Raw genomic sequence first — 144,179 nt, 5'->3', positions numbered from 1 at the left:
ATCCACGCTTCCTGCCCAATCCGCATCTGTATATGCATGAAGTGTGAGATTTGTACTTCTAGGATACCATAAGCCATAGTTTTGAGTTCCTTGAAGATACTTGAAAATTCTCTTAACTGCCTGAAGATGAGTTTCCTTTGGATTTACTTGAAACCTTCCAACTATTCCCACTGCATGCATAAAGTCTGGTCGGGTACCTGTTAGATAGAGAAGACTAGCAATCATGGATCTATAGGTTGGTTGATGCAATGTTGCTGATTCATCATTTGTGCTGAGGCTGCATCCTGTTACCATAGGGGTACATATTGGTTTCGAATCCTCCATCCCATATTTCTTCAATATATGCTTGAGATACTTGGTTTGTGATAGAAAAATACCATCTTTGTTTTGTTGGACTTGTAAACCAAGAAAATATGTGAGCTCACCAAGCATGGACATTTCAAATTCTTTTTGCGTCACCAAGGCAAAATTTTGACTCATGTCTTCTTCATTGCTACCAAAGATGATATCATCAACATACACAACAAGTATTAGCAACGTATCATTGTAAATTTTTATATATAGATTGCTATCTGTTGATCCTTTTATAAAACCTTGTTGATGGAGGTACTTATCCAACCGATAATACCAAGCCCTTAGAGCCTGTTTAAGGCCATAGAGAGCCGTTTTGAGTCTGCATACAAGTTTTGGATCATTTCCAAGAATAAACCCATCTGGTTGTTCAATATATACTTCTTCATCCAAGTCTCCATTCGGAAAGGCAGACTTCACGTCCATTTGAAATACTTTGAACTTTTGAAAGCTAGAAAGATCAAGGAACATTCTTATGGCCTCAAGTCTAGCAACTGGTGCAAAAGTTTCTTCAAAGTCTATACCTTCTTGTTGAGTATACCCTTTACAAACAAGTCTGGCCTTGTTTCTAATCACATCTCCATTTTCATTCAGCTTATTTTTGATTATCCATTTTGTTCCTATGACATTCTTATCTTTTGGTCTAGGAACCAACTCCCAAGTGTTATTCTTTTCAATCTGCTCAAGTTCTTCCTCCATGGCCTTTACCCAACATTCATCCTTGCATGCCTCTCTTACATTTTGTGGTTCAGTGGAGGAGAGTAATGCTAGATAACTTGAAGCTTCTAAAATGGTTCTTCTTGTTTGTACACCTGCCTCCTTTTTCCCTAGAATTTGGGTTTCTGGGTGATTCTTCTGAACGTACCTAGATGGATCTATTCTTCTGGTGCCTCATGGGTTTCTTCTTCATCATGAATCTGATTTGATGTTGAAGGATAGTCTTCATCATCTTTGAATCTTTAGATTTTACTTGCCTAGGAGTGTTCCCTTCTTCATCAACCACCACATCAATACTTTCAACAATTTTTCCAAGTCTTTTATTGTAACACTTATATGCTTTGTTGTGAGGAGAGTAACCAAGGAGAATGCCTTCATCTGCTCTAGGCTCAAACTTGCCAAGGTTTTCATCAGTCTTTTTGATGCAGCATTTGCTTCCAAAAATTTTAAAGTATTTAACTGTGGGAGTCTTACCATATCAAAGTTCATGAGGAGTCTGAGTGTTGTTTACCTAGACGTTTGTCTTGTTGAGAATAGTAACTGTAGCAAATGCAGCTTCACCCCAAAAGGTTGCAGGAGTTCTAGACTCATCAAGCATAGCACGAGCCATTTGTTAAAACATTTTGTTCATCCTTTCCACTACTCCATTTTGCTGAGGGGTTCTTGCAGTAGAGAATTCCCTTCTTATTCCATGTTCTTCACAAAAATCAAAAAATTCATCTGAGGTAAATTCCCCTCCTCGATCAAACCTGAGGCATTTTATTCTGCGATCTGATTCGTTTTTAGCCAAGGCTTTGAATGCTTTGAATTTTTCGAAGGCTTCATCTTTATGCTTCATAAGTCCTAACCAACACATCCTGGAAAAGTCTTCAATGAACAATATAACGTATTCTTCTCCTCTAGGAGACCTTTTCCTAGATGGACCACATACATCAATATGGACAAGTTCAAGTGGCCTACTAGCTGATCCTTCCTTCTCAGGGAAATTAGTTCTGGTTTGCTTACCAAACTAACATGATTTTCATATTGTATTTTCTAGAATTCTAATGTTAGGGAGATCACGAACTGCCTGATATTTGCATGCTTTCCTTATCTGAGAGAAGCTTAGATTCCCTAATCTTTTGTGCCATAGCTAGTGTTCATCATTCTTGCTTAGGTAGCATTGTTGTTGTCCTCCCTTGAGTATGTATAAATTATTTGGAGTTCTTATGCCTTTGATTATTGTTTCTCCTATATCAAGCTCATGAATGATGCATCCATTTGATCGAAATATTACTTCATTTCCTTGATCACACATTTGACTGACACTCAATAGGTTATGCTTTAAGCCATCAACATACATAACATTTCTAGCCTTGACCTTTTCTTTCAAAAACACAGAACCTTTACCTTTTATGAGTGTAGGGGTGTCATTTCCAAATGAGACCTTCTTTTCCTTTTCTAAGGCACTATATGGCTGAAGTTTTTCTTTATCACCTGTCATCTGTTTCGAGCATCCACTGTCGATGTACCATTGATTTTCCTGTATTTCTACATATAAGGCTATCCCACATCTTTCTGGTTGTGATTTTTTCTTTCTCCATGTTTTAGAATTCAATGAAATTTTCTCCTTCTGAGTTGTTTGCCGAAACCTACTCCTGCATTCAGAATCTTCAGGGCCGAAGTTGTTACAGATAGAACATTCTACCTCATTCTCAAGAGCAGAAAAGTTATTGTAGGTCCTTTTCATGATCTCAGTCATACTCCTTTGTTTTTGACCTTCACTAGTCATGATGGTCTTGTAGGCAACACATTGAGCAGCTTTGTGACCAAAGTTATGACAAGAGAAACATTGGCCATTGAAGAAATTTCTGCGATTATCAAACCTAATAACCAAATGATTGTAGTTTACATTGAAATTCATTCTTGAGGAAAATTGAGAATGATTTACCTGTGGTTGGTTGAAGCTTCTGTTCATCCTTGAAGTAGATTGCCCTCGATTTACTTGGTAATCTTTGTTCATTCTTGAAGCAAATTGCCCCTGATTTACTTGGTGATTTGCATTATGCTTTTGCTGTCAATTTTCAACCTGTTCACTTTTTCTTGCTGCATCAAGATAACTTTTGGAGGTTGATGGTGGGGATGCAGGCTTTAGAGACAGTCTCCCTAATCTGTTGGCAAGCTCTTCAATATTTCTATCAATCTCCCTTTCTTCTTCTGCTCTGGGCGCATCAGTCATTAAATTGATGGTTCATTTAAAAAATTCCAATATCGTATTTTATTAATTAACCGTGGCTGAAGGCTTAAGAGCGATATCTCCTTTGGTGGATTTACATATACAATACATATGCTCACGCAACATATGGTTATGTTATATATAACCGTGGAAAGTTCTTACCTCCTCGTATATCAGTGATAGCTATAAGCTGCCCTTTGCCATAAACAATGGCTTATATGCCACGGACTGTCGCTATGTAAATCTCAGCATTTTATAGTGGTTCGATTCAATATGTATATCGCCATACCCTTCCGCCCTTTATGTTGGGGTTATGACCGATGCATATACAAATCGCAATCGCTCAAACAAAGGTCTTTGAACGGACCCGATACACTTATGATCCGTGGTTAAGACTTCGCCAGTTCCGCTTTTCGCAGTTGATACAAATGACAATCTCGCTGTCTCTGCGATGACGGACTCCGCGAAATATATAGATTCCAACTTATATCGTTTCAGTTCCAATTTGGAACTCGCCCTTTTTATCAAGCTATACTCCCTTCGCCACAGGTTTTATGAACAGAGTACACAACCACGGTTACAAGCCTCCTACGCCGGTATAGATTGTAACCACGATGTTAAGGCTTACGGTCATAGACTTTTAATCCACTACAGTCATCAAATATACATCGCTAGAGCTCTTAGTATAGACAGAGGTATATGCGCAATCGAATCCAAGCCTGGATGGATATAAGCGAAAAGAAATTCGATTCCTATAATTGATATAGAGTATGGGCAGCGTGAGGAAAACCGGTCATCGGTTCAACCATATTAATGCGTCTTAAAATTAAACTATGCAAACATTCTACAGAGTCATTAAATCAGAGACGTCGAGAGAACAAAAATTTCCCAAGGTAAAACTAAGGCACTCGCCCCTCTCCTCTGTCTGATGAGAGCTTTGTTGCCATTTTATTTATAACTAAGGATAGGCCCTCTCGTCCTTATCCAATACAAGAAAAGCATGCTTTACAGGTGATTTAAAGCTTGAAAGCTCTGTTACAATTAGCATGATTTATTGCTAGATTTATTCTAATTTTAACTAAGAAAGCATAGAAATTGCAGGCTAAAGGACCCCACTCCCTTGCCTGTAATTTTTTTTGGATTTTTGGAATAATTTGGAAGATTCTTCCCGTCTGAGTCACATGCTCCCGCACCAGAGGTGGATGGCTTGTGTGCTTGCTTCTGTGCTTGAGACACTTCTTCAGTATATGCAAGACCTGTCTTGATCAGAGTAGAACACTACACTTTGATAATCTCATCTAAAGTTTCAGATCCCTTAGCAAATCTAAGATTAAGAGCTTTTGATTTCTCAATATCTTTTCTAAGTCCCACAATTTCACATTCTAACTTTTCATTGTGTTTTTCTCTTTCAGCAAGTTGGAATGTCAGGGTATCTATAAACATATTCTTTTCTTCTAAACAAATTTTGAGTTTAAAAATTTCTTCATAGAGACTTTCTTCATCCATAATCATCATCTTCGAAAGCCATCACAAGTCTATAATCATTACGTTGTTCATCTTCATCACTATTTGAATATCCATCACTGTCTTCATGTGTATAATAGCTCTTCTTACTTACATCCTATTTCCTATTCCATCTAACTGGTTCCTTACCTTTGTCAAGTTTATATTTATGAGGACACTTGGCAGCATAATGACCAACTCTTCCACAAGCAAAGCATTTGAAAGGCAGCTTACCTCTGAATCTTCCAGTTCCCCGTTGAAGGTTCTTGACAAAATTTGATTCTTCCTCTTCTTCTGACATATGTCCTGACTCATTGTAATCTCCTTTTCCTGAGGCTTTGAATGCAACTTCTCTCCTATCTGATGGTCCCCCTTTTCTCATTTCGTAAGCAGTTAGAATTTCGTGCAGCTGTGACATGGTAATACTCTGTAGATTCTGTTTTTCTTCTATGGAAGAAACTTTTGAATCAAACTTAGGAGACAAATATCTTAGAACCTTTTCAACCAAAACAACTTCTTTTATTTCTTCACCCAAGTTTTTCATACAATTAACAATCTCATCTATACGTAGGAAATAGTTAGCCACGCTTTCATCATTGTGCATTCTAATATTTTCATATTGAATTCTAAGAGTTTGTAGTTTTTCTCGTTTTACCTGTTCATCTCCTTCATAGCTCAGAACGATCTTGTCCCATATTTCTTTTGCGGTTTTGAGCTGCATAACCTTGATGAATTCTTATTGAGATAGGCTCCCTAATAGAGTATTGGCAGCGTTTGCATTTGTTTCATACTGCTTCTTGCCAGCCGTATCTATAGGGGTTTTCCACAATATCCCAAACCTTTGTACCAAGAGATTGAAGATAGGCAGTTATTCTTACCTTCCAATAGACGAAGTTGCTCCCATAAAAAATTGGTGGCTTGATTGACGCTTCCTTTTTGTAGTTGCTCATGATCATAGATCCTCCTTCAAGCGATCAAGCTTCTTCTGAAGGACCTGCTCTGATACCAATTGATGGAAATAATACTGAGAGGGGGGGGTGAATCAGTATTATCAGGTCAATTATTTTTCATTTCACAATTAGATTTGTATATGCTACTTTAGTTAGTAAATACCGCGTATGTATGCAACTTCAGTTAAGGAAACAAGTGTATATAAGTAGACTTGTAATTTAACTTATTCTTCAGATGTTGATCATTAATCTGTGCATCAAACCATATGAACAGTAACCAAGAACAGTAAAACAGAACAGGCAATCACACATAAGAACACAAGATATAAGTTGGAAACCCAATGTGGGTGAAAACCACCTACGGCAATTCGTCTCTATCTTCTTTCGATTAGAAACTTCTTTTTACAATGTTTCTATACTGGAGTAGTCTTATACCAGTACGCACACTGCTACCTGCTGAAGGCTACAACCTTCTCTTGTTCTCCACCTTTTCCTGGAAGGGAGCTACAACCCCCTTAACTCTTGTACTAGCTGAGGTACTAGTACGTAGGTGCTGACCTACAGAAGGCTACAACCTTCTCTTTTCTTTCAAGGACCACGTTTCATAAATTTTCAGATTGGATCCATGAATATCAATCAAAAATCAAGTATATCTGCATTAACCAAACTCCTTTGTACAAACAAATACTGAATCAACCAATAACTTCTCAAAATGTTGTAACCAGAAAACAGTACTAGTAACCAAACACCAATTCTAAACCCAGAATCCTGCAGCAATAAACAGAAGCAGCTAAAACATATTTCATGAGATATACGCTACTTCAATATGTGGAACTTGCGTGCATACGCTTTTGTATCAAGACCATCATGCGTATACGCTGTTTTAAGTTAGTGAACCAGTGTGTATATGCGCCTCTGCAGTGTTGAACCTGTGTATAGATATATAAAAGATAATTTATCCTTTTTTACTTATTCAGACATTAGTTATACCCAGATTATCATATTTATAGATCACATCATGCACCAAATATAACAGATCAAAAGGTTACACAAAGATACTTCTCTTCAAACCACCTTAAGATCTTGACCCATCAATAGGACTTATCCTTCTCCTTGCGCTCAGGTTCCTCCTTAATTTAGATCTAGTTAAGCACCATAGCCCAATGACAGTATTCTAGTTCTTGCTCTTCATAAGATATTCAATACTTCAGTTGATTCCTTGCCAAATGATCTCCTTCCCTTTTTATAGACTTAGGCCTTACTCAAACCATGGTCCAAAACCATAGAGATCCAATACTAGGGACTCAATACCTAGGTTCAACACAGTTGCAATACCAAGGACCAAAACCATAGGTTCAAATATGTCGGACTAAATACCATGGACCAACCATAAGTTTTCTCACATGTACGTGCTTTTCTTTGCATGAAGGTGTGTGCATACATATACGCGCCTTTTGATTGGTACACCCGCGTGTATACGCGATTTTGTTAAGAGGAACTTGCGTATACCTCATTTTCTTTCATTCTAAGAGCCTAAACTGTGATCTGCCCTTTGAGTGAGTTTCCATCAAGGACAACACCTGTGCCATAGTGCCAAACCTGTGTCATAATGCCAACAGCCTTATCCATTGGGCATGGAGTCAAAAACTCAAACTGAAATGCATGACTGAAAACTTATGACTTGACGACACAAACTGACTTGAAACTGACTCAATACTAAAACAAAACTGACAAACTAAAAAATATACTCAAAATGGATCTTATTCAATAAAACCTACTCTAGCTGTTCCATTCATCACCTGATTAAGTGAAATGAAACAACTAATGCAACCAAGTACGTATTCTGGCTGTTGTTTGAATTATCTGCAAGTGCTTGCTTATGAACAACAAGAGAGAACTACTAAACGGAAACTCCCATCAAAACTTGTAAACAGATCCATTGAATAATATGGATTCTCTATATGACTCCAAAAACACTGCATAAGGATCTTGAAATTCATGCACATTGGGACTTAGCTCATCCAATGGATTACTTTTCTTCTCCTTGTACCATGAATGAAAAATTTCATCTAAGCTTTAAGACGAGACTCCTGCTGAAACTGACAAAGAAACCGGCTAGTGTATCAAGTTTGTATCAAGACTTGTTTCAAGTTCACAGTTAGCTAATGGAGAAGGACTTTGACTGTAGACATCATTCAACACATCAGCTATTGGATCGTTAAATACTTGAAAAGATTGCTGCAACCCATTTTCTATTGGTTCCGATGAGATTGCATGCTTTACTACAGGCTGCCCATTTGAAGATATACTATGCAAATTACCCTTCAAAAACTGAAATGATTCAAAACAGAAAGGTCCGGAATCATCTTACGTCATTTGATCATATGTTCTAGCTTCCAAGTCTTCATTTGCAACTTGACAATCAATGGTATTCAAGGGTTGCAACTTTGGATATGAAAAGTCTTGAACAAGATTTTCATTGCTCTCAAGATGGTCCAGATCAAGACTTGTTGATAGTTGATTTCTGATTGCATGAATGTTGTCTTTGATGAACTGAAAGGAAGCAAACCAAAAAGGCAAAGATCCTTCACTTACTTCAAAATTTTCTGCGCTTTCCTCCTCACTTCCATAGCTGATATGTATCGGTTGATTACTGTACTTGAGCTGAAAGTGAACTTCCTCCTCCCACAAACTAGCTACTGATTTATCTACAAGATTAGCTTTTGTTTGGAGAACATAATCATCATCATACTGATCAAACTAAGGCAAAAACATCAGTATAAAAAAAATCATCAAGCATAAATGTCATATCAACAGATCTCTCTTCTCCAAGATGGTCTATAAAATAATCATTATTAGATCTATGACAACTGGGATAAGAAAGAAAATGTTGGGATCAACAACTTGTTCCTTTTCAATCAGCGAGCCATGGGCTTGAACATCATACTCATTCCTTGTAGTGATATTCTACATCATATCTTCCACTACACTTACCAAAATGTCGAGCTTTACCTCTAAAGATGTCGATACCTCTCGATCTTTTTTTTTCATCTCTTCTTCCTTCAACTTTGCCCTTCTGATCAGCAAATGAGCCTCTACATCTACTGCACTGTTTTTCATCTCTTCAAGCGTTGCAAGGTTCCTTTCCTTCAGTTTAAAATCCATTTCTAGATTAAAGGCACCCAGGTAGTGCAAGAGAGCGGATCCAAGAGGAGGCCTTATATTAATCGGCATCAAAAATAGTCTTGGTTAAACCTGGCTGAAAACTATTGCACTGTCTCCCTTGGTTGTCTTTTCAACTGGTTATACTCTTCTATAATCAATAAAGGGTTTTGTCTAATCACCCACCTATCGAGGAAAACTTTGACAAACTACTGAAAACCTGAGATGCTCGTATCAGGCAGGGTTTTGAACTAACTATTGACTTTGCCTTGCAAAGAAAGAGCAAAAAGCCTTGCAAAGATAGAGCAAAAAGCCTTATACATGTCTCTCAGCAGTAATGTTGTCGTGTTCACCATCAAATCTTGGTAGATATAGATCATGATTTTTATGGAAAGCATGGGATATAGGAGGTAAAATTAGAGGTTTGTATCGATCTAGAATTTTACAAGGTATAGGGGTCTGTACAGAAGGTATAGAATCAATCTTGGTCTCTTTAAGCTCATCATTTTGAAGACGGTCATCACAAGATTCAAAAGACGTGTCTTGATCAAGATCAAATGCATGCAAACATTTTGCATTCACAATCTTCAAAGGGAAGGAATCAAATGCAGGCCGAGGATATTTTCTCAAATACAATATACTTTGCAAAGCCTTCTTGACATTCTCGGGAAAAGAGAAGAAATAATTTATAACAAAAAAAATAATGTCTGGGATGAAATTCCAACTTGAATACCTGATCTTTCCATATTTTCCTTTCATGTTTCTACTGGTCAGGTTCATCCTTTAGTGGAGTCTTTGGATCTGATCTTGAAACTGATTTAGAGTCACCAGGTGAATGATTTCAGCCTTGCTGTGTCTAATCATTGTTCACCATCAATAATCAGATTTGAACTTGATTACATTTTGCTGAGGAACATAACACTACGATCGCCAGTATGGTCACCACTATTTATAGCCTAAATCTACCTCAGTCTGAAGGAAGGCAGGTCTAGGGTAACATCAAACCACGCTTAACCTAGTAGCTAGCCCTACCAGGTCGGGAGAGGGTTCTCTCCTTGTCAATCTCAAAGAAAATATGGCAAGTAATGCTAGAGATGACTGATATAATACTAATTTTAGGCTAGGTATATGCTCAGAGGAATTTGATTGATTTTAATGGTTGGTTGCTGGATCAAATGAGAAAGGCAACTTTGGGTCCAGGAAATCAACTCAGATTTGTAGAGGTTTCTGTGGGGCGAGGTAGGCAATTGTTTTAGCACTTTGAAATGAATGTGATGGTGAGTCTAAAGACTAGTGAGGAGTTGGAGAGGGTATTCAAGTTTCAAGAGTCCTCTTCAAACAGTAGAAAACATTTAAAACTAAATAAACCCCAGGGCAGAGCACTGAAACACCAATGGATTCCACCCTTTAATCTTGATTCATTTAGTTGTACAGAAAAAGATAGATGATGGCACATATACACATAAGATAAACTAAATAACAAAGGAGAAGACAATTCTAATTCACATTACCACAAGAATCACACAAAATGTTGTAAGACCCTGGTTCATTTCCTTGCCAAACTGCAGAAGTGATTTACAAAGTAGCTCAATGCATCCACAAGAGTCCAACCTTGTCAAATGACTAAGAAAGTACAAGATATAAGCATCAAACCACCTATGCTAGCCATCAAGGGTCGAATCCATGAGTCAAGGAGCTGTTTCAACAAGATCTAAACTAGGAACTGAAAAATAGGCAGTGGAACAACTTGCCTCTAAAACTATGGAAACTGATTCATTCATCCTCAAACCAACTCTAATTGATGTATCTACCTCCTCAAGTCACTTTTCATCATATTTTACATCATATTACATCAAGTTACATCATATTACATCATTAATTTACCAAGAGAGAAGAAAAAGTCAGACTGACAGCAAACTGGGCAAAATTCTGAACAAATAGGCAAAACTGGCAAATTTTCCTCCTATGTGCAGCGCCACTGATCCTATGCGTAACGCATTTTCCAAGCCAGTTTTGGAAGGCTTCCCGAAGTCCAAATTAGGTGTAGAATATCTCATTGTAAATCTTGGTGATTCTACTTTCTAGGACATCTTGAATTTTTTGATTTTGAGTCCATTTGCCCCTCCAAAAATGAAATCTCCCAAGATTGCTCAAAATGTGCAAAATGAGGCTGCCTAAATGCAAAGTTCTGTTGCAGTCAACGTTTTAAGGTCTTCCTCAACTCCAAATTGACCTCATGATAGCTCATTGGAATGATATTTGTGTCTAGTTATCATTGCACTCATAAAGCAAGTTATTTGGCAAACCAAGCTAGGATAAAGATTTATTTTCCCAAGGCCACTCCAGACGTACATCAATTCTCCTGAGGCAACTGTATTTTTAACATTTCTCTAAAACCATGACACCTGTGTAAAAAGTGAAATAGGTGTTTCTTCCTTGGCCTATTATTGAAGAAAACCTCTCTCACTTTTTCCAAATTCATTTTTTCTTGCTCAGAAACATCATTTGAGTAAAACCTATCCCGATGTGTGGAACATGGGATTCGTTGAAATGAAGTGAAATAAAGGGATAAGGGGCTTCTAAATTCTTGAGAAAATTCTGAAAAGTAGGGAGGGATGTTAGGAAACAAGGGAATGTGGAACTTCAAATATTGAGTTAGGGGAAGGGGTCCAAAAGGGAAAAACACAGGCCTAGCCTAGAAAATTGTCAAATTGTAGCAAGAAACTAGGGTTTGTGGAAAAATGAAGAATTTGAGGGATATCAGTGATGGGAAGTGTTTAATAAGGTACATTAAGGATAGGGAAAGGTGTATGAACATCAGGATACAAGTTTTGTTGATGATTTGACCATCCAAGAGAAATTATCTTCAAAACCCTAGGAGAGGGAAATGAGACTTACCTAAGTACAACTGAAGCTCGAACAAGGTGTAAAATGATTCATTGGATCCTGAAATGATGATGAAAACTCTTTGAATGATGGTACACTCAGCTGAATGGTGACATGCACTGACACTTGAAAACCTTGGAAGGAGTGAAAACAAATTCTAGACCTAATACCTAGTGACCAAATTTTACTTGAAGACTCACTGAAATGACAAAATTTGACCTTGACACCTTAAGATCACTTTGTAAGAGCATGTTTGATCACTGGAGGAAGGTTTCAAAGACTGAAACTAACAGCCTTAAATAATTTGAAGGAATTATATGACTCACACTCTGAACTTGAAGTTGTTTATGATGATCAAGTTGTTCAATCTTGAGTTGAAAAATGATGACCCTCTTGCCTTAGCATCAGAAGTAAGATCCATTATGCATGACACAAAAGCCACTAGTGTTGAAATAGATATTCCTCTCATAGCTTATGTCAAGGAACTATATCCCACCTATTCACATTATCTTGAGTCATTGCAAGAAAGTGGCAACCTTAAGGATATTATCTTTGACTCCCTTGAGAAGAAGTTTGCTGAGAGAGAGAAGGTTTTTGGGAAGAAGACAACTCCTCAGTCTATTGAAGAGGTTTTCTACCTTGCACATAAGGAGATGAATCATGCACAAGATTCTTCTAGAGGAAGAGGTGGCTGAAGAGGAAGAGGAAGAGGAAGGAATAATTTTAGAGGCAAGAAGCATAGACATTTCCAAGGAAAAATGTTTGATCTTCATTGCATACGATGCAATAGAGATGGACATGATGCATCCACATGTAAGCTTCCTTGGGACATAATTGAGCAGGAAAGAATTGAAGGAAAAGGTAAAACACCTAAATAAGGGGAAGGAAAAGAACATGAGTCCAATCATTATGTTTTTGCACATTGACACATTGGAGTAATTGAAGACTTATTAAATGCTTCACTTACTTCATGGAAAGATGTTTGGTTACTTGATTCAGGAGCAACTTGTCACATATCTCTCAGGAGAAATTTCTTTGAAGAATTCACTGACAATGTTGATGGAGCAGTCTACTTTGTAAACAAGTCAAAACTCAAGCCAGTAGGGCTTGGCACCATGAAGCTCAAACTGCCTAGACTTCCAGACTTTCTTCTACATGATATTCTATACCTACTGTTTATTTGGGGTAGCATTGGATGTGATCTAGCCATGAAAATTAGTGGAGAGGCTAAAGAACAAGAGATCTCCAAGACCCATAAATGGTTTGGGCAGATTCTATTGAGTTAAGGAGATATTAAAATAATTAATATTTTTAATGGATTTTTATTTTGAGGAAAAACCTGTGAACAGATTTGAAACCAACGTTTCGGACTAGCTTAGTGAGTCCATCATCAGGGCAATGAGATTTGTTTTTGAGAAGAGAGAGCGTGAAAATTACGGAGCTTATTAATAGTTCTTTGAAAAATATTGCTGTTGTCTTCATTAATAGTCGGCTTATGAATGGAATTTTCATTAATACTTATTTAATTTATTTAATTAGATAGTTGTTTATTATATTTATTAATATTTATTTATTTAGTTATAATTTTATTATATTATTCTTTATATATATATATATATATATATATATATATATATATATATATATATTTATTATTTAAATTTCAAATACAATAACTCTATTATCTATTTATTATAATTTTATTATTATTTTTTTTTTTCACTTCTGGTTCACTAATACCCGGGTCAATGGGTAGCCGCTACATCCAGGGTTGTTCAACACTGAGTGGACGCACCCGAAGGCATCAACACCCCTCGGCCTATTCACTGACCTAACCCCAAGAGCTTTCGGGATTTGACCCTGTGACCTCCCATTGGCGAGGCACTTGATTTGACCGATTGAGCTAACTCTTGGGGCTAATTTTTTTTTTTTTTTTTTTTTTTTTCATTATTTATTTATTTATTGATTGATTTATTTTTATTTATTTATTATAAATAGAAAATAATTTAATAAATACCTCTTTATTTAGATAGGTATTTATTTTATTTATTATATATTATTATTGTTATTTATTTTATTTTTATTATATTATTATATATATATGTTAATTATACTATTTATTTAGATAGGTATTTATTATATATTTATTATATTATTGTTTATTATATATATATATTATTATTTATTTATTTATATTTTATTATTTATATTATATAATATACTATTTATTATTATTATATTTATATATTAATTTATATAATTTTATTATATTATTGTTTATATATTTATTTATTATAGGTATTTATTATATATTTAATTATAATTTATATAATATTATATATATATATATATATATATATATATATATATATATATATATATATATATATATATTTTATTTATATAATAAAATAAATCTATTATTTATATATTATTATTTATAATGAGTACCTATATGTTTAGATAGGTATTTATTCAATTTATTATATATTCTTATTATTTATATATTTGGTTATAATTTTATTATATTATTGTTTATTTATATATATAGTTTGTTATTTAAATTACAAATAAAATAAATCTATTATTATTATTTATTAATTATATTTATTTATTTATTATAGGTGAATAAAAATAAATTAATAAATACCTAATTATTGAGATAGGTTTTAATTATATTTATTATATATTATTATTGTTTACTTATTTGGTTATGATTTTATGATATTATTGTTTATTTATATATATGTTTTGTTATTTAAATCTCAAATAAATAAATTTATTATTATATTATTATTATTATTATTATTATTATTATTATTATTATTATTATTTATTCATTATATAGATATGTATTTATTATATATATTATATAATATTATTGCTTATTTATTTGGTTATAATTTTATTATATAATTGTTTCTTATATATGTAAGAATAGGAACATCGAGGATGAAAACCACTTCCTCTTAGAGTGCCCCGCGTATAACCACATTAGATCTCAGTTTCACAATCTTTGTTACAATACTGACCTTCCTATCCTTTTACAATGTCAAAATTATAGTGAGCTCGGGAGGCTTCTCTCCAAGCTTTTTGAGCATAGGAATAAAATCTTAAATCAAAATAGATAATTTGTTTCTTTAGGTCCAATAGACCATTATTTGGTCTCAGCGGACGTTAACCATCATCATCATCATAAATCATCATAATTATTAAATTATTAAATATAAATATATAATATATATATATATATATATATATATATATATATATATATATATATATATATATATATGTTTTAAATACAATTGCTTTATTGATAACATAAGTCGAATAGCTTAGAATATTTCCTTAAACCCATGATTCATTTTACTTAATGAAATGTCGTTGTCAACATCGCATTAAAGAAACCTTATACCAAGACATTGTAATGCTTCATGACATATGAGGGAGCCCTATAATGTGGTTACTCTTATCTTAAGGTTGTGGTTTATTCTCTCCAAGCATAACATTATGGTTGCCTTCACACCCCCTAACACCATCAAAAACATGCTAGATTCTGCCAAGGACCTTATTGACCCAAAAAATCACAAAGGGGTATACTATATTCCTTGCTCTTGTGGCAAAGTATATATAGGTGAAACAGGGAAATCTTTTGGCATTAGGCTAAAAGAGCATATTAATGACATCTCAAGAAATAGGTCAGAAAAATCTGGGCTAGCTGAGCATGCTTTTTCCTCCTCACATTATATTTGCATGGAACAAGCAAAATTAATTCATAAAGAAGACCATTATTTAAAAAGAAGAGTAAAAGAAGCAATTGAAATTGAAAAAATCCTCCAATAATATGAATAGAGACGACGGTCTAAAGTTAAGTGATACCTGGAAACCCCTATTAAGTAAAATAAAAAAGCAATAATCATAATAATTAATAATTAATAATAATAATAATAATAATAATAATAATAATAATATATAATATATAATAATAATATAAATAAATAAAAATAAATTAATGATGATGATGATGATGATGGTTAACGTCCGCTGAGACCAAATAATGATCTATCGGACCTAAAAAGACAAATTATTTATTTTGATTTAAGATTTTATTCCTATGCTCAAAAAGCTTGGAGAGAAGCCTCCCGAGTTCACTATAATTTTGGCATTGTAAAAGGCTAGGAAGGTCAGTATTGTAACAAAGGTTGTGAAATTGAGATCTAATTCGGTGATCTATTTAAGCTGTATACATAAACACATTCGGTCTTGCACTTTTCCAGTGATTTATTTAAACGCATTCGGTGATCTATTTAAACTATATATATAATCCTCGCATTCAACCGGATTCGGCATATATAATCCTCACATTCGATCTTGGTTGTGAGGCTCACATATATTCGGTGATCTATTTAAACGCATTCGGTCCCACTTCAGTTTTGAAGCTCCAGTATCACATAAACTCATTCGGAGATCTATTTAAACGCATTCGGTCTTGCATGTATTCGGTGATCTATTTAAACGCATATATTCGGTGATCTATTTAAGCTGTATACATAATCCTCGCATTCGATCTTGGTTGTGAGGCTCGCATTTATTCGGTGATCTATATAAACACATTCGGTCTTGCACTTTTTCAGTGATTTATTTAAACGCATTCGGTGATCTATTTAAACTATATATATAATCCTTGCATTCAACCGGATTCGGTATATATATCTTGGTTGTGAGGCTCACATATATTTGGTGATCTATTTAAACGCATTCGGTCCCACTTCAGTTTTGAAGCTCCAGTATCACATAAACTCGCATATATATCTTCTATTCTGGGCATTCTGAAATATATTAAACTCGCATATATTGAACTTGCATATATATCTTCTGATTTGGGCATTCTGAAATATATTGAACTCGCATATATATCTTCGGTTCTCGCATTCATATATCCATATATATCTTCGGTTCTCGCATTCATATATCTTCGGTTCTCGCATATATATCCAACACTCGCATTCTGAACTCGAGTAACTCGCATTCTGAACTCGCATATATATCCAGCACTCGCATATATATCTTCGGTTCTGAGCATTCTGAAATATATTGAACTCGCATATATATCTTCTGTTCTGGGCATTCTGAAATATATTGAACTCGCATATATATCTTCTGTTCTGGGCATTCTGAAATATATTAAACTCGCATATATTGAACTCGCATATATATCTTCTGTTCTGGGCATTCTGAAATATATTGAACTTGCATATATTGAACTCGCATATATATCTTCGGTTCTCGCATTCCATATATCCATATATATCTTCGGTTCTCGCATATATATCCAGCACCCGCATTCTGAACTCGAGTAACTCGCATTCTGAACTCGCATATATATCCAGCACTCGCATGTATATTTGAATGCAAGGCTCTGTTTCCGAGGCATTATACTAGCATATTAGAACTCTGTGAGCATATCTGAACCCTGTGAGCATATATTCTGAGGCATTCTCTCATATTTGAACGAAAGTGATTTGAGGCTCCGATTCTGAGGCTCGCAGTCAAACATTATATATATCTCCGATATACCTTCCGCACTCCTCGCTCTGGTTCTGAACTCACATATCTTTGGTCTGCGGGCTACGGTGGACACGGACGATCTGCAGTCAGGTTTGCTAGTACCAGGTGCACACATTCCTTACCTCTTTCTTTTCTAATACATATTTGCTCATATAATTTCAAGTATGAATATTTCACCACAGTTACCAAAGATTACCAAGGGCAGACCTAGCACAGTTACTCTACAAGGCCTCTATGAGTATATAGAGTCTTTAGAGAAATGTAGAGAAGAAAGAGAAGCCAAGTTACAAAAAGAGTTAGAAGCCATGCTGGAAAATAAATTTGCATCTCTTGAAAACACTATCCAAAAACAAATAGAAAATAAAATAGAACTACTGGAGAATAAAATGGAGGCAATGGAGACTAGATTGCATGTTATAGAAAAACAAAACCAAGATACTAACCAACCATCCCAGCAAGGAGACGCTGATACCTTAGAGGGTCTTAAAATGAAAGACATGATTAAAGAATTAGAAGAAAAAGTTAATAGCCGCCTCACCCTAAATAGTGCAGTAGATAAGTTAGATATAAAACCAATTAAAGACGAAATGAAAAAATTAATAGAATTAGACCACGAACGTAACAAAAGGACCTTAAACCTTATAATCTTCGGTTTAAAAGAGGAAGAAGATGAGGATACTTTAGCCTTAGTCCAGACAGAATTACATAATAGATTACAAATTGAAACAGTGTGTCTCACAGAAGCAACAAGGTTGGGGAAATTAACCGAGAATAAAGGAAGATTAATCCGCATAAAGGTGAGCTCTACTGATTATAAGCACAACATACTTAGTAAAACCTCAAGTCTAAAAGGAACGGGAATATTCATAAATGAAGACCTCATTCCAGAAGATCAAGCAGAATTAAGAAAGGAGGTTCAAAAGGTAAAAGAAGCTAGAAAGGAAGGAAAATGGGCAATAATCAGAAATAGAAAAGCCTTTATTCGAGACAAAAACCAAAAAGATAGTAATCAATAGCAATTAAACATGCTCCGGATCCTTTCTTGGAACTGTCGGGGCTTCCCATGGAACAAAGGCCCCAAGCTAAGTTGGATCTCAAATGATGTTGATATTATTTTGCTTGTTGAAACTTGGGAGCACGAAGAATCTAAGGTCCCTAACATAGATGGCTTTACGCTATGGTCTACGTGGAACAAGCGATCCTCCCGTAGAGGCATTGGGGGAATAGCTTGTTACATTAAGAAGAACATCTCCCCTTATGTTAGGATTTATAAAAACGACCCTTACAACCAATTTAGTTGGATAGAGATCAGAGACATTAATAATAAAAAGTCCTACATAGCAATATGTTATTTCCCCCCCCCATTAATTCTAACTTCTATAAGAAGAAGAATCTAGATAAAACTAACCCTTACAATAGTTTAGAGAAGCCTAAGGAATGATGGTAATATCCTTTTAATAGGTGACTTCAATGCTCGAACTTCAAACAACCAAGCTATTATTTTAAGCAATCGTTCCAACCCTAATCCTCTTTGGTTAGACGAAGACCCTACCCTGGCTAGTAGGTACAAAAGGAGCTATGAAGACCTCGGGGAAAATTTGTTTGGGTCAGAGCTAGTCAAGCTCTGTAGTGCTCAGGATCTCATAATTTGCAACGGTCTAAAAAAGTGGCCCAATTCCAGCAAGATGACCTGCATCCATGGTCTTGGTAGCAGCGTGGTAGACTACGTTATTTCCGATCTTCCATTATACAACGAAATGATAAACTTTGACATCTTAAACGACCACGAGCCTGACTCCGATCATAGGCCTTTACTTATAACCCTCAATTTTGTCATGCATAGAGTTCCCATAGAAAATAATACTTACAACCAAAAGAACTTAATATTTGATAAAAATAAAAAGGACCTCTTCCTAAATGAATTAAAAACTAATTTGCCTCCTTTATCTAATATAGACAACATAGAAAACCTATATCATAATTTTACTACAACCCTCTCATATTCTATTAAAAAGTTCTCAATTGAAGTCTCAAATAATAAAAGAAATAGCAAAACCAATCCTTGGTATGACAAAGATTGTAAAAATGCGAGGAGAGCAATTAAGGAAGCTGTTGATGATTCTCTTAAAATGGACAAGATAAGAATATACAAAGCCCTAATTAAAAGAAAAAAGAGGTAGTACATTCGTCAAAGACAGGAGAATCTCTTACACCTCTCTAAGGTTGCTCCTAAGAAATTTTGGAGGCAGATTCTGACTAGGAAGACTAAGGATAATAATAAAATTTCTCTTCACGATTGGAATTCTTATCTTAAAAAGCTTTATGAATCTCCTAATGTCATGGATAATTTGGAAACCCTGCTCACAACAAAAGAAGTCTTCTCTTTAGAAGACATTAAGTTTGGGGTTAATCGCCTCGCGAATGGGAAAGCTAAGGACATTGAAGGTTACCAGGCAGAAATCTTAAAAATTGGAGGCCCTGTCCTCATCCCCCACATCCACAAGCTTTTCAACCAAGCTGTTAAGCAAGGGTTCCCTAAACCTTGGACTGAGAACCTCATTATCCCTATTTTTAAAAGTGGAGATACAAATAACCCCTCTAATTATCGGACAATTATGATCAGCCCTCTCTTAGCTAAGTTGTATGGTAGTATTCTGGAAAAAAAGTTAAGCATATGGCTTGAAAGTGAAGGTAAGTGGGCTAAAGGCCAAGCAGGTTTCAGAAGGCATCACTCAACAACAGACCACCTTGTTACGCTTAGGATCATTGCGGAGGAATGTCATAATGATAAATCCAATTTATTTTGCTGCTTTGTAGACTTTAGAAAGGCTTTCGATACGGTTCCTAGATACAACCTTTGGAATAGGTTAGAAGAGCTAAAGGTTCCTCTTGAGTTGAGAGCTGCTGCTATAAGGCTATACGAGAATGTAATTGCCAAGCTAAAGAAAATTGAGGGGTGGTCAAAAGATATAAGTGTAACATCGGAGTTAAACAAGGTTGCCCCCTCTCCCCTACCCTATTTGGCATTTACATCGATAAGCTCGAAGGTTATTTAGAAGAAGCAGGATGTGGTGGCACAATCTTAGCTGGGATAGTCGTTATCCTTCTTCTCTATGCTGATGATATTGTTCTTTTGGCAAGGTGCCCTTCTGATCTTGATAAGCAACTCAAGCTTCTTAAGGATTTCTACTCTACCATGGGTATGACTGTTAACACTGACAAAACAAAAGTTATGATTATCAAATCCAAGAAGGACACTTGCGCTAATTTTATGTATGACAATAATAACTTGGAGGAAGTGTATTCTTACAAGTACCTAGGAATTGATATCCATCACAAGCTCAACTGGAACCATAGCATTGAGAAAAGGATCAATGGGGGATGGAAAGCTTATTTTGGTCTTGAAAATAATTGTAAAACAACAAACCTCGTAATGTGGGATAAAAAGAAGTTCCTCTTTGAAACTTTAGTCATCCCTGTTATCTTATATGGCTGTGAAGTTTGGGGCTGCAGCATCTCCAGAGAATCATGGAGAAAGATTGAGCAAATCCAGAAGCGTTTTATAATTTATAACCTGAAAATTAAAAATAATACACCCTATCCTATTCTCCTTATAGAAGCAGGTCTTTCTCCTATTGAGATCCTAGCTATGCTCAGGTTTCTGGTGTACAAGCACAAGCTCAATAACATAGACAATCATAGACTTCCTAAGCTAGCTTTAAATTCCAGCCAAAACCACCTAAGGCTTAACCAAGGATGGCATAAGGACACAAGGGCCTGGATAAACTATTGGGAGATCAATGAGAATGATACTTTGCAAAACATAAATAACATTAAAGATATTGTTACTTCTAAGTTCAAAGAAAAATTGTGGTGTGAGAAAGATTTAGCGTCTAAAAGAAAATTAAGTTATTATAAGAAGGTCATCAACCCCACCCTTGAAGATCAAAAGTATCTCTCTATTTTAACTAGCTCAAAGAAGAAAACTAATATAGCAAAGATTAGAATGAATTCTCATGAGCTCCATAGTGAAACTGGCCGTTGGGCAGTTCCTAAAACGCCATGGATAGAAAGGATCTGCCATATTTGTGAGAATAGGAGCATCGAGGATGAAAACCACTTCCTCTTAGAGTGCCCTGCATACAACCACATTAGATCTCAATTTCACAACCTTTGTTACAATACTGACCTTCCTAGCCTTTTACAATGCCAAAATTATAGTGAACTCGGGAGGTTTCTCTCCAAGCTTTTTGAGCATAGGAATAAAATCTTAAATCAAAATAAATAATTTGTCTTTTTAGGTCCGATAGATCATTATTTGGTCTCAGCGGACGTTAACCATCATCATCATCATCATCATCATTAATTTATTTTTATTTATATATAATTATTATTTATTATATATTTATTATTATTATTATTATTATTATTATTATTATTATTAATTATTATGATTATTGCTTTTTTATTTTATTTAATAGGGGTTTCCAGGTATCACTTAACTTTAGACCGTCGTCTCTATTCATATTATTGGAGGATTTTTCAATTTCAATTGCTTCTTTTACTCTTCTTTTTAAATAATGGTCTTCTTTATGAATTAATTTTGCTTGTTCCATGCAAATATAATGTGAGGAGGAACAAGCATGCTCAGCTAGCCCAGATTTTTCTGACCTATTTCTTGAGATGTCATTAATATACTCTTTTAGCCTAATGCCAAAAGATCTCCCTGTTTCACCTATATATACTTTGCCACAAGAGCAAGGAATATAGTATACCCCTTTGTGATTTTTTGGGTCAATAAGGTCCTTGGCAGAATCTAGCATGTTTTTAATGGTGTTAGGGGGTGTGAAGGCAACCATAATGTTATGCTTGGAGAGAATTCTAGCGATTTTGTCAGTGGTTCCTTTAATATAGGGTAATTAGATTCTAGGGTTTTCCAGGTTCTTCCTTTTTTGGTTATTGGTTGTGGATTCTTTGAATATCTTTTGGATAATGTTTTTCTGATAGCCATTGTTGATGAAGACTTTGCAGAGATGGTTAAGTTCTTCTTCTAAATGATCAAGGTCAGAGATTCTTGAAGCTCTAGTAGCTAGGGTTTTGATGACTCCTATTTTTTGCTTCGGATGGTGGTGGGAATTAGAGTGAAGATATTTTTCGGTGCGAGTTTGTTTTCTGAAGACCTGGTGGCTTAGTTTGCCATTTTTCTTGGTAAGGAGGACATCTAGGAAGGGGAGCTGGTTGTCTTTTTCAATCTCAATAGTGAATTTTATGTGTTCTGAGAGACTGTTTAAGTGGGATAAGAATTCATTAAGTTTATCTAGACCATGTCTCCATTTAGCGAAAATATCATCTACATATCTTTTCCACTCATCAGGTGTAAAGGGGAAAGATTTGAGGGTCATTTGTTCAAAATGTTCCATGTATAAATTGGCAATCAGAGGAGATAAAGAAGAACCCATGGCAACTCCATGAGTTTGCTCATAGATTTTACCTTTGGAGCTGAAGTATGACGATTTTAGGCAAATGTCTACTAGATCTACAGTTTCATGGTCCGTAATATTATTTAAAACTTCTATGGCTTTATCTACAGGAATCATAGTGTAGAGAGACACTACGTCAAAGATAACAAGGAGATCATTGTCACTGATTTCTAGGTTTTTAATCCATTCTATGAAAGAGGCAGAATCTTTGATATAAGAGGGAGTGTTACCTGATAAAGGTCTAAGCTTGTTTGCAAGGTATTTTGCTAACCAGTAAGTAGGTGATCCTATGGTGTTCACAATGGGTCTGAGAGGAATTCCAGATTTATGGATTTTGGGAACTCCATAAATTCTAGGGATGATGGCACTATTAGGTATTAATCTGTTCTTAATAGTAGAGTCAAGAGAGGAGTTTTTGATTTTGTTACTAACTAAGCGGAGAATTTTGTTGCTGGGGTCCTTGTTAAGAATTCTATAGCAACCACTCTTGTTAAGGTGTTCTTCTATTGTCATAATTTGACCTATTCATAATAACAGTGGAATTTCCTTTGTCTGCTTTTAAAATTATGATGTCCTTATTCTTCCTGATGTTTTTTACAGCTATGGATTCTTCTTTGGAGATGTTGCTGGGAGGAGGTCTGGCATTTCTGAGAATTCTAGCCACGTCTTGTCTTATTTCTTCAGCAACATTTAGATTAGTGTTTCTGATGATGACTTCAACATTACTAATGATATCATATACAGGTATTTTTGCTGGAGATAAAGCAAAATTCAAGCCTTTTTCTAGCAGCATTTTCAAATTGTCATCTAATGCCAGATTTGAGAGGTTGATCACAGTTTCTTTTTGTGTATTATTTATACTTTGCGCTGTCTGGCTAAAATGTTCCATGTATAAACTGGCAATCAGAGGAGATAAAGGAGAACCCATGGCAACTCCATGAGTTTTCTCATAGATTTTACCTTTGAAGCTGAAGTACGACGATTTTAGGAAAATGTCTACTAGATCTCCAGTTTCATGGTCTGTAATATTCTTTAAAACTTCTATGGCTTTATCTACAGGAATCATAGTGTAGAGAGACACTATGTCAAAGCTAACAAGGAGATCATTGTCACTGATTTCTAGGTTTTTAATCCATTCTATGAAAGAGGCAGAATCTTTGATATAAGAGGGAGTGTTACCTGATAAAGGTCTAAGCTTGTTTGCAGGGTATTTTGCTAACCAGTAAGTAGGTGATCCTATGGTGTTCACAATGGGTCTGAGAGGAATTCCATATTTATGGATTTTGGGAACTCCATAAATCTTAAACCTGGGAAAATAAAATATTAATGGGTATTAATATAAACCTGGGTTAGAAGGTTCTAAATGACATGGATCAAGCCAAATCTAATCTTAGCCATTGATTAGAGATTTAATCTTGGTTGTTGAAGGACCAACAGGAAAAGTATAAGAGGAGGCTTGAGGGTCAGTTGGAGAACACACCAGAGTGATCAGTCATTCGATTTTCTAGAGCGGGGTTTACTAAGAAACATTGAATCAGTGATCAATTTGCAGTGACGGGGAGTGAGTACTGGAAAGAGAGGCAGAGATAGTGTCAAGAGACCAGAACAAAAGCAGATGCAAAAGCCAGAGTAGACCACGCAGAGGCTAGCTGAGACACCGTAGAGACCAGAGGGTCTGCGTCATCCATGTAGATGGAAACTAGAGTGACACAAAAGGATGTCGAGGCTATGCAGTGCCTTAGAGGGCCAACGTAGAGGGTTTTGAGGCAGACTCGGAGGCTAGGAGGGCTGACACAGTGCTTCAATTGTGCCAGAGAGGGTTTCATGGGGCATATTTTATGAATATCTTCTTCTGAATATATAGGTATTAATGCCGGTTATTTTTTTGTATTGGGTGAGCCAGTTTGGCACCCAGTTTTACTCAAGGATAGACTACATAATAATATAACCCTCAGAATTTTTGCACCAGTTTTCCCGCGTTGGGTTTTTCTAGGGACGAGTTATCCAAAAATAACGGTGTCACTTGTGTGTTTGTTATTTCTTTCATTTGTTGATCTATAGATGGTTGAGGCTGTATTGTGTTTATTTCGATGTTTATATGTTTAAATAATTTGTTTGTAATTAACAAGGAGGAGAAATAAACCAGAAGAATATAGATAAAATTTCTAATGGATAGACTTAAAAATTTCAACACCTCCCACAGTTGAGGTGAAACTTGTTGTCTTTGGTCCACATCCACCAACAAGGACACTCCATTCACATATTTGATGGCAAGGTTGAGGTGAGAAAAGCATTAGATCACTCACTTTCATGACTAGGATGAAAGAAGAAATACTTCTAAAGATGCAAGGAACCTCTTCTCATGCACATAAATTTTCAAACAATTCTCACTATGATGAAGACACATTTCCATCTAGTATTTTATGGCATACTATATTTGGACACTTGAACTGTGACAACCTTCATTTGTTGAAGAAAAATGGTGTCACTGGTTTTCCAACTATTCCTAGGAAACTTAAGCAATGTGATGCTTGTATCTAAGGAAAGCACAACAAACAATATTTTCATGATTCTCATTCCAGAGCACATAGAAAACTTGACCTCATTCATTATGATTCATGTGGCCTAATGCTTATTCCCTTTTCAAATGGTAATAAATATATGACGATATTTATTGATGACTACACCAGGATGTGTTGGGTTTATTTATTGAAGAATAAATCTAAAGCTTTTGAAACATTTAAGAACTTTTATGCATGGATTAAAAATGATGCACAATCTCATATTGGATATATTTGTACTGATAATGGAAAATAATACACATCAAATGAATTTTAAAACTATCTTCGCCAACATGGGATCAAACATCAAGCAACCGTGCCTTATAATCCCCAATAGAATGGAGTAGCTGAAAGAATGAACAAGATAATCTTAAATATGGTACGCTCCATGATGTTTTTCAAGAAAGTTAAACTGATGTTTTGGGCTCATGCAGTTCTATATGTTGTGTATATAAAGAATATGAGTCCATATAATTCTATAAAAAAACAAGACTCCCTATGAAATGTGGTATCACCACATTCCTTTGGTGAGGCATCTAAGGATTTTTGGTTCCAGATGTTATGCCTTAATACCAAAGGAACAAAGAAATGAACTTGGTGCAAGGAGTTGCAAATGTATCTTCCGGTATACTCAAATACCTCCAAAGAATACTGTCTCTATGATGAAGTGAATAAGAAGTTTATAATGTATAGAAATGTGATCTTTCTTGAATCTTCCAAGACTCGCAATGTTGTTGAGTGACAACTTGATCACTTGGATAGATTCAGACATGCAAAGTATTTTCAAGAGTTTCATAAGGAGATTCCACATCTTGAAGGGGATATTGCTATACTGGATCAATCTATGGAATCTTCTTCTAAAGTACTCTCTCCCCCGCATGAATATCCAACCACTGATGAAACTTTGAGTCATGTGATTGATAGAATTGACAGACTAAATCTTGATTCAACTCAATCTCAGTCAATTGAGCAGCCTGAGCCATGTTAGAAAGGTCCTCCAAAATGGTTGACAAAGACACTTGAAAGTGTTCATCCTGGTGAGGTTGGAAAGACAAGAACTAGACAGAATAGAGTTTGTGTAGACGATTCTAATTCACCTGTTGATATGGATGTTTCTTATGATTTTGAACTGTATTTGTCTATAGATTTCGAACCAAATTCCTTCAAATAAGTCACTTCTCATGATGAATGGAAAGAAGCGATGCAAAAAGAATATGATGCTTTGACAAAGAGTGGCACCTGGAAGTTGGTTGATCCTCCATTGGGAACCAACCAATATGTTGCTAGTGGGTTTTCAAGAACAAGTATAATGCAGAGGGCTCACTTGACAAGCACAAAGCTAGGATTGTGGCAAAGGGTTTTGCATAGAAGGAAGGGGTTGGCTATGAGGAGAATTTCCCCCCAAAACAAAATGGGCTACCATCCGAACACTCTTTGCCTTGGTAGCTCATAACGGTTGGAAAGTCCATCAAATGGATGTAAAAATTACTTTCTTGAATGGAGATATGAAAGATAATGTTTTTATGTCCCAACCAGAAGGATTTTTTGTGAAGGATCAGGAACATAAAGTATGCAAGAGAGTAAAATCCTTGTATGGCATCAATCAAGAACCACGAGCCTGGTATGAGAAGTTAACTGAGAATATTTTGAAACTCAATTTCAAACATTATGATCTTGGTGATGCAACTATGTTTGTCAAGAAAGTTGGAAAAACAATTGTATATCTTGTGGTGTATGTGGATGATCTCCTGATATCAGCGAACAATGAGAGCTACATTGTATCCATAAAGAAGGAACTAAGGAAGGGTTTTGAAATGAAAAATTTGGGCTATGTTCACTACTATCTTGGTATTGAAGTAACCCAACATCTAAAGTTTATATTTCTCTCTCAAAAGAATTACATTGGAGATCTGTTGAATAGGTTTAGCATGGTTGAGTGAAATCCTTTGACTACTCCAATGGAACAGAACTTAAAGCTCACATCCACTGAAGGAAAAGGATTTGAGGATGTAATAAAGTATAGACAACTCGTAGTAGGTCTCATCTACCTGACTACTACCAAAACAAACATTTCATTTTTTGTTGGAATCCTCTCCAATTTTATCCAAAAGCCTTGCGAGGGTCACTTGTCTGCTGCAAAAAGAGTTCTAAAGTACTTGAAGGGAATTCAAGACTTTGGATTCAAGTAAACACAAGTGGATGACTTCAGCTTGATTGGATACTTTGATTCAGATTTCGATGGAGATAAAGAAACTATATTATCTACTTCAGGTTATGTTATGAGTCTTGGATCAGGAGTTGTCTCCTGGAAGTCAAGAAAACAATCAGTTCTAGCAGATTCCATAATTGAGGTAGAATATGTCGCAACAATTGAAGTAACAAAGGAAATTGTGTGGCTCAGGAAAATTCTAGAATATTTGTAGGAGAAACAAGTGCATTAAAATCTTCTTCTTCTTGACAACACTTTTGCAATAAAGTGGAAAAGAAACTAAATTTCCATGATCAAACCAAGAAAATCAATACAAAATACCATTTGATTCAACATCATGTTGAGGCTAAAACAATCCACCTTCGACGTTGTTCCACAACTGAGAAAATTGTAGACATCTTCACCAAAGCGCTTGAAAGGGAAGGTTTGAAAGATTCAGAATGATGCTTGGACTCACAAACATTGCTTCAGATTAAGGTGGGGAATGTTGACACCTAATCTTTGGGATTAGGTAAATCCATGTAAATATTGTAAATAAAAAAATAAAGATAATTGGAAGATGAATAGACATTTGGAGATGAAACCAATAGTCTCCCTCTCCATGTATATATCCATGTTTTATCTTAATGCAAAAAATCAAATTCATTCGAAGTTACTCCTGGTCTGACAATTATGCAGGTGATGGTGGCTAAAATAAGGTTGATCGAAGATATTATGCAAAACATAGGTTGGGGTAGGAAAATATATTATACAAAACATGAAGTGGGGAGATATTATGAAAAACATAACACGTTCTGCATAATATCTCCCTATTATGAGGGTTGGGGGCGCGAATATATTATGCAAAAAATATTTCACCATTATGAGTGTGAGAGTGAGAGGAGATATTATTCCAAACATAGTATCTATCCCAATGCGCCCACCTACCGCCCCTCAATTTGTTTTGCTTAATATATCCCGCATTATGAGGGTGGGGGTGGGGGGACATATTGTAAACATATTAGGTTTTAGGTGGGGAGAGATACTATGCAAAAAAATATTCCCCCATTATGAGGGTAGTGGTAGGAGTTGGGGGAGATGTTATACAAAACATATAGTTGGGGATGGGGGATATATAATAAAAAACATAATAATTACCTCTGAACTCACTTTAAAAATGTTGTGCATAATATATCCCCCCCACTCCCACCCTCATTGGGGGAAGATATTGTGCAAAACATAATATGTTTTGCATAAAACACCCCCATAACCCCCGTTTTGCATAATATCTTTGCCCACCCCCGCCCTCAACTTTATATCAACACAATTTTTAATCAAGATTCAGATACTTAATAAATATCAATTATAATTACAAATGCTTATTAAGAAAAAATGACATCAAAGTAAAAACATTGTGTACAAATTATTAGGTGTAAATGATGATTATATTTTTGATTGAAAGGTCTCGTTTTAGCTGTGTTGAACCTCAGTTCCTAATGGGGCAACAATTCCACTCATAGGATTTCTGTTAAGGGGGTCCAAGGGGAGCGGCGATGATTTTATGAGACCCCCGACCGGGAGGGGGGTCAGGGAACGTTTCCCCCATAAGAAAATTTTTGATAAAAATTACCTTGTAAAATATTGTAATTTTGTTGTCAATCTGGGCCATTCATTAGGTGAAATATCTGAGAGTAGAAGTTATGTTAATTTATGGTTTTTCTTTTTTTTCCTAGAAGGAAACCCTTAGTTTATGTGTGTAACACCATCCTCCCACATTTACCCAAACTAACCATCCCATCGGGGTAAACATGTGACAAAGAGTTACTATGATATGATTCAACTTCCCAAGTAAAGTGGAATCGACCTACCAAAACCAAACTGACCTTCCTTAGGAGCTATAGGAACCCCAAAGGCTAACCAACAACTCTAGATGCCCAACCTCTGAGTTAACTTTCCTTTTGACTCAATTGGACCCCCAATCACTCCCATGACAAGCCCTCCATGCAACTGAAACCCTCCAGTCGCTCTCACAACAAGAACTTCATGCAACTATAGTCTTTTTAAGGAATTTTTGTGCCAGTGACTCCAACTTATGAGCCACTTTTTCAAGGCAAGGACTTAGGCCTCTACCCAAAACTTGATGAAATTATCAGAAGTGGTAAATAACAAGAATACAATTCCTCTAATGCAAAACTTGAACAAGGACCTGACGATGAACCACACTAGTTGGTTCGAAACGCGTCGAAAAATGATATTCCATGTGATTTTCGCCGAAGAATATTTCTCTAACTTGATATGGATCACAGAAGCCTGAACTCTATCATTCTAACCATGACAGACATTTTTGAAAACACATCATGAACACGTAATGTACAGGTCATAAAAACAAATTTGAACATAGGGACCTGATAATTATCTAAGAATCGTCAAGAAGGTCTAATGCCCTCTCAAATTAGTTGGATTATCATCTATTAGTTCATTCATTGATTAACATTTCATGTACTAAAAAAAACATGATGAGATCCATAACTCAATACTGCCATAGAACCACACTTATAACCAACAAATTACCAGATAATTAACAAAAATAGAACAACCATCAAATCCATATAATAACAAGTACATTTCCACACAAAACATAAGAGAAATGAGTTCTTATTAACATATGAAAATACAACCAAATAAGGGACTTCCACATACCATTCAACCATAGATTGGGCTGAACCAAATCTCTCTTTCATCCAATCACCCCCGTGCCATATTCCAAGCATGAATATAGGATCTCATGGAATAAAACAAGAAACCAAACTAGGGCTTCCAGAGGCCAAACCACCGCAACCCTCAACCAATGATTCCACCTCACGATCATACATCACTAACCATCACCAAACCAATCTCTATCTATTATAGACATTTTTGGGCACTGCAACCCCAATCATAAATGTCCATAAACCAAGGGCTCTTAAGTCCCTAAAATTGTTGTTCCAACCTCTAAAAGAACAAGGTCAACTGATTACATCTTCTCCCAGAAGTTCTCCATGAAAAACTACTCAGAACTGGTCAAAACTGGACCATCTCACCTGCTCCATGGTCAAAGTGCACTGCATCCCACCTAAGTACACACAGTAGGTGCGATGCATCTTGAAAAGCCCTTCTATGGGGTGCGATGGACGAGAGTGGACAAATGGCAGGGTCAATCTGCAAGGTGGAGGATCATGGAATCTTCTAGAAACTTCTCCTGTGACACTTGCCTCTCTACATTCGACCAGAGATGAGTAATAGATCATCAATCTCCAAGTGGAATCAAGAACTATCAGAGAGAGGACACTAATCAACTCTCAAAAGCTGACTCACCCCCTTGCAAACATCTATATATGGATCCCTCATCCCAGAGATCCAGGGGGCTGGAATTTTGTATCTTGTAAGGAAGTGCTACTGGTTTCTTGGTGCAATATCATAGTGTTGGGTGATCTAAGCTTTTCATGAGGTGAAGAAGGGCTTTCTTGCTGAGAGGATGATGCTGGGTCAGAACAATTGGTTGTAATCCTCTTTGCTCTTTCTTGATTATCAATAAAGCTATTCAAGTTTTCCTCCACATTCTTGTATGATTGATGTTATATGCATTTGTGTGGTCAATATATATCTGGTCCTATATTGTTTATGATAATAGACCTATGTTCTTGGATAGTATTATGTTGCTTTGATTCTACATGTGCTCTTTGAAGCTGGGTAGAGGAGGAAGCGAGTGGCGAAGATCTATCAGAAGAGAGAGGAATCGAGCAAGGAACCAAGCGCAAGACAGAGGTTGGTTTCCTTATTCCCCTCTTATCTATTTCTCATAAACGAAAATGAAAGTAGTTTTAGTTTGTTTGTTTCTAAGGTAGCTACCAGCCTTAGTGGGACTAGCAACTCTGCATAGACACTAGTTTTCCCGATAACAAAATGGCGACTCCACTGGGGAACGAATAGATTGTTTGTTTATTTGCATTTGTTTACTTTATAAACTTACAGACGGAGCCTGAAGTCAAGTCAGCTAGCCTTCGAACTGCATTTGCTATGCAAGTGCAAAGTAGATCAATGCTGCTTCAGTCTATCTTCGGGTTTTGTTTATGAACTGAACAATTGATTTACAAGCTCTCTAATTGCCCTTGTGGTGGCTCTAGTAACCTATTTAGATCTACCCTTGTGATTGATTTACTGATTACCACTTGCTCGGCCTAATTCCCTGAACTGAGCTACAAATTGTGACCCGAAACCCAATTAAAGTCTCATCTCTGGTCCAACGCACTGTCTCTTCTGTGAATTATAGATGCATCGCACTTCCCGAGTGTAGTAGGTGTGCTGCATCTCTTTTTCACTATGTTACAGGTGCGCTGATCAGACAAGGCCTTTCCTGCTCCTAGATTTGGTTTCTGCGTTCACTCTTTTCAGCTCTATTCAAGAATTTTTCTGCCTGTAGTCAGTACACCTCTGTTGAAACCCCCTTCCTTGCCATTATTCCGCCTCCATTGTGCAAAGGACTGTAAATTTTTTTATGTATTTTGAGCCATTTTCAGTTCTCTTTTACAAAGAAGTAGCGTAATCGTACTGTCGTTTCTTGATTTGAAAGTGTCACAAGTGTCGTTTTCAGTCATAGAAGAGAATTTGATTATTCTTGATAGTCGATTACACTATTACTCTTATATTTGATTTGAATTAGTAGTTTTTCAAGTGTCGAAAGCAAGTTTTCATTTCCAAATCGCAAAGTGTCGTCATTGTCCTCATTTTGTCTTGAAAAGAAACTTGTTAGTAACGTCACTAAAAATAATTCAGATTTGTGCTTGGTTTTCTTTTTATCATTCACACATTAAGAAGGCTGAAAACAAATACATGCATGTGAATTTGCATTTAGACTGTTTGTTGGTTTGATTTAGGACAATGCATATAGTGTGTGCTCACTGCTCTATGTTGAAAGAACACCATCTCTCTTTCCTTAGTAGCTAGGATTTTCATTGCAAAAAGAATATTAAACGACTGTTTATCATCTTAGATTACATTTTAGGAATTGTACATCTACATCACGCGGTGAACCTGGAAGGAAAATTTCTTAAGCAAGATAAACTGTAAAATAAATTCAATGAATCTAAAAATGCTTTGGAACCTAATGCACAACATTTAGAAGTCTAGGCTAGAGACGTATTCCGGCGTCGTAAAGCCTGGTAACTGTTGTTTTCATTGCTGGTTAGGTGATTCCTCCACCTTGAGACGATAAGTGCCAGTACGGACTTGTGCTCCTATGTACCGTCAAGTATATATTGGGAGACCACAATAGGCTTTATCCTTTATCCATAGGAAGCCGTGTCTGCCACCTTATCGATTGCAATGCACTGAACACAGCATTCGAGAAGATTGACTGTCGTACCGTAAAAATTATTCTACAGTTTTGCAATTGGTTTGGCAATCCCTCTGTCTAGATTTCCAGAGTAGTCTCTTTCATTCCTTTTCAGACTCCTTAAAGGAAAATGTCCATCTGATCACTTGTCACTTCAGGCTCATTAAAAATTGAAGGCGACTAGAGTCATCTCTTGTTTTTTCTCGACTGTTAAAAATTGAAAAAACAAGTTGTGTCAAAGCGTCTAAATTTTATTTTAAACGGAATAAATATCACCTTTCCTACGTTGGTATTAGGTTGAGAAAAATGGAGTCCACCAACCAAGGAATTCCCCTTGGAGGAAATCCTAGTCCCTTCTCCTCTTGGGGAGATGTTGGTGCACCCCATATGGCCACATTGTCACTTCCAGGACTGACAATCGGCTTGCCTGTATGGCTCTTCTCAACCTCTATCGTTCAGAACACCGTGATTCCTGAACAATCAAGTCAGCAACTAAACGATACCAGAGTTACCCCCCAACCTTCTACTTCGTCCAATTCTTCCTCTCCTCCTTCCTCTTTGCTTGATGAAGCTGGTAAAGCCAAAAATCAAGTAACCGAGAAGAAGAAGGAGAAGAAGAAGAAAGAGAAGAAGAAGAAGGAGCCAAAGGCGAAAAGGGGTGACCAGGCATCGTCTAGCGAAAATATACACACTGGACCATCCAGTCCTAAATCACCATGTGTCATTTGCAAAGGAGACCAATATCATCGAGATTGTCCTTGCATCCCTCGGATCTTAAGGGACTGGTCTCCTCATTTGCACGATCCGGTGTCGTCAACCTCTGATGATCATGTTGAAGGTACACCGTCAACTAGTGAAAGTGAAGCCCCTGGACAAAAAGGAAGATGTAAATTTCCTTGTAAATTGTGTGAAGGCGATCACGTCGTCCACCATTGTCCCTTCTTAGACGAGGCTAAAAGAGTTTTGGACAGCTGTCCGTTTTCACCGTTACGACTTCTTCCTGGATATAAGAAACTCTTGCTAAGTCCGTCACTAGTTGAGAATCTGGCTGACACGCCCTTGTGGTCGGCCGAAGCATCTATCATTGAAGATAAATCATCTGAATCCACACCAGACGAAAGTCAAAAGGCCTAGGCAGTAGTTGACCCGGTCTTGCCTTCAGAGGATCCATCTTCAGATGATACAGTCACCGAAGAGAACAAGGATGACACCATCCAAATTCTTTTTGTAAGCACAGACTCCGATGAACATGGGGGCAGTCTACCCATTCCTTTACCGCAGGAAGGAAGTTCGTCAAAGTCGTATCCGGCTGTCTATTTGGTCCCACCTCCAAGCAACCTAGTTGTTTCCTTCGATTGGAATCTACTAGGCAGACGCCGCTTACCGGCTAGTGTACCATTTTGAATCATTGCTCAAATATATAGAATGGTCATGGCCGGTACCATCATAGATGAAGGGGCTTCTGTGAGTATCCTTTCCTCAACTGCTTGGAAAGTGCTTGGTTCGCCATCGCTTTTGCCTGAGATGAGAAATCTAACAGGCTTTGACAAAGGAACCAGTCAACCGTTAGGGATCCTTCCCAATGTGCCGATAACATTGAGAAGGAAAACCGTTCACATGAACGTAATGGTAGTCCAAGGGCCCTTGGATTATAATCTACTCCTTGGACGAGACTATATTTATTTCATGGGAGCCATTGTCTCCTCGCTCTTTAGAGTAATGTGTTTTCCGCATGAAGGAAGAGTGGTCAAGCTCGTAGACCAGCTTTCATTCCCCGGTTCACACATAGCAAATAGTCATATACCAACCCTGAATGGTCTTTTCACGCAAGGAATGTCTCATCAATCCCCAGTCCGTCCTCCTGATGAGCGCGAGTGATTCGGAGGATATGACTGAAACCCAGGGGGCATGCACCCTGGCCTGTTTCGACAGGAGAACCTTGGGTATAGGGTAGGTTTTCGCAGAGGATATATGATTGGCTGACACACCCATCCATTTTGGAAAATGGGATTAGACCGGAATAAGATACTTCTATTAAGGTAGGCCTTTCCCGATAGAACAAATGTTTTGTCTGCAAATTGAGGGGTAACCTGGAAAAGGTAGGCCTTTCCCGATAAAACAAGTGTTTTGTCTGCAAATTGAGGGGTAACCTGGAAACTCTACTTCGCTATACCTGGGGGCATGCAAACCTTTTGGCATGCAAGCGAAGAGCGACCATTTATTTTTTAAATACTCTAACCCTTTAAACGCGTAGGATTGGTCGTTTCCTAACTTGCATAAAGAAAGGATGCGGGGCAAAGCTTTGAAAAAATGTCGTTTTATATGAGACATCCTTATTATATGACTGGATCGAGTAGTTTTAACACGGAATTGAAGCTCGTTAAAAAATAAACATAAGCAATGAGCAAATGTTCCCCCAGAGTTTAAGCTCATTAAAAAATGAACCATTTTCCAGTAAATAACCATCGTGAATGTATTATGACCAGCCTTTGAAGCCCTGGTCGTGTTCTCATCATCCCCTCGACTCTATATTGGCCGATCATTCACCTCCATTTGATTGTTTACCCTTTTTGAGGAACAGCTACGAAGAGTGATCTTGTTAGCCTTCCTTGTGACACTGCCGTGATTGGAAAATTCCAAACCTTACCTGGAATCAGCTGCTACCCGAATTTATCACTCGTTCCTCAAAAAACGAGTCTCCTTTAAACTCTTTTCAACTGACTCGTAAAAAATGAAAAGATTGTCGAGCGATTGGCGTCTCCAGCTCGTTAAAGGGACCGGAAGTGCTATCCCTCCTTTAGATTTTATTCTTTTTGGACTTGAGGGATTATTACACAAAACGATCGAGCGCTTTTTTTGTTCAGCTTGTTAAACGTACTGAAAATTCATCCCTTTTGTATTGTTTTATACTTTTTCGGACTCAAGGGATTGTATGACGAAAAATGATTATTGGAGTTTTCTTTACGTCCCTTTTTCAGACTCTCTAAAATTGAAATGGACCGAGTTATCCTTGTCGTTAAACTCGTTAAAACCTAATAGCAACAAACTTGTCCATACAGACAAGAATGAGTTTCACTATTGCTAGGCTCGTTAAAACATAGCGATGGGTTTGCCCGAAGGGAAAATTATAGAACAAGCATATGTTATCCTCCTCAAGCTTGACAAAAATAAAGAGGTACTGGTCAGCAATGACTGGGGAAAAATTGGGAAGAAAGCTTGAAGAAACTTTATCAGTAGCAAGTCGCTCTTGAACATGACACTTTCACTCCGCATCCGAGTCGGGTTGGGTTGTTCCGTTCACTGGTCACATCACCATGGTTCCATCACACCATCCATATTTGGGGTTAATGCTACCAATCCATCATGTTAGTTTCGCCGATATGTTTAATAGAAGTCGCTAAGAGAATTCACCTGTGTCTCACCCACTGCAATACATTTACACTCCATTCTTTCATGACCGCCGCCCTGAACCTTATATCACCAGATCGTTTTCACCTCCATTAAAATCATTTGCTCCGTTCTGTGTCATTGATGTGGGATTCACTAAGGCCCTCCTATGACGAATTGCTTCTTGTTGATATCATCTCATTATCCAAGAAGTCGATCTAGGAACAACCCTTTCAGTACTTTGAAGCTTGCATGCCTTAATGGCAAGTTTCTCACTTTCGGCGACAGGTTTACATCAATGGCCTTTGACCGAAAGATTTTGCGTGATGTTTGATGCCAAGTCCCTTATTCACACCACGTGAATTGTACTGTAGTACCTTGAGGGTCATCATCATTATCGGTGATTCCTGTCGCGCCTGTTAACAGCTTACATCATTGGCTGGTAATCAGGAGATGTCTTTCCATGTTCGACTCCATAACATCTCTCACATGGATCGACTTGTACTTTGAGTGAAGATCAAACGAGATTGAAGACCTCGGATCTAGTTTCATCCATCCAGGCTGCGATATATATTCAGGAAAATAAAGACATCAAATGTACATCATTACTGCACAGATAATCATCCAACCTAAGGGATGATGGATCTACCAGAATCATCAGTCTACACTCAAACGATTATCTGTCGTATGTAGATGAAAATGAATTTATAAAGCTGAGCATGGGAATGCCCGCCTCAGCTAGATCATGAAAATATTATGAAGATAATGTATTGTATTGTATCTTATTATAGGTCGCCTTCCAGCTTGAAAGAACTTTAGATCCTCATGATAAAGCATTTCACCCGACATCAACAGATTAACGACCTCATGCTTTAGTGGGCAACTGTTATAGACATTTTTGAGTACTACAACCCCAATCATAAATGTCCATAAACCAAGGGCTCTTAAGTCCCTAAAAGTGTTGTTCCAACCTCTAAAAGAACAAGGTCAACTGATTACATCTTCTCCCAGAAGTTATCCATGAAAAACTGCTCAGAACTGGTCAAAACTAGACCATCTCACCTGCTCCATGGTCAAAGTGCATTGCATCCCACCTAAGTACACACAGTAGGTGTGATGCATCTTGAAAATCCCTTCTATGGGGTGCGATGGGCGAGAGTGGACAAATGGCAGGGTCAATCTGCAAGGTGGAGGATCATGGAATCTTCTAGAAACTTCTCCTGTGACACTTGCCTCTCTGCATTCGTCCAGGGATGAGTAAGAGATCATCAATCTCCTAGTGGAATCAAGAACTATCAGAGAGAGGACACTAATCAACTCTCAAAAGCCGACTCACCCCCCTTGTAAACATCTATATATGGATCCCTCATCCCAGAGATCCAGGGGGCTGGTATTTTGTATCTTGTAAGGAAGTGCTGCTGGTTTCTTGGTGCAATATCATAATGTTGGGTGATCTAAGCTTTTCATGAGGTAAAGAAGGGCTTTCTTGCTGAGAGGATGATGCTGGGTCAGAATAATTGGTTGTAATCCTCTTTGCTCTTTCTTGATTATCAATAAAGCTATTCAAGTTTTCCTCCACATTCTTGTATGATTGATGTTATATGCTTTTGTGTGGTCAATATATATCTGGTCCTATATTGTTTATGATAATAGATCTATGTTCTTGGATAGTATTATGCTGCTTTGATTCTACAAGTGCTCTTTGAAGCTGGGTAGACGAGGAAGAGAGCGGAGAAGATCTATCAGAAGGGAGAGGAATCAAGCAAGGAACCAAGCGCAAGACAGAGGTTGGTCTCCTTATTCACCTCTTATCTATTTCTCATAAAGGAAAACGAAAGTAGTTTTAGTTTGTTTGTTTCTAAGGTAGCTACCAACCTTAGTGGGACTAGCAGCGCTGCATAGACACTATTTTTCCCGATAACACTATCCAAGTTGCCTAGGGCTCTAGAGCGTTTGTTCCAACCCAGCTTGCAGGACTAGTAACTCAACCTGTTAGGGTCCTATAATTTATAGGATCTCAAGGTAATTGAGCGATGTATCTCAATGATCTTATTTTGTAAATACTTGTCATCTGCCAATGATTTCCAAATAAAAAAGAAAAATAGAATAAAAAATGAAAAGAGGGTATAAAAAAGAAGAATAAAGATAAAAAAAAAAAGAATATTGAAAAAAGAGAAAAGATTAAACCCCACCAAAAGAAAGAAAATAAAAAAGAGAATAAAACTGAAAGTTTTGCAATTCTAAAGGCCACTACTCATACATGGTTTTTCTTCATTTATGTGAAATAAAGTTGTGTGCAGCTTGTTCAAAATGCCACAATCACTTTCTTTAGTTTAGTCATACTGCTTAATCATGATTAGAATTCTTTAAATTTATGTAAATTAGATAGAGAATAAAGGTTTATCCAACAATTTAAACTAGGTAAATCATTAGTTAGGTAGAAAATGACATTGACCCAACTGTTTAATCTAGGTCAATAGGATAGGTTTTCTTTCTGCATAAAAGAAAATGAAAATGGGTTTGCTAGTCTTAATGCACAATAGAGATTAAAATAGAAAATTATAGTCTAGCTAAGGGTAGGTAGATTAGGTGATTTGCTTAAACATCAGCATGCATAAGTTTTATTTTAAGTTTGAGGATAGGGAAATGATCCAAAATTGATTTTGGATAGACTCCTAAGTCTAGTGGTCCTCATAGAGGAAAAATGAAAGTCCAAGGAAGTTCCTGGAACTAGCCCCATTGCAGAGATCATCTCATTCTGAATCTACAGCAACTTCAATGGGAAAAAACTGACTTAGGATGCAGAAGTTATCATAAAATGAAACTACCTCTATTCTTTGGAAAAAGGAGCAAAATCTCCTAAAAAGGGATCCTAAAAATCCTCTAAATCTTCAAGTCTTCTAAAAATAAAAATAAAAATCCATCACAAAAGGAGAAGTTTTAGACTTATCGGTTTATACTATCGAAAGGCAAAAAAACATGAGAAAACAGCGAAAATAAGGCCTATCAGAGGCTTAAACCAAATTGTCACAGGAGCCGTCGAATCTGGCCGATCAATGGTCCAGATCCGATCAGCGAATCGCAATCAGCGATGGCATTTGGTGGATGTCAGAACATGGTATATGATTATTGCGATCATGAAATTGCAATCGGCAATTACGACGGAGCGATATCGCAATCTGCGACTACAGTGGAGCGCACCTTAAATGGCTCAGGGTATGTGTGATTTGCGATTGCAACAAGTCGCATCACAATATGACATTGGAGCTACGCAATGGAGCAGGCTATATACATATACATATATGCAATGCAATTGATTGGACCTGATAACATTATAGCCGATATTATATATATATTGAAGTCTGGAAAATGCCAATTCCCTTTGTATTTGCGTATTTCATTTATTAAATGAAATACAAAGGGTAGAGCACCGATGCGATAAATCGGACCCGAAAGGGTTGCTTAAGGCTATTGAATGTCATTTCAAATTCTCCCAAGGCCATATTTGCGAGATTTAGTGTTTTAACGTATTTTTAAAATACGAAGGGAAAGCTTGGAACAGGGTCATTTGCGACATGCAATAGCGACTCATAGGTGGACCTGATAGGAGAATAGACCGGATTTGAGGACATTTGAAGTCCGGATGAACAATGCTTTTGGTGGATTTTCACAGTTTGAAGGCATTTCTCTGTGTTAACAAAAAGCGGTCGTTTCAAGGATTTCACAAGCGCGATGCACTCATTCGTTATATGATAGGTGGCATCCATCCCTGAGGGCATTTAGCAATGATTGCTAATGCTCAGAGAGGGGACTTGAGTGGACCAAAATAGGAAGACAAAGATGTTGGGTTGTGTTACATTCTTTCCACGACTAGCCCACGTAGTTAACCGGGGGGTTAGAGGGGGGGCAGAGCACCCCCTTTGTTGCGTCGATTGTGTAGCGAGGGGGGGTCACTGGGGGTTTGAGGTGTACCTGTAACCCCAATTTATGGGGTCCGAGGCAGCGCCCCGGAAAATTTTGGTTTTGGACCCTATGTTAGGTTGGGCGGACCCACCTATGGTTTTGTGCATGTTTTTTGCACATGTTTTTTTGGACGCGTTCCTTCTTTGATTGGACAAGGACCAAAAGAAGGACCAAACAACCTCGCATCTCAAGGTTAGTGAGGCCTAAAGACAATAAGGACCGGCACAACTGAAGACTGTCTAGAACTGATCGCTAGATGGGAAGAACGCCTTCGTCAGCGAGGGGCTAATTTCATTAATTTAGAGCCTCGTGATGAAGAAGAAGCTCATCCGTCTTCTCCGTCTGAGAATCTACTCCAATTATTTGTTTGTATTGGATGAATAATACTCCAAAATTGAAAGGAGAAATCCGAGGACACGATGGTTTTTTGGTCCATGGTATTGGATGCTTCGGCATGTATAAATATGTATTATAACATTGAAAGGAACATAATGAAAAATCAAGTTCCCGATTTTGGGATTCAATGGGAAAATCTCTGTGTATATGTGTTTTATGTCTTATGCTCTTGCATTGTTTATTTTTCTGTGTTTTAGAATTCGCATGCAGGTAATTTTTGTACGGGGTTAAAACCTACATTTGGTATCAGAGTAGATTTGGCTTCAAGGGGACACCTTTGTTGCTGAGGGGTTTCGCTCGGGCCTGTGGTAGACCCTGTTCAGTGGGAGATCTACGAGATCGATTTTGGTGGTGAAAGAAGATGGCGAGCAGTGGAAAAATAGAGATCGAGAAATTTAATGGTCAAAATTTTGAGTTGTGGAAACTCAAGATGGAGGATCTGTTGGTGGATAAAGATCAGTGGATCGAGGTAGATCTGGGTACTAAACTAATGGGAGTGTCCGACGAAGAATGGAAGAAGTTGGATCGGAAGGAAAAGAGCACAATATGATTATGTGTCTCAGATTCAGTATTGCTGAATGTATCAGGGGAAGCTACAACAAAGGCTTTGTGGGACAAGTTAGGGACTTTGTACCAATCTAAGTCTCTAGTGAATAAACTGTTCTTGCGAAAAAAAGCTGTATAACCTGAGGATGAAAGATGGAAACTCGGTGACAGAGCATTTGAATGCTTTTAATACTGTGGTAAGTCAGTTACCATCTATTGATATTAAAATTTCAGATGAAGATAAGTGCATCAGTTTGTTGTGTTCTCTACCAGATTCGTGGGATAGTCTGGTTATTGCAATAGGTAGCAATGCAACTTGCCTTGCAGTTTGATGAAATAGTCTCAGCCTTGTTGATGGAGGAGATGAGACGGAAAAATATGGAGAGCCAAAATGGTGATGCCTTGTCTGTACGAGGACGGTCCCAGAACAGAAACAAAAACAATTCATCGAGTGGGAGATCTAAATCTAGAGGTAGATCTAAATCTCTAGGAAAACCTGTAAAGGTGGTGTGCTAGAAATGCAGAATGGAAGGCCACTTCAAAAGGGGCTGTAATTCTAAAGCTCCTGAGAAAGGAAAGGGATCTGATGAGGCTCCTTCTGTAGAGGCGAAAACCACCTCAGATGAAGGTGGGGATGTGTAATTGGCTTCTTCAAGTACACATGTAGATCATGAGGCATGGTTGATTGACTCAGGTGCATCCTTTCACTTCACTCCCCATAGAGAGTGGTTCTGCGAGTATGAGAAATATGATGGTGGTGATGTCTTCTTGGGGGATGACAGGAAGGCTAGAATCATTGGTCATGGAAAAGTAAAGTTGAAGTTGCAAGGTGGAAGGGTTAGAATGCTTCCAGGTGTTCTACATATTACTGCATTAGCTAGAAATCTGATTTTTGTAAGCAAGTTGGATGATGCAGGTGTAAAAACAGTGTTCGAGAAGGACACCTGCAAAATGGTTCGGGGAGCACTGGTATTGATGTGGGGAGTTCGGATTGGAAATTTATACAAGTTGCAAGGTATCACTGTTATTGATGGGTGCAATAGTTCTGTGGTTCCTGAAAGTGGAGCAGAAAATCTAGTGGTCTCTAGAGAGAAGAGCATGTTGTGGCATCAAAGGCTTGGACATATTGGAGAAAATGGCCTTAGAATACTTCATGGTAAAGGTATGGTAGAAGGTATGAATAATAGCTCTCTGGATTTTGATTTATGTGAAAATTGTGTATAGGGGAAGCAGAATCGGGTGAGTTTCCCCTCTGGTAGTAAGAGGGCAAAACAGATATTAGAACTTGTGCACAGTGATGTGTTTGGACCTGTGAAGGTTTCATCACTAGGTAAGTCTGTGTACTATGTATCATTTATAGACGACTTCTCAAGGAATACATGGATATATTTCCTTAAGAAGAAATCTGAAGTCTTTGACAGGTTTAAAGAATTTAAGGCTCTGGTGGAAAACCAGACAGAGAAGAAGATAAAGGTGTTGAGGATAGATAACGGTGGAGAGTTTTGCAGTAAGGAATTTGAAGAATTCTGTAAGAAGTGTGGTATAGCATGATAGAAGACTACTCCATAATAATGGAAATAATTAATAAGACGTTGATGGAAATGGCAAGAAGCATGCTCAGTGATGCCGGGTTAGGACAGGAATTCTGGGCAGAGGCGGTGGATACTGCATGTTACCTGGTCAACAGGTCACCTTCATCAGCATTGGAGGATAAGACTCCAAAGGAGGTATGGACTGGTAAGAAACCCTCTCTTTCACATCTGAGGGTATTTAGATGTGATGCATATGTACATGTTCCAAAGGAGAAATGAACCAAGTTGGATAGTAAATCTGAAAAGTGCATATTTATTAGGTATAAGGATGGTTTAAAGGGTTATAAGCTTTGGAACCCAGTCACACAGAAGGTTGTGTATAGCCAAGATGTGGTGTTCAGAGAGGTAAACGATGTTATTAAACATGAAGTCCAACCAAAGGAACCTAAGAAGATAAAGTTTGAGCTAAAGGAGGAAGAATCAGACTCTATAGCAGAGGAGGAATCAGAAGATGAAGAGCCACAAACTCGGGCTGTGAGAAGATCAGTTTGAGAAAGAAGGCAACCAGAAAGGTATAGTCCATCTGCTTTCTATTCAAATTTTGCTTTGTCTGTTACTAATTATGATCCCAGAACTGTGAAGGAAGTAGTGGATTCAGAGGATGGAAAACTCTAGAAGGAGGCCATGGTTGATGAAATGGCATCTTTGCACAAAAATGAGGCTTGGGATCTGGTGGAGTTGCTAGCTGGAAGGAAACCCATTGGCAACAAATGGGTGTTCAAAAATAAGACAAATGCATAAGGAAAAGTGGAGAAATACAAAGCTCAATTGGTAGCAAAAGGTTATTCCTAGGTGCGAGGAGTTGATTTTGGTGATATTTTTTCTCCTGTTGCCAAGGTAACTTCTATTAGATTACTTTTATCTGTTGCTACTGCTTTTGATTTTGAGGTAGAACAGATGAATGTGAAGACAACATTTCTTCATGGGGATCTGGAAGAGGATATCTACATGAAGCAACCTAAAGGCTTTGCGATGAAGGGTAAGAAAGAACCGGTGTGTAATTTAAAGAAGTCTCTGTATGGGTTAAAACAGTCACCAAGGATGTGGTATCATAAATTTGATACATTTATACGGGGACTTGGCTTCACTAGAAGCAAACAAGATCACTATGTGTATTTTAAATTAATTGGTGACCGTGTTATTTATCTGGTGTTGTATGTGGATGATATGTTGCTGGTTGGAAATGACAAAGAAATTATCCAGGATTTGAAGACCCAATTGTCCTCCAAATTCGACATGAAAGATCTTGGTGCTGCAAACTATATTTTGGGCATGGAAATTAAAAGAGATTGTACAAAGAGGAAGCTTTGGTTAAACTAGAGTAAGTATGTCGAGACAATACTGCAGAGGTTTAATATGTAGGATAGTAAACTGGTGAAGGTTCCTATTCCTATAGGTGTGAGGTTATTTGTTGAATAGTGTCCCAAGGCACAAGAAGAGGAAGAGGACATGTCATGTGTTCCATATGCAAGTGCAGTCAGTAGCCTGATCTATGCAATGGTCTGTAATAGACCAGACATTGCACATGTAGTGGGAGTATTGACCAGGTTTATGTCAAAACCAGGGAAGGAGAACTGGACAACAGTGAAGCGGGTTTTCAGGTATTTGTGTGGCACTAGTGATTATGGTTTGTGCTATCAAGGAAGACCAGGATTGGATAGAGTGTTGGATATTCATGGCTTTGTTGATGCAGACTGGGCTGGAGATCTGGATCAGAGAAGATCTACAAGTGGGTATGTGTTTAACCTATTTGGAGGTGCAGTCAGTTGGATGAGTAAGAAACAATTTGTAGTGGCATTGTCAATTACAGAGGCAGAATACATGGTAGCCACTCATGCAAGCAAGGAAGCAGTTTGGTTGCAGAGATTGCGTTCAAGTATGGGGTTAGTGCAGGAAGCTATAAGGATAGACTATGATAGCCAAAGTGCAATTTTCTTGGCAAAGAACCCCACATATCATTCTAAGACAAAGCACATTGATGTTTAGTATCACTTTATGAGGGATATGATAGAAGACAAAATGGTGTTGTTGGTAAAGGTGGACACTTTGAAGAATACTGCAGATGCATTGAAAAAATCTGTGAGCTCTGAGAAGTTCTCTCAGTGTAGAGAAACAATGGGCGTTTCAGGGCTAGAAAAATGACTAAGCTCTCTTGTGGCTCCCTGTGGAAAGAAAACAACAAGTGGGAGAATGTTGGGTTGTGTTATATTCTTTCCACAACTAGCCCACGTAGTTAACCAGGGGGTTAGAGGGGGGGGGGGGGGCAGAGCACCCCCTTCGTTGCACCGATTATGTAGTGAGGGGGGGTCACTGGGGGTTTGAGGTGTACCCGTAACCCCACTTTATGGGGTTCAGGGCAGCGCCCCGGAAAATTTTGGTTTTGGACCCTATGTTAGGTTTTGCAGACCCACCTATGGTTTCGTGCATGTTTTTCGCACATGTTTTTTTGGACGCGATGGTTTTCGGTCCATGGAATTAGACACGATGGTTTTTCGGTCCATGGTATTGGATGCTTCGGCATGTATAAATATGTATTATAACATTGAAAGGAACATAATGAAAAATCAAGCTGGTAGTCCCAGTTTTGGGATCCAGTGGGAAAATCTCTGTGTATATGTGTTTTATGTGTTATTCTCTTGCATTATTTATTTTTCTGTGTTTTAGAATTTGCATGCAGGTAATTTCTATATGGGGTTAAAACCTACAAGAGATCCCGAGAGGGAAAATGAATAGGCAACACCGATTTGAAAGCAACAGAATAACAGAAACAGGAAGGTTGTTGGTCCCTGAGGTTGTTGTTGGGTTTTGTTGGTTGCTGAAATTGAAGCCGAAGCAGGAAGCTAAGGCAAAAGAGGCAGCGCAGAAGCAAAAAGGTAGCTAAGGGAGTCACTTGGAATTCAAGTGAAAAGCCAAGAGATCTGTAAACTGATAGAGGGCAGAGAGAAGCCAGAGCCGAAGAGCTAGAGCCAAAGGCAAGAGCTAGAGCTTCAAGAGCCAAGGAATAACATGGTGTCTGAACCCATTTCTTCTGTGTCAAACAGCAAGAGTTAAGCCAATAGCTTGTAAAAAAGACTTATGCCATAATCCCAGAGAGCCTAGTTGAATTGACTAGAGCTCATGGAGATGTAGCCCAAGAGTTATGGGTGAACTCCTAATTAAATTTTTGTTTCTGTGTGATTGTTTATTGTTGCACTATTTACTATTATATGCATTTATATATCAGTTTAAGCACATTAATTTACAACATCTGAACAGTTAAAAAATAAATATAAGCATACACCTATAATTTCAAGCATTTCTTAATTCCACATTGGTTAATCAATAATACTTGGGAATATTAAAGCCTTGGAAGTGGGAGAGGTTCTTGTAAGTTAGACAAGAAGCCTAAGTGCCCCATTTTCAGATCAGGTGGTATCAGAGCTTTAGTTTGGTTAACCCCACCTTCAAGAAGTTTATATCAGAATGCTTGATTGACAAAGCAAAGATTGCTTATCTAAAAGGTGTTTCAACAGTCAGAGGTTGATTGTATGCTTGTGTTGCAGATTGACTATTTTCTGAGTTTGCAGAGGTAAAGGGAAAGTTGTTCATAGCTCAGTCCATGAAGGACAAGAAGGAAAGAGAGTTGAAGGCACTCTTCTTATCCCAAAGGACCTCAAGGAAATCCAAAGCACAAGAGGTTTGTTGCAAAAGGTTGCTGAATAGCTCTTTATTTATCTTGTTGAAGTTTTTTTTTGTTCATTGACATAATGAAAACTTCTACAAATGGGTCCTCAAATTCTGCGTTCTTCACAAGATTATTTGACGAAGACATGAAGCAATAATTGTCCACCATGATGGATATGGTGAGAGAAATGTATGAGGATGGAAGGAAGAGCAGCATGCTAAGAGAGTAGTTGAATTCCATGAAGGAAGAGAAGCAGTTGCTTTATGACAAATTGCAGGAAATGGAGAGGCAACTTCATATTGCAAATATGAACTTGAAAAGGATGCATGAGTTGGAAACACAACTCTTTGTTGCCCAAGAAGCCTTAGTCAAGTATCAGCTTGAAGAAGAGGTAAATCATTCCATTTTGTCTTCAAATTCCTCTAAGGATGCTTATATTGGTTCTTTTGAAAAACATACTAGAGGCATAGGTTCCAAGCTAATGTCTAAGATGGGCTATGAAGGAAAAGGCTTGAGTAGACATGCACAAGGTATTGTTCAGCCAATAATGGTTGAGGAAAGGCCTAAGTATTTGGGTCTTTGCTATGGACAAGATTATGGAGAAAGTTCCAAGGCTACCATGAAGGCCATTGATATAACTCCAAGAAGGGGTTGTATTACAGAGTGTGAAGATTGTATTCAGGAAGAATGCAATATCTTGAAACATCATTTGCAGGATGCAGGTGCTCAGAAGCACACACTTGAACCATAGAGTTGGGGAGACTCCAACAGGCTTGAAGAGATTGATGGTGTTCCAAAGGGAACAACTTCTTCATTTTATTCACCTTTGCATGAAGGCAATAAAGGTGAAAGAGAAAGGTATAAATTTGGTTCCAAACATTTTCCTTTTGATTGTGCAAAGCAAGATAAATTTCCACATTTGTATGGAAAAAGAATTGCATGTTCCTTTTGTGGGTTGGATAACCATAATGTATATAGATGTTGGAAGAGAATGGCCACATACAGGAAGCAGAAGAAGGAAAAGAAGCAAGAAGCCAAAGGTGCATTGGACAAGGAAAATCATGTTGTCAAGAGGATTCACATGTAATGCACTTATTGCCATAAGCAAGAACATCTTACTGCAAAATGTTGGACTTTGAATCCAGCAATGCTTCCACAAAAGCTGAAGAAAGTGGAAAGAGAAGATGGCAGAAATGGAAGTGAAGATTCCATGAATGATGTGTCTCAGAATGATTCACATGATGATGCTGATGTGCAGACAAAGGTAGCACCTTTGACAGGGATTGTTAAGGAATGGTTAGAGTTCTTATCTGATTAATATTGCATGTTTATTGATGCATATACATTATATTTCATTTCAGCTTCGAAATTACAGTGTGCTTAAGTGGAAGTTGAAGGATGAAATGCATGCATGAGCATGAGATGCATGAACACAGGGATGTTGATGATTTCCTTGTTTTTGAACATGTATGTGTAATTAACTCGCAGGGTTGATTGCTTTGACATGCATGTGATGCCATCTTGACTTGGGAGAAGTTAACTTGGTCTCCAAATGGAGATAATGATGAAGTGTTTCATCTTTTCAAAAAGAGTCCTAATGGTCTTTTTCTACATGCTTGACTTGAAGGGTCATTTGTTTAAAGGATGTTTTGTGGGCTTGTTATCTAGTCCATCATTTGTATGCATATGAAGGCATCGAGGTGTTCACCAGATGTGAAATCTGTTTCTTTTGTTGATGCGGGAGTTTAGGCCATCTAGTTGTTGTCTGTATTTATGTTGTTGTTAACAGTTGTTGTTGACAGCTTGTCAAACAAGTACAAATGAAAATTTTGTGGAACAGATGTACTTCACATTTGTTGAGCAACCTTGGATCAATGATCAAGATAGAGAAGTTAAAACTACATTCTATAACAATTTCAGTAGGAGTTCTGCAGGAACGCAAGGAGGAAGACAGTTCTTCCCAAGCAGACCAACCCATTCAAGAAGGGAAGTGGTCAAAAACTATTGGTTCAAAGGCACTATGCAAAGGCAAGTGTAGGGAGGCTGAAATAAGGGGGTGAGTCACTCTCATTTACTATATAGATCAGTATATCAGTCCTTTGGAGACAAAAAGTTCTTTTAGTGGGAAGGCGTGATCCAAAATTGATTTTGGATAGACTCCTAAGTCTAGTGGTCCTCATAGAGGAAAAATGAAAGTCCAAGGAAGTTCCTGGAACTAGCCCCATTGTAGAGATCATCTCATTCTGAATCTACTGCAACTTGAATGGGAAAAAAATGACTTAGGATGCAGAAGTTATCATAAAATGAAACTGCCTCTATCCTTTGGAAAAAGGAGCAAAATCCCCTAAAAAGGGATCCTAAAAACCCTCTAAATCTTCAAGTCTTCTAAAAATCCAAAAATCCATCACAAAAGGAGAATTTTTAGACTTATCGGTTTACACTATTGAAAGGCAAAAAAAACATGAGAAAACAGCGAAAATAAGGCTTATCAGAGGCTTAAACCAAATCTGCACAGGAGCCATCGGATCTAGCCGATCAATGCTCTAGATCCGATCGATGAATCGCAATCAGCAGTGGTAGTCAGCGGATGTCAGAACATGGTATATGATTGTTGCGATCGTGAAATCGCAATCAGCGATTACGATGAAGCGATATCGCAATCGACGACTACAGTGGAGCACACCTTAAATGGCTCGGGGTATGTGTGATTTGCGATTGCAACAAGTCGCATTGCAATATCGCATTGGAGCTATGCAACGGAGTGGGCTATATACAGATACATATATGTGATGCGATTGATCAGACCCGATAACATTATAGCTGATATTATATATATTTTGAAGTCCAGAAAATGCCAATTCCCTTTGTATTTGCGTATTTCGTTTATTAAACGAAATACAAAGGATAAAGCATCGATGTAATAAATCGGACCCGAAAGGGTTCCTTAAGGCTATTGAATGTCATTTCAAATCCGCCCAAGGCCATATTTGCGGGATTTTAGTGTTTTAACATATTTTTAAAATACAAAGGGAAACCTTGGAACAAGCGCATTTGTGACATGCGATAGCGACTCACGGGCAGACCCAATAGGAGAATAGACCGGATTTGAGGACATTTGAAGTCTAGATGAACAATGCTTTTGGCGGATTTTCACAGTTTGAAGGCATTTCTATGTGTTAATAGAAAGTGGCTGTTTCAAGGATTTCACAAGCCTGATGCACTTATTTGTTATAGAATAGGTGGTATCCATCCCTGAGGGAGTTTAGCAATGATTGCTAATGCTCAGAGAGGGGATTTGAGTAGACCAAAATAGGAAGATAGAGATCCCGAGAGGGAAAATGAACAGGTAGTGCTGATTTGGTTAAAAGCCACAGAACAATAGAAATAGGAAGGTGGTTGGTCCCTGAGGTTGTTGTTGGGTTTTGTTGGTTGTTGAAAGTGAAGCCGAAGCAGGAAGCTAAGGCAAAAGAGGCAGCGCATAAGCAAAAAGGAAACCAAGGGAGTCACTTGGAAGTCAAGTGAAAAGCCAAGAGGGTTGTAAACTGATAGAGGGCAGAGAGAAGCTAGAGCTGAAGAGTCAGAGCCAGAGCCAGAGCCGAAGAGCCAGAGTCAGAGCCGAAGAGCTAGAACCAAGAGCCAAGAGCCAAACCCAAGAGTGAGAGCTTCAAGAGCTAGGGAATAACATGGTGTCTGAACCCACTGTTTCAATGTAAAACAATAGGAGTTAAGCCAAGAGCTTGTAAAAAAGACTTATGCCATAATCCCAGAGAGCCTAGTTTAATTGACTAGAGCTCACAGAGACGTAGCCCAAGAGTTGTGGGTGAACTCCTAATTAAACTGTTGTTTCTGTGTGATTGTTTATTGTTGCACTGTTTGCTGTTATATACATTTATATATTAGTTTAAGCACATTAATTTACAACACCTGAACAGTTAAAAAATAAATATAAGCATACACATATAATTTCAATAATTTCTTAATTCTACATTGATTAATCAATAAGACTTGGGAATATTCAAGCTTTGGAAGTGGGAGAGGTTCTTGTAAGTTAGACAAGAAGCCTAAGTGCCCCATTTTCAGATCAGGAAAAAGGGCAGAAGTGCAAGATATGCATTATGTATTTCGAAATGTTTATTATTTCCCCTTTATCCTAAGTTTAAAGGATAATTATATGCACAGGGATAAAGTATTTCATTTCCTTATTTTTGCACTTTATCCTAAGTTTGGAAAGAAAATAATTCAAGCGCAAGCAGATAAATCATTTTTTTGTTTGTAGTTAAACCTACCTCGCCTTTTACACATTGGGATCCAATCCACTGCTCCATCCACAACCATTGTCCTTTTTCAGCCCCCCTTTGCATTCTCCCTTTATCGGGGGGGGGGGGGGTCCGAAAGGCGGTTTCTTCCGCTGGGCCCTACTCCCTACATGGCACGTCATGGTGATTTCGCACCCCCCCTTGCCGATATCGCTTATTTCCCATCATCCCCTCCAAAAACCGCCTATCCTACATTTGTTCCTACCTTGCCCCCATCACTCCTCCACCACTCTCTGCCTGCCACCTGTTTGGACCATTGCTCCAATTAAATTCCTTCCCGCTTAATACGTGTTTCTCATTTAATTTTCCTGGGTAACCTTTCAGTAATGGCCCCATGCCATTTCCAATAGGACTTTCACTCTGCATTTAAATAAATCCCAAGCTCGTTATGCTCAATATTTACTTCTCATTGCTTCTTCTATTCATTATTTCCTACAGTGACCTCTACTAGAGCTTCTTCGCCACCAGCATCCCAACAGTCGCTGACCTCCCTGTTCTTTTTCACCTGATAAACTATATTTTTTGAGCCCGGTAAGCCTCCTTTTTCTATTCATTTTGTTCAGAAACTGCTATAGCCATGCCTCCTAAATATAAGACCCAGGACCGAGACATTAACCCGTTAATTCCACCTTCTATAGACCCGGATCACACACCATTGGAAAACAGGGATTACCAGATAACTGGAACACTCTGTGACTATGATTTCCTCAAGTTATACTGTTGGTCAGAGGATAAAAAAACTGATAAAACTGATGAGATAGGACTCTGGGATTCAAACCTCCCCCACTATATCTTTCCTTTGACATTCCAAACCCTAGAATTTAGCAGAAGATGCCAAGCTTGCTATTTCCTTGCCTAAAGAGCTATAATTGCACCTACAAGTGACATCCTTTTCACCATCACAACCAAATCTATTGACCAAATGATGTAGGCCCCTTCTATGGAAAATGTTGCCCCTTTCTCCCTAGAAGCCCTCAGCCAGCTTTATCAAAAGCTGGATTTTTCCACCAGACCTAGGATTTTTGAGATTTTCTTGACAGAGAATGCCCAATTACCCCAGGAGAATCCTCCTTATCCTTTTTCCATTTTCCCTGATCAGGCCAAGAAAATTATTTCTATCCTTTCTCACATTCTAGGCTACCATTCTGATCAATGGGTGGATGAGCCTATTTTAGGATTCCTTTCCACATTTTCCATAGACAACAAGTCCTCTACTAGTTTTAATTTCATTCAATTCTTGGCTGACAATATCCATGAGCATTTCATAAAGTTTCCCACAGAGCAGGTGTTTCGTTACACCTCTGTTTTGATTTACATGTTCATCTACTTTCAAGTAGAAAATTTCAGTTTTTCATTGTAGAAATTGGATGATGCAGGGGAAAAACAACTAGTGATCTTTTGGACCTCACTAGTCATGAAAGAACAACAAGAATTCACCTACAAGCATTTTATATAAGAATTTGTTCATCCAGATATGAAAATTATATATAGTACAATGCAGCCCAAGATCAGTGAGGAGATCAAACGAATACTACATCTATTAGACCAAGCAAAGACCAGAGATTGGTACCTAACCAAAACTACACATATATTAGATATATGGATGTGAATTGGCCCCCTACAAGCATTTTATATAAGAATTTGTTCATCCAGCTATGAAAATTATATATAGTACAATGCAGCCCAAGATCAGTGAGGAGATCAAACGAATACTACATCTATTAGACCAAGCAAAGACCAGAGATTGGTACCTAACCAAAACTACACATATATTAGATATATGGATGTGAATTGGCCCCCTACAAGCTCCCCAAGTACCTCCCAATGAGGATATCTTCACTAGAATATATCAAGAAAATGTTGAACTCAGATGAGATCCACTTTATAGTAGTAAAGAAGAAGGCATAATTCAGGATTAAAACATAGGTAGGCCCATTTGTGTGCAACACAAGAACTGCAGGGGAGGAGGCAGATAAGATACTGAAGGAAATGAAGTTCAACTTGAGCTTCACATGGTCTTATGACCCCTGTGGCATCATTTCAAAACTCATAGTGGAAAATAAGAATACTCCTTACATCCATACTTTTAGGCCAGACAAAGAACAATATTCCAATCAGTTGGAATGGGTAGAAAATACCCTACAGGAAGCTGAAGAGAAGATTGTGTCCACTTCCAATTTGCAGACTCCTGTTCCTCAGGAAAAATCCAGCAAAAGGTAGAGGGAGGAAGGGTCATCATCTACAATAGGGAGTGAAGACAGAGAATTTAGAATCAATTACAGAAAGAGGCCCAAGGTGACTCACAAACAAGATGTAGACAAAGAGATTGAAGGACATGCAACTATCATCATCACAGATTCTCCACCAGCAACCACTAAGTTCACTACGTCTACTTATTAACCTTCATCTTCCCAGGCTCATAAGGATACAAAGCTAGAAACACACACTGTCCAGATAGAAAAAGAGAAGACAATGTTTGATAGGTACAGAGTGTTAGGTTCCTATACCAATAGGTTTCATTTTTCATGATTGACTATGGAAGTGCCAAATATGTTCATCCTTTCATGCTGAAAAGGTTCCATATTTTGTACACAGATAAAGAAAATTAAAAATGAAAAGAGGGTATGCCCTAAAAGAAAAATCAAAGGGCAAGAAAAATCAATTGGTCAGAGAAAATAATAGAATTGAACCCCAAGGAAAGACCACGAAAGTGGCCAGTCCAAATGCCACTGCTATCTTGTTTGCAAGTTCACAATGTGCAAATATTGTTGTTTATCACACTTGATGGATGGCCCAACAGTTCAATCTGGACCACTCCATATTTAAATTTATTGTTGTAGAATAGAGAATGAATATCTGTCCAAACAGTTTAAGCTTGGCAGATGAGTAGATAGGCAGAGAAATTAAGGAGCCCAACTACTTAATCTAGGCCCTTGGAAGAGATAAGGGTAGATTTAGATAGGAGGGCAATCAAAAGAAAAGAGGAAGAGCAGCGTTTGCCAGTTCAAGTGCACCCAATCAAAAGGAAGAAAATATGTTAGGTGTATTAGGCTGGGCAGGCATTTTGAGGTTGCAGAAGCAAGGTTATAATCACTTTTTGTCTTGTTAAGAAAGACTTATCTCATCAATGATATTGGTACCATGGCAGTTGTTTGGTTTCATAACAATGGAAGCATGACTAATTTCCCCTTCATTCCCCAGAAATCTCTGACTAACACCCCCTCAAGGACCTTGGGATCTGCCCAATAGTCCTGTTTCACTTCATTCTAGGAGAAATGTTAAGTTGAACTCTGAGTTTACTTGGTTGTAAGAAACCACATTTCTTGTGTAAAAATCATCATTCCAAACTCATTTCATTTCCCTATGCCTAAGTTTTATTCCACAAACTTGGCATTCACTCATTCTGTTTCATTTCACAAGGTCATATTAACCTCCAATTTTATTATTTAGCTCCCTTAAATCGTTTCCCTATCCCTATAGTACAAAAAACTATTTAAAAAACCCCAAAAAAGTGTAAATATCCCCACCCCTTGGCACTATAGCCATATAACTTAAGTTTGGGAAATATCAGGTTCATTTGGGACTTATATTAGCCCTTCCACATATGTACCTTGGGATTAATTTAACATCTGGTTAAATTAATAACCATGCGTCCCCCCCTCACACATAAGTCATACTTTATTTACCTTCCGCTCTCATATAGTGCAGGGTTTGTTTGATATTTCGATTAAACAAATAAACTATATCCCCGGCGCCCGAACAAATAACCCATATAACCCAAAGCTTTATACCCCACATATATTGTTAAAACGTTTAAATATGTGCGGGCCCCCGTCATCCCAAAACCCCACAACTTTAATATCCCAACCGTCGTCTGATCCAGGGCCTTAAATCTAACGGTGGGCGGCAATATCGGGCGCCCCGATCTGCCGGAGATTAGTATCCGGGGGATGGGCAGTATTGCTGTTGTACCCCCGCCATGCGTCAATCCCCTAGTGTGATCGGAGCCCCCCTCAGCAATACCACCCCGGGCCAAAAGCGGTGCGGGGAAAACCAGAAACCGCCCGCCACCTGCCCCCTAACGTCAGCTCCCCGTCACCTATGATGTCACGTCCGCGTCAGCCCTCTGCTACCCTGTACCATTGCCACATCACCCGCTCACGTCACCACCCGGCCAACATTTCATCCACCACGTCATTATCCTCGTCAGCTTCCATGTCACCGTCCCGTACCCGCTGCGCGCCAAAATACGTCATGTTGACGTCATCAATCAAATGCGCCAAAAAGCGCCGAAATGTCCAAATTTTGTTAAAAAGCGTGAAAATGACCGTTTTGTCTCAATTCTATTGGTTCACTGCTAGAGCGCCCTGCATGATTTTATGATGAATTGCCACCATAACTTGAATTCGTCAACCAAGTGCCACACAGTCCATCACCTTCTGAATTCGGCTCCACAGTTCAAGGCACCCCTGCAAACTATCATCTGTGCCATAAAATTAGGTATTTACCCGCAGTCAACCTATAAACCCTTTCTTTCCACAGTTCCTCCATTAAAAATTGATTGAACATCTGCGAATTCGCACTAAATGTACTCCAACACCTGAAAACCCACTTATAAACTCACTATTCGATCCCCTGTTCAAAACCAACCTGGCAAACTTGCCCTCCTCTACAAATTCACTATAAAAACGCATTTTAAGCTCGTTTTTACTGGCAGGCTCTCCAAACTTCCCAGGCATTCAGTTCCTTTGTCAAAATGCTCTATAAAATCTCACTCCTTTAGCTAGGAATCAATCCCATCCCCTCTACAGTCTACCCACAGAGCCTATCAATCCAGTGAATTCATTTAAAGACTGTCTAAACTCTGCAGAATCTGCTCTTTTACCATAAAATTCACACAGTGAAGACTAGTTCTATATCTAAGCTCATTCTACAGCTTCCTCACAAGTTTTCTGAGGCAATTCTCACTGTTCAGTTGTTACACCAATCCAAATTTTAAATTACAGACACAGAGCATTCAACATGGCCACTCCAGCAGCCTTGAACATTGCTCCTCTTAATGCACCTCACAAGGAACTTGAAGCATTACCCCTGGCTGATAGGGACCACCTTATTCAAGATTTGGTTTGGGACAGAAACCACTTGCAGACCTTCTGTCAGCTGAGAAATAGTTACTTGAACAACAGTGACATCTATGGCATTTGGGAATCAAACTTGCCCATTTACTTCCTCCCTTCTGTCAATATTTTCCGTGAAATTATTCACCTCTGCTGTGAAAACTATGACCCATCTCAAAGAGCAGTCAAGTCTCCATCTGGGAGCATTCTTTTCCAAATAACTCCTTATTCAATCAACCAAATGCTTAACTTCAAGCAAACTCAACTGCTATTTCCTCTTTCTATGAAATACCTACTTGATGAAGGTCCCAAACTCTCCTCCTCAGAGATAGCCAGAGTTGCCAAAATATTCATGAGAGCAGATTACTAGCCTACAGATCCACCTCCTTTTCTCTATGTCAATTTCAATGAAGTAGGGAAACTACTGGTAGACATGATATCCTATGTTCTAGGTTTCAAAACAAGTGAGCACATTGATGAAACCATTTTGGTCCTATTGTCTGCATATAGCCTAGGACAGCCTCCTATTGTCAAGTACAACTATGCTAAATTTATCTCCAACAAGATACATGACCAACTACTGAAACTGGATAGGGAGGGAGTCTTCAAATACTCATCATGCATTTATCATTTGTTCATGTATTATCAGCCAGACTGCTTCCAGTACCCCATCAAAAGATTGGACTCTAAAGGGGAAAAGAGGTCTGTAATTTTCTGGACCTCGGTCTTTCATGAAGTCCAGAACTCCCCCTACTCTTACTGTGAGTTTATTGACCTATTTGTCTATCCAGTCTCTTGTCTTCTAAAGAGAACTCCTCCTACTAGGCTATCCTATGACATGCAGAAAATATTGCAGCTTTCAAAGAACTACAAAATAGGTGACTGGTATTTTTACCAGAATCACACTATCATTAGTATCTATGGCTATGAGCTCTGTCCCTACAGGCTCCCAAGATATGTGCCAATGAGACTCTTTGCCTTGGAGTATTATAGGCAACTCATCAATTCAGATTTAACTCAATTTCACAATGCCAAGAAAAAAGGCTCTCCTGAAATTCAAAGACCAACTAGGCCCCTTTGTTATGAACAAGAAATAAGTTTGGCAAGATGCTGATCGAATATTGGGGCAGAAACTCAAGTTGAAAAGGAGTTTCTGGTGGGTTCCTTATGACCCAGATGGTTTTATCAGTGCCAGAAAAGTAAAATATAGGCTGACAGCCTATGAACATTGTAAAATCCCACAGATTGAACAATTTGCTAATCAAGATGAGTGGGTGCAAGGTACACTAGTTGAGGAATTCACTCAAGAAGAAATAATGGAGCAAAATTTCAAAGATTTGGAAAAAACTCTTGACTTGGATTCTTTTGAGCAGGTAACATTCAAACTGCCACAACAAGTCAGAGAAGGCCCATCTACTGTTGCAGCTTCACAAGCTGCCCAAGAAAGGTCTACATCAGCAACAGGTACAGCAAAAGGCAAGGAGGTAATGGATGCAGGGCAGGAAACAGTGACAGAACAACCTACTACCTCAAAGGAGCAGGGTCAAGGACAGGCTCCTCCACAACAAACTAAGGCACCACAAGTGCCAGCTTTATAGACTCCTCTTAATGAGGAAAGAGGTAAAAAGAGGGATAGGGAAGAGACCACACCTCCAAGTGGGTCAATCCAGCAACCAGAAGCCAAAAGACAAAGAGTTGATCCTCAAGTTGAGGAATAAATTACTGAAGAAGTGATAGAGAGCCCGAGGAGTGGAAGAGGAACAAGCCAACAAACACCTACTAGCTCTTTCCAACAAGAGCAAGAGAGGCATCATGGTATGGAGGTCTCTTCCTCAAGACAGCAAAGCAAGAAACTACCTGGCATCAAAGCAACTTTCATGGAAATCAAAGCTCAGAATGAACTGTTAAGAGTACAGCTATATGATCAGTTTCTCAAGGCAACACCCTCCAAATAGCAGAGATTGATGGCAGCCTATGACTTTAAAGAGGAGAAAATGATACTAAGTCATTTCAAGCCGAAGATACCACAGCCACAAACAACTGCAGATTACATAAAGACAAACCTAGAGGTCCTTGCCAAGGACATACACCCCATGGACCAAATAGAACTGCATAAACAAATAGGTGAAATGGTCTATGCCACTCTAGCAGACAAGGCTATGCTAGCCCATCAACTGAAGGAATCACTGAAAAACACAAACACTCAATTGGATTTGGAGATAATGTCTTCCTCGGCCAAAGATAACCGCATAAAGACATTGGGAGAAATTATTATGGATCTAGGGCATGATCCTAAAAAGGATATCAAAGCCATTGAAGCCCTCATAAGGAAAAAAGAGGATGATATTGCTGCACTTAAAAAACAATTGAGGTTGCCTTCAACTATGCACCCTCAAACTGCAGAACTTGTACAAGAAAAGGAAGGAGAGGATACCATGGATCTACTAATGAGGATGAACCAAAGAATAATTCAGATGGAACAAGAGTTGGAGAGAGCACTGCAAAGCAAGCAGGGAGAGTCGACCTCCCAGCCACCTCAAACAGCTCCAACTGTTATCACTATTACTCTCACACAAGCAGCAACAATCCCTCCTATTATCTCAGCATCTACAACAACTACATCAACTACAGATGCTACAGCAGCAGCAACAACAACAACACTTGAATCTAGCATGAGCATGGAAGAAATGATGAAAGCAGTTAAAGAGCTAGAAGTTCAAGTGACAAAGGTAAAATAGGCCAAAGAAAAGCTGGCCAAGCTGGAGGCAAGCTATGACAAGTCCAAGATGACAATGGTTGAGAAACAAAGAGAAATAAAAGCCTTGGACAATAAAATAAAAGCCTTCGAGAAGGAGCTTACTTTGGACAAAACTCTGACTGAAATCAGGAAGATTTTGTGGGCCAAAATTGGCTATTCAATCACTGACCAATGGCGATCGATTCAGGCCATACATGAGCAGATAGAATTAATAGGCCTAGCACAATTTGAGACTCAAAGGGCTAGAGTAGCATTGGGAAATATGCATGAGCAGGCCAATAAAATGATTCACTTCCTCAACACTCATACCAAAGAGGAATTGGTAGCATTAGATATTAGTAGCAGGACAGATACTATTCTGACAGCAAAAAAGGTGCTGACCCTAAGAAATTTTGTGCAAACTCTAGAAAGAAAGTGCCAGGAAATGCAGGCAGAAATAGATGATTTCAAGTTAAAGCTTGCAGCATTGCAGAGCAGAGGATTGCCCAGCCTATTAACCAGTGTTGGAAGACTGCTGACCCGTGAGCAGTATGCTACCAGGGTGAATAATTATGTTTCAAATCAGATTACAGCATCCTCAAGTACCTCAGAGGAAACAGGGCCTCCCTCTGGACAGACTCTGTATGACAAATTAGAGAACCTGTTTTATATTGAACATGAAATAAATCACCTCTTTGAAGTACAGCCCAATTTTTACAGATATACTGAAGCAGATGAGACATTAGTAAAGATACAAAGGCATCAACTACCTACAGAAGATTGGTGGCATTCAATGCTAGAAATTCTCCCAAGGTGATATAATTTTATTTCTTTTTTTTAATCAGCTACAGGTCAGCAGCTCCACATATACGGGTCAGCTGCCAAAGTGTCAAGGTGGTAGAAAAAGAAAGTCAAATATGATGGTAGCTCATTAAAGCAACGAAATCACAAGTGGCAAGAGACAACACATCAGGAATGCAAGCCAAAGCTACAACCACCAGCCGAAGAAGCAGCCTAAAAGTAAACAAAGCAGGACACCTAAAGCAGCTAAGTACCGCATATTTACTCACTCAGGTTGCGCTGGCTTCCACATCAGTTATTGCTATTCAGCAAAGTAGATGGATAAATTTATGACTAGATATTTTCCTACGGGATATTTTTGTAACAAACTCTCTTATATATAGACCGAACTCATATGTTTTGTGGGTTGGTGATTTTCTTTCTAAGCTACGTTGTAATTTCTGAGACTATCTAATACAAATGGCTGTTGGAGTTCATGGTTTTTGCGCTGTCTGAATGTGCAAATGATGTTCTGGGACTTACTACAGAATCCATGTGTCATTCAATGGAACAATAAGTTATTCTAAACTTCGTTTTATGTTTTCTGTGTTTGCAAATTCCACATATGTTCATAACCTTGGTAACAGAGAAGAAAGAATAGCCCAGGATTTGTTTAACAGCACCCTGTGTTCAATTTCTGCTATCAAATATGTTTTCTTCAAAATTAGTCATAAATGTGAATTCTTAATTGCTCATGTTTGCACTAATTACTTCATTTTTGAATACTGTTTAGGAATTCTTTGTTGCTCCTGAATAATATTCATGCACTTTCCCTCTGCCAGCATAATGAAAGATTCTTAACTGCCTTTCATTCCCTGACTTCATTCCACCAAATTCCAGATTTGAAAATTGTTCCAAAACTGCCTATCTTGCTCTGTAGTTCTACCATTCCCCAAGAAACACTTTTAGCTGTACACCATCATTGACTCCATTGCCCAATAGTATAAACTGTTTTGGACTTGCATCCCAGCTCTGTTTGAAATCACCATCCAACAAACTTAAAACAAAAACTTGCACATCATAACTAGCCTAAAATAGTTCAAAACAAAGCTAAATCACAAAGAGAGAGCCCTCTCTGGTTGCAGGTAGGCTAGGACCTGCAGCTAAAAGATTGGTTAGTGATTACCTCGGTCGTATTCCCTTCAGGAGGCAGGGAACAACGTGAGTAATAAAATAGAGAAATAAAGCTCATAAATGAAATCTTGAAGAAAAACACCTACAATCAATTATGGAAGAAGACTTCTAGTTCACAAAGTAGACTTTTGTCAGTGTTTGATACTAAACATGGTAGAATATAGATGGCCTTTCTTGACACCTAGACTTCACAGCCCAAATCAACAGTTGACTACAAGAGCACCGCCTTTGAGTTCAGTACAAAGGACATACATCCCATTGATCAAATGGAGATGCATAAACAAACTGGTGAGATGATATCCCCCACTCTCACTAATACTACCATGTGTTTATCCAAATTGCAGGTTTCTTTTGCAAATGTATAGTCACAGTTGAAGATGGAGAAGGTCTCCTCCTTGGCCAAAGACAATGGGATCAAGTCTTTGGAAGACTTGGTGACCAAGATAGGGTATGACCCTAATGGTGTTATTGCTACTAAAGAAATTATCAAAAAGAAAAACTTGGACATTGCAACTTTGAGGAAACAGCTCATGCTGCTAGCTACAAAAGATCCAATGACCAAGGAAATTGTAGAAGATGAAGCTTAGGGAATAGGCATGATGAAACTAATTATTGACCAAAACATACATATCAGGCAGATGGAAGTAGAGTTGGAAAAGTTGATAAAGGAGAAGGAATACAACTTGAAGATGGCCATTGTTCTCTTGGATATTGTACCTCTTTCTCAATTGCTATCCACAGGAACAACTACTGCACCTACTACTACCCAAACTTCTAGTGCTGAACAAGTCACACATACATTTCAAAATATGTCTTTCCAATCAAAGGAAATTGAGACCTTACAGGGACAACTCAAGGCTTTGGGAGCCCAAAAGGCCAAAGTTGAAGCTGATTTGGCTGCAGAACTGGACAAATCTCAGAGACTTTTGGAAAAGCTGCCATAGCTAGAGAGAGACACATCTATTGGCTAGACCTTGGCTCAAGCCAAGGAAACAATTTGGATGAACATACTTGACTCAATGAATGAGATTTGGCCTTCTATTCAAATTATATTTGAACAGAAAGAGTTAATAGAGAAGGCCACTGAGACCATTGTGCAAGGAAGGGAAAAGCTGGGAGAAATGCCAATTGAATATGCCAATATTATCAGGTTCTTGAATTCAAAATCCAGATGTGAGTTGGAGGAAGTGGGAGTCAATGACAGAACTACCACCATTATGGAAGTCAAGAAAGTATCGACTAAGAGAAATTTTATTGACCAGTTGGAGGAAAGGTGTGAAACCTTAGAGCTGCAGGTGAACATATTTAAAAACATGATTGAAGCCTTAATGCAAAAGGGACTTCCTGGTATCTATGTCATCAATGACACGCTAATCACTCAAGAGGAATACATCTAGAATATGAAAGAGGTAGCCAAAAGCAACATCAAGTTCATTGGAATCAAAGGGAGTATGACAACAATGGCTTTTTTGGAGACCATGTCAAATGACTTCCATGTGCAGAATGAGGTAAAACACATTTTTACCGTGAAATGATCTTTTACTAATTATACGGAGGTAGATGAAATCTACCACAGGGTGACAAAGTTAACAATGCCAGATGAAAAGAGATGGGAAGAGTTACTTGATTTACTGGACAAAGTAGTAATTCAGGAGTAGTAAAATATTTTTCCAGCACAGCAGCCAGCGCAAGATTCAGTTGAGCATCACATTCTCTTTTGGATGACTCAGTAACAAAAACCACCCAAACATGGCCACCACTTTCCTCAATAGCCTACATGGCCTATTCTTTTGCTAAGATTAAATGATATTAGTTTGTAATTAGGCTCATAATACACTGTTGGTTTGACAACGATTTTGTAAAGCATTATTGTGATTTTTATCATAAATACTTCAGTGTTTGAAGTATTAGTGTTCATTTCCGAATGTAATTTTTGTTGCATAATGTAATTTTGAAGTACTGGAGCATCAATAATACAGGGACCTTTTACAAGATTCATGTGGTGTCTTGAATGGTGATGTGGTTATTGTCTTTATCTGTTTAAACGTTGTTATTTCTTTCCTCTGTTTTTCTAAATCTGAATAAATAAACAGAAACTATAATAAATATGATTAGTTATCTAGGGCAGCCTATTTTGGTTGTTGTTAATTATAATGTTTTCCACATAAGTCAAATCTAGGAATTCTTAATTGCTCCTAGATTTCTACTGAACCTTACAATTTTGCTATTCCACAATTCATTTAAATTCTCAAAAGATCCATTTACTACAACCTAGCTTCCTGTGTGAAAACTCCTTTAAAAATTGATGAACAAAATCCAGTTTTAATGTATAGACTCCATAGCCCAATGGAATTATAACACTCAAATCAACCAAACCAATCAAACAAATACAAACAAGTACAATCATAGCTAGCCTACAACTTACACTAAAAAAAGATAAATTAAATAGAGAGATCCATCTTAGAAGTTGGCAGGGCTAGATCCCATCTTCCAAAGTGGTTTTGATGTTTCCAATGTGTTTACTCTCTCAACCTCAAAAATACAGAACAACAACATAGTGGAGACCATATTGGGGAAGAATACATTTTAATCCAAAACATTATTATTCCCTGGCTTTAAATCAATATTTCAATAAGCAATTGTTGTATCATTATGAAATACATGATCTGAGGTTGTTATTTTGTATATATTTACTGTATCATTGATTCTGATTTTAATTTTTGTGTGATGATTTTTCATAGCCCTGGCTCCCAAAAGGACTTATACTAGATTTCACCCTAATCCCAACCCTTCTAAAATTATAGATCACCCTAAGAAACTAGTGAGAAAGAAAATATTTATCGTGAGTCAAGGTAGTAATAGTGCTCTGTCTAGATTCAATTCTCTCCCGAGAATATGCCTTTGACAAGGTATAATTCTCTCCTAGACAAAATTTGAAACTTTATAAGATATAGAATTTGATTTTCCCTTCCAGCAAAGTTTGTTTAGATCAAAGTATGAGGCTTTTGTGGATCAAACTATCATAGATAAATCCATATTGCAACCATATATGCCCCAAACCCAACTCCTTGAAATAGATCCTGATTTTGAATCTTTACAACGATTTGACAAACTTCAAGGTCCAGTTTCAGTGTTGGACCAAGCTATTGAAGAAGCCTTTATTCAACAGTCTGTTGAATTTTCTGCTTTAACAGTCGGAACAACCTCTTTGTCTAGTCCATCCTCCCAATTAATTCATCTACAACCTCAGAGTCCTACTCATTCCATAGTATCAACCTCCTCACCTTTGGTTTCCCAAACTGTTGTGCCTACTATCCCTATAGTTATAAAAAATACACCTACATTAGGTCCATCTTCAAGTCAATCTTCCAAAATAGTTATGGCAGGAAGGTATGCACCTTTGGTGTTGCCAGCCCAACTAAATGCTATGACTAGAGAATATCAATAAAAAATTGTGACGTTTGATAACATTGGTGCTTATACCGCTCGGCAGCATATGAATGATGTGTTTGACCTCCAAGAAGTAGATGAAGCTGATGTTAAAATGAGATTGTTTTCCCAAAGTTTAGGAGGTGATGTCAAGAAATGGTTTAGGGGTTTACCTACATGAAGTATATGCAACCTTAATGTTTTCCATCAAACATTATTAGCTAGATGGGAGATCAAGAAGAATCCAATTCAACTCCTAAATGACTATAACATATTGAAAATAAAACCAAATGAAAGTGTGGAAGAATATTGTGAACGATTTAATATCGTTTACAACGCCATTCCACAAGACATCAAGCCCTCCCCTGGTCTATCTTTGATTGATTTTCCAGATGGTTTCGATGTAGATATGGAATATCAACTTAAAGAGAGAGACCCGAAAACTTAGGAATAAATGCAAGCAAATGCAATTAAAGTTGAAGCTAACATCTTGGCCAAAAAAGCCAAAATGAAGTCTGAACTCAGAGTTACCATAAAAGAAGAACCTTCTACATCTGTTGTTGATCATAAGATTGATAACTTAGTTAGAGTAGTGAATAAAATGATGCAAAGAGTGAACATTAATGACCAAAATCAACCCAAATAAAACCAAAATGTCCCTCAAACTAGAAACCAAAACTCTAGAAGGAATGTTCCCCAAATTAAACAAAGAGAACAAAAGGGTCGAGACCAGCAGGTTTAGCCTCCTTTTCAAGAAAATTACACAGATGATGAGGGTAATATTATGGAATATTTGGATGATAATCAAATAAAATTGTTGGGGATAAATGATGATGAAACAATTTTCCTCACTTAAGAGGAGCAGGAATTTTTTCTCATAGCCCAAACTGAATTGGATTCTGAAGAGTCAGATGAATACAAACAAGGGTTTGAAAATGCCATAATGGAAGTCCATAGGCAGTACAACCTTAGAAGAAAAAAGAATACAGACACTCCCAATGCCAAAATATCAGAACAACCTACTAAGAAGTCATCTGAAAATGAACCTAGGAAAACCACATATAGTCTTCCTAAGAAAACTGTGGATAATTCTGGTAAGAAAAAGGTAGAAATCCCTGTCAAAAATGTTGCTAACAATGTTTCTAAAACTACTCAAACAAATGTCCCAACCACCAGTCAACAAAAAGAGCCTATCACAAAACAAATTATAGAGCAAGCTAAACTTCCTAACTTAAGTAAGAATCAAACATCTTTCAATATTGAGAATGAACTGGAAAAATTAAAAATCCCTATTCCTCTCACAGAGTTAATGAACAAAAACATGTATAGACCCCAAGTAATGAAAGCCTTAAACATTGGAGAAAACACTGGCTCTGTAAATTTGAATTATGACAATCCTGAACTCGTATTTGGGCCGGAAGTTTAAGGAAAACCATAAGAAGGAGGAGTCCCTCCATTCTATATTAGTTTGAATATTCATGATAAAATTCTCCATAATGCTATGCTAGATTCAGGTGCATCCCATAATTTAATGCCTAAAGCTGTGATGGATAAATTAGGACTTGACATTACTATACCCTACAAAGACTTGTACTCCTTTGATTCTAGCAAAGTTAGATGCCTAGGTCTTATCAAAGACCTATGTGTTACTTTAGCCCAAATCCCTGCTAAAAGTCTAGTTATGGATATAGTGGTTCAAAACATTCCCCCTAAATATGGCATGTTGTTGTCACGCTCATGGGGAGAAAAATTACAAGGAACCCTACAAATGGACATGAACTTTGCTACCATACCAGTTTTTGGGCAGCAAAGGAGACTGTATAGGGAAAATTTAATGAAATTTATGGCAAGCAGTCAAGACAGACCTCAAAATTATCCACTTTATTCTGTTAATTCGAATTTAGATTCATTTATTCTTTACAATGATGGGGATATCAACAACCAGGTAATCACTGATGAGAATGAAGTTTCTAAAACAGACCTAGCCCAAACTCAAATAACACAAATCAAAACTCCTCCTGAACCTCTTTGGAACATGAGTTTTGAAGGCTCTTGCAGCAAGGATGGCACTGGAGCAAGAATTTGGGTGGTTAATACAAGAAATAATCATTCTGAGGGTCGACACTCATATAGGATTAATTTTCAATGCACTAATAACATAGCAGAGTATGAAGCCCTCATTCTAGGCTTGTGATTCTTAAAAAGGTTAGGTGCTAAAATAATTTCTATTAAAGGGGATGTCGAATTAATTTTTAAACATATTAAAGGAGAATATTCGACCAAATATCCTAGGATGAGAGCATACAGAAACACTGTGCTAGACTTCCTAGAAAGTTTCCTTGAATATGACCTTTCTGCAATTCCTAGAAAACAAAACATCATTCCAAACAATCTGGCTTTTTCAGCTAGCTCTTGCAAAATTCCTTATCCAAATCAAGAATATGTACTGGAGGTAAAACACAGACCAGTTGTACATGATAACGTAAGATATTGGCAGGTATTTGGAAATGATAAGCAGATTGAGAGTTTCCTACAATCCAAAGATGAATTTCAAGATGTCAGTATTGATTTGGAATCTGAAGAAGATAGTCAAATTATTGAACATTTTGATCCAAAAAGGAAACTAGATAATTTAGATGTAAATACTCCCTTAGATAAAGTTGTAAATAAACCAGAATTGCTTGAAATTGACCCAGAAAAAGAAGAGTTTGAAACACTCCAGCTTAAAGATAATATTTTTCCTAGGGGTCTAGCTCCATTAGAAGAACTATTTGATTTCAATGATGTGGCTAAAAATCCTAAGATTGAGCCCTCAGGAACAACAATTGAAGATTGTAATTTAGGTACTGAAAAAGACCCAAAGATCATAAAACTGTCTAAATCAATCCCAACAGCTGAAAAAAAAAAGTATATTTCTTTATTCAAGGAATTTAGTGATGTTTTTGCCTGGAGCTATGAATATCTTAAAACATATGACACTGAAATCATACAACATAAAATTCCAATTAAGGAAGATCAGAAACCTTTAAAACAAAAATTTCGTAAAATAAATATGGTTCTGATGCCTTTAATTGAGAAAGAAATCAAAAGGATGTATGATTCCAAAATCATAGTTCCTCTTAGGTACTCTAAGTGGGTTTCCAACATTGTACCAACTAGGAAGAAAACAGGTGAAATCAGATTGTGTATAGATTTTAGAAACCTTAACAAAGTTTCCCTAAAAGACAACTATCCCTTACCTAAAATGGATCATATTTTGCAAAAGGTAGTTGGATCTTCTAGGATTTCCTTATTAGATGGATTCTCAGGTTATAATCAGGTCTTAGTTCATCTAGAGGATCAGGAAAAAATAGCCTTTACTACTCCTTGGGGTACCTTCATGTATGTGAAGATGCCTTTTGGATTAATGAATGTTGGAGCCACATTTCAGAGAGCAATGGATATTGCTTTTGCTGATGAAATTGGCAAATTTATTGTGATCTATCTAGATGACATAACTATATATTCTAAATCTGATGAAGAACATCTCATGCACCTTAGAAGAGTTTTTGAAAAGTGCAGAAAGTTTGGGATCTCATTAAATCCTAAGAAAACATTATTTGGTCTTGAAGAAGGAAAAAATTTTGGTCACATTATATCTAAGGAAGGTATTAGAATTGGTCCTAAAAGGATTGAATCTATTCAGTCATTTATTGGGAGAATAAAATTCATGAGAAGATTTATCCCTAACCTTGCAGAACTTCTCAGAAATATCGCAAACATGCTAAAATGAGACTGTGAAATTAGGTGGAACATCGAAGGTAGGCAATCATTTGACTAGGTTAAACAAGCCTTAACAAAAGCACCAATCCTTATTAGTCCTAATTTTACTAAATATTTTTAAATTTTTTCCTTTTCTTTTGAACATACTGTTGCAGTTGTCCTTTTGCAGAAAAACGTTGATGGATATGAACAACCCATTGCTTTCTTTAGAAAAGCTTTAAGGATTGCTGCACTCAAGTACAACATAATGGAAAAATAGGCTTTTGTACTGACAAAATAAATTAAAGATTTTAGAGTATATATTCTTCATTCCCATATAATTGCTTATGTACCTAATGTTGTTGTTAAAGATATTTTGACACAGAATGGACAAGATGGAAAAAGAGGCAAATGGATTGCCATCATTCTGGAATATGACATGGAAATCAAGCAAACCAAGCTCATCAAAGGACAAGGATTAGCCAAATTGATGGTTGAATCCAATTTTGAAGCTTTAGATATTAACTTTGTAGCTGAATTGGATGATCAAGAGGAACAAGTGACTCCACAACTAGATGAGGCTTTCATGACCTCACCCTGGTACGTAGACCTTCTTTATGTTTTATTTAATTTAAATGATCCTCCCGGTCTAACAAAAACAAAGGCTAGATTTCTGAAACTAAAAGCAGTTAGATTTTTCATCTTAGAAAATGTTTTATATTGGAAAGATGTTGGTGGTCTTCTACTAAAGTGTCTTTTGAGTGATGATGTAGAAAGAATAATGCAGGAATTCCATGAAGGTGACTATGGTGGCCATCTCTATTGGAAAACCACTGCCAATAAGATCCTTAGAGTTGGTTTTTACTAGCCTACACTTTTTCCATATGTCCATAAAAAGGTAACCTCTTGTCACAAGTGTCAAATCTTTGAGGGAAAAAGCAAACTTTTGCCTTTACCTTTGAAGCCCATATTTGTTGAAAGCCATTTCCAACAATGGGGATTGGATTTCATTGGAGAAATCCATCCTCCATCCTCTGCTCAACATAAATGGATCCTTACTGCTACTGACTACTTTACTAAATGGATTGAGGCCATTCCTTCTAGACTAGCCACAAATGTTGTGATTATCAAATTCTTAGAAACCAACATCCTATCTAGATTTCATTGCCCAATAAAACTTATTACAGATACTGCTACAACCTTCAGGTCTAAGAAAATGATAGATTTCTGCAATAAATACCATATTACTTTGGGGCGTTCAACTGCTTATTACCCACAAGGTAATGAGTTAGCTGAATCTTCGAACAAAAGTCTAGTGAATATTATCAAGAAACTGTTAGCAAATAACAAGAAGTCATGGCACAATAAGATCATAAATGCACTTTGGGCTGAAAGGCTCACTACAAGGAAATCAATTGGCGTGTCATCATACCAATTGGTTTATGGAATGGATGTTGTTTTTCCATCCTCTTTGGGAGTCCCAGTCATGAAGTTAATTCAGGAATTGCAAGCCGAGCCCAATGATATTCAAAGGAGCATTAATCAAACTATCTAGTTGCAACAATCCACAGAAGAAGTTTATAACAAGGCTCAATTCATTCTTGAGAATATTAAAAAAAAAATTGACATAAGGACAAAGGTAGATGATTTCACCATTGGTGACAAAGTTTTAAAGTGGGATTCAAGAAGAGAGGATAAAGGGAAGCATGGAAAGTTTGATAACATGTGGATGGGTCCTTATGTCATTTATGATTTCAAAGGAAATAATGCATTCTTTAGCAGAAATTTAGATGGCACAGAATTACCTGGTGGACCTATCAATGACAGGATGCTCAAACATTATTTTTTTGAGCATATTTTCTTACCATTTATCATTGTATATATCATTGTCTTTATTGTGTCGATTGGGTAACCTATTAGCAGAAGTTGAAACCCTCAGAGAAGGCCTTGAGCTTCTATTGATGAGTTACCATAAAATAATGTAACAAAGAAATCAGAGGTGGATATTGCTGAAATAACAACTCAAGGCTATTGATCATATGTTCTCTGCACCTCAAAGGGAGAGTGCCATCCCTAGCTGGAGTCGTTGTTAAGTTCCTATAATTTATAGGATCTCAAGGTAATTGAGTGATGTATCTCGGGGATCTTATTTTGTAAATACTTGTCATCTACCAATGATTTCCAAATAAAAAAGAAAAATATAATAAAAAATGAAAAGAGGGTATAAAGAAGAAGAATGAAGAGAAAAAATAAAAATATTGAAAAAGAGAAAAGATTAAACTGCACCAAAAGAAAGAAAATAAAAAAGAGAATAATACTTAAAGTGTTTCAAGTCTAAAGGCCACTACTCATACATGGTTTTCGCTTCATTTATGTGAAATAAATTTGTGTGCAGCTTGTCCAAAATTCCACAATCACTTGCTTTAGTTTAGGCATACTGCTTAATCATGATTAGACTTCTTTAAATTTCTGTAAATTAGATAGAGAATAAAGGTTTATCCAATATTTTAAACTGGGTAAATCATTAGTTAAGTAGAAAATGACATTGACCCAACTGTTTAATCTAGGTCAATAGGAGAAATAAGGCATAGGTTAGATAGTTTTTCTTTTTAAATAAAAGAAAATGAAAATGGGTTTGCTAGTCGAAATGCACCCTAGAGATTAAAATAAAAAATTATAGTCTAGCTAAGGGTAGGTAGATTAGATGGTTTGCTTAAACATCAACATGCATAAATTTTATCCTAAGTTTGAGGATAGGGAAAAAGGGCAGAAGTGCAAGCTATGCATTATGTATTTTGAAATGTTTATTATTTCCCCTTTATCCTAATGTTAAAGGATAATTATATGCACATGGATAAAGTATTTCATTTCCTTATTTTTCCCCTTTATCCTAAACTTTGAAAAGAAAATAATACAAGCGAAAGCGGACAAATCATTTTGTTATTGGCGGTTAAACCTTCCTCACCTTCAACACGTTGGGATACGTCCCCCCACTCCATCCATGGTCATTGTCCTTTTTCGACCCCCCTTTGCATTCTCCTTTACCACGGGGGGTGGGGGTCCGAAAGGCGATTTCTTCTATCGGGTCCTACTCCCTACGTGGCGCGTCACAGTGATTTCGCACCCCCCCCCCATGTTGATACAACTTACTGACCATCACCCTCTCCAGAAACCGCCTATCTTGCATCCATTCCTGTCGCGCCTCCACCACTCTCCGCCTGCCACCTTCCTGGACCATTGCTCTAATTAAATGCCTTCCCGCTTAATACCCATTTCTCATTTAATTTTCCCCAGTAACCATTCAGTAACGACCCCACACCATTTCCAACAGGACTTTTCCTCTACATTTAAATAAATCCCAAGCCTATTATGCTCAATCTTTACTTCTCATTACTCATGCTATTCATTATTTCCTGCAGAAACCTCCGCTAGAGCTTCTTCGCTACCAGCATCCCGAGAGTCGTTGACCTTCCTATTCTTTTTTACCTGACAGACTAACTTTTCTGAGTCCGGTAAGCCTCCTTTGTCTATTCATTTTGTTCAGAAACTGCTACAGCCATGCCTCCTAAAGCTAAGACCCAAGATCGGGCCATTAACCTATTAATTCCACCTTCTATAGACCTAGATCACACACCATTGGTCGAGAGGGATTACCAGATAACTGAAACACTCTGTGAATGTGATTTCCTCGAGTTATATTGTTGGTTAGAGGATAAACACACTGATAAAACTGATGAGATAGGACTCTGGGAGTCAAACCTCCCCCACTATATCTTTCCTTTGACATTTCAAGCCCCATAATTCACCAGAAGATGCCAAGCTTGCTATGTCCCTGCCCAAAGAGCTATAATTGCACCTACAGGTGACATCCTTTTCACCATCACAGCCAAATCTATTGACCAAATGATGTTGGCCCCTTCTGTGGAAAATGCTACCCCTTTCTCCCTAGAAGCCCTCACCCAACTTTATCAAAAGCTGGATTTTGCCACCAGAGCTAAGATTTTTGAGATTTTCCTGCCAGAGAATGCCCAATTGCCCAAGAAGAATCCTCCTTATCCTTCTTCCATTTTCCCTAATCAAGCCAAGTAAATTATTTCTATCCTTTCTCACATCCTAGGCTACCATTCTGATAAGTGCATGGATGAGCCTATTTTAGGATTCCTTTCCATATTTTCCACAGACAACAAGCCCTCTAATATTTTCAATTTCAGTCAATTCTTGGCTGACAATATCCATGAGAATTTCATCAAGTTTCCCACAGAGCAGGTGTTCAGTTACACCTCTATTTTAATTTACATGTTCATCTACTATCAAGCATAAAATTTCAATTTTGCATTTCAGAATTTGGATGTTGCAGGGGAACAACAACCAGTGATCTTTTGGACCTCATTGGTCATGAATGAACAACAGGAATTCACCTAAAAGAAATTTATATAATACTTTGTTCACTCAACTATGAACATTCTCTATAGTACAATGCAACCCAGGTTTAGTGAGGAGATCAAACGAATACTACATCTACCAGACCAATCAAAGACTAGAGATTGGTACTTGTATTGAAACTACACATAGGTTAGATTCTATGGATGTGAATTGGCCCCCTACAAGCTCCCCGAGTACCTCCAAATGAGGATCTTTGCACTAGAGTATATCAGGAAAAATGTTGAACTCAGATGAGATCCACTTTGTAGTAGCAAAGAAGAAGGCACAATTCAGGATTAAAACATAGGTAGGCCCATTTGTGTGCAACACAAGAACTGCAGGGGAGGAGGAAGATAAGACACTGAAGGAAATAAAGTTCAACATGAGCTTCACAAGGTCTTATGACCCTTGTGGCATCATTTCAAAATTCAGAGTAGATAATAAGAATACTCCTTACATCCATACTTCTTGGCCAGACATAGAACAATATGCCAATTAGTTGGAATGGGCAGACAATATCTCGTAGGAAGCTGAAGAGTAGATTGTGTCCACTTCTAGTTTGCAGACTCATGTTCCTTAGGAAAAATCTAGCAAAAGGTAGAGGGAGGAAGGGTCATCATTGTTGGATAGGTAAATCCCCTCTACGAACAGAGGCGATCCCACTAGCCCGAAATGGGTCTAGCAACAATCAAACAATGTTATCATACAGATTCCTAATTGCAAATTAAAGGTGGATTATGAGTACCTACTTGGATTCCAACGCTAGTGTTGTAGAAGAGTTGACAATCCCGTTCCTTTGCTTCGGCCGGTCACGATCCTCACGATCTCTGTGAATGGACACCTGCACATGCAAAGAATGACACGAATGCAAGCATAAAATCCAATAGATGCAATTATATATCGGTCAAAAAGATATAATTCAATCATCATCATAATGAACAGCAAGAATGGAACCATAATGATAGTCATCTATTATTGATAATCAACAAAGGAGTATACAACCGAAGTTCTGACGTCAAATCCTCCTTTGGCTGGGTAATCAGCTACATATGTCTTGCAAAGCTTGTCAGGATCAGGAACAAGCCTCTCTCTCTCTTTACAAATAAGACTCAACAACAATCTCTCAGACTCCTGACAGTATCATTCTCCCTATACTACCAAACTAGCTTGTCAAATGCACTAGAGCAAGCTTTTATAGATGGAGGAGGAAGAAGAGATACAATGAATCCAGACATTCATGGGATAAGCATTATCCTCGAAAAGCTATTGTGGATAGAGATACGATGAATCTCGACATCCATGAGATTGGCATTATCCCTGAAAAGCCACATGAGTCGAAAGGAAAAAACTCTCGGGTGTGCGTTTGTTAACAAACGTTTCCAAACTTGGTTGGCGCGGGCAAGACTCTGAGACAGAGCGCCAATGGGCGCGCCCTCTTTGGATAATTTCCCTCATTGGCGCGGGTGATACACTGTGGATCCGCGCTAATGGAAAAAGGGGACTTTTTAGGGATATTCTGCAGGAGATGTCTTCGAGGCATATGAAGTCCATACTTAGGGGAACATAATGCAAGTGTTTTCAAGTTATGTCACTGCTCACAGGTCCCGGAATGAGTCCTCCAAAGTGCGGGAAAGGGGTAACAGGTACGGTGACCAATGGTGACAAATTACTGTGTAACAATCATCTACAATAGGGAGTGAAGCTAGAGAATTTAGAATTTGTTATAGAAAGAGGCCCATGGTGACTCACAAACGAGAGGTAGACAAAGAGATTAAAGAATAGGTAGCTATCATCATCATAGATTATCCACCAGCAACCACTAAGTTCACTACATCTCCTTCTGAACCTTCATCTTCACAGGCTCATAAGGAGACCGAGCTAGAAACACACACTGTCCAGATAGAAAAAGAGAATACAATGTTTGATAGGTATAGGGAAATAAAGCTCATAAATGAAATCTTGAAGAACAACACTAACAATCAATTTTGGAAGTAGACTTCTAGTTCACAAAGTATGCTTTTGTCAGTGTTTGATACTGAACATGGTAGAATGCAGATGGCATTTCTTGAGGCCCAAACTTCACAGCCCAAATCAACAGTAAACTACAAGAGCACCACCTTTGAGTTTAGTACAAAGGAAATACATCCCATTGATCAAATGGAGATGCATAAAAAAATTGGTGAGATGATATCATCCACTCTCACTAGTACGGCCATGTCCTTATCCAAATTGCAGGTTTCTTTTGCAAATGTACAGTCACAGTTGAATATGGAAAAGGTATCCTCCTTGGCCAAAGACAACAGGATCAAGTCTTTAGAAGACTTGGTGATCAAATAGGGTATGACCCTAAGGATGTTATTGCTGCTGAAGAAATTATCAAGAAGAAAAACTTGGACATTGCAGCTTTGAGGAAACAACTCAATCTGCCAGCTGCAGAAGATCCAATGACCAAGGAAATTACAGAAGGTGAAGCTCAGAGAGAAGACATGATGAAACTAATTATTGACCAAAACATACAGATCAAGCTGATGGAAGCAAAGTTTGAAAAGTTGATAAAGGAGAAGGAAGACAACTTGAAGATGGCCATTGTTCCCTCGAATGTTGTACCTCTTTCTCAAATGCCATCCACAAGAACAACTACTGAACCTACTACTTCTACTCAAACTCCTAGTGCTGAACAGGTCACACACACATTGCAAAATATGTCTTTGAAATCAAAGGAAATTGAGACCTTACAAGGACAACTCAAAGCTTTGGAAGCCTAAAAGGACAAAGTTGAAGTTTCTTGGGATGCCAAATTGGAAAAATCTCAGAGACTTTTGGAAAAGTTTTGCAAGGTAGAGAGAGACACGTCTATTGGCCAGACCTTAGCTCAAGCCAAGGAAACAATTTGGATGAACATACTTGACTCAATTAATGAGATTTGGCCTTCTATTCAAATTATATTTGAACAAAGGGAGTTAATAGAGAAGGCCACTAAGACCATTGTACAAGGAAGGGAAAAGCTGGGAGAAATGCCAACTGAAGTTGCCAATGTTATCAGGATCTTAAATTCAAAGTCTAGATATGAGATGGAGGAAGTAGGAGTCAGTGATAGAAATGCCACCATTCTGGAAGTCAAGAAAGTATTGACAAAGAAAAATCTCATTGAACAGTTGGAGGAAAGGTGTGAAACCTTGGAGCTACAGATGAACATATTTACAAACAAGATTGAAGACTTAATGCAGAAGGGACTGCCTAGTATCTATGTCATCAACGGCAAGCTGATCACTCAGGAGGACTACATCCAGAATATTAAAGAGGTGGCCAAAAGCAACATCAAGTTCAGTGGAATCAAAGGGAGTATGACAACAAAGGATTTTCTGGAGACCATGTCAAATGAATTCCACGTGCAGAATGAGGTAAAACAAATTTTTACCGTGAAACCAACTTTTTCTAAGTATATAGAGGTAAATGAAATCTACCGCAGGGTGACAAAGTTAATAGTGCCAGATGAAAAGAGATGGGAAGAGTTACTTGATTTACTAGACTAAGCAGTAACTCAGGATCAGTAAGATATTTTTCCAACACAGCAGCCAGTGCAAGATTCAGTTCAACATCACATTCTGTTTTGAATGACTCAGCAACAAAAACCACCCAAACAAGGCCACCACTTTCCTCAATAGCCTACATGACCTATTCTTTTGCCAAGATTAGATGATATTAGTTTGTAATTAGGATAACAATACATTGTCGGTTTGACAACGATTTTGTAAAGCATTATTGTAAATTTTATTATAAATACTTCACTGTTTGAAGTATTCGTGTTCATTTCTGAATGTAATTTCTGCTACATATTGTAATTTTGAAGTACTAGAGCATTAATATACAAGGACCTTTTACAGGATTCATGTGGTGTCTTGGACGGTGATGTGTTTCTTGTCTTTATCTATTTAAACATTGTTATTTCTTTCCTCCATTTTTCTAAATCTGAATAAATAAACAGAAATTGTGATAAATAGGATTCGTTATCTAGAGCACCCTATTTTGGCTATTGTTAATTTTAATGTTTTCCACTGAAGTCAAATCTAGGAATTCTCAATTTCTCCTAGATTTCTACTAAACCTTACACTTCTGCTATTCCACAATTCATTTAAATTATGAACAGATCCGTTTACTACAACCTAGCTTGCCATGTGAGAACTCCTTTAAAAATTGATGAACAAAATCCAGTTTTAATGTATAGACTCCATAGCCCAATGGAATTATAACACTCAAATAAACCAAACAAATCAAACAAAACAAACAAGTACAATCATAGCTAGCCTAAAGCTTACACTAAAACAAAGCTAAATTAAATAAACAGATCCCTCTCTGAAGCTCGCAGGGCTAGATCCCAACTTCCAAAGTGGTTTTGATGTTGTCTAATGTGTTTACTCCCTCAACCTCAAAAATACAGAACGAAAACACAACTCACAACTATCGTCGGGTTCTATAGCGTTTTTCCAACCAAGGCTTCCAGGACTAGTGTTAGTGTAAATATTTCAGGAAGATGTACCAAAAATAACTCACTTAAGTCACTGGTGACAAGCAACCCTAACAACAATATATTTCTATTTACGCTTTAGATCTACAATAATAAAACAAGAAAACTCTGAAGAAAAAAGATTGTGTGTGATCTAAAATACAAAACAACAAGAAATATTTGATGTAATAACCCAATAGAGTAAGACTTGTATATCAATAATATTTTATTAAAACACCTGGTAACGCAGATCTACAACATGGGTCTGCAAATCCCCCTTCGTGGGATGGTTCCTTTGACGTCCTTGTACTTTAGTGATCTATTCTCTCTCTCAATGTGTGAAAAACTTGATGGTCCTCAATATTGCAGCAAGGATGTTGCAACTCCTGGGGCTACCAACTTTACTTTCTCAACCCAGGGTTTCGTAAAAACTTGGAGATGACAATGCTATATTCAGAATAGATGCAACAGTCTACTCATGTCACTTTTCAACTGAGGCGATAGACCACTAGGGTTTCAAACCAGTCTTATATTGACTAGAACGAGTCTGACTACTAACAGTGAATGTAAAGCTAGCTCCAATACAAGAAAGTAAATGCTTGTCTACTAAGGAAATGAAAGTTACTGAAGGGAAAATGCTATGAAATTCCATGAAATCATCTAGCTAGGAAATGACATAAACTACTTGCAAAAGAGAACTAATCTAACCTTGCATTTTATCATCTAGTTATTTGGACTAACTGGACATGGAAAGTTATTCTATCACTCTATGATTTATATATGCATGCACTAACTATCTCATGTTGAAATTGTAGAAAAAGAGTCTTTTAATTTCTAAATTAGGAATGTAAATGTTTGGTTATGTTATCCGATCTTTGCATGGAATAAAGGCATGGGAGATCGGGTCTCATATGGCATTAAGAGGCATGGAATTCAAGAGGAGGGCCTACCTTGTGCTCAAGCTATCATTTCTGCTCAAAACAGGCTAAAACAGGCCGCTACAAGAACTGCTACAGGATTTCTCGGTTTACTATAGGATGTCTTGGTTTTCTACAAGAAGTTAGTTGAAGGCCATATGAAGGTAGGGAATGTGAAATGAAGTTCTAGAAATATGTTTGATGGTGAAATAGGGTGTAGGGAAAGTGCACATTACCCAAAGCTCATCCCAACACTTCAGGAAGGTTGGATTTTCCCAAGGTGGTTGTCCACGGTGGATACCAAATAGATATTTGGATTAGGGGTTGGTAAGCCTTGGAAGAAGGTGGAGAAGACTTAGATGAGGCTAGTACAATGAGTTCCTCCTTGCAAATCAACAATCCCTGCAACAAAACACATTCTTCTCTTCATTTATGCATAACTTCATATAAATAGGGAAAATATGAGTTGAATTTGAGAAACTAATTTATTGATAGCTAGTGACTAGATCTATAAAATGGAATGCCTTCTTAAACTATAGTAAACTCAAGAAACAAAATGACAAATTTAGGTGCTTCCAAGAAATCATAAACAATGACCTATTTAGCAATGAACCGTAAGCTATGCAATGATCGAAAGATAAATATGTTTTTGGGGTTGTGAGAGTGGGGCCCTCAAACCATGATCCCATGAGGGAGATGAGGAAGAGGCCACTGTCATAGGATTTTCTTAAGTATTCTTTCTCACTACTGTACCACTGATCTACTTCTTCAACTAATGAAAACAAAACTAAACACTCCTTCAAATACTTGTTAAACTGATCAAAGCATAAATAACTTAAGCAATTAACTATGATTTTAATCTAATAATACATGTACAAAAAGAGGAACCTCTACTGCTAGGTTTGGGCCCTAACCCAAGAGCTTTAGCCCTTTGAGTCAACTCAGTGCTAGATCAAGGCAAACCTTATCATTATCATCAAAATGTCAAATACAACATGAAATTAATAGTCACAATGTTTTAGCTCTAAATTGCCTCTTGGCTACAACAAAAAGACAAATCCTCATGAGGCCCTTGACCTTATTAGTTATACAAACTGAATATACCAACAAATTCCTAAAAATTAGGGAAACTTGGCTCCCAAACTCGAGAATGACTTGTCTTCACCGTCACTGGCTTGACTGCCAATGAACCCGGTTGGATTGGATGCTTGTAAGTCAGAGATGATGAGATCTGGTGGAGGATTATTCAAATGATTTGAGGAGTTAAGGAGGGAGATAAATCTCCTAAAATCCCTCTTGATTTTCCACTTCAAGTTCCTGCACTTAAATTAGCCCAAAATTTCTCCAATTCTTGCAATTAATGCATATTAGGCCACATGACATAACATCTCACCTTTACCCTTCTCACTAAGTAAAATATAATAAAATATGTAAGTAAATGTGAGAAACGTTGATTTTAATAAGTTGGAGAGTGGCATTAAGACCCATATAGTTTACCTATTGATGAGCCTCATTATAACCCCCCTATTGAAGATGTTTCTCATCCTATGAGAAAATTAGTTTATGTCCATATCTTTTATAGCTCTTGTGACCTCTCTGACATCCCAGGCCTCTGTTGATCGAGCTTCCTCTTAAGGATAGAACCCTGCATGTTTCTCTATTTCTTCCCACTACTTTCTTTCCTCCTCTTCGTTCCTACCTTCTGTCAGACCCAACAGCAAGGGTGGATTGAGTTTCAACCCAGTCCAATTGATTTTTAGTCTATGCATGACATTCTTATACAATGGGGTCCTTTCTAGTGCATTACTCAACCTATCAGGGGAATGCTACTCTTTGATCCTTAGACTGTGTGGTAGGTTGCTCCATCTCCTCTGGTGTGCTTGCTGGATTTCATTTCCCAGCAACCCCAAGGTGCCTTCAAAGTGGGTGATGATATGTTCTTGTGTAGCTAGGTATCTTGGTGCAAGTTGGGCATCATTGTAGATGATGTTGTGGTTGCTAATGATAGCCATTGAATTTATCTGTTCCACTTTGATGTAAAGGGGCTCCCCTTCCTCTTTTTCCAATATTCTCTTCACCTCCTTAGCCATTGCCTCCTCATGATTCATCCATGATGTAAGGACCATTAGTTGTAAATCCCCCAACTTTGTGTTGGGGTCCCACACATTCAAATATGTTAAGGCCAATTTGTGTAGGTAAAATTCAGATATCTTGGCCTTATATTTGAGGGTGCTCTTGTCACATAGTTCAATGAACTATCTATAGTCTTGGAAAGGCATAGTCCCCTATTGTTCTAGTGTATTGATCTAAAATTGTAGCCATTGATCGTTGATGTATAGTTCATATCATCTCGATGGAATCCTGCACTAAAGTGACTCCATGGAGAGGATTTCCATGGTGGCCAATTGGCTTTCCTTTTCCTACAGCTGCCTCCTTAACCATGTGTTTTTTCCCTGTAGTTGGGATCTTATAATTTTTTCCCTATCTATCATCTCACTCAACTCCCTTCCCATCTATATGAGTTTATCTTGCATATGACCTACATCTTCTACCTTCTTTGACTTGGAAATTTGCATCTGGTGATGTGTCCTTCCTCTCTCTTTCTCAAGCTCAAAGAAGAGAGGTATTGCAAATTTTTTTGGTATTACTCTGCCTCCCTCAATGAAGGTGTAGTAAGATCTCAGATTTGGTTGTGGGCTAGGCTTTTGAAGCTCTTGGAATTCCCCTTCAGTTCTTTTTGGAGAAGTTTCCCCCTCCTGCACTGGTGGTGTTTCTTCCCCTCCTTCCATTTGCTCGTGATGTACTTCTTGTAGCATTTTCTGTGTTTCCTGTAGGACTGATAGAGTTTCCTGTAGAAGGATTTTCCTCTCTGTAATGGTGTCACACCTTCTCTTACTTTGCTAATGTTGACCTAGTGGCAAGATTCCTGACATAGGTGATGGGAGCCTATGGGGTAGCTTGTTCTGATGTGGCCTCTTCAATTTCATTCCTAAGCAAACTAGCTCTTCCTACTTTTTTGGTGACTCCTCAATTATGATGGGAGTCCTTGTGAGTTTTGTGGAGTCCCCTACTTGACCTTGGTGCTTCTTCTTGTATTGAAATAGAAGGGAGTATGCCTTTTTCTCTTCCCTTTTGACTTGATGGGTGTGCTTAGGGAAGTCAAGGTGGCAACTTCATCCCTTTAAGTGGGCTTAGGGGTCAACCTTGGAGATTTCTCCCCTCTTTGGTATCTTCCTCAAGGCTTACCTCTTCCTTTTGCCCTTCCTCTTCACCTTTCTCTTCTTCTCCTTCTTTTCCTTATTCCTCCTCTGTTTTATTTTCTTCTGCCTCTTCTTCTTCTTCTTCTTCTTCTACCTCTTCTGCCTCCTCTTAACCACTTGATGCAGGAGCATTCATCCCAAGGAAAATCATTGTAAATAGTAGACATAGGCGGTCATGCATTTTAGGAAATAGTTTCCTAAGTATCAAGTTAAGGCAATATTTAGGCCTTTAAGTGTGATTTAATTAGATAATCGGAGAATATGTAAATTCTCTAAAAAATAAATAAATGAGAACATGAGTGGTAGAAGTCAAATCCAACTCTTAAACAGTTCCATGATTCTAGGAACAAGAGAGAGCTTTTAGGCATTAAATGGGAAGCTAATAAGAAGACTTTTCTATTTTAAAACATAGGAAAATATGGAATGGATAAAGTGTCAAGGAGACTTATCTACCACATATGTATGCATGCAAAGCACTTTCAGGCTTTTGTTAGAGGGGTGATTGGATCCTCCAATGATCCAATCCAATTCATTCTTATAAATAAGTGAACCTACGCGTTCAATAGTAGGAGGCCACTAGTGTTGAGAATCATGCCTCTATCTGTGAGCGAGACCGAGGAGTCTCGAATGTAATATGTTCTTACATTAATATATATTATGAGTTATTTCTTGTCTGTGTCAGTATGATTAAGAAGTAATTTATGTATGAATTACTTGTGAATTCATAAGCTCTACTATAGGTTGCAGGCAGAATTCTTGTCGGCCAGATAAATCGTTCTTGCGGACAAGACCTATCTCCCTAGTATCTACAGATATCTAGCGACAAGCAAGACAAACAAATTCTACCTTTCTCTAAATATTGCGATTTATAAATAAAAACCAAGAGGTGTTTTAGACCCTACCTTAAGTCCAACGCTAGTTTGTGGCAAGCACACTTCGACCGGCCAAATGAGTTTCCTTTTGAGAACCTGTAAACACAAACAAGCACACATCAAATAACACCTGCATAGCAAATATAATAACTCATATTCATCATGGTGATCAAGGAATCCATGAAATAAACCATAAGAGATAGCTTATTGAGAAAAAATTGTATTAACTTTAAACAAAGAAGAACTTTACAACCTTGGTGCCTTGATGTTTTACAAGCTCCTCCCAGGGTCCAAGAAAGAATCTCCTCTACTTTGACAAGCCTCACACTCTTCCCAATAAGATAAAAAAGTATGTAATCTCTCCTCTCAAGCTTAATTAGGAAGTCTAAATTCCAATAGCATTTACCCTAAAAAATATTCAGCTTTCAACCTCCCTAGTAACTAGCCCAATGCCTCATTTTATAGTGCAGAGGAAGGAAGTTACAGGTCCACCTATGAAGGGATAGAGTCCTCCTTCAAAGGGATAAGCTCCTCACACCAAGGGGTTAGCTCTTTTAGTTATGGGATGCATGAACATCAAAGGAGCGAATTTGCCACCTCAAGATTCCCTCTAGAAGCTTCCAGAAATAACCCAAAGTGAGTTTTAAGAATGTACTTGCGCCTTTTTTACTTTTATAGGGTCCACACCCTTTACACAGAAATAGAGCGGGAAGGTCCGCAAGGGACATGACCAGGGGGTGCGGGACCGCAGGCAATGCTAAGAGAAATTGCGGAACCAGAGTTTTAGAGATTTTCAAGGACTTTCTCTCATTTTTCAAGGCTTGACATGAAGAGCTGAGTTTTAAGACTTGCATAGGAGGAAAGTATGAGTGGTGATAGACTCACACTGATTGCAGAATGTCATGGTGACAATATTTTGTGTAACAGATTGCCCCCTAAAGTGCGAAGTCTGTAATAGATGAGGATTGTATTTATCATCCAAGAAGAGTGAAGTACTTTATCATTTTGAGGATCATCCTGTGGAGAGCCTGGTTGGAACCTGTAAAAACATTCAACACAAAAAATATATATGTGATCATATCATCGTTGAGGTAGGCATTCCCATACTCAGATCAAAACTGACTAGAAAACTAACTAAACTACTCTGACATAAGAATGATATTGTAATACATCATAAGTATAGACATATGTAGACACAGTATGGGCACCGCCATCTGTTTATGAATAGTCCATTGTATAATGAATAACAAAATTCCTCGCAGCATGGATGGTGGAAACTAGATCCAGGGTCTTGATTTCTACTTCCCGAAATAGTATGATTCTATCCATGTGAATGAATGTGTCAAAGTCGAACATGGTAGAAACCACTCGATTACTAGTCAATGATGTAAACTGTTAACAAGTGTGAGAGAAACCACCAGTAATGTCAATGGCTCTCAAAGTACTCAGTACAATCCATGAAATGTGAATAGATGAGTTGATGTCGAACGTGTCACGGAATCCTTTGATCGAAGGTCAATGATGCAACCTGTCGTCGAAGGTGAGAAACCTGCCATTGAGGCATGCAAATTCCAGGGTACTAACGATTTCTAGATCATCTTTCTAGATAATGAGCTGAATTCGATAGAAAGTGATCTGTCGTAGGCAAGCCCACAACACGAAATCATAGATCAAGTTTGAAGAAATATGTTTGCAAGGACTGACTCAGGGATGGTCAAGACGGATGACAGATATTTTGCAGATGAATGGTTTATTTGTATTGACCTCTTGAACACATAACGACACTACAGATGGTATGGTGACAATTGACCCAAAGCTAATACCCAAAAACCGGCTGAAGACTTTCAATATGGTTTGATTAACTGTTAGGGAAAGAATTTCCCAACCTAGGTGAACAAAAAGTGTCGTGTTCAAGAGTGGTTGAATGCTTTTCTGAGACACAAAGTATAACAAACAGGTTCATTTTTCTCTCTTTTCCCCCACCATTTCTAGCAAGTACCTCCTTATTTTCGACAAGCTTGAGGATAACATTTGCTTGGTTATAAGCTCATCCTTCGGATGAGTCCAACTTAGTTTAAAATTCTGTTAGGGTCCCACCCTAACCCCCTTATTTATGTCATGGGATCACGTCATAGTCAAGAGTCAATAAAGCCCATATTAATATTTGTAAGTGGTTAACCCGCAATTAATGACGGGACCACAGTTAGTTGCAAATGGGCCGTAGTATTAGATAGATGGTATTAATAAAACCCACGGTATTGGCCCGTGGTATTGCATGTATGAGTCATATATAAAGGATAGAGACTCCCTGTGAGGAGCATCGTGTCTTATTTTGTAGTCAAGCTCTGCTCTATTGGAGGTTGCCCCCTCGAAGAGGCAAGTGAACATTATTCTGTGTTCTGGGTATCTTTTCTTCGCATATTCTGTATTTGGGTATCATTTTGCAGGTTAAGAGCATAACAAGTGGTATCAGAGCACTTTCCAGGGCCGGTGGGATCTCCAATTCTTAGCAAAAAAAAAATTCGGCTAGAGATGTGTTATGGCGTCTTTAAACCATGAGATCTGTCATTGAGCGCATAAACCTGCAGATTTGGGGAGGCATGCACGCAGGAAATACAAGAGGTGGTCACATCTGTTGGACTCCCTTGTAACCCCTGTGGGTACCCCTTCGAGTAGTAGCGCATTAGACAGAACCGCGCACGGACTGTCTTCCACGTACCCTCTGGGTATATTGGAAGCCCCCTAGGCTCCCTTGAAACCTCGCCATAGATAAACCGTCGGCCGTCTTGTGGCTATAGTACACCGAGAACAACACTCGGAGAGATTACTCGCCCGTACGATAGGGTAGTCGGGTTTTACGGCTAAGGGTACAGTAGATCCTCCTTAGTTAGAGCCCTGAAACATTGGGCCGAGTACAACTGCCAAACCCTTATGTATATTGCGATCTGTAGCACCTGACACTCCTCAAGACCATAGTTCCCTTTTCTATCGGGGGATTGCACATCATCTATATCAGATCCGCTTGTGCAAAGGAGTGCAATAGCAGCAGCAGACATTAGTCCCGCAGTCTCGAGTTCGCAGATCAGTCATTCCAATCTATTAGATCCAGCCGATACACAGCAGCAGTCTGTTCCGCCACCCAGAGATCAGATCTCTCAGATCCACTAGATCGGAGTTGTTGTGAAGGGTTCCTATACCGGGGTATAATTTTCGCAGGACTTTTGGCCGCGTTGACATTTTTAGGATTTGGCGACTGCAGTATTGATCAAGAAGGAGTAAAACTCCGTTAGGAGTTTTCAAAAAAAAAAAAAAAAAAAAGAGTCTGAGATCTTCCGGGGCGCTTATTGGTGATCTAGCCCATCAGAATCAGGATGACGAGCTGAGCACGGTGGTACCATTCAATTATTAGTGAAAATTTTTTAGGCGGTCCCAATTGTTCATCAGGTTGGTGTATGGTAGAAACTAGAGCACAAGCGATGGCCAATGAAAGGATGGACAAACTTGGAGAATCCATGCAAACCCTCACCAATCAGCTTAACGGACTATGTATCCAGGTCTAGCAATTAATCCCGAAGGGCAAGGAGCAAGCCCACGAGGAGGCGTATAATGGCAATGAATACAATGAGGGTGAGTCTAGCCACTCTCCTCATGTCTGGCACACCCACCAACAACCTAGTCAGCGACCTCCCAAGTTGGATATGCATAAATTTGATGGTTCTCACCCGTCGGCATGGATAGCACAAATGGAGCAGTATTTCAAACTGAATCTCATCTTAGATAATGCGACTCAGATTATGTTGGGGAGCATGCACTTGGACAATGAAAGGTGGAAATGGTGGGAATGGCATCAACGTTGCAATGGACCTTTTAGGACTTGGACCCAATTTACAAAAGCTCTTCAAGACCGCTTTGAACAGGAAACCTCTTTTTTGGGTCGTCTTACTAAGCTCCGACAGACGGGTACAATGGATGAATATATTACAACTTTTGAAGCCTTAGCCTTCTGCACTTGGGGTCTCTCAGATGTGTTCTACACAGAATGTTTTATCAGCGGTATTAAAGAAGCCATCAAAGCTCAAGTTTTACTGCACCACCCTCCCACATGGACAAAGGCTTGCAAGGTAGCCCATAACGTGGAACGTGAATTAGCAGCCCAATACAGTCGCCCATATTTCTCCACTAAAGGTCGCCCCCCACAAGCTCACAACACGACTCAAACACTTAAGGTCCAAAAGGTGTCACCTGCGGAAATGGCCGAAAGAAGAAAGCAAGGACTATGTTACTACTGTGATGAAAAATACTCCCCATGTCATAAATGCAAGGAGCCCAAATTTTTTCAAATAGATGCCACTGAATACAGCTCAACGGAGGAAGATCCACCACTTGAGGAACATGAGGCGCTAGAAGAAGACAACCAAAAGGACAATGTCTCTGACAAACCAGTTATTTCGTTGCATGCGTTGGCAGGAATTTCTTCCCCTCAAACTCTCAAAATCAGAGGTTTTCTTAAACATCGCCCAGTAGTAGTCTTGATTGATAGTGGAAGTACACATAATTTCATCCATCAAAAAGTCGCAGAAGCGGTGCATTGTTTTGTACGAGCAGTTTCTAACTTCCAAGTCCAAATTGCGGATGGGGTCACAATGAAATGTGAAGGCTGCTGTGAAAATGTCAAACTTCAAATGGGAGATTATCAGTTGAAAACCAACATGTTTGCCATACACATGGGGGGTTGCGACATTGTCCTCGGTGTTGAATGGCTCCGCACTCTTGGGCCAATCACAATGGATTTCCAGGAGTTATATATGAGTTTTAAGCAGAACAACTCCACACATACCCTCCGTGGATTCCAGGCGCGAGCCCCCTCTATCGTCAGCTCGCATAGGATGGAAAATTTGTTAAAAAAGGGCCATCATGGAGTGGTAGCTCAATTTAATGCCATTCAGGTCGTCGAAACCAAGTCTCTGCCAATTCATCCTGAGATGCAACAGATTTTAAATAACCATCTGCCGGTCTTTGACAAGCCTCATGAGCTTCCACCCTCGCGAGGGGAACATAATCATAGCATCACCTTGGTTCCAGGGGCCCAACCCCCAAATGTGCGGCCATACAGATATCCATTCACCCAAAAGAATGAAATAGAAAAAATAATCAAGGAACTTTTGGAAGCAGGTTTCATTCGTCCTAGCATTAGTCCTTATTCATCCCCAGTGGTCATGGTGCTCAAGAAATATGGGGAGTGGCGGATGTGTCCCGACTTCAGGGCCCTCAATAAGTTGACAGTCAAAGATAAATTTCCCATCCCGGTGGTTGACGATTTGCTGGACGAACTCAATGGGGCTCAATTCTTCACTAAGTTGGATCTTCGCTCAGGCTACCACCAAATTCGCATGAAGGAAGTAGACATTCCCAAGACTTCTTTCAGAACTCATGAAGGCCATTATGAGTTCCTGGTCATGCCATTTGGTCTTTGTAATGCCCCCTCTACTTTTCAGAGCCTTATGAATCACATTCTCAAACCATATCTTAGGAAATTTGTCCTTGTCTTCTTCGATGACATCCTCATCTATAGTGGCACTTGGGCTGCACATCTTCAGCATGTAGATCTACTCTTGCAACTGCTCCGCAAGCATAAATTATTTGTCAAGATGTCCAAGTGTTCGTTTGGCATGGAAGAAGTTGAGTATTTGGGCCACATTGTGGGGCATGAAGGTGTCAAGGTGGACCCCAAAAAGATCCAGGCAATGCAAGAATGGCCTCAACCTAAGACCTTGAAGAGCTTGAGAGGATTTTTGGGTCTCACAGGATATTATCGTAAATTTTTCCGCAACTATGGCCGCATAGCGAAGCCCCTCACTCAACTCCTAAAGAAAAATTCCTTCTTCTGGAACAAGGAAGCACAACAGGCATTTACCACTCTCAAAAACGCCATGTGTTCCACTCTAGTCTTAGCACTACCTGACTTCACCAAATCCTTTGTCATTGAATGTGATGCTTCGGGGACAGGTATTGGGGTGGTCTTAATGCAGGAAGGGCGACCTTTGGCCTTCACAAACCAACAACTAAGTGGGAGGAATCTGGGCCAATCTACCTACGAAAAAGAAATGATGGCCATCTTAGATGCAGTCGAGACCTGGCGACCTTACTTATTGGGGCGACGTTTTCAAATCCGCACAGATCATCACTGTCTTAAATATTTTTTGGAGCAACGCCTATCCTCCCCACAACAAAATAAATGGCTCGCCAAAATGCTGGGATATGATTATGAGATCATTTACAAGAAAGGGAAAGACAATAGTGTAGCAGATGCATTATCTCGCCAATTTGAGGAAGAAAGTACTATGCTAGCAATTTCCCTCCCCATTCCAGAGTGGATTGAAGAGGCTCGCAAGGAATGGTTTTCACACCCCGGGCTATCCCAACTCATTTCTCAATTGCAGGTAGATCCAAATTCCACCAAGGGCTACTCGTGGCAGGATGATATTCTTCGCTACAGGGACAGAGTCGTCATAGCACCAACATCCACCCTCAAAAATCACATTTTGGCAGAATTGCACTCATCTCCCATTGCAGGACATTCGGGCTTTCAGAAGACGTATGCTCGCACCAGAAGATCATTTTTTTGGACAGGCATGAAAAAGGACATCCTTACTTTCGTAGCAGAATGCGATGTCTGTCAACGCAACAAAGGGGAAACCGTCAACACACCAGGCACATTACAACCATTGCCCATTCCGACATCAATTTGGATGGAGGTTTCTATGGATTTCATTACAGGTCTTCCAAAGTCCAGGAACAAGTCAGTCATCATGGTGGTTGTGGACCGACTGTCGAAGTATGCTCATTTCTATGCCCTACCCCATCCGTTTACACCAACTTTGGTCGCTCAATCTTTCATGGATCAGATTTTCAAATTGCATGGCATGCCCACTTCTATTGTGTCCGATTGCGACCCGATCTTCACCAGTAATTTTTGGCAGGAACTTTTCAGGATACAAGGCACTCAACTAAAACTCAGTACTTCCTATCATCCGCAAACGGATGGTCAAACTGAAGCCGTCAACAAATGTCTAGAAACCTACCTTAGGTGTTTCACGTCAGAAAAGAAACACCTTTGGGTACAGTGGTTACCTCTGGCTGAATGGTGGTAAACACCAACTATCATGCCACCACCAAAATGACTCCCTATGAAGCAGTATATGGTCAACTTCCGCCTTCCCCTACTTCTTATCTCAAGGGGCGCTCCAAAGTACAAGCAGTGGATCAACTCCTACAACACCGCGCAACCATGCGTGCCCATCTTAGAGAGAATCTTCATCAAGCTCAGAACTGCATGAAGCAACAGGTCAACTAGCATCGCTCAGAGCGCCAATTTCAAGAAGGGGATCAGGTCTTTTTGAGGCTACAACCATATAAGCAAACATCACTCAAAGACAAGGGTTGTCAAAAGCTCTCTCCAAAATTCTACGGACCATACCAAGTACTTCAGCGCATTGGAGAAGTGGCTTACAAGTTGGCTTTGCCACCTACTGCAAAAATCCATCCAGTTTTCCATGTATCGTGCCTCAAGAAAGTGATTGGGAACAATTGCCGAGTTCAAACCAGTCTACCTGAATTGGACGAAGAAGGGTCAATCTGGCTTCAACCCGAACAGGTTCTAGACACACGAGACAAGCACCTGCGCCGCCACATGATTAAGGAAGTCCTCGTCAAATGGAAAGACACCTCTCCGGAAGATGCAACTTGGGAACCAGCCACTATTCTTCAGCAGTTTCCGCAGCTTCAGCCTTGAGGACAAGGCTAGTCTTAAGGGGGAGGGCATGTTAGGGTCCCACCCTAACCCCCTTATTTATGTCATGGGATCACGTCATAGTCAAGAGTCAATAAATCCCATATTAATATTTGTAAGTGGTTAACCCGCAATTAATGACGGGACCACAGTTAGTTGCAAATGGGCCGTAGTATTAGATAGATGGTATTAATAAAACCCACGGTATTGGCCCGTGGTATTGCATGTATGAGTCATATATAAAGGATAGAGACTCCCTGTGAGGAGCATCGTGTCTTATTTTGTAGTCGAGCTCTGCTCTATTGGAGGTTGCCCCTCGAAGAGGCAAGTGAACATTACTCTCTGAATAATAAAATCATTGCTATTCTGTGTTTTGGGTATCTTTTCTTCGCATATTCTGTATTTGGGTATCATTTTGCAGGTTAAGAGCATAACAAATTCAAACCCTAAGAAGGAGTGGTACGTTCCTGTTTGTAATTGAACAGGTCCTTTACTGTTAAATTTTAACGAGTCTAGTATAGGAGAAACTCCGTGTTTTTCAATTTTAGGGAGTCAGAAGAAAAACTTAAGAAAACTCCATGGTTGTCCTTTTTCGTAAATTTGTATCTCCTAAGCCCAAAAAAGTATAAAATAATACTTGAGAGAACCGCTTGACCATTACGATCAAGGAGTACTTTTCATAATTAGTGTCTTTGATCTGAAAAGGTAAAAAAGCAATCAAGGACACATCATTTTATAACCAATATTGAATTTGAAACGACAAAAATCCGGCAATCTTTTCATGTTTATGCGGTAAGAAAAGAGCTGTAAGTGGACCGCCTTTTTAATTTTGTTTTAACGAGCTTAAAAAGAAAAACTCGGCAATATTTTCATATTTTAGGAGTCAGAAAAGAGCTTAAAGAGGACTCTAATGTTTTTTGTTGAAAATGATCAATTTTGCCTAAAAAATCCGATATTCTGCACAAAAACTCAAACATTACTCATACCTGTTTAAAATAAATAAAAATGCATCAAAAAATTACCTCTTTAAAGTGAAAAATAAATAAATTAAAAAATCATTTATTCAAAAAAGCTTATAAAAATGGCTTTTGTAAATTCATTTTTACTGTTTGACTTCAGAGTGAGAAAAGAGAGCTTTTGGGTAAGAAACTTCCGGTGAAGATTGCGGAAAATCCGTCCATTGGAAACGAAAACCGTCACCTCCAGGTAATCCACATCACTTTAATCTTGCATTTCAACCATTTGAATTTTGTTTTTAGTTTACTATTTTGATTTTTAGGAAAAATTTAGTTTAAAAGACCGCTCGCAGGGGTCTGCAGGCGCAGCATGCGAAACTTGCAGACCCCAACTTTTTCCTGCAGAGGAAAAAACCAGGGGCCCGCACCTGCGGTTTGGGTAGAGTGTGGACCTATGCACTGTCTCTAACTAGAGAGTGCAGTCCCGTGAAATAGGTTTTAAAATTTCAAAATTTTCAATTTCCGCCCAAAAAACTTTGAATAAAAATGTTCTAATCCGCCTTTTCTTTCGATGTAGGATATACACCATGCTTAGTTGGCGGGAACGGGAGCACGAAGATGTGGACCTTGCCGCAATTAATCATCAACCTTCGATAGATGCATTGAAGGCATGCAGGCTATTTAAATTCTGGGCCATACCTGGCATGAGGGCCCAAGTAGACTTTTCGCAGTGACTCGTAGACAGACGGAATATACAGGACCAGTGTTTCATTATTGGTGGCCACCAGCTCAAAATGGAGTAAGGACATTTACTTTTTGACAGGTTTGCCTAGGAGAGGTGAACAATTGAATCTATTCGGGAGTAGGCCAAGTGGCCAGTCTGTCGATAGTCTCTGGCTAGGGTTTTGTAACGGCCAAACCAAGGACAAAGGGATTGATATCAAAACCATCTCCCGTCCTAAACTCAAAGTGATTGCATTTACTCTCACCAGACTCTGCGGAAGCGCAACACTGCATGTGGCCACTAGATCCCAAATGCGGATGGTAGTAGACTGTTATTGAGGCACCATCTTCAACTGGTGCGAAGCTAAGTTGGCTAATGTAAAAGGCCAACTAACTAGAGCAAAGAATGGACAACTAAAAAACTTTGGATATAGTTTCTTAGTTGTGAGCTTTGGTCTAGAGAGGGTCCCGATGTTGGTCCCATAGCATCTTTCCATTGTAGATGGACTTCCTCGAGAGCCCAAGTTGATGCGTTGGGTTGCAGTTATGGCCCGTCATCCTGAGGAGGGTTCAGAGGTTGTTCGATTTCCTCCTGAGTATTTTCGTTGGTTGGAGAACCAAGTTTTCGCGATTCAGTATTTTCCTTATGCTGGGATGGATTATCATGGTGACCCAGACATGGCTCTTCCACCAGGAGAGCAATGGGATGACTAAGGTAAAATCATTCTCAACATTTTCTAATTTAATTTTTTTTTTGTTATTTAAATCATCAAAAACTAATAGTAAAAAGTTTCAAATGCAGATGTAGGTCCATGGCGACCAGCCACTCTCCAACCCTATGAGAGGAGACACCCAGCTACAGGAGAACCAGCCCCACGGGACGAATCTACAGAGACCCTGGCCGAATTGGAAAACCATCTAGAGCGTTTGACAGCAGATATTCCAGAGACTAGCATAGATGACATTCCTCTTAGGTTACAGCGCTATGTGATTGGGGTCCCAGGACCTTTCAGGAGGTTCCTTTGTAGGGTTGCCCGATAGTGGTTTCTTATCGTGATCATCACCAGTGATAGGATGATCACCTTTTATAGACTCATATGACATTTTTGCTTTTTGTTCTATCATTTTTGCCAATCATAAGGTGTTTTTCAACCTATGATCGAAGACGATGTATATTTGACACACTTCTATCTTATGTTATATCACTATTACTGGCTATCTTGTAAAACATGTTATGGAATGTTTTTAAATTTACTGTTTGATTATTTCAAATGTCTATTTAACATTCGAGAAGTAATTGCATCTGCTAATGTATTTAAATACCTTAGAATATGTTGATACTCAATATAGTCAACTTCACGTTCCAAGAGACGAACTCTTAAAAATAATCTTAATAACACCAGATTTCTAATGGCATAAACTCTATTAAGCTGCAATACAAAGAGTTCAGAATCTAACCTCACAATCAAACTCCGAATCCCAAATGAAATGGATTCAAGTAATAACTCAATCACTGCACTATACTCTGCAATGTTGTTCGTTGTTTGACCGAGGCTTACCCCATGCATAGATACCAACTCATCAGAGGGTGAATAGATAACCCAAGCTGCGGAAGAAATGTTTTGTGTATTACGACAAGCACCATCAGCGAAACCAATGTATGTTTGAAGAGACGTCGACATCTGCAATATCAAGAGTAAAATCAAGATAAGCAGGAATAATGACAAAAACACTCTCTAAACTAAGCACACTTTTCTAATCTAAAACACACCAACTAGAAAGAAAACTAATCTAACTAAAATCTCCACACCCAGATTTAAGCATAATATCTCTTCAGATAAAGTCCATTTCTGGGCTTACATAAAGAGACACCGTCAAAATCTACCAATTCATAGGCCCCTTTTGCCAGCTTTTGCTTAACAACATAAGGACTATGCCACATAGGTACGAATTTTCCAGCCCCTAGTTTATCATTTTCTTGATCGTATAGTAAGACTAGGTCTCCTTCCGAAAAATTACTAGGTGTAACATTTCTATCGTACTGAGCTTTAATTCGTTTGGCATGAGTTTCGATTGCTAGTGCAGCATCACGTCAATTCTCATCTAGCTGAGCCAAGTACAACAAATGTTTCTCCTCTTCGGAAGTGGCTAGGAGTAATTCTATGGCTATTTGCAATGACGGGATTTCGCATTCAATGGGTAACACAGCTTCCAAACCGTAAACCAGTTGGAAAGGAGTGAAACCAATTGATGTTTTTACTAAGGTTCGATATACCCAAAGCGCTGAAAATAACATGTTATGCCAATTCGACCTATGAATACCAATGATTTGTTGGATCATAATGACTAGAACTTTGTTGATGGCTTCAACCAGACCATTAGCCTGTGGGTAATATGGAGTAGAACTATTGTGACACAGGCCAAGTTGATCTGTTAGTTTAGTCGTCATGATGTTTCGAAAATGACACCCATGATTAGTGATAATCGCTTGTGGAACACCGAATCTAGTAATTATATGATTGAAAATGAAAATCGCAACAGTTTTTCCATCTACCGAAAATGTAGGCATCGCCTCGGCCCACTTGGTAAAATAATCTACCGCAAGGATGATATACGCATGCCCCTCGGCCGAGTGAGGGTTACATGTAATAAAGTCGATACCCCATTTTGCAAAAGGACTGACGGTAATTATAGGGTGGAGAGGAGCAGGTGGAGCACGCATCTTTCGATCAAAAATTTGACAATTGTGGCATTTTCAGACCACGTCAATACAATCTTTAAACAAAGACGGCCAGAAATAGCCAGCGCACAATATCTTTTGGGCTGTGGCATACCCAAACATATGACCGCCACATGCTCCAGAGTGACAGTCATTTAGAACCCTTTCAGCTTCCTCATGAGTTAAACAACGTCAGAAAATAGAGTCTGCCCCACGACGATAGAGTGTATCTCTAATGATTTTATATTGTTGGGATTTGAAACGTATTTTCCAACGCTGAGATCATGAAATTTCAGGCCGAAAAGATTGGGTTTGGAGATAAACAATGATATCCCCATACCATGGATCAAGAGTGCTGATAAGAAACAAGGATTCGTCCATAATGGGCTCTTCCGCCACAGTTTCAGTATCAGCACATGGGAAGTCACACATCAACTCCGCAAAAACTAACGATTTCTTTGACTTAGATTTTTCAAATTCCAAATCAAATTCCTGCAAGATAACAATCCATTTGGAATACTTGCCCCCTAGCAATTGTTTTGTCAAAATATAAATCATAGGGCTACAGTCAGAAATTACAGTAGTTTTGCGTAGTAAGATGTAATGACGAAATCTTTGGACAACTTGAACAGCTGCCAAGGCCAATTTCTCCACATGTAAATATTTTAGCTCAGTTGGATTTAAAGTTCAATTAAGGTAATAAATCACATGTTCACAACTGAATTCATCTTCCTGAACTAACACCATCCCGATGGTGGAATGAGAGGCGGCGAGATACAAGAAGTAATCCTGGTTGTAGTTGGGAGGATGCAATAACGGTGAATGGGTCAACGCGTGTTTAAGTGCATCAAAAGATTTGTCAGCTATCTCATCCCAAAAGAATGGAGTATTCTATTTCAACAACCTGGTAAAACCCTTTGTTATCTCGGTGTAGTTGGGAATGAATTGACGTAAAAAGTTTGCTTTCCCTTGCAAACTTTGGAGTTGGTGAAGAGTCGAAGGAGGAGGCGATTTGACAATAGATTCAACCTTCAAGGGATCGACACGAATGCTGGCTTTCGAAACAAAAAATCCAGTAAACGACCCGTTTCTATACAAAAAACACATTTGTGTGGATTCAACCTAATTTGATAATGCCTACATCTCATAAAGATTGCTCGTAAATGAGTGAGATGATTGGCTCTACATAATGAATGAGCAGGTAAATCATCAAGATAAGGTTGCACAATGTGCTTCATGTCATGAAACGCGTAAGACATAGCTCTTTGAAAAGTTGCTCCGGCGTTTTTCAACCCAAAAGGTAATTTGAAATAAGAAAATGTCCCCCATGGACAAATAAAAGTCGTTTTTGGTTGATCAGCAAGTAGAATGTTGATTTGGTTATAACCAGAAAAACCATCCATAAAGGAGAATATTTCACTGCCAGCACAATCATCGATAATTTGATCGATATAGGGAGTTGGGTAATTGTCTTTGGGACAAGCTCGATTAATATCCCTATAATCGATACATATTCTTATTGTTCCTTGCTTTTTGTTAACAGGAACAATATTCGATACCCAATCCGTTAAGGGAATTGGATAAATGAAACCTGCTTTAACTAATTTCTCAACTTCTGCTTTAATTGCAGCAGATTTTCGCGGATGGATCTGACGCAAACTTGGCAGGACGGGTTTAGCATCCGGGTAAGTTTTGATTGCATGAATGGAATTTCTTCATATGACCAATCAAACACGTCACAGAATTCTTGAAATAGGGCCTTATAAGTTTGGAGTTCATTTTCCGTACAGGAGGCACCTATATGAATGTTTTCCCGATTTAATTGAAATGTCAATAGGAACCATTCGAGAAATATTTCCCAAATTTAACTCAGAATCAGGATTTTTCAATGGATTATGTGGTTCCTTGACATAATCAGTAGTAAAAATAGATGAAAAATCATTTTCAAAATGATCAATCTCAGGTAAAAATGAAGATCTATGATGAAGATCTTCCCATGGTAAATCATCAACAGACAAAATTTCTTGAATCTGCTCATTAGTATGGACAATCTCAGAAAATTTGTTGAACATGAGGTTGATATTGAAAGTGATTCTCCATGGATCACATTCATTAGATCAATTTCGGTTGAATCAAGGTCAGAAATCGACTATACCACCTGATATGCAATTTCATAGGGACTCAAAGGCATCGCATCACCAAATGAATCCACCTCAGATTCGGAAGGTATGATCCAAGGATCATCATAAACAATAGTGTCTGATGAAATCATATGAATGGTTGCATTAGAAGGCGATACATTAGGACGAGGAAAGGAAAAAGTTCCTAGTAAACCATAATCTTTAACCAGTCCTACCCCAAAATCTTTATAAGGGATAGTTGTTTTTCCAACATGTTGTATACTTTCAGAAGAGGCTGGGTTAGATGAAAAGTAAGTTAGCTGGTCTATAGTTATGATCTTTCCATTATGAGGAAAATTTATAAGCCAAAAGACCGATGAAACAACAACAATCATAGCATAAGACCAACTACGACCCAAGAGAAGGTTGTAATCTAGAGGGGCATCAACCACTTCCACATCTAGATTAATAATTTTGCCTTCAACCCCTATAGGTAAATCCTATAGAATGCCAAAAGGATGGAACCCACAGCCATCAAAAGCCTTTAGAATCGTCGGGGATTGATTGAGTGTAGGAGAACCAAGCGATCTCCAACACTGAATTGACATAATACACGTTGAAGCTCCCTCATCAATCACAGTCCTAAAGCATGGTCTGTTTTTTACTAACACTGGAATCTCGAAAGCCATTTGATGAGGTAAGCAAGGTGTACTATTTTCTAAATCGAAGATAATAAGGTTCGAATCCTAAATATCAACAGCTCCTATAGCTGACAATAGCAATTTACGATGTGCTGGACATGATTGCAGCACCTCCAAAGCCGACATTGCTGAAGGGGAAATAGCTAAGTCTTCAACAATGTTATAGTTTTGAGCAGCTCTCGTGTGCGGATTGAAAGCTGACTTTCGAAGTATACCTTTAGCAGGTGGTTTGATTTCTAAGTCTGGGTTAGGTTTCTCGATCTGTAGTGGATCGGAACCAGGAGTTGAAGTTGATGGGTTTGAATTAGAAGATTCTTCTTCTTTACCACCAACAGGACTTTTACTTCCATAATCTTGTGATCGTGTCGCAATCCTAACATGGGACATCATCATTATGGTCTTCTGAGGCATTTGAGGAAGAACCGATCATCTTACTATCTTGACTAGGAAAGGGATCCTTCAAGACAATAGGCATTTAAGAACCTTTGACGATTTTGGCAACCTCAGCGTGATGAGGGCAGTCTCTTGTAAAATGCTCTTCATCACAAATGAGACAAGGATAATGAGGTTTACGTTTCTCGTCAGTAGATTCCATTTTATCTTATTTCTCTTTCGAATTTTGCTTATTTTTCTTCTTCCCCTTCTTTTTACCGCCAGATTTTGATTTGGTCGTAGATGATTCTACGACATGAATATCAGCAGGAATTTTAGTGGAAGAGTCTCCTGTTGGGGAATCTAGTAAAGTTATGATAGGAGAAGAATTCTTTGAAGATTTCTTCTTACTTTTGGTGTTAACTGAACCAATCATATCGTAAGCGGCATGAGACCCTGAAGGAGCTGCAGTTATTTGATTTTGTTTTGGAAGGTCGGGGATTTTCTCGTGTAAAGTACCTGATTGCGTATAATTGAGGTCAAGGCACTGAGCTTGAGCAATTACTTGCTCTTCAGTAACAACTTCGGCCTTAGCTACATCCTCAGTGATTTTAGGTAATAATGATTTAACAAACCATTCTGCTAAAATTTGATCCGGAATATAAACTTTCACTAAATGTCGTCGATGCCTCCATTCATGAATATGATCTGAAATATAAGTGGACGTTGACTGTTTTAATGAAGTTAATAATTCCGTGCCATTTTCATATCTGACAGGCAATTGAAAATGAGTGAAGAATGAAGTAGCTAGCTGACTAAAGTTATAAAAAGAGGCTCGCGGTAACTCAATGTACCACTTGGCCGCAAGACCAATCAGAGTGCGTTGAAAAAGACGTAAACGAATTGAATCATCTATAATGGAGTTAGATGCACACCAGAGGTGATAAGTCATCACATGCTTTGACGGATCCTCTCCTGATTTACCTTCAAACTTTGGGATATCACTGGGCAACTTATTCGGCATTGGCGACCAAAATGGAAGATAATTAATCGGATCGTTCGTAAGGTGCGACAAATTAGGCAAGTCCAAAGTTGCATTGAAAGATAACTGACGATTAGGGTCTTGAAAACCCTGGGTCATAAGACCAGCCCCAGGAGGAGGATATCTAGGATAACTTGGAATTGGAATTGCATTTGGGATATTATATGCTCCCGAAAAACCAAGATTAACTGGACCGTACTGGGGTTGTTGAGGTTGCTGATAAGTATATCCAGGGTACGGTTGATACTGATAGACTGGGTTCTGTACAGCAGGACCGAATTGGTACTGTCCCTGGTACAGTTGATAAGTAAATTGAGGTTGACTTGTGACAACCATACTTGGACCAGGTTGTCCTGCAGGCATCTGAACCAAAGTCTGAATTGTAGGTCCAGACTGAGATAAAGATGCTTAAGGAGTTGATGCAGGAACAGTAGAAACCGGAGCTGCCAATACTCCATAATTAGGTGGGGTAGATTGAACAGATGCTGCAGTAGTTGCAGCAGTCGTTTGAGGTGGATTACGAGGTGTACTAGGCCCAGGCTGAGAAACTACACCAGGTGTAGAAGTTTGAATAGTAGGTTGGACAGGTTGTTGGGTTGAACCAGAAACCAAAGTTTGTCCAGATTGAGATGACAACTGCATATTCAGTTGCAAGATCTGTTGAGATTGAGATGGATCCCACACCATGTTCATTCTGGGGTATGGACCCATAGAAGGTTGAGCATATTGAGGACCATAACCAGGTTGAGGGTAGGGTTGATAATTCAAAGGTACATTTCCAGCTCCTTGAACAAATGATTGACCTGAAGGTGGTTGGAAACCTTGGGTTGGGTACTGAACTTGAGGTTGATAACCTTGAGGCACGTGTCGGTCGGATAAGTCGTTCTTGCGGACAAGACCGACCTCCCTAGTATCTAATGATATCTAGCGACAAGCAAACCAAACAAATTCTATCTTTCTCTAAATATGCAATTTATAGATAAAGGAAAACAAGTTTTTTAGGCCTACCTCAGATCTAGTGCAAGTTTGTGGAAGCCATGCTCCGTTGATCCAAATGAGCTCCCTTGTAAAGAATCTGCAAACAAAAACAAGCACACACATTAAATAGCACCTAAAAAGCCAATATAATAAAGCATATTTATCATGATGATTAAGGAATTCATGAAACAAATCACATAAGACAATTTGTTGAGAAAAATGAATCTAATTGTATTATCTTTAATCAAAGAAGAACTTTACAACCTTAGTGCCTTGATGTTGTACAAGCTCCTCCCAAGGTCCAGCAAGAATCTCCTCTACTTTGACAAGTTTCACTCTCTTTCCAATGAAGCCAAAAGGTATGTAATCTCTCCTCTCAAGCTTAACTAGGAAGTCTCAATTCCAACAAGATTTACCCTAAAAAATGTTTAGCTTCTAACCTCTCTAGCAACTAGCCCAATGCCTTAATTTATAGTGCAATGGAGGGAAGTTACTAAGTCCACCTTCAAAGGGATAAAGCCCTCCTTCAAAGGGATAAGCTCCTCTCATCAAGGGATTAGCTCCTTTAGTTTTGGGATGCATGAACCACCTAGGAGTGAACCATCCACGTCAAGATTCCTTCTAGAATCATCCAGAATTAACCCAAAGTGAGTTTTTAAGAATAAACTTGTGCCTTTTTTACTTTCACAGGGGTCCGCACCCACTCCTTTAGAGACATAGTGGGCAGGTTCGTAGGTAACATGACCAAGGGGTGTGAGACCGCAGGTAACAGTAAGAGAAAGTGCAGAACCAGATCTTTATTGATTTTTAAGGACTTTCTCTTATTTTTAAAGCTTGACATGAAGAGTTGAGGTTTGAGACTTGCTAAGGATGATAGTATGAATGATGATAGACCCATACGGACTGCAAATAGTCATGGTGACAATATTTTCTGTAACAGATTGCCCCCTAAAGTGCGAAGTCTGTAGTAGATGACGATTTCATTTATCATCTAAGAAGAGTGAAGTACTTTATCATTTCGAGGATCACCTTGTGGAGAGCCCATTTGGAACCTGTAAAAACATTCAATACAATATATATATATGAGATCATATCATTGCTGAGGTAGGCATTCCCATACTCAGATCAAAACTGACTAGAAAACTAACTAAACTGCTCTGATATAGGAATGATCTTGCAATACATCACAAGTATAGACACATGTAGACACAGTATGGATGCAGCCATCTGTTTATAAATTGTCCATTGTATAATGAATACAAAATTCCTCGCAGCCTGGATGGTGGAAACTAGATCCAGGGTCTTGATTTCTACTTCCCGAAATAGTACGATTCTATCCATGTGAATAAATGTATCGAAGTCGAACATGGTAGAAACCACTTGATTACCAGTCAATGATGTAAACTATTAACAAGTGTGAGAGAAACCACCAATAATATCAATGGCTCTCAAAGTACTCAGTACAATCCATGAAATGTGAATAGATGCGTTGATGTTAAACATGTCACGGAATCCTTTGATCGAAGGTCAATGATGCAACCTATCATCGAAGGCGAGAAACCTGCCATTGAGGCATGTAGATCCCAAGGTACTGACGATTTCTAGATCATCTTTCTAGATAATGAGCTAAAGTCGATAGAAAGCGATCCGTCATAGGCAAGCCCACAACACGGAATCATAGATCAAGTTTGAACAAATATAGTTGCAAGGACTGACTCAGGGATGGTCAAGATGGCTGACAGATATTTTGCAGATGAATGGTTTAATTGCACTGACCTCTTGAACGCATAACGACACTGCAGATGGTTTGGTGACAATTGACCCAAAGCTAATACCCAGAAACTAGTTGAAGACTTTCAAATATGGTTTGATTAACTATTAGGAAAAGGATTTCCCAACCCAGGTGAACAAAAAGTGTCGTGTTCAAGAGTGGTTAAATGTTTTTCTGAGACACAAAGTATGACAAACAGGTTCATTTTTCTCTCTTTTCCCCCACCATTTCTGGAAAGTACCTCTTTATTTTTGACAAGCTTGAGGAGGATAACATTTGCTTGATTATAAGCTCATCCTTCGGATGAGTCCAACTTAGTTTAAATTCGAACCCTAAGAAGGAGTGGTCCGTTCCTATTTGTAATTGAACAGGTCCTTTACTATTAAATTTTAACGAGTCCAGTATAGGAGAAACTCGGTGTTTTTCAATTTTAGGGAGTCTGAAAAAACTTAAGAAAACTCCATGGTTGTCCTTTTTCGTAAATTTGTGTCTCCCAAGCCCGAAAAAGTATAAAATAATACTTGAGAGAACCGCTTGACCATTATGATCAAGGAGTACTTTTCATAATTAGTGCCTCTGATCCGAAAAAGTAAAAAAGTGATCAATGACACGTCGTTTTATAACCAATATCGAATTTGAAACGACAAAAATCCGGCAACCTTTTCATGTTTTTACAGTTAGAAAAGGGTTGTAAGTGGACCGTCTTTTTAATTCCGTTTTAACGAGTTTAAAAAGGAAAAACTCGGCAATCTTTTCATATTTTACGAGTCAGAAAAGAGCTTAAAGAGGACTCATCCTAGAGGAACGATTGGTATAAAGGGTAGCAACTGGTTCCAGCAATGGAGGAACTGCTCAAAACATGTAATGGTTAAGAGGTTAGCTAACAAAACCACTCATAACTGCGATCCCTCAGGAAAGGAAAAACAACCAAGTGAAAGCATATGATCAGCCAAAGAGATGGTGGCGATGGAATGAAACAACCAAGGCTCATCTAATAGAATTCAGAGGATAAAAATGACAATCACAAGATGTAAATCAGGTATAGGTTCATTTTTACACAAGCTTGAACCATAGAGAAATCTGCTTGGATTCAGTTTCATGTTTACACAAGCTTGAAATGAAAAACTATGCTTGTTATAAGTTTGCATGCCCCAGCATAATGACGCAAAATGAGGTACATGCCCCCCAAGCTTCATTGCATTCAACTAGTTGGGTGAAATGAAGATTTACTTTCAAGATCTTGGAAAGACTCGAGGGAGTTGTTTCATTTTTTAGTGAGGTTGACAGAGGCAAAGAAGTATCCTCAAAACCCTTGTTTCATTTTTTAAACGAGCTTGACACAAGATAAGGAACTATGCTCATGACTCCTTGTTTCATTTTTTAACGAGCTTGACACAAGACAAAGATCTATGCTCATAAAATCATTGATTCATTTTTTTAATGAGCTTGACACAAGACAAGGAACTATGCTCAAGTCTACTCTCTACAATCTACCTAACAAGGAACTATGCTCTAAAATCCTTGATTCATTTTTTAACGAGCTTGACACAAGACAAGGAACTATGATCTAAAATCCTTGATTCGTTTTTTAGCGAGCTTGACACAAGACAAGGAACTATGCTCTAAAATCCTTGATTCATTTTTTAACGAGCTTGACACAAGACAAGGAACTATGCTCAAGTCTACTCTCTACAATCTACCTATACAACCTACTGATTCATTTTTTTAATGAGGTTGACACAGGAAAAGAACTGTCCTCATATTCACTGATTCATTTTTTAACGAGGTCGACACAGTAAAAGGAACTTTCCCCGAACTCACTGATTCATTTTTTAACGAGGTTGACACAGTAAAAGGAAATTTCCTCGAACTCACTGATTCATTTTTTAACGAGGTTGACACAGTAAAAGGAACTTTCCTCGAACTCATTGATTCATTTTTTTAACGAGGTCGACACAGTAAAAGGAACTTTCCTCGAACCAACTGATTCATTTTTTAACGAGGTTGACACAAGAAAAGAACTGTCCTCATGACAGCCTATTTCATTTTTTAACGAGGTTGATATAGGAAAAAACTATCCTCGCACTCACTGATTCATTTTTTAATGAGGTTGAAACAGTAAAAGGAACTATCCTCTGAACACCGTGTTTCATTTTTTAATCAGGTCGACACAGGAACAAAACTATCCTCGCTAACTACTCTCTACAATCTACCTATATAACCTACTGATTCATTTTTTTTTAATGAGGTTGACACAGGAAAAGGACTGTCCTCATACCTGATTCATTTTTTAACAAGGTTGACTCAGTAACAGGAACTATCCTCTGACCAACTGATTCATTTTTTAATGAGGTTGACATAGGAAAAGAACTGTCCTCATACTCACTGATTCATTTTTTAACGAGGTCGACATAGTAAAAGGAACTTTCCTCGACTAACTGAATCATTTTTTTAATGAGGTTGACACAGGAAAAGAACTATCCTCATGACAACCTGTTTCATTTTTTAACGAGGTTGATACAGGGAAAAGCTCTCCCCGCGACAGCCTGTTTCATTTTCTAACGAGGTTGATACAGGAAAAAAAAAACTATCCTCGCACCCACAGATCATGGCTTCCAACTGGAAGAAAGACATGTCAATGGACACACCTTGATCATGGCTTCCAAGAGGTCTTCATCAGAAGGAAGAATAGTTCTCTGGAAGGAACACATGTCAAGGGACTCAAAAGGGATAAGAACATCGCATCCAAGTAATCCCATAGAGTTTTCCATGTCAATTACCGGATCTAAATCAAAAGAAGATGAGAAAACAATGAGAGGCTCACTTACATCGGTAACTGAAAACATGGGACCAGTTGCCACATAATTAACCCGTGGCGGGGTAGATACCACTTTAGAATCAGGAACACTTAGGGGTGTCATATTATTGGTAGTTGAAACAAGACTAGGGAACGAAAGCTGGTCTACAGTCACAATACTTCCATTGTGAGGGAAAGACATCACGCGAAAGAGTGTCGATACGACAGCTTTCATTGCATAAACATAGTCTCGCCCAAGGAGTAAATTGAAATCCAAGGGACCTTGAACTACCATAAGATCAATACAGACAGTTTTACCTTCCAAGGTAATAGAAAACTTAGGAAGGATCCCTAAAGGTTCACTAATGGTTCTGTCAAAAGCTTTCAGATTCTGCATAATAGGCACAAGCTGAGGGGAACCCAAAGCTTTCCAAACAGTTGAGGATAAAATACTAACAGAAGCACCTTCATCTACCTGTGTGCGATGTATGTCCCTACCACCAGCCTTGACAATGATTTGGAAAGGGATGGAGGAAGGAAGACGAGGTTCTGTTAGTCTATTCCAATCAAAGGAAAAGACCTCACTACTTGGAGGGGGTTCTGTAGAAACAGGTGAAATTCCCCCCGGCGTAGAAGAATTTGATGTAACAAGAAGAACCTGAGTGGTATGAAGTTCACTCTCTAAAGGGAGAGTGGGATCGACCCAATGTGAAATTGAATCGACCACTTGATCAACTAATGGATCATCAACCTGAGTGATATGACTTTCACTCTCCAATGGAAGAGTGGGATCGACTGTACTTGAAATTAGATCAATCACTCCGTCAGTTGACGGTAGGTTGGGAGAAAGTTTATGGTAACCAGTTGGAAATTCTTGCTGTGGAACAGTAAGGTTCTCCAACAATGTTGAGGCTTCATCCATGTGAGGGCAAATGTGAGTTTGATGACTCCCTTTGCATAACTTACAAGGAAACCTAACTTTACCCTTTTTCCCAGGAACCTGACTATCACTAGTTGATGGATCAATGGAAAGTTGATGAGAATTTTCTAACCATACTTCCAAGACCTTTGGAATACCAGGACAATTGATAAGGAAGTGGTCACCCTTACAAAGCTTGCAAGGGTATTTGGGTTTACGATGCATGTTGGAGGTTTCCTCAACACAACTAACACTTACAGCCATGGTTGGTTGGCTGACTTCTTTCTTATCTAGCTTCTTCTTCTTCTTCTTCTTCTTCTTCTTCTTCTTCTTCCCTTTCTTCTTCTTCTTAGCCACCTGGTTACTAGCGTCAAGGCTTTTACCAAGCGAAGAGGAAGAAATGGAGGAAGAAAAATTAGGTGAAGAAGGTAAAGGGTCAACAGAAGGGCGGTGATGTTGAGATGGTGAACTCTGTTGAGGTGAAGCATTCGGTTGAGGTGGAACAATTGGAGTATTTGGGGCCAACGAAGTTGAAAATAACCATATCGGTAAACCTATTGTAAATCCAAGTAATGAAAAAGTAGCCATATAAGGAGGACCAACATTTTCAAAGCAAGGAAAAGTACTAGGATTCTCGTTAAGAGGGGTTCCTTGGTTGGTAAATTTCAGAACAGTTGCCATTATATTCAACTTCGGTGAATTTTATTAACAATTTAAAACTAAAATTAAAAATTCACAATTCACACCTAACAATTAAAACTCACAATTCACACCTATGGTCTCTAAAAGTAAAAACAAACAAATTAACACACGCTATCAAATTTAGGAGTCAAACCACACACAAAAAGTAACTTTCCATACCGAAAACACTAGTTGGTGATGAAATCCAACGTCGCAGAATTCAACACAGAAATGGCAGTTGGAACAGTTACCCCGACAACCTGCTTAATGAAACAGACTGGCACATGTTTCTCCACTATAACCGTCTCGAGTGAAGATAACCTCCCAGAGAGTCCAAGTGAGTCTAGTCGACGTCTGCTCCAGGTACAGTGGGATGTTCCCTCCACTGTCACCTTAGGAAAGAATCCTTTAGATTATGGCCACTAAGGTTACCAACGGAAACAAATATACCTGGGGGAACAGTCTATGATCCGATACACACGCAAGGGCAGAGTAACAAAGCTCAATCCCCTTGAAGGCTCCTTGACATAATCCAAGGTTTACCGACAAGTGACCCCAGGCTCCTCGACAATGGTCAATCCGAGGTTTACCATTTTTAATACGTGAATATCTTCTATCGTTCCCAATGAGGAAGGATTGATTACCTCACTGGTTCAGATATGATCTCGTGCTTCTCCTTTAAGAGGAGCTTTCCCAGAGCATAGATGTAACAATTGGAATTTCTTTCCTACCACAAGATCGACTACTTGTTTGTTTTACTGTCTTGGAGAGTTAACTAAAACCTATTCCAAGACACTAGCCTAAGCTAGATTGGTGGAAAGAGCCCTAAAAATATAAAAATTACTAGATGAATTTTAATTAAGTGTTGTGTTATTTAGGCTATTATTACTCAAAAGGGTAAATGGATATGAAACCAATGGTGTTATGACCCGACCCAAAACTGAATGCAATCGAATATGATAATGTAATCTTTTCAATTTGATGAATCCTAACTAAAGTAAGGAGAGAGTTTCCATTCACTTCCAAAAATGCAAAAAATTGATCACTAAGAGAAAATATAACAAATTCTATAATGCACTAATTTCATCAAGAAAAACTAATGTAAATCAATTCCCAAACAAGTTTTTTTTTTTTTAAATTCTTGTGTGTAAAAAACAAGCATAAAAATATGTAAATTCAAATCAAAGAAAACTAATCTAAATCTACAATTGATTTTTCAGAATGTAAACTATGCAATTGTAATCTATGCACAATTCACTTGAAAAGTATGCAAATGTAATCTATGCACATTTTTCATTCATATTCTGAAAATGAGAATTCTAATTATGCAAATGTGATCTATGCAAGAGAATTCTCAAACACAAGATGATTCTGATGTAATCTAAGAACCAATCAAGTGCAAGTCAAGAAAATTGGGTGAGATTTCCAAAGATCAAAAAATAAAAACTCTCAAAGGCGATTAACACTCATACACAATTTAGCCCCCCAGGCAAAAAGCAAAAACAAAAGCAAAAAGATGCAAAAGCAAAAGCAAAAAGATGCAAAATTGTGAAAATACTGAGCCTAACCTCCAAGTAATGACCAAAGGAAATCAAATTAGGAATTTCTTAAAAAAGAGACTCAAAACACCCAATTAACTTAATGGAGATTGATGAGATGAGGAATTTTCTGAAAGAAACTCATAAACAAGGCTTTTGATAGAACACATGCAGATCTGGGTAGAGGCTAAAAAACATAAACAAATCCTAGGCTTATCTAGATGAATCGATTTTAAGTTTTTCAAAAATTTGACAGGGTCCGCAGTCCCTAGTATAACCAGGTGCGGTACCGCACTGTGTAGTAAAGGAACAATGTGGGTATGTCCGCACTATGTTACAAATAGCAGGTGTGGTCCACTCTCAAAAATATGAAAAAACAAAAAACAATTCAAAATCTAAAAACCTACCCAATCCCACACAGCAAGAAAAAACCAGAAACAAAGAAACAGTTTCTCAAGTCAAAGTAAAAGCAAAGGCAAAAATTCAAGTCCCCAGCGGAGTCGCCATTTTGTCGGCCGGATAAGTCGTTCTTGCAGACAAGACTGACCTCCCTAGTATCTAATGATATCTAGCGACAAGAAAACCAAACAAATTCTATCTTTCTCTAAATATGCAATTTATAGATAAAGGCAAACAAGTGTTTTAGGCCTATCTCAGATCCAGTGCAAGTTTGTGGAAGCCACGCTCCGTTGATCCAAATGAGCTCCCTTGTAAAGAATCTGCAAACACAAACAAGCACACATTAAATAGCACCTGAAAAGCCAATATAATAAAGCATTTTTATCATGATGATCAAGGAATTCATGAAACAAATCACATAAGACAATTTGTTGAGAAAAATGAATCTGATTGTATTAACTTTAATCAAAGAAGAACTTTACAACCTTAGTGCCTTGATGCTGTACAAGCTCCTCCCAGGGTCCAACAAGAATCTCCTCTACTTTGACAAGTTTCCCTCTCTTTCCAATGGAGCCAAAAGGTATGTAATCTCTCCTCTCAAGCTTAACTAGGAAGTCTCAATTCCAACAGCATTTACCCTAAAAAATGTTCATCTTCTAACCTCTCTAGCAACTAACCCAATGCCTTAATTTATAGTGCAATGGAGGGAAGTTACTAGGTCCACCTTCAAAGGAATAAAGCCCTCCTTCAAAGGGATAAGCTCCTCTCATCAAGGGATTAGCTCCTTTAGTTTTGGGATGCATGAACCACCTAGGAGCGAACCATCCACGTCAAGATTCCTTCTATAATCATCTAGAATTAACCCAAAGTGAGTTTTTAAGAATAAACTTGCGCCTTTTTTACTTTCACAAGGGTCCGCACCCACTCCTTTAGAGACAGAGTGGGCAGGTCCGCAGGTAACATGACCAAGGGGCGCGGGATCGCAGGTATCAGTAAGAGAAAGTGAGGAACTAGAGCTTTATTGATTTTTAAGGACTTCCTCTCATTTTTAAAGCTTGACATGAAGAGCTGAGGTTTGAGACTTGCTAAGGAGGACAATATGAATGATGATAGACCCATACTGACTGCAAATAGTCATGGTGACAATATTTTTTGTAACAGCACGTACTGAAACTGGGGTTAACCTTGAGGTATATATTGATACTGGGGTTGACCTTGAGGTACGTACTGAGTTTGGGGTTGACCTTGAGGAATGTACTGTCCCGAAGGTATGTACTGTCCTTGAGGTCACCCCCCAAGCGGTAACTAAGTACCTTGAGGTTGCCCCCTAGGTGATAATTGAGTACCTTGAGGTTGTCCCCTAGGCGGTAACTGACTATCTTGAGGTTGCAGATTTGGAATGGTACCTGACATCATAAGAATGTCTTCTACACTCAACGGTTTAGTTCCATTATTACCAGTTAATAACCCATGTTCAACAGGTTTAGGAGATGCTCCCGAAAAAGTACCAGTGAGTGACTGATACCTAGAAGGAACAGAAGGACCACCATACAAAAATGTTTCTGGTGATTGGGAAAACATGGACGACTGTCTCGACATATTCAAAGGAGGATAATAACCTCTAGGTTTTGGATGAAAAGGAACTCGAGGTGGTGAAAAACTAAGACCCAGATTTTCTAAAAAATGGTTAATGAAAGATACCAAGCATCTCTCATAGGTGGACTGTAAAAGATAGATTCACACTCCCTAAGTTCTATAGTTGGTTGATTTTTAGGGATAGTTATACCTTCTTCTGGATTAACAAGTACTTCAATAGTAATGAGTCCAGAAGGAAGATTTTGGGTAATGATTCTTCCTACCTTGGGTGAACTAGGACCACTGGAAGTTGGAGAAGAAAATCCCGATGATGGATTAGCAGCAGGTTCAGTTTCAGGCTCAGAAATTTCAAGTTCTTCAGCTAACTCACTAGTAGAAGAAACACTACCAGTAACTTCGAAAAATGAAATTGGTTCAGAAATATAATCTGTTGCTTGAACTTGATAATCACGATGAACAACTAAAGAAGATTCTCCTTCTTCCGGTGACCCAACTCTACTGTCACTAGGAGTTACAAGAGCTCGTAGCCCTTCAAGCTGGTTTGGTGAATACTTAGGAGGTTGCCCCCGAAGTTTACAGGATTGTCTCGGTAATTCAGCCACGATTAAATATTTTAATTACTTCACACACAAACAAAGAAAAATCTCAATAAAACCACCTAAAGTCTCTAAAGAACCAAACAATTTGAATCACACGCCTAAAAAATCTAGGAGTTCAAACCACACACAAATAGTAACTTTCCGTACCGAAAACACTAGTTGGTGATGAAATCTAATGTCGCAGAATTCAATACAGAAATGGTGGTTGTAACAGTTACCCCGACAACCTGGTTAATGAAACAGACTGGCACAAGTTTGTCCACTAAACCGTCTCGAGTGAAGAGAACCCCCCAGAGAGTCCAAGTGAGTCTAGTCGACATCTGCTCCAGGTACAGTGGGATCTTCCCTCCACCGTCACCTTAGGAAAGAATCCTATAGATTATGGTCACTATGGTTACCAACATAAGCAAATATACCTGGGGGAATAGTCTGTGATCTGATACACAGGCAAGGGCAGAGTAGCAAAGCTCAATCCCCTTGAAGGCTCCTTGACATAATCCAAGGTTTACCAACAAGTGACCCCAGGCTCCTCGACAATGGTCAATCCGAGTTTTACCATTTTTAATACGTGTATATCTTCTATCGTTCCCAATGAGGAAGGATTGATTACCCCACTGGCTCGGATATGATCTCGTGCTTGACTCCTATAAGAGGAGCTTCCCAGAGCATAGATGTAACAATTGGAATTTATCTCCTACCACAATATATAGATACTTGTTTGTTTTAACTATCTTGGAGAGTTAATTACTCCCTACTCCAAGATACTAGCCTAAGCTATGTTGGTGATAAAGAGCCCTAGAAATAAAAAGATTGCTAGATAAATTTTACTTTAAGAATTATTTTTATTGGTTGTTCCTTAGGTCAAAAGGTATGGAGATGAAACTTTATGGTGTGAAGACTTGACTCCAAAACACTAAAAATGCACCTAAGATGATAAACAATTATTTTTCTTCAATGAATTTCTAGCTAAGAAAGAGTTGAGAATGCAATTGCTTTAAAACAAATATTTCTTCAAGATATAAATGAAAAGAAAAACTCTTTTGTCTTTTCCAACAAACTCAAAACGAGACTACTAGTTACGTTCACGAAAAATATCCCTTTCTTTTCAACACTCAAAAACTACAAAAAACAGTTTCTTTTCAAAAGAGATTTTAAAATTTCTAGAAAGCACTCAAAACTATGAAAATCCTAATCTTGAGATCTACAAATTCTAAAAACCTAATTGAATCAAAAGCTTACAAAATTTCTTTTTGAGGACATTTTCTTAGTTATTCAACAAACTAAGGACTAATTCGTTCAGAATAACAAATTAATCAAAAAACACCCAACTTATGTTTTCTTTTTTAAAAAATGAAATTCAAAACTTTCGAACGAGTTCATTCAAAGCTTTGCAAAGAGAAAATGAGATCTATTTCTCACCAAAGGTAGATTTCACAAATCAGTTAGACTCATCAAGAATACCAAAAAGACCAGGGTAATATGAGGTTTCTTAGGCTTCTAATCTGTGAGTTACTACAAAGACCAAACGAAAATCAAACCAGGCATGCAAAAATTCTAGAAAATCACCTAAAACCAAAATTCCAATGGAACTCACCCACAAGAAGTTTCTGACAAGACACATGCAGATCTGGGCAGAGGCTAAAAACCATAAACAAATCCTAAGCTTAACTGGATGAAAAGATTTTAGGTTTTTCAGAAATTTGACAGGGTCCGCAGGCTACCAGTATAACCAAATGCAGTACTGCTCTGTGTAGTAAAGCAACAGTGCAGGGATGTCCGCACTGTGTTACAAACAGAACATGTGGTCCTCTTTCAAAAGCGTGGAAAAACAAAAACAATTCAAAATCTAAAAAACCACCCAATCCCACACATATCAAGCAAAAACCAGAAACAGAGAAAAAGTTTCTCAAGTCAAAGTAAAAGTAAAGGCAAAAAACCAAAATTCAAGTCCCCAGCGAAGTCGCCATTTTGTCGGCCGGATAAATCATTCTTGCGGACAAGACCGATATCCCTAGTATCTACAGATATCTAGCAACAACCAAGACAAGCAAATTTTACCTTTCTCTAAATATTGTGATTTATAAATAAAAACCAAGAGGTGTTTTAGACCCTACCTTAAGTCCAACGCTAGTTTGTGGCAGCCACGCTTCGACCATCCAAATGAGTTTCCTTTTGAGAACCTATAAACACAAACAAGCACACATCAAATAACACCTACATAGCCAATATAATAAATCATATTCATCATGGTGATCAAGGAATCCATGAAATAAACCATAAGAGACAGCTTATTGAGAAAAATAAAATTGATTGTATTAACTTTAAACAAAGAAGAACTTTACAACCTTGGTGCCTTGATGTTGTACAAGCTCCTCCCAGGGTCCAAGCAAGAATCTCCTCTACTTTGACAAGCCTCACACTCTTCCCAATAAGATCAAAAAGTATGTAATCTCTCCTCTCAAGCTTAATTAGGAAGTCTAAATTCCAACAGCATTTACCCTCAAAAATATTCAGCTTTCAACCTCCCTAGTAACCAGCCCAATGCCTCATTTTATAGTGCAGAGGAAGGAAGCTACAGGTCCACCTATGAAGGGATAGAGTCCTCCTTCAAAGCGATAAGCTCCTCACACCAAAGGGTTAGCTCCTTTAGTTATGGGATTCATGAACATCAAAGGAGCGAACTTGCCACCTCAATATTCCCTCTAGAAGCTTCCAGAAATAACCCAAAGTGAGTTTTTAAGAATGTACTTGCGCCTTTTTTACTTTTACAGGGGTACGCACCCTTTACACAGAAACAGAGTGGGCAGGTCCACAGGGGACATGACCAGGGGGTGTGGGACCACAAGTAATGCTAAGAGAAAGTTCAGAACCAGAGTTTTAGAGATTTTGAAGGACTTTCTCTCATTTTTCAAGGCTTGACATGAAGAGCTGAGTTTTAAGACTTGCATAGGAGGAAAGTATGAGTGGTGATAGACTCACACTGACGACAGAATGTCATGGTGACAATATTTTGTGTAACAATTCTAAAGGATGCAGAGGAACAAAGATGATTCAGAGGAATCATAGAGGGATCATTGAATCCATGTGGAATGCAAAGAGAGTAGAATGATTCAGATAATCGAAATGGACCATCGAGTCCCATTGAAGTATCATAGAGGCGCTTTGGAGTGAAAGTGAAGTTGAAAGCTCGAGGAATTGACTTCAGAGGAGTAGTGGAGTTGCGAATGAGCAGAAGGCTAGAACCTTTAAAGAAGCCAAATCATCGAGAAATTGAAGAAACAACATAACTTTCCAAGTAAAAGCAATGAGTGGAGAAGTTTAGAATTGATACTCAGCAGCCATTGGATCTTCAAAGATCAATGACCACAATTGAAATCACAATCACATTTCAGAGGTGCCAAGGGATGGTGATGACAAAACCAACGATACTCCGACGAGCGATTGGCGATATCGCCAATAATCTGATTAGTGATCGTGCAATCGGGGGTTCATAGTGGAAGAATTTAGGCAAGGGTAATGAGCGATATCCGATAGCAATTATCGGAATATCGGAACTCGGACCCATTGGAATTCGGCGCAGTGAAAGTGTGGGTTAAGTAAAGATTAATCCCTACGATAATCATAGTTGCGGGTCTATATATATATATATATATATATATATATATATATATATATTTGAAGTCCGTGGATGCTGTTAGGAGGGGAATTTCCTTTGTATTCTCGTATGTTATCGTGGCCGATAGTTTATATGGTGCAGGCTTTTAACGTGAAAACACGTGTTAGCATTCTGATAGTGGAGATCAGAGTCGGAGAGGGGGGATGGTGTATATGTGTAAAGATTGTGGAATTATGCGAAGGCCGATTGTGATGAGGTTAAACCTCGGGGAATGTGCAGAGTCTGTACGAAAGGTTGAAAGGTATGTTTTTGCGGGGTTTTCCCTTGTAATTGAATTATAAGGGAATTAGCGTGATAGAAGGTTTTATACGTAAAACCATATATAACCAAAGTTAGAAGAGGGAAGGTTATATATATATGGATTGTGGGTTATAAAGGTTTGAGCACTGTTTAAAGACCTGATAGGTATCATTGAAAGTTAATATGTTTATTTGGTAAAAGCTCCATTAATTCTAATTTAACATGTTATGGACTTTTCAGCTGTAACCAAAATTTAACATGTAACTTCAGAGACAGTGTGAAATTCACCTAACCCCAATATGTTTATTTGTAAAAGCTTCACGGATTCTTCCAATCACTAATGGAGTATATTTAACAAGCTTTGCAACAAATCTAATAAAATTTGTATTAAATATCAAAGAGGATTATCTCTATTGAGGAAGTCAATCATATTTAGGAAGAACACTCTCTACATCAAGCTCCAAAAGATTACAGTTGGATAAATTTCTTTCCCAAAATTCCCTTCTTCTTCATGTATGAAAAGATCCATGGATGTGAGTAATTATATGCATTTAAATATTTTCATATATGTAATGCATGAAAGAAAATATCTCTTTTGAAATGGATTATTGAAAAAATTTATGAAATTCACTTAAATAACAAGATTTAGTACTAGTGTTTATTAACCCAAAAAATTATGTATACATTGCTTCAAAATTTATATGAACTTATATAGTTGAATTTTCAAATTTCAATAAGGGGAATACAATATTTTTAGACATTTTTTATACTCATAAATAATTATATTAGCATTACTTTCCACCATAATTTATGGCACCAAGATGTAAGTGAGCATACATAATAAGAGTTACTACCTACCATTATTTATACATTTGTTGTCATGTTAATACATAGGAGTAGAAGAAATTTCTCTGCTAGAGTTTCAAGAATGGTCAGTGCTGAAGAGTTTGGAAATGTAGGGTTTGCATTGATCTAGAGCTCATATTTAGAGAGTTTCTCGATTATGGTGAAACAAATCTCAAGGGAATCCTTTTATTTTCAAGTTTCAAACTCTAATCTTGTTTTCTCACTTGTGAAAAAAGGTACAAGAGAAGATGCACATTCCTCATGAATATTTTCGTCTCATTCATGAAGGACGATAACTTCAAGATCAGAAACTCCTAAGTGAATATGGAATTTCCAAGGATGTCATGAGTTACATGGTATCAAGAATTTGAGGTAGAGACAAAGGGGGAGCTACATCCACCTTAGCCCCACCAAGAGCATTTAAATATTATCTAAAACTAGGGCCTCCTTCACCAAAGTCTAAATATCTCTCTGGATCTACAATTGTGGTGGATCAGTTAGCTAAAACCCCCTCTCTTGAGGTGAAAACATTTCAATCAATTTCATAACTACAAATTATAAACATAAAGTGCTTATCTGCCATTTTCAATGGTTTATGGCCTTCTTCATCGACTCTCGAGGAATAGGTTCACTAGAATTGATCTCTAGATGTTGCAGTTCATTTCTACTAGAAATAATTTTTATTTAATTTTCATACGACAGAGGACCGATAGAAGTATTTTTTTCAGGTTTTGGGGTCGATCTGGTCTCTACCTTCAGCCCTGGTTTCTAGAATTTAATCCTCTAACTATGTCAACTCTAGTAACTCCAGTATGGGTGAGATTTCCTAATTTTTCCATCCATTTGACACATCCAGATGTCTTAAAGGTTTGGAAAATTTGTTAGGTTACTTCATCAAGATTGATTCAGAAAGGATTTTGAAAGGAGTTCACACATTCATTTGCATTTGTGTTGAAGTGTACTCAGTAAAGGTTTGTTGGATAAAAGCATTAGTAAATGGGGAAATAGGTTTTATTCCCAAATAGTGGATTATGAAAATATGATTTTTCATTATATATCTTACCAGTAGCCCAAGTACCTAAAGAATTTTTCCTCATATTCACAAGGCACCTCTTTGCACCCTGAAGCAAAGAAGAAAAATCATGGATGGAAAAATCCAAAAGGACACAATGGTTCTAAGTCCACGGTGGCTCATAGGTTGGGTAATTCTCAAAATCTGAAGACTCCTAATGTCACATCACTCTTGCAAATCCAACTTAGATTCATGATATGTCATCTCAACCATCAAGGGAGGAGGCTCAACCATCAATTAGTACTACACAAAATTCATCCATAATTTTTGTATTTGTAAAGAGTAGGCAAAAACATACCCACGAATTAGAACATTCACATAGTGACACAAAACCAAGAAATATTCTGGAGCACTCGACAATGGAAACATCTCAAGGAAAGGAGGTGGTTATCTTAGGAAATCACTCGGGTTTGATTGACATTCTGAAGAGGAAAGACAAGAGCCTAAGTCCAGGGAAGAAAAATTTAATGTTGTATAGTGTGTAGCATGATTAGGGAAAGATTGATGTACTATGTGATGTAATTCATTTTTGGTGGATCAATAGAATTGGTAGAATTAAAAAAGAAGAAGGTGGGAGTAAAGATGTAAATGTACAAATTCTTCTTCAATAGTTTTTACCCACCACAGTTTTGTCCTTGAGCCTAATAAGTGGTTTAGTTTCTCCACTTCACATATCAATTTATTTCCCAAAAAGCCACTATTGCTTAGATATATTAGACTCATATATATATATATATATATATATATATATATATATATATATATACAAACAAATTTTTATGATCATAAAATTAATCAAATGAATATAGACAACATTTATCTGAATTTCAAGCTCAAATTGATTTAGGAAGGAGTCTTTTCCACTCAACCATAGGCTTAACTGCACATAAAAGTTCTGCAATGGGCTACCTCTTAGCCAAGGCATGATACCACAAGGGGAAAACTAAGAAGTCACTAATATTTGGACTAGGTGAATGAAACTCTTCCTCACACATATGATAAAGTCAAGAATCTACTTTCTCAATAAAATTTATCTCAAAATTTTTGATAAATATATAGAATTTTTTTTTTAACCATTTCAATAACATCACTATACGAAACCAAAAACTATAAAAATTATATTAATTATATTTTTAAATTTATGAATGTTTTAAATGATTTAGAAAATACTCAAAACTTCTAAAACAGGAACTTCGAAAGTCCGGGTTTATAATACATCAAAGTTTGGGTCGTGTGATGGGACGACTTCTTGTCTTCCTCCCCATTCATGTTCCAATTTTATTTTTTCAAAATAACAAATAGATGTTGTACCAAATTAACACAATGAACCACATAAATAATATTATTAAAAAACACACATAAAAAACAACACATGAACTGGTTGAAATTATCCCTGACTAGTTAAAAACAGAGCCACGATTAAGAACTAGTAGGATGAACGATACCCAGGTTAACACCAAACTCTTTGCATTGTTGGTGAAACTGACCGCTACGATTCAAACATACTTTACCAATATAAAACATAATTATTCTAAATATTCTATATAATATTTTTCGTGTGGATGAAAGAAATCAGTTATTTAAAAAAAAGGAAAATTAAATAAATATAAATAAAGTAAGCTATTTGATTTTGCTCTCAATTTTCAAAATAATTCAAAATTTACAATCTTAATTAAAAAAATATTACTCATGATTTAATCTTGTGATTTATTAATGTTAGCGTAGATTTGGGTTATAATAGGGCCAGTCACAAATTTACTAGCCCTTTGATGTTTGGAATCTATAATTAAGTAGAGTAGTTAGTTGGAGTTATATATGGTGGTTGGGCATAATGGTTGTTATCTCCTCCATCCAAGTTCAATTCCTTGTGAGTGACATGTTGATGAGAATTTTTATTGTAATGGCTACATGCCTAGCCTATGAATATTGTTGTATTTTGTATTTACTATAATCGACTTAAGTAGGTGGATTATATGGATAGCTCATTCAAGTGAATATAAAATGATTCATGTATCAAGTTATTTGTGGTATTTGTTTACTGGGTCTAAGCTTCAAGTTCCTTTTTTTTCCTACAAAGAAAAAATGCTTTCATTATAGATAAAGAAAGTAAATATGCATGTTTTTTTCATTACATCCTAAAGCTTCATAAATAAAAGATATCTTTGTAGACATTCCTGTAGGTTTGTATCCATACTAGCTACTTTGTGTCCTATTCAAAAAATTGAATTGATAATAGTCCAAAAAGAAATTAAATGCAGGCTAAACAAAGTTATGAGAAATGTTGTGTGTGGAGCATGATTGTTCAGAGGTCTTTTGTTTCAGCCGGATGTATACCCCAGGAAGTTTGTACACCCCTCCACGCGGGGGTCCAGGGGGGCCAATCCCCCCGGTTGGGGGGTCCGGGGGCCAGCGGTCCCCCGGCGGGGGTTCTGGAGCAGCACCCCCGAAGCCAAAAATAGATGTAAAATTGCCTTGTAAAAGTATAGTAATTTCTAGTCAATCTAGGCCATTCATTAGGCGAATGATCTGACAGTAGAACTTATGTTTAGTTTAGGGTTTTTTGCCCTAGAAGGCAACCCCTCTCTTTGTATGAGGGCATTGTATTTGAGGCTGTGATATAGATGTGTATTCTCTGAGCGAGAAACAGAGAGGTGAGACTGTGAGAAAAAACATAGGATATTACAGTGGATTTGTTGTAGGTTGTGTCTCTTCATTTTACTGGATAATAGAAAGGAAGGACTGGCTGTTCGGGGTGGACGTAGCCCAAACTGGGTGAACCACGTATATCTGTGTCTCTCTTGTTTTATGCGTTTTCTGTGTTTATATTTCTGATATTTAATTGTTAGATAAACTTGACTTAGGATAGAGTCAAAGTTGACCAAGTTAAACAGTGATGGTTTTGGGGCACATGGTATTGTGCACCCATAGTATTCTGCCCATGGTATTATATGTAATGGAGCTTATAAAAGGCTGGAATGACTTCATTGTAATGCAAGGCCTGGAGGTGAGCGGTGAAGGCTCACTTGGCCGGATTGGCTAGAGTTTTGGCCAAAGATAATGAATTTCATTATGGTTGGGTTTTTCCCCGGATTTGGGGTTCTCCCAGATAAACATGTATGTTTATGTGTTTATGGTTATTGCTGGTTATTTTCTTATATATATTCCTCTCGGTAATTATTTATGTTATGCAGTAAATTTCTTAACAACCGGTATCAGAGCCAAATATTGGCTTCAAAGGGATTCTTTGATGCCAGGGGTCTATAGTGCCTGATGAGATCAATGCAGCCTTTTTCCAGATTTGGGTCTGGAAAATAATGGTGGAACAATCGTACGCGAAAGAACCTCAAGGAGAATGTGCAAAAGATAGTGTCGTAACTGCCAGGGATCACAGTGCATTTGCGATATTTACCGGTTTGGAACATGCTGACGAATTGTTCGGGATTCATGCGGCTATTTAAAGAAGGTCAGCAGAAGAAAATTGTTCATGCGGCTTCGAAAATTGTTCGTTTTCTGCTACGTGAGGCCACCGGTGCTGGAATCTACAAGGTTCTCGACGGGCTCGCAGTTGGAGCGGTTTGATAGAAGTTTTTGAGCACATCAAATTGAGAGAGGATGGATCAGAATCGCAGCAGCAATAAACAAAAAAAAAATTAATGAAGTCAAAATTATTGCATGTAAATGGGCATACTACTATAAGACCTGGTAAGGCATGTGTACCTCTCGGTGATCACCGGTAAAGTCTGGGTTAGACCTAGGTGATAGGGGGGATGTCGGGTTAACAATACCCCTGGTAAAAACTTTGAAGGGGGTAAGATCTAGAGTGAGCGGGATTGTCTCACTTAGCAGGTTTGGCTAGAGTTAGTCAAGGAACCCCAAGTCAAGTTTAAGGGGGGAATTGTTAGATAAACTTGACTTAGGATAGAGTCAAAGTTGACCAAGTTAAACAGTGATGGTTTTGAGGCACATGGTCTTGTGCACCCATAGTATTATGCTCGTGGTATTATATGTAATGGAGCTTATAAAAGGCTGGAATGACTTCATTGTAATGCAAGGCCTGGAGGTGAGCGGTGAAGGCTCACTTGGCCGTATTGGCTAGAGTTTTGGCAAAGGATAATGAAATTTCATTATGGTTGGGTTTTTCCTCGGATTTGGGGTTTTCCCAGATAAACATGTATGTTTATGTGTTTATGGTTGTTGCTGGTTATTTTTATATTTATTCCTCTTAGTAATTCTCCATAATTATTTATGTTATGCAGTAAATTTCTTAACAAATAATAAACATATATTTTGCGATTAGAAATAAACAATAACCTACCCCATCATAACATGATATGCGCAAATCTCAACAATCTGCCATTTCCAAATGATTGGAAGTTGATTGAACTCAGAACGACATTGCATCCCTCCTTAGACAATATGTCAGCCTTGCCATTTTGTTCACAGAAGATATGTGATATGGAAATCATCCTGAAATCCATAATCAACACCCTGACCCTATGTTTCCAATTGGAAAGAGAAAGAGTCTCTAATTTGAATCTATCATTTTCCCACTCAACAACAATCTTGGAGTCACCATGTACAACTATTTCCTCCATACTAATCCATTTAGCGCAGAAAAGGACACCCCATAATGCAAGAAGTTCTTTCCTAGTGTTTGATCTTTTACCACTATGCCAATGAAACCAGAAATAATGAACAGGATCCAAATGAATCTCCATACCAGTACCACGGGAACAAAAAGAATTGGCTCCATCGAAAAAATCCATGAGGAAGTCATTCCACAAGTTCTTAGGACATCGAAAGGATCTAGGGTCCTTGAAAAACGTTGTTGCAAATTCCTTGTAGTAAGCCACAACAGCCACGATCATTGTGCTGGACCTAAGGATATCTGGCTGAACCGAATTGAATATGAGAGCATTCCAAGCCCTCTAAATACCTCATAGGAAAAATAAGGGTAGTGATCTATGTTTCTTGTATTCCATAATCCATTGCTGGAAGCATATGCCTATATCGGATCTTACCATATCGACATTGAAATCAATCAGGTTCAACACACCATTCCAAACTTATCTCGAGAAAGTGCAATGTAGAAAAATATGAGAGATGTCTTCTCCATGTTCCTAGCAAAGGCCACACCAAATCGAGCCCTAAAAGTCCCTCTTGATAATATTTTCCCATGTTAAAATACAGTTGTGAGCCACCAACCAAATGAAGCATTTGAGTTTCTAGGGCACTTTACATCTCCACGGCCTATTCAACCATATGAATTGTTGATCTGATGCCACAACCTATTTAATGATGGAATATGCCTCACTAAATTTGACCTGTCATTTATGAAAACCACCATTCCACTGTAATTTTTCCACCTTAGGGGACAAAATTATCCCTACAAGCTTCAAATTTAAAATACAGTCTATCCATTCTTGAGCTAAATGTCCCTACAGTCTGAGTGTCTGAGCATCTTTCCAACAAGAAGAACAAAAATAAGTAGCATATGTGATAGCAATATCCTTAAGAACGTGAATACCCATATCATGAAAAAAAGAGATGAGAGGAAAAGATAAGGAATGAGAACCTTCCACACTTGAGAAAAAATCCAAGCTAATTTTCATAATGGATCCAGAGCCAATATTCCAAGATATATTACCAAGGAATTAGTGCTTAGTTAAAATCATACTTCTCCATGATTGTGATATCCACGAGGATACTGATGCGTCCACGTGAATCCATCCATAAGCTCCATGTTATAAAGGTATTTGGCTTTTATGATCTGACTCTATAGTCCATCTCCACACACAACCCACTAAATATTTTTAAGCAGTAGTTCCAGGTTGAAAACTTCCATGTCTTTGAAACCCCAACTGACATCATGAACCAACGTTGTCAACATCTCCAACCTCACAAGATGAATTTTTGTATCATGGCAAGTTCCAACCCATAGAAAATGAGAGATAATGGAATTGATCTTGTTGATGATGCCCTTGGGAAATTTAAAAATGTGCATCCAATAAATGGCGATCCTTTGAAGGACAAATTTGGACAGAATGATCCTACCTCCTAGTGATAACCATTTATGAGACCACATAAAGAGTTGCTTCTCCAACTTTTGAATCAACCATGCCCAATATTTGTTATTGTGACGATTCAGTTTCAAGAAGAATTTGAGGTATTTAAACCCCTCCTCCATGGAGATGGACTGTACTCCAAACAGTGAAGTTATTTCCCTCATATTAACCCTGTCATGATTGAGTGAGATCAACACTGACTTTCCCTTATTCATTATTAAACTAGTGAACTAACCAAAATCAACGAGAATCTCATAAATCTTCATCCATTCAATCAGATAAGTCTTCCCAATAGCCAGTAAGTCATCCATGAACATCATATGAGAAAACGAGATGTCACTTGTAATCCTGCAGTCTACTAATCTACCTCGGATGTGTGCATCTAGAAGTCTTCTACTATTTACTCATCAATAACCAGTAGGAACATGAGGGGGGAGAGGGTGCAACCCTGACAAAGGCCCCTCGAAGCTGAGAAAAAAATCTGTAAAGCTACCTTTTATAATAATAAAAAAATTGGTTGTTGAGATACATGAATTTATCCAAGCCACGATGATTGTGCCGAGACCAATCTTTATCAAAATCATCCATAGAAATTCCCAATCGACACAATCGAAAGCTTTGGTAAGGTCAATCCTCATTAGAAAGGCCTCTAACCTATGAGTTTTAATGGAATGTACACATTCTTGTGCTATGGAAACAACGTCGTGTATCAATCATTGCGTGAGAAACCAAAATTGTTCATACATTATGAACTTCGACAGGTCTTGTTTGATGTGATTAGCAATAGTTTTGGATATTAATTTTTAGATTGTGTTGCACAATGATATTGGGCGGAAGTATGAGATTTTTTTTGGCTTTGAAACCTTTGGAATAAGAGTGATAAATGAATTAAAGAAATTTTGAGGTCTAAAATGGGCCTCCTAAAGAATATTATAAAATAATAGTGGAAATAATAAAATAATATTAGATTACATCATCAAATTTTAAAGGGGAAAAGAAAAAAAACTATTTTTTCAACTCGTATTTTCAACTTATCTCCCTACAGTGTTACTCAAATTTTGAGCGGGGTCACTCATTGGATGCATAATTTAATTCTTCATCCAAGGAGTACCCATGTTGCATACTTTTGATGGAACCCGCTACACGAAAAATGAGAAATACATGAAAAACATTATTGCAATCACATTGTTGATGTATTTCTCATTTTTATTGTAGCAGGGTCCATCAAAAGTATGCAACATGGGTAGACCTTGGATGAGGAAATAAATTATGCATCCAACAAGTTACCTCGCTCGAAATTTGAGTAAACTCATAGGGAGATAAGTTGAAAATATGAGTTGAAAAAGTAATTTTATTATTATTGTAATTATTATTATTTTAATATTTTTACCTTTTTACTCCAAAAATGGTGAATCATCTCCCATGGTCGACAACATCATCTTAAATCCTATTGGTTCTTATAAAGTTAAATTTTGTTTGTACATTTTTGTTTTAAGGCCCATTTTTTATCTCAAATTTCTCGAATGATTTACTACACCCGAACCTGTGCAGGCCTCCGAGACTTTTCAAGCATCTATGTAAGATCATCAATCATGATGTCCTAAAAATGTAAAAACAAATCCATGGTCCAATCATTCGGGCCTGGTCTTTTGCCTCTGGCCAACTCTTTAAGGACAACAAGGACCTCATCCTTTGAAACCAGGCGCTCCAAGAATATTTTGGCCTCCTTGTCAGCCATTTAAAGGAAAAGATATAAGAATTCTTTTTTTTTAGAGGGAGTATTGGCTCTTTCACAGAGAATGTTATCAAATTTACAAAAGGCCTCTCACTCAATATCTCCTTGGCTAATTAATATATCTCCGATTTCATTCCTTATGCTCCAAATGGAATTCTTTTTTGCATTGAATGGTCGCATGTCTATGGAAATATCTACTAATTTTATCCCCAACTTCCACCCACATCAACTGAATCTTTTATTGTCATTCTTTTGCTTGCCACAAGAGAATTTTTCTTTTGCGAGTTTCCAGATCTAATAGATTTTTTTTGGATGTTTCATAGAAGTAATCCAAAGCTCGAGGGTCCTCAAGGAGTTTTATTTTTTCTTCGATCCAGATTAATTCTCTGATCTTCACTTGTTTCTTGTACCTAACCCATCCCCACACCACACCTTTGAGTGATTTCAGCTTGTTGTGAATTGATTCCATGATCAAGACCCTAGTGTCCATTTTGTGAAGTAAACAGAAGTCACAAACCAAAGTGATGAAGTCTGGCTCCTTCAGGCAGAAGTGATTGAATTTAAAAGGTGGTGCCTTTCCTTGTAGAATACCAGTCCAATTCAGAACTATTGAAAAGTGGTATGATATGAGAGATGGGAGGATCCATAAACTTAACTCTGAGCGACAACTAGCAAAACCATATTTCATGAAAAACGATCAAGCTTTCTCGATATTCCCTATGAAACCCATCATCTATTTTTCCACGTAGGACCAATTGGATCAAGCTTGATGTCTGTGAATGATTTTTGGAGGAAAAGTCCTTAAAGTGTGGTCCCAAAATGTTTGGTCTCTTGTGTGCACCTTATACCTCAAAAGGCTCTGGGGAGAGGTTGAAGTCGCCAACCAATATCACCAAATCAAGGTCCATAATACCACTTTTATCAACCTGATCCCAATGATCGTTCATGTTCAAATAAGGGGCATATACATTAATAATCTGCATTCGAGAGGATGATCCTTTGCGAGAACCTGTTAAAAGTAAATACATAGCACAATTATAAGCCTTAAAATGATATGTGTTACAATTCCACACAACAGCCATACCTCTAGACAATTCGGAGGCACTGGTCACACACACTACCCATTGTGGGCATATTTGTAGTAGAAAACCCCCATACTTCTCCTTAAATATCATTGTTTCTTGTAAGAGGATGATGTCAGTGTTATGAATCTCGATGATGCTTTTCAGGGATTGTCTTTTGTGTTTCAATCCTAATCCTTGGACATTCAGACACATGCTGGTCATTCTAGTGAGGCCTCCACAAGTGACTCCACTCTAAGGACCCAACACTCTAGAAGTGCAAGATCAAGGTGTATAAGCTTCACGTTCCTTACATAATTTTGTTGACAACATTTTATAGATTGAAAGTGGCCCATGCTAATCTTAATCTCTGAAGTATAGAGCTCTAGGAATGACCAGTGAAAATGAAAATAATATAAGACTATTTTTAGATATCAAGAACTATGAAAACCATTAGCCACAGAGAAGTGTTGTGCTTGCTAAAATAAATCAAATGCAAGTTAGCTAGTTCTTTTGGGTGAAGCGATCACTACACATCATATTTTCAAATAGTTGGGAATGGGGGCAAACAATTTCCACTTAGAATTTTGTGTTCCACAGGCTTGATAACCATGCAACCCTTTTTTTGTCGCAATGGAATGGTAAATTTGAATTCTATTTATCGTTAAACTATTAAAATGTCAAAAGTGAATTATATGGTCAACCAACAACCTAAAAAATTCTCAAAATTCCATTAACAATTGGATGCAGGATTTCCATTCTCGACTAGTTAATTCTATATTAAAATGAAAGGTAAAGAGAGAGAATATATAGCATGCAACAATGAAATCAGTGTGGGAATGGATCCAACTCATTAAACGCAATGCCCATTTACTAATTCAAAAGGTTTTTATCTCATTCATTGATCCCTGTGGAAAAAGAGAGCAAATTTGAAAATGTTTTAACCATCTTAGCTTCCCATTAACATACACATCTTTATTAGGAGGTGTAATGTGTGAGTCATTCCTGTGAGGTAATATATTTAAGGATAATATAATTACTTATTTATTGGGAGATGGGAGATGTATTGCGTAATCTATTCCTGTAGTATAGTGTTATGCAATTTATTTGAAAATGATTATAATTTTTCGTACCTTGTGTTAATGTGATAGATTTTTTTTTTTAATAATGTTCTTCACTTTAATAAACATGGGATATCTAAGATGTCTTTACATATTGAAATGTAATTTTAAGTGTTTTTTCTCGCTTAATATTTATAGATCACTTATTTGACTCACTTTGACCCTTAATTCAATCATTTGTAGCATTCCTTAACTTCATGGAACCATTGGGGGAACAAACCCTGCAATAGAGTCTATGATCACTTAGGATGGTGTTCCATAGAAGTAAAAACCCATTTTGGACTTGCTACTTAGGGAGTCAATTTTGATCAAATCCCTAAAAGCATACCTAGTCTCTTGGTGCTAGGTACACAATAATTATGAATCCACATGTAATAGAGAGTATGTTTCCATTAAAAACCAACAATAACCTTATAGCAAATCCATGGCAGCTAGAACACAACAGAGGTATTATAATTTCTGTATATGACTCAACCTATCCATGGCTAACCTAAAGTTATCATGTTCCCTATGGTCACTTATTTCCCTATTTGTAAGCTTTTTGAGGTTCTACTACCTTTAGAAAGCTTAATTTTAAGGTACACACTCAAATTAGCTATCAAACTTCTCCTAGCTCTCTCCAAACCTTCATGAAGTGTGCACTTGTCATCTCCAACACCTTTACAAAGATCTTATTTGCCTAAATTGGCTCCAATCTTGCAAGATTTATTAATTCATTATTTGTTTGGTAAATTAATTGACTTAATTTACCTCATTAATTGTCAACCCAGGGTCATGTACTTGTGAAGTGTATGTGCACTATATATGCTAGGATTCCTATGAACATGAGTGGATGTTGTCTAATAATTCATTACTGTGAAAAGACTATTTTGAAAGAGTAGATTTTAAACAAAAAGAAGGTTATAAATGGAAAATTAAAAATCTAGAAAATTTTTCTATGTTACATGAAATCTGAATGCTAACTACAGAATTGAAATTATATGATATGGAAACAACTCTGAATGCTAACTACGAAACTAAAATTACATGCTACATAAAAACAGATATAACCTATTGGAAAACAATTTACAGAAATTTACTTAGAAACTAACTACAAGAAATTTAACCAGTGATGATCTAATTAATAACACAGACTCAAAGTAATTTAAGAAATGAATCTAGAATGAGACTATTGAATCTAAATAACAATTAAAAAAAAAGGTCTTAACTAATCTAATTGATAGAAACCGAAAATGAAAGTTACACCATGAAAGCTTATCCAAAAATCCTATTTCTAAATGGCTATAATGAAATGAAACCAATCTTAGACTATATTTTTTGTATTTTTGATTTATGAGTACTCTGTGAACTAAAAGAAAATAAACATCTACAGAAAATATAATTACGAAACAATTAATCTATGATATAGCTATAAGCAAAGTAAATGGATGAAATGTATAAATCTATGTGAACAAAACCTTGCATTCAACTGGGGGCCCTCTTGTAATTGAAGGTCTTCTATGATCTACACTTCAACTCATTAATGCATCATCTCCATGAGTAAAACAAAGTCTTAAAGTCTTCATTGAACAAAGCAAATATTACAACAACAGAGTTTGAAACAATCCAGAAAAAATAACCTCCCCCCTTTATTTCAATGGAGTGTTTATATAGGGTTTACTATGTAACTTCATGGAGATTCATATCACTAAATATCAGAACTAAATGGACACCTAGTTGCCACGAATTTGATGAAGCACAGTCCATTCCAACCTCTGTTTGATTGAATGGGCGTTTATTGACACATGGGTGCATTGTTTTCTCACACAACCTACAAAATAGGGCTCCAAATTAACTGAAAGATCTCACAAATGGTAAAGAATTTGGGGAAATCGCTGGTAGAGAACTTAATTGGGCCCGTTCTAAACAAAACCTATGTTTTTATCTGGGATTCGCATTCATTTGCTTAGAAAACGTGTTTCACGTTAACTAGTCAAAAGTGTTATGTTTCTCCCTTGATCTTTTGTTAGAGGTATACATGCACAAGAGGGGTGGAATTTGACCAATACAAATCCATATTGGAGCTTCTAGAAACTAAGTCCAAGTGTCTGATTTTCTTCTAGAGTGGTGCTACTACCTCAACCATGGAGATAGCTATGGAAACTTGACAAAACTGCACAAACTTGAACTTGCTAAAATGTCATTAGTAAAACCATCCAAAATTCTTCTTAATTCAATAAAAATAATGGAGGAAATAATAATAAAACATGTAAACATGTATGCAGAAATTTAGTTAGTTTTATGGAATTGTAATATGGTTAGAAATGCTAACAATGGAGTAATGGAATGATGTAAAATGGATAGTTCGGTTAATGGAATTATGACAATTTGGAGGCCCAACATTATTAAAAGGCATGTTTCTTGGAATGTTTTAATCACACTTTTGAAGGTTCAACCCTACAAACTTAAGGGGGCGATGATCCCTACTAATATCACTAGGGTCTCTCTTTTTGACATTGTTATTGTTAATTTTGCAATAGTCATCTAATGTTTGAGTCAATTGCATGTATATATTTGTATCAAAGATCAGGGGAAACCTTCTCTTACAAAAATTTGGATCCATGTGCATGAGTTATTCTAGCATGTAGATCACTCCTAGAATCATGTCACAACTCTCCATTTCAATGCATATAACTTCATCATATAGAACAATGAATTTAGGGTGAACTATCTTCTTCTTTCTCTTTTCTTTTCCAGCATTAGAGTTTGTAGCTCATGAAAAGAATCACATGGTAATTAACCCTTGTTAGATTGGTATCCTTGCCCATTTAATTCACCAATAAACCTTCATATGAACCTAAATGAAGTATTCTAAAGACTTACTATCACAAATTATTTTCAATCAAACATGTGCTCTCTGACATCCTTCCTACCCATTGGAACACCAATCAAACATGTTGCTTTTGACATCCTTCATGTTAAACCTAGATGTTACATTCAACGTACGTTTCTGATTTTTGTGCCTAACTGTTCATGCCGAAAACATGATGGAAATAAGAATTGCTCAAAGAATTCATGGACTCTAATCTTTCTTCTAGTAATAACTTCCAACAATATTCTTTATTAGGCCGTTTTTGTAGCACTGTAACACATGCCGATGACTAAAGGCACCAAGCAGTTGTTTACAATTTCCTTATCAACGAATGTTCAGTGTAGGTTAAATACCGGATAAAAGACAAATACTCCACGAAATATTCTGGTGTGAATTGTATGTAAAGTACTTTGGTCAAAAGGGGTAGTATTACTTTGGTTCATCTTCTCACCATCCTCACATAAGTACTTTGATTTATGAGTTGTATGAATATTACTTTGGTCTAAAGATAGATGGCACAGTTACTAATAAGTATTCTGGTCAAAGAAGAACAAGTTCTTGTCTCTCATGAGTCATGATTCTCATGAAAATAGATAATTATTTACGATTCTCACATAAATACTTAGATGTTTGAATTGGACAGTGGAAATATTAAAATACTTCATAGACAAAGAAATCCATTGTAGGATAGTAATTGTAAATTGTATATTGTATAAACGAATTGATGTAGGATGAATACAAATGAGAATGAGGGTCATGTATATATAGCCAAGTAAGTACCCTTTCACGAACAGGAATGTTTGTAGAGACATGCCTCTTCATTTAACTAATTATTATTTAATTACACATTATTATGATTATTATTTATTATCTATTTTTATTTATTTTTACATCATTTATGTTCATAACAGAGTTGTGCTTGCCATTGTTGGGAGATTGTTTGTTTTTCATTATCTAAACCTTGTTATAGCTGCATAATTATTTCATGTTTCTCCCTTAGGAGTTTTTGTACTTCATAGGCTTTATCAATAGCAGCACTGGCATATGCTCCTGCAAATTGTGAGAGCCTCCCAAGATCCTCAGCAGGAGTAGCTTGAGCATATTTCCAAATTATCTCAAAAGAAGCATTACCAGGGACTAAGGTCTGGGTTTGTTAAATTTCCTTCTTTTTCTCTCTCTTGTAACCATGGCTCTATGTTTTGGACTATAAAACACATAAAGAGGAGGAATTTATTCAATTTTCAAAACGACCTTAGAGGTCAGGAATTCTGGAATGAATTCTAAATCATCAATGTCCAAAGCTTTATCAGAAGCCCCAATAGTAAGCGATGTCTTCCCTGTAATTCCAGGGGTCTGTGTAATCTTCATTTGGAATGGAGTTTTCAGACTTTTGGGATCCGTTACTTTTGTGAATTGTTCCCATATTGCATCCAATTTTTTGTTTTCTAGAGTTTATTCTAGTTGATAATAAGAGGAAGTACATGTCTCTTTTATCTAAGATACATTAGGGACTTGTGTTGTATTAGCCAAGACTTTATCCTGTTATGTATTTTGTTGATGGAGTTTCAATAAATCCATAGGCAAGTGAGTTATCCTTTTATTCTTGTATTGATTAAACTAAATCAATTCCTCAAGACTTAATTTTGTTGCGTTTTGTTCTTCAACCTTTGCATAGGTAGACGTTATTCAAATAACTCATCAAACTTGTCTAGCTCATTCATGAATTGCTTAAGTTTTACCTGTGTAGTGACATTCTTGGCAATATCATTATGATTATATTGTCTTTTAGGAATAGTTGGAAATTTAAATATTGAATTTCTTTAATATCGAGAGTAACATGCCTGAAATTTTCAAGAGCAAAGACACCACATTTTATAGGAAAGGTAGGCCAAATTGTCTTTTTAGCATATTTCATAACCTTTGAGAGGCCATTCCCTACAGTTTGGTAGGCTATCTCTCGGGCTAAGAGTTTATCGAAAACATAAAGAGGCAACACATGAGGGTTGTCAAGACTGTTGAAGATTCGGATATGAGTGAAGGATTCTTCTCCAAACCATCTTCCAATTGATATAAAATCATTGTTGGTTTCGGGTGGAAAACTAGGAGCTTTCTTATCAACGAAACTTTAGTGGATGGGAAGCATAACTCCATGGAAAATTTTATAGAAATGAGATTGAAATTTAGATCCCCAGAGTATATCATGATAGATATGGATAAGTGTAAGGTCCTCTATGGTTTATTTCCATCCCATAGATGTGAAATCGGAGGTGAAACATATGGCATCCATTATATAGGCGCTCATATAGAAATGGGGAACAATGTTCTCAGAAAATTTACGTTTGCTCCTATAATTCATTATTTGAGTGGCTAAACTATCAAACAATATGTTTCCCCAATCCATAATATATCCATCAGAGGCAGCATCAATGAGAGGTTCCCATTGATCGAAAAATTTATGAGTATTAGGGTAACCATAGATCCTACACATCATAGAGGCTATTTGACAATATGGACCAACAAGGGAGGAAATAGCATACATACCTTTATCTTCTCGCTTGTGTTTGTTAGGATATTTTCTCCAGTTTTTGATGGACTCTGATTGATGCTCATTTTCCTTCATGAACATCTATATAAAAAGCTTGTCATATTTCTGTTGAGGTTGTGATATATCATACATCCTACTCAAATAATTGCTGGTAAATGACCCAATGAATGTCTCCTTAGTCGTGAAATTCCTATGTGCAATATTCATATCGTTGATCACCCATTTAACCATATCTGTATAGGGCATGATATTGGGTCGAGTTGCAATCCTATGCAGGAATGAATTGGCAATGTCACTATAAGTAGTTTCAGAAACTGGGGTGGAATCATTAGTTGTGGTTGTTTTCACTGTCACCTTAGGTTCTTCATCTTCAAAAATTTTATAAATGGCTTCCCAAGAAGATCTTCCAGCATCGGGAGTACAAGTTGTATCCGAGAATAATGCAGGCATTTTAGTAGCTTCAGGTGGAGGAGCTACAGGTTGTTGTTGAGTAACGAGTTTCTTCCTGGGTTTAGTTTCCTTAGACATTTTCGTTGAGCTTTGCTTATTGAAATTGGCCTACGAAGGGAAAACACAGGAATAAGTGAAAACTTTCTTGACCAAATAATTCCTTAGAGAAAATAACCAATTTCATAACAATTCATATCTTTATGAGCAAAATCTAGTGATATCAAGCCACAATAATCAAATTGTTTAGAACGTCGAAATCACAAATTCTTTACATTTGGCCATTAAATGATAAAACATGGGTTCACATGGGATTTTTTACATGTCATCATATCAAAAGATTATATTTGAGAAATATTATGTTTGTATATTTTCAACATGTGATATTCTTATCTGAGAAATATTATGTTTGTATATTTTCAATATGTGATATTCTTATCTTCTGATACACTTTTATTATTAAAACACAACAACTAAAAATATAAGTGGGAAGGGATATCGGAAGTGATGTATTGGAGATTTGGTATCGAGGATCAAAAAGTGTGACACCTAATTGGAAATTTCGATATGGATATGGATTGGAAGTTCCAAATTCTTCTCTACTAGAACGTTAAGAGTTTTTAAGAAGCATATGATCCAAGGAGAAGCTTGAATTTGCAAAACTATTTATGCACAATCCTGAAATGATATGAAAATGTTGATCATTGGTCAATAAAACGACTACCAAACTCTGTGTTCCTAAACCTTTTTACCTGTTGGCGGTCATTGAAAAGAGGGTGAAACGATATATGAGCCTTCTGAGTTTGAGTATGGCATTATGTTAAATATTAAAACTACTTCCGCTGGTCTGTATAATGAGGATGGAACATTACATAATATTGTCTAGTAGAATAATAGTACATCGATCAGTTAAATGTGAAACGATTTATGAGACATTTGATTTGGAAGTATACATTAGGTTAACAATTAAACTTGGTTCAGTTTATCTGTAAAATGAAAAATGGAACATCACATGGTATTGCTTGCTTAGCAGTATAGTCATTATAACGATGGATCAACTATATATTACAATAACAAGTGTCTTTTTAAGATTGAATTTCATATGATCCTTTTAAGAGGTAACAAAATTTTTCAAATTTTAAAAGGCTTTATTCAAGTCAAAGAAAAATACTTTAATAAAAATACCAATACAAATAAATGAAAATAATTTACTTTATTTCAGTTAAATAAATCAATATTATATAAAATATTTTATTTTGGTTAATATAAATTAATATTATATAACATATAAAAAATAATAAAAATAAAATGAAAAATTGAATATCATAAAAATAAATTTCTATATTTTTAGGCCGATAAGCTTTCCTTTTGAATCAATTAACCTGACATTTTAGCCTACTCTTTCTACACCCTAATGGAATTTGTCCAATAATTATACATTCTACATGTATAACATTTTTCCATAGTCTAAGAACTAGCTCCATTTTCAAAAATTCATACACTTTGCGAGAATGGTATTCCTCCCATCAATGTGTTTAAACTCAAATTCAATGTCGAGAGCATCACAATATGGCCCAAAGCTGTTGGTATTCTACCCCGTAATGAGTTTCTGCTGAGATCTAAAACCTTCAAATTATTTAAATTTCCTATTTATGGAGGATTCGTTCTAGTGAGATTATTGTGGCTCAGAATGAGCTTTCCTAGTTTTCTCAGCCCTCCTATTTCATAAGGAATGGCATCGATGAGATTATTGTCCGCAAGGAGGAGAGTGGTAAGATTATGCATTTGTCCCAGGAAGAAGGTATACTTCCATGGATGTTGTTTGAAGAAATGTCAAGGTAATCTAGTGTAGAAAGCTTAGAGATATTACCTGGTAAGAAACCCGTGAAGAAGTTGTTCTACAACTATATGCATTCAAGTGAGATGTAGTCTTGTAGAAGGTTAGTGATGTTCCCCTCTAATTTATTATTGAAGATGGAAAGACGAATCAAAGAGGTATTTTTGCATAGCCCAGAGGGAATCGATCCACTCAATCCATTGGAATATCAATTAAGCTTCTCCATGTTCTCAAATTTTCAAGTTTAGCAGGCAGCGGGCCTTTGAACATGTTTTCACTGAGATACAACCTTATCAGATTGGAAAGAAGGCTAAGTCCTTCAAGCAAAGTTCCTTCAAGATTATTGTGATGCCGCCTAAGCCGCTAATACCCACATTATGCAAGTAAAATTGCATGACACACTATGTCCTAGGAATTTTAATATTACTTCCTAGTAAACCTTCACAATTCAAGGTTTAAGCTCTTAATTAAACTCTTATGCAGAAACATTTCATGTGACTAACCCAAGTCTAAACTTTAATAAACCTTTGATTAATTCTTAACCCTTATAACTTAACCCTTCGGTAGCCACCCGCACATATTAACCATACCATGGTCTTCAGACTTTGGTTAACCTCGAACTTAACCCATAATACATTAAACTCGCTCATTTCTATTATAATTCCCATATAATAGAAATATACCATAAACCTCACTTAACCTTACCTTTCTGCCATTCTTCAAATCTTTGCACATATATCGATGCTCGCTTTATCACATTCAATCTGCACTGTTGATTTGTCTTGTCCAATACAATGGTTGTCACATCATAACTCATGCCAACTAGCCTGGTCAATCTCCATTGTTTATTCCTCCTACCTCAATCCAACGGTGATCATGTAATCTCATGCAGATTACATGCACGATCAATATTAGACTGACAGCACATAAGAAAAGTAGTTTTCTCTTTCCTCTATGTGCTACATGTCAACCCATAAGGTTAATCGCGTGAACTCGTAGAAATATTGTTTTTCGCTTTGAGGGTGCGCGAGAAACTACTTATCGCTTATGAAGACCGCTTTGTCCTTCTGCTAACACGTGGCTTAATCTGATCCCTTCGCTTCTTGACTTTATTTTGCGCGATAAGATCTCCATCATCTACTGCACACAATCTCATCCGTTGATCTGACTGATCCAACGGCTCCTATTCTTTACTGTTTAATTCTTTCTTCGTTGTTGATATTCCATGCGTGACTTGATTGTTCAATGAATTTGCTCCATTCGATCAATCCATACATTGCATCAAAGACTTCATTTCTTCCTCCTTTCCTTTCTTCGCCTTTATGTTGTTTCTCATTGTTCTGGTCTATTTACCCAACTTGCCTATATTTTCCTTTGTGCGTTTATCCCTTCTGAACTTGTTCAATCACTTCCGATTGTTGTACTCATCCTCTGTGCACTATCCTCTCTCTGTTCTTCTGTGTATTAGGTGTTCTCCAGGGTTTTTGGTCTTTGGTTTTTCTGCAACACAACTTCCTCCTTAACTTACTTCTACGTACTTTTAAGCGTTGTCACTCTTGAGCTTCAACTTTGATCCTTCAATCATATTCAACGATCCAACACTATCCTTCATCCTCCACTTCTTCTTTGCTTCTGCTTTAATTTCACCTGCATACATATATTATGCAAAAACTCTAATTCACACACAATTTATCATTTAATTACTCAATCCATACACAATTCAGAATTAAATTCTCTGTATATATATAAACAAATGATTACATAATGAATCTCTCTCTCTCTAGCCTGATTTTCTAATCAGTGGCCTCTGTTTCCCTATCTGCCTGTAGGCTACAATCAAAATCTCTAACTAACTAACTAGCAACTAGCTAACTTACAAAGTCTTTCTATGCCTTTTAGGCTTAAATTTATACAAAAGGTTCTGTAACCCATTTCAATTCAGATCCTTAATATTTTCAACTAAATCCTAATTATCCTCGAAGACCACTTTTGACTCAACTAAACCCTAAGGATCCTCTCTAGTTCCTCAAATCATGAAACCAATTCCTAATCTAAGATTTACAATTGATTTTCAAATCTATCAATCCTCACTAATCACTCATCATCACTCATGTTCTCCAACATTCGGGAACATTTACAAATATTCCTCGCAATACTTAATTAAATCCTATTCTTAATATCTCTCATTAAAATCACTCAAAAACCTTAATAATTACATTAATTTAATACTCAGGAAACCAACTTCCTTAAAACAAAAGACTTCCTATGTCTACTAAAATACAATGATATTTCTGAGCCAAATGCTCCTGCATGAGACTCCCAAGGTTGAAAATATTCATGATCTCCAAATCATGTGTTCTCATATGTTGATAGAAAACCTCCAGGGTCCCAAACTTTAGTTTGTAGTTGTCTGAATGCTCTGTTCCTTTGTTGATGTTGTATGTTTGTTGTCTTTTGTTTCATCTTCCTCTCCTTGTCAATCAGTTTCAAATTTTGACTGATCACTCTTCCTATTGCTGCTAATTTCCTCCATCTGGACTGCTTCATCATTAACTGCCATAATTCTTCAATCTCTATCTCCCACATATTCTTGGGTTGGTACATACTCTGCCATTTATTGATACCTCTTTCTCTTTGTTTCAGTTTGTTGTTGTTGTCCACTAGCTCTTGCATCTTCACATTCTGCATTTCTTTCATGATTATCTCTTTCTGCATAAAATCCTAGTTCTCTAGCATTCTTTCCAACAACATAATATCTATGTTCCATGGATTAAAATTTTCCATAGAATCTTCCTCTTCCATATTTACTTAGTTTCTCATCTGTGCCAAATTCCCTCTAGCATCTACAACAAAACCGGCACTCACAAAACAATTATTAAAATGAAAAACATAAGGCCCCAGTGCCTCTTCTTCCTTTGGCAACATTTCAGTATGTTTCTCTGAATTTTCCTTCTCTATCAGCACATCAGTATGCTGATTCAACCTCTTTAAAGAATCTTCCAAAGGACTCTCAACACTGTTAGTAAGTCTCTCTTCCACACCATCTACTTCAATGATGTCTTTTTGTCCACTGTAGTGAACTCCTTCTTCTGCAATCACACTGTCATACTCTGATTTTTCCAACAAATACTCCAGTAATTCAAGTTCTCTATGACACTTCATAAGTACTTCATCATTACTTATAATTCCTACATTTTTACACAAATTATCAGTTTGAAAATTACAAGGTTCAACAGTCTCAACTGTTGCTTCACATATCAGCCCTTCAGGCTGAATCTCATCTCCTTCTTTCACAAGAAATTGTTCCTGTTTTGTAACAACTTCAAACATCAATGCTTTGCTAAATTATTTCTGCTGCAATAATTCACTGCTTTTCTCATTTAAGAGACATTCTCCATCATTCTTTACTTCAGAGCATTTATCTTCTGAAAGATACTCTTTTGTACTTTTGACAGCTTCAAAAGATTGCTCTTCCTTTGCAAAACCTATAATCACATCAAAATTATTATATTAAAAAATACAAGGTTTCATATCCTCCTACTGATCTAAATTTGTCCAACAGTTCAGAAAATCATCAATAATTCCTTCTTCAAAAAAGTAAACTTCATGTTGTCTTAAATTCTCAAGATCTTTCAAAAATCTCCAGTCTTCATCTTCACCTAGAACATAACCTTGTTCTGCTTCACAAATGGAAACTTCCATTTTCAACTCAGCTTCTCTGAGTTCTTCATATCTCAATTGAACACTCATTATCTGTTCAACCTTCTTCAGCACTTCTGCTATCTGCATATTCACCTGTTGATTTCTCTTCTCTTGTAGCCTCTGCCACTTTACTTTCTTCCTCATGACATAACCATGCTTCTGGTCATCCTTATTCATCTACAACATCTCCATCAATAACTCAAGATGGACTACAATCTCAGCCTGCTCCCTCTCATATTATTCTTCACTTAATTGTCTTTGTATGTCATTTGCCTTGGCATCCTATTTCTTCACCTTCCTTCTATTGTGGTCTTCCTTAGAACCTTTACTATGACTATCAGTAGTCAATTTCTCCTCTATCTTCATGAGCTCCTCACTCACTTAATATGAGTTGTACTAAAGCCTCTGCAATAGAAAGTCCTCCCTACTGCCACTTACCTCACCAAGCTCTCCTCTTGACTTGGTCTTTTGGCAAGCACTTGGTTCTCTATCTCTAGAACCTCTTTGAGCACTTCTTTTTGCTCCTTCTAGGCTTCAACTCATCTACACCTTTTAAGAACGCAACTGTCCTCTTGTATTTCAGTCACAAACGAAATACTAGGCTCTGGCCACCTCTTCTTTCACTCAGAAATTCTTACCAACTTTCTTCATTAGTACTTATTTGCTGAGATTCCTTCTTTAATCTAAAACCTGAATTCTGCAACCACAATCTTCAAACCAAATTAAAACAAAAACATATCAGCTCACCTTCAAGATCTATGTTTGATCTTGTTCTCCCATTCACCTGCACTTTCAATGGATTGTTCTCTATTTCTTTGCATCTGCAAATTCTGATACACTTTATCTCTGTGTGCCTACTGTTTTTCAGATTTAAAATCTGATCTCCTCTTGCCTCCTTTCATCACCATTCAACTGTATACACACCTTCAAACATAACTCTGTTCTAAATTTCTCAAAGAACTTTTACACACAGAATTTCCTTATTCAACTCTGATACCAAACTGATGCCGCCTAAGCCTCTAATACCCACATTATGCAAGTAAAATTGCATGTCACACTATGTCCCAAGAATTTTAATATTCCTGCCTAGTAAACCTTCACAATTCAAGGTTTAAGATCTTAATTAAACTCTTATGCGAAAACATTTCATGTGACTAACCCAAGTCTAAACTTTAATAAACCTTTGATTAATTCTTAATCCTTATAACTTAACCCTTCAGTAATCACCCGCACATATTAACCATACCATGGTCTTCAGACTTTGGTTAACCTCGAACTTAACCCATAATACATTAAACCCACTCATTTCTATTATAATTCCCATAAAATAGAAATATACCATAAACCTCACTTAACCTTACCTTTCCGTCATTATTCAAATCTTTGCACATATATCAGTGCTCACTTTATCGCATTCAATCTACACCGTTGATTTATCTCGTCCGATCAAATGGTTGTCACATCATAACTCACGCTAACTAGCCTGGTCAATCTCCACCATTTATTCCTCCTACCTCAATCCAATGGTGATCGAGTAATCTTGCGCAGATTACATTCACGATTGATATTATACTGAGAGCACACGAGGAAAGTGGTTTTCTCTTTCCTCCATGTGCTACGTGTCAACCCATAAGGTTAATCACATGAAATTGTAGAAATATCGTTTTCTTCTTTGAGGACGCACGAGAAACTACTTACCGCCTATGAAGACCACTCTGTCCTTATGCTAACACATGGCTTAATCTGATCCCTTCACTTCTTGACTTTATTTTGCGTGATAAGGTCTCCGCTGTCTACCGCACACAATCTCGTCCGTTGATCTGACTGATCCAATGGCTCATGTTCTTTGATGTTTAATTATTTCTAAGTTGTTGATCTTCTGTGTGTGACTTGATTGTTCAATGACTTTGCTACGTTCGATCAATCCATGCATTACATCGAAGACTTCATTTCTTCCTCCTTTCCTTTCTTTGCCTTTATGCGGTTTCTCAATGTTCTGGTCTATTTACCTGACTCGCCTATATTTTCCCTTGTGCGTTTATCCATTCTGAACTTGTTCAATCACTTTTGAATGTTGTACTCCTCATCTGTGCACTTTCCTCTCTCTGTTCTTCTGTGTATTAGGTGTTCTCCAGGATTTTTGGTCTTTAGTTGTTCTGCAACACAAATTCCTCCTAAAATTACTTCTGCGTACTTTTAATCATTATTACTCCTAAGCTTCAACTTTGATCCTTCAATCGTCTTCAACGATCCAACACTATCCTTCATCCTCCACTTCTTCTTTGCTTCTACTTTAATTTCACCTACATACATATACTATGCAGAAACTCTAATTCACACACAATTTAACATTCAATTACTCAATCCACACTTACACAATTCAGAAATAAATTCTCTGTATATATATAAACAAATGATTACATAATGAATCTCTCTCTCTCTGGCCTAATTTTCTAATCAGTGGCCTCTATTTCCCTATCTTCCCATAGGCTACAATCAAACTCTTTAACTAACTAACTAGCAACTAACTGACTTACTAACTCTTTCTATGCCTTTTAGGCTTACGTTTATACAAAAGGTTCTGGAACCCATTTCAGTTCAGATCCTTAATATTTTCAACTAAATCCTAATTACCCTCTAAGACCACTTTTGAGTCAACTAACCCCTAGGGATCCTCTCTAGTTCCTCAAATCATGAAACCAATTCCTAATCTAAAATTTACAATTGATTTTCAAATCTCTCAATCCTCACTAATCACTCATCATCACTCGTGTTCTCCAACATTTGGGAACATTTACAAATATGCCTCACAATACTTAATTAAATCCTATTCTTAATATCTCTCATTAAAATCACTCAAAAAACTTAATAATTAATTTAATACTCAGGAAACCAACTTCCTTAAAATACAAGACCCCCTATGTCTACTAAAATACAATGATATTTCTGAGCCGAATGCTCCTGCATCATATTGTAAGATAGATCTAGCTCCTGAAGGTTTGTAAGATTGGCAAAGGATGAGGGGATTGATCCTGACATGTTTTTGGAATCTAATTGCAAGACTCTCAAATTCTTCAGAATGCCCATTTCATATGGTATAACCTCAATCAAATTATTGGTGGATGCATCAAATGCCTCCAAATTCAACAATCTAGTGAAAAACCCTTTGGGAGATGGAGCTCTTCATCTCTACAATGTTTTTCAAATTCATCTCTGTAATGTTTTTCAGATTCATCTCTGCAATGTTTTTCAGATTCCCAATTTCTTGAGGAATCTTTCCTTGCAATATCATAGTGTCTAAATACATAATTCGCAATCGCTTGTAATTGTCGATTTTGGGTGGTAGAGATCCACTGAAATAGTTAGAGTATGCGGTGATTGTATCAACATTGGAAAGCTTTCCAATATAGGGAGGAATGATGCCGTTGAGATTATCTTTATCCACCGAGAGTGTAGGTAGGCTTATTAGATTACCTAATGCAGGCGGAATAATACCTGATGTATTGTTGGTACTGATATTCAGAACTGTAAGAAGGCTATATTTCGTGATATTTGGAGGGATGAAGCCTATGTTTTTGGTGACATTGAGTTCTTGAAGATTTGTGTAGTTGACTATCTAGCTAAGAACCGTTCTTGATAACCTATTGCCCAAAAGTTTGATCTTCTCTAGGGAAACAATCTTGCCTATTGCACTCGAAAGATGGGAAACAAGCCCTTTGTATGGCAGGGAAATTGATGGGACACGTTATCACTCAAAAATTTCCCTGGCTGTGGGAGGAAATAACTAAGGTAACCTCAAACCACTTTTAGGTTGAAGCTGGCCCTTCAACTCAAAGAGGGATCTCTCCATAAAACTAAACTACCATATGGTCATTGTAGTCGAAGGTTTTGTTCAATTGAGTTCAGGTGGCCAGATTTAGATGTAGGAATTAAATGGTTGGGTGATCTTCAAAACCATTGGGCATGGATTCCAACTATTAAACAAATAATATCACAACTCCAATGAGAAAGTTGTACAAATCATGAAAGTCACAAGTCCTTTGACTGTTTGGGATATTTGGAAGAAATAAGGATTGGAAGAAAACAAAGTTTATAGATGACCAAATAACAAATATTAATGACTGGTAATTTAAGAGAGGAGCATCAATGAAATCCAATCTCATAAACTAACATTCCCAGACATGGAAGAAGACAATTATGTAACAGAGAAAATACAGGGAGAAGCAACACATGAGTTTCCTACTAACTTCTCATTAAACACTGTGAATACATTCAAGATTGCTCAAATATATTTTTACTACAAGTGTTTCTCAATAAAGTCCAACCTCTGTTACAATATTCACAAATTATTTATATAGAGCTCTACATAACAGTTTGCAAAATAATAGTCCTCACATAATTACATAAACAAATATATTTTAAATATCTCTCAAGTTCATGTATGCAAAAGATAAACTAAAAAATATTTTGTATGTCTTAGAATAACTATAGGAAAATATATTTGTATTTAGGCATAAAGAAATCTCTATCAACTACCTCCCTCGAAAGTAGAACGGGTCCATAAACTGTAGTTTTAGCATTTATGCTAACATAACAGGTCCCTCTGTAACAATCCATCCAAACTGCTTCTTCATTCTCCTTCAATTCTACTGGAAATTCCTTAGCCTCCAAATATGGAAATTGGTTTATTAATATTGATCCTCTACCTTCAAATATGGAGTGGTTGTAGTTGTTTTCCCACAAGCTTGTTGACTGTTCCTTCCAAACTACCATCCCTCTTTTCCTGAGATTTCAATAGTTGTCGATTCATCCATTTATTAATGCTCTATACTGTCTTATCGGAGAAGTTTTCACTTTATTGTTTTACCAATGTTCCTCGGCCCCTTACGATTTGCGCCTTGCAACTACCGACCCATTCATCTGTTAACACTTCTACGTATTACACTACCAGAGTGCTTTATGCTCTGTAATATTGCCATGATACCACTTCAAAGATTTTACTTTATCAGAACTTTTTACTTAAAACATGTCATGACAATAGAGAATTTTTATATCCTTTTGCCCCTTTTTCTTTTAACCCCTTCCTGAATTTCTTCGCCATATGACCAAGGGTTGTGACCATACTGCCGAGCCTTAAGGAGCTAAGGTGTTCTTCTCGCTATTGGGGGCTATTTTTCTTTGTTAATTTCTTAGAGCCTTTAGTTCTTTAAATCTTAATGACCATGTGCTAGCCCAAAAATCAGAGCCCCCTCTGATAAGAACATTTTTAAGTGGCAAATGTTACAAAGCCCTAATATCCTCAACCTCTAATATGCCAACAAATATATGATGTCATCACTGCCACATGGCACCTCATGAGTGGTGACACATGTCACTCTGATTTTCCCCCTTAGGACCCCTTTGAACGCCAAAATTGTCTGCCACGTGTCTGTCGTACTGCCACATCATGTTGACATCAGATGCCATGTAGCTTCATGGGAACCAATCATATTCTACCATGTGTCCCTTATCGGAACCAATCATATGCTGCCACACATCCCGCTAGAGGGGAGAGAAAATGGCACGTCTCAACACTATTGGTGCTTTCCCTCATTTCTTAACACTATCAACAATTTCATATCGCAACATTCTTAAGGTTGTCACCTTGGAAAACATTGATATGCGATCACCGATGTTTATATCGCTGATATGTTCGATGCGCCATGGACCTCTGACATGCGATATGTGGTTGTCGATGTGTCGCTCACCTATGTTCCCGAGACCTCGCGGATTGCTAATTACTAATTATAAAAGACCCATCGATGTGCCGATCGCCAATATCTCCATGGACCTCTGATCGATGATCATCGATTCACCCCGAACCTCTGATATTCCTTCCTTTTAAAGGCTTCAAACCCTTAAACTTCAATAGGCCATATCTTTTGATCCAGGAGCCCATTTTTGGACTTCCACATATCGTTGGAAAGCTTGTTCAAACCACTTTCCAATTTAGAGAGTCTAATGTAGACGTTGAGTCCTTATGATGCTTGGAAAATGAATAAAAAATTCTCTACTTATTTATTTAGATTTTCAAAAAATGTTGACAACCTTGCTATCAAGAAATTTTCCCTATTTATTACAGTTTTAAGTACTGACACTACAACTGTCAGCATTTTCTAAAAAATTTAAAATGAAAAAAGTTTATTGTGATAACAGCTGGCTCCACGGGGATGTTGTCGATCAATGATGGCAACGATAACTTTTCCATAGACCAGTTGCCTCATCCATTATAAAATTTAGCTAAAAGCAAAACTAACTGAGAACTTCATCTTTTTAAGAGATGATTTTATAGACTCTGAATTTGAAAGTAAAAAATACAATTGTTTCTAAAAAAACTTATTATGTTTCTGATGAATATCAGCAGAACCTTAGGGCCTTCGCTTTGAGCTTCAATTCCTTTAGAAAATTCATCCACACATTGTTGCACACTTCTAACTGAAAATGGAAATTGAAAAAATCACTGCTAAAAAACTACACTTATTACATGTTATTTCCTACTCTAATCTATTGAAAGTATCTGCCCAATCAGGTGAAATAAAAAACCCAATGCAACCATGCAAGTAAATGGTTACTTAACTTATTTCTGCTCACCTTTTCTTTAAGCAGAAAGAAAATTTTAAGAAATGGCAACTCAAACTCGAATCTGAATCCAATCCACCTGTCGATGCCATCACTAACGATTCTAGCAGACTAGTGATGAGCCTCATAAATGGGTAATTATATGGGCTCATTTTACCTCCTAACCTAGTCAAATCAATCTTTCTTTTAGCTTATTGTATGATTTTCTGATTATATTTATGCTTATGGAGTGAGTTGAGTTAGTTATGATGCCATGTGGTCTAACATGTGTTTAATGCAGATTATTGATGAATTTTGAAGTCAAAGTCAAGGATCCAGTGGAAAAATGGTAGCAAGAACTTGAAGTGGACAAAGGAGAGGACTTATAGCAGGGAATCCCCCTCATTTATTACTCCTCACTTCAAATTCCCCTTCATTCAGCTTGAAGTACAAGAAGCCAAATCATGCACTACAAGGTAGTCGAGCAAGTGGAGGATGACTGATGATTATCTCGAGTTTTGGGAGCCAAGCCTCCCTAATTTTAAGGAAGTTGTTGGTAGCTTATTATTATTTTGTGATACTTCATGTAATCTTGCTATTGTTTTGGAAATAAAGATGGAATCCTTTTTGAGTTAGCACTGAGTTACCTCAGATGGTTGAAGCTCTTGGGTTAGGGCCCAATCCAAGCAACCAAGCTCCTCTTACTTGTATTTGTATGTTATATTTCAATTTTGTAGATTAGGTTGTTGTTAGATGTATTTATTTTATGGTTAAGAATATGTTGCTTTTGATGATTCAGTAGTTTGCTTCCATTTGTGCTTTCTATAGCAGGTTAAGAAGTGATAAAAAGAAGATTCAAAAGGCTAGCAATAGTTCCTTGGCCTCACTTCCT

This window comes from Pinus tabuliformis, chromosome 1_2 (assembly GCF_031772625.1).
Source record: "Pinus tabuliformis cultivar Carrire ecotype Pingquan chromosome 1_2, CPIR1, whole genome shotgun sequence".
NCBI lineage: Eukaryota > Viridiplantae > Streptophyta > Pinopsida > Pinales > Pinaceae > Pinus > Pinus tabuliformis.
The sequence above is the reverse complement of the archived record's forward strand: the minus strand, read 5'-3'. Positions refer to the sequence as shown.